A 144,179-nucleotide genomic window follows, 5' to 3' on the forward strand; every position below is an offset into this window, starting at 1 on the left:
CGAGTCACTGAGCTGGGATGAGGACGCAGGGGCAAGGGTAGAAATGAAGAAGGTGTCAATATTGACACAAATCCAGAAGATGATTATGAAAAGGAAGGAAAAGAAGGCAATGAGGATGCAAATGATGCAGAAGCAAATGATGTGAATGTGGAGGAAGAGAACAATGGTGGTGAAAATGGAGAAGAAGGAGGCAATGTTGTCACAAACAAAGGAGACCATGTTGGAAATGGAGGAAAAGAAGGCAATGAGGAAACAAAGGGAGAAGTAAGTGACAATGCAAATGTGCAGGAAGGCAATGCTGTTGGAAATGAAGAAGGGAAATATGATGCAAATGAAGACAAAGACCATGGTGTTGAAAGTAAGCTTGGAAGGCTCTTAGAGGAGCACATACAGTGACCTGTTCTGGACCTGGACAGAGGTTGTGTGATGATCCCTGACCTGATGGACAACTTCACAAGTACTTTTGGACACTACCTGTCAAATTGTTTCTACCCAGTGCCACAACAAACCATGAGGGTGGAAGCACATTTGAAGGTTGGAGTCGCCATGTGGAGGATGTTGTGTTCCATGTGCTTGTACCCCTGAATCCTCCCAGGGCATGCCTTCTACCTGGAACTGGACACTACAGAAAAGAAGATCCAGAAGCCCTCATGGGGGCCATGCAGGAGTACACTGGCCTGCAACATTGGCTCAAAGGACTCCTGCTTGCTGCCGTTGAAAGAAGTCCTCACACACAGAGCTGTGCTTGTGGGGCTCACATCTGAGCACAGACATGCAGATTTTAACAGTAGTTAATATATAAGTAGCAAATAGGTAGTTAGTGCATTTATCCTCAGTGATCCTCAGAACCTGCTTCCCTGTTGTTTCAATAAAATGTACTGTTCCATAATCTGGATTGTGCAACTTCTTGTTGTACCTATACTACTGAATTGGCTCTAATCAGAAATTAAGCCTATTTGCACCCAGAGAGTCTTATCTCAGAGCTGGAATTCAAGGAGTTTTCTTTTATGCTAAATATCTTTAATGCACCAGACACCCTATACCCTCCCAAGGGATCTGGTGCTACCTGAGTGGGCATGCTGGATACAGAGAAGGGGCTGCTGTATCAGCAGTGGGATTTGCTGCTGCACCTTTCCTCCACTGCAAAAGCAGAATCTGGGCAGGCAGGGCTGATGCAGCTGAGGAGGTCATGGAGGATGACTTGAATGTGGATGCTGTGCAAGGAGAAATAAGTTGAAATTTGGGATGGTGTTCAGACATTTCATGGTTTCACTTCCCTTCACATGCAGACTTTGCAGCCAAGGCGAGAAGGTGTGCACTTAGCTCATAAAAATAAACAGTGTTCTCAGCTGCATTCCTGGATGTAATGTTTGCAGATCTGATTTTCACTTGTGCCACTCCGGCAAGCATTAGTTGGTTCAAATACTAAATATTTACATAGCGTGTGTCACGTGCAGACTGCGAGGAGGGAAAGCATCATCGCTCCCACTTACAGGGGAGTTAAGTGACTTTTCCATGACTGCTCTGGAAAGACCCTAGCAGGACCTAAAATCCGCCAGGGCCCCTGGGGCACAGGGCTGCTCTCTGTTGCTGGGGCTTTGGGAGCCACCCTTTTGGGGAAAGCTGTCCCTTGGCAGGGGGAAAGGAGCAATAGGGAGTTCAGCAGAGGCAATTGGATAAAGCTTTGGGTGCCCCACGAAAAAAGTCAGGCCCTTGCATACACTGCGATGGCATCACCAAGCCCAGGCAGCTGGATCTCATGCACGACTTAATTTCATGCAGGAGACGATGCCAGAGACTTTAAAGAAGCAGTTGCCTCCTGATTCCAAAAATCACCCAGACTTCTGAGAAAGCTCATCTCTTCCAGCCTGCATGGCAAGCAGAATTGTTGCTCTTTCTATTGACAACAAGCTACAAATTATCCCGTTATAAAAGGGAACAGCAGCCAGAGGAGCTGTGCTCCAGCCAGCTAGCAGGTGTTTGGGTTTTGCAGGGAGGGGAAAAACCTTTGCATTTAAGGGAGATGCTTCTCAGTTTACCCAGCTTGTTGCCCAGTAGCCTGCTGGCTTCTATAGGATCCTACAGTAAAGGTCGCATAGATGGCTTGGGAATAATGCATTCCCCTTGCTCATGTCAGGCGGATGGAGCTGAAAGTCTCTCAGGACTGGTTGTCTCCTGCATGTTTATTTTATTCAGTGGTATCATGTCAGTGTGTCTGCCTAAATATAGCTTCTGTGAAGAGCATTTCTAAGTTTCCCGTTACAGTTTCACTCGCAGTTACCTTACAGTAAATGGAGGAAAATCAATGTAATCTCCATTACACACCACCTCTAAATGTGCCCTGCTGGAAATTCTGCCCGGATTGATTCTCTTGTCGTGTAAACTGCCTGTCCTCTCTGCCTCTCTGCCTCTCTCTCCCTCCTTTTTTGGTGGAATAAACCACAGTTTTATCATTTAAAAACTCCTCACTCTCCTTTGTCTGATGAGCCCTACAGATAAGGCTTTCACAGGAACTGACAGTGCAGAAACCATGGAGTCCCTGGACAGAGTTGCAACTGCAAAGTCGGGATTAATTGACTCTGTGGCTTTTGGATATGACAATTTCAGCAGCTTCGACAGAGTAAATTGAGCAGAAGGGTCAAATTCAAGGTAATCTCTGAACAGCAAACATAAGCCTAGAGATCACTTCCTTTGTCTTTTACAGACAAGACAATCCCACAAGTAGCAAGAAAGTGATTGATTTAAAAAATTTATTCCCTTTGCTGTGGAGTTTAAACACAGCCCTTTTACCCATCCCTGCTGCCTTCCAGTAATGTGTATCCACAGCTACACAGAAAAACTACTATTATCAAATCCCTGCAGTGTCAGTGTCAGCCGGTCACCAGTAAACAATCACAGCTATAAAATGATCCAACAGATGTTATGCTGGAGATGAGTAGTCTGAAATAGAAAGTCTAAAAATACATCTCCAGGGCCAAATCACACCCTCGTTTTTATGCTGCACTCTGCCATTTTTGGCCCACATTTGGCACTTTGGTTCCAAATGTAGGTAGTCCCCCTGCCCACCAGCACACGTTGGGATGGGGGGATGTTGTCCTATGGGGCCCTGCCTGCAGTGACCACCCACAGAATAGTCATTATCCTAAACAGGTTCATTGGAGATTTAGTATTATTGTTATTATTTACCCCTCAAATACCCCTAGTCCAACACCAGGGGCTTTGCTGATGCCAACAGACTCTCAGAAATGGTCCATACTGATACATATTTTTAAAAACTCAGACCTGAGGTAGGATTTAATACCCAGTGGGGTTGTGTTGGTATGTGCAAAAAAGCAAAGAATCAAACCCTCAGTTGCTGCAGGAAAGTAGAGTGGGGCTTTGGCAGAGACAGATCAAGTCACAACAGGGGATGACACCACTGTGATGCCCAAGGCAAGATGGGGCTGGGGCTGGGTGTTCTGCACTCCTATCATGGGTCCCCAGTCCCTCAGTCCAGAAGAGATGTTTCATCAGGAGATTTTGCTTTTATCTTGCTTCCATATCCTGATCTGAGCCAAAAGGAGAGAACAGAACCCTCAGGGGCTAAGCAGCTGCTTTACATTACAATATCTATCAAAGCCTGGAGATAAATGCAGGGTTATTTTGTGCTCTTTTGAAAGGATGGACCTAGAAGGTGTGTCAGCAACATCCTCCCTGCAGAGAAGGGTGTGGCCAGGAGGACCCCAAAGAGGGACCCCACAGACCTGCCACCATCAGGTCCTTGGGAGCTTGTTCCTACAAGTGAGGAGCAGATGACACCAGTAATTCTGGCCTGCGGTTGTACTATCTCAGGCTCTGATCCTATCAGACCTCGTGAGCCAAACAAGACAAGGCCACAGCAGCAGCTGGCTGGGAGATTTCCAGGAAAAAGAAACAAGCAAGCAAGCTGCCTTTTTGAATCTGACCCTCTATTCAGTTCAGGGCCCCTGCAAGGAGATTGGGATAATGGGCAGGATGGGGCATTAAAGCCCCAAATCCAAGGTCAGTTCAAAGACCCCAGTCCCAGCCCAGCTCTGTGACATGGCCTGGGCAGGAGGCAGAATTTCCCAGCTTTCCTGTGCTGTTGATAGAGTTTCTTTGGCTGTTTTAAAGCCGTGTCTTCAGTTTGGACCACGATCAAATGGAGATGGATGTACACAACACAATCCCTGAGCAGAAATGGAACTTGCACAGCCAGAAAGGGGGGATGGGATAAAAGGAAAGTCAAGAAGCAGAAAAACTCCTGGGAGAGAATAATAGGTTCTGCTCTCACCTCTGAAGGCAAGTAACCAGCTGCTCACATAAGAAACAGCCATGCCCAGAGAAGCCCTGGCAGCTTCCATCAGTGCCGGCCTCTGGGGCAGGAGGGATGATCCAGAGGACACAGTGAGCCAGCACAGGGGGTATCCCGGTGCCCAGGGTCTGGCTGCCCCTCCAGTCTGTTTGGCAGGACTGGTGTGCAGTGGGCCTGACCCACCAGACACACTGGTCCTTGCCAGTAAGGCACAGCCACCAGCCCTGTATCCATGGGGCAGCCACACTCACACCAGTACGCTGGTAAGACTGGGGCTGAAGGGACCTCTTCATGCTCTTTCTTACCAGCTACTGAGTCTCTTTGCCACCTCTATTGGCTGCTCCTGGATGGTCAGAAAGGAGCCCCTCTTGCTCAGCCCACCTGCACGAATTGCCCTGCAAACTGCTGGGGAACAACTGCTTTGCCTTGCCCTGCCCTGCCACGCTCCTGTTCGCCGCTCCCCAGGTCGCCCGCGCTCCCTGGCGCTGTTTAAGTTTCCCTCGGATGCTCCCTGCACCGCCCTCTCCTCCCCTTTTTTGTCTGCCAAGAGCTGCTGAGTCCTGACGAGGCTCGGAACTGCTGCTCAGGTGTCCTCGAGTTCAGGAACGCCCCTGTACAGCCCGATCCCACCCCCACCTCGCGGACTGAGATTGTCACTGTTGCTCCTCCAGGTCTGTCATGGTACAAAATCAACTCCCACACCTCCAGTGGGATGGGGATGAGGTGGGATGAGATGAAGGCCAGAGACTTAGCAACTGCCTGCAGGCCTTGCTCCAGAAAGTGCTCATTTCTCATCTCACAGCTTGAATGGACAGTTTGATGTGATCACAGCATCCCCCCCTTCCCCACTGCCTTTGCCTGGTGCTGAATGTGCTTGTGCCAGTCCAGATTCAGAGTCTGAACTGCCAGCTCCCCGTGGCAATTACAGGAGCTACCAAAGTCACAGAGGTGGCTTTGTAATAGGAACCAAATGAGATGTCTTCTAAAACACATTGTCTGGAAAGGTCCTGGCTCAGCCCCAGGACAGGCAATGGCCCTTCAGTGCTGCCTGGCACAGGCTTTACATGAGCTCTCCCTGCCCAAAGGATATCAGATCCGTATCCCTCATCCAGCACCTTCTCAAGCTGGGGCACACAACATTAGCTAGGATGCTCATATTCCTCTGTGAAAGAAAATAATAAAACCAGAACAAGTGTTAAGGGATGACCAGCCTGTGTTTATTTACTTCTGCTGTGGCCCACACATCTCTAATTTTTCACAAATTAATTCTTGCTCCCTGTATTGTGGTTTTGCTTTTTATTTTTTTTTTCAATTTTACAGAGACTTGAAGCTGAACTCATTTATACTAGAAAGAATGTTTCTCGCTTCAGCTTCCCAATATGGGTTAAAATCAATAACATTAAAGTTTATTTTAAACACTTCAGTTTATCAAAGCAATTTTCTCAGGATTCCAGCCTGCTGTCAGTTTTTTCACTGCTATTTGCAATGCATTAGGTGTAGTAAAAGAGTGTTTCACAATCCCATCTGCTTTCAAAGACCTTTCTAACAAACCCTGCAATGAGGATATAATTCATTTGATGACCTTGGTCAAAAACAAACACAGGCCCCAAGGTGCAGCATGTGCAAGGGGGTTGATACACTCACAGGTTTTGTTATAAAAGAGGTTTTATGTGTCACTGTCTTGCCAAGCTGGCTGGCCTTGGGTACACCAAGCAGCAGCACTGCTGATGGCCAGGGAGCTATTCCTTTGGCTCATTTGGAAATCCTGAAACACAATGTATGGTTTTAAATAAGCCCTGTAGCCTGGCCAATTTCTGTGCCTGTGAGCTGATGTTTGTAAATGCATGATGCTGTTACCTCATCAGCCGAATAAACATGTGTGCAACGTTGTTCAACAGCAGAACTTGAACGGGGTGATCAGACATTCAGACATTTCTGTGAGTGAAAAGGGTTTGGAGGATGCAAGGTGGGCTAATGGATTTGCCACAGATCACACACCTCTGCATGTAGGTCCCCTAAAGAGAGGGCAGTTGGGTTTTCCATGCATGGAGTCCTTACAAGCTGCAGACCTGCCCAACTGGTGCAGACCAGGGTTTAAGCAGCTGAACCAGAGCAGCTGCAGGCTCAGCTGCTTCCATGGAGCATCGAGCCATACATGGGCCAGGCTTTGAAATTTCCCCCCACTTCTGAAAACCAGGTCACCTCTTGGGTGCTGGTGGTGGCATTAAAAGTCTAATTTTAGGCTCTTGGCTGCAGCAAGCATCCCTGTAAATGCTCGGTTTCTCTGCCAAGCTTCTGCAGGCTGGAGTGGAAATTTGCATCAGGGAGGTTTTACTGTCAGTGTTCCAAGTGGGAATAAGAAAAAAAGACGCAGGAAGATCACCTGGATGGAGCTCCCTCTGAGAGGGCAACACAGGCAGTGGAGAAAGAACTAGTTGTTTTGTTTTTCACTGCAGTTTTAGGGCCAACCTTGTGACTTTTCCCATCTTTCCACCCTCCTCATATCAGTTGCTGGCACCACCACACTGACTGTCCCCTGGAGCCCCTGGAGTGGTCCTTGCTCAGCACCAGTTACATGTAGAAACAAAACTGGACCAGAAAGTACCTGTGAACAGCTCAACGTTGGCTCTGTTGTCCTGTCTCACATCTGCTGCACACGAGGAAGGAGACAAGGACTGCAGAAAACTTGTTTTGCGAGAAGGAGGTGGGAGCAGGAAGGGATGGTGGAGGCTTAGAGGAAGGAGGGGATGGCTGCTTGCCCCCCTATACCCGTGGTTCCATACCCATAACTGATACTCTGAGGTGACCCTTGGGTTATCTGAGGATGCAGATTAGCTAAGTCCTTGTTTGAAAGGACAGGTCTTTTACAGTGGTGTGAGTTATCTGAGATGCAGGCTATATGCATGAAAATACAATACTTGGAGCTCCTCAATTCAAAGCACTGTGATGTGATAGTGAGATACATATTATAGGGTCTTAAATCATGTCTACAGCACTGGTTGTGAATTCGCATAGTCCTGTCTCAGCATGTACCAGGATCAGAGTCAGATCTGGAAAAGATTCTTTGGGGACTGTTCAAGTGCTCCAAATTCCTGCTCAGTCTCTGGGAGACAATACTTAGTTTTCCAAGCCTTTCATCTTGGAGAAAGCCTGTGCCGCTTGCAGTGGAGGTCCTGCAGATATCTGGGGCACAGCAGCTACATCCAGCCACTGCCACCCTCCTTACACGGCATTACAGATACAGGCCAGCTGGCAGAGTGTCAAATCCTGACCCTACAAAAACTTGTGGATTTACTTGCATAGACCAGGGTTTTGCCAGGCACATTCCTGCTCAACTTCCCACCTTTTTTCATTGTTCAGTAGAACCTAAAATCCAACTGAACAGACCAGCCAGGCACCAGTCATAGAAATGCGTTTACCAGTGTCTGGAGGAACAAGGATGTTTTCCATGTCCCTTTGTCCTGGGTCTTTTGTGCCCATTTACCAGGAAGAATCTCTGTAGTTAACTACAGCACTAACTGCCCTCCAGCTGTTTATTCTGCATTTTACTGGGAACATCTGGACCATGCCTTCGTTTACTCTCAGTCGGGGTCTTGTGCCTTTCCAGGGATCCTGGAGGATGAGGCTGCAACTGAGCTACCTGCTGTGAGTGGGTGGGTTGGTGTTCAGGGGAGCTTGCTTTTTTTTTCTTAATTATTTTAATATTGTCTTTATATTTAAATGTTAATATCAAACTTTTGACATAAGTTCTGGTCCAAAATGTCATATATAAGGGTGAGATATGTCATGTATAAGGGTGAGATATTTGAAGCAACCACTCTGCTGGAGGGTACAGAGAGAGCAGGTAAGGAAGGTGCTGCAGGTACATGGAGAGACATTAAACACCCATCCTGACTCTTCCTATATGCACACCAATACAGACCCCTGAACAAGGATTGCATTCAGTAGCTGTGTTTTCCAGGCCGTATTTCTAAAGGAGAGAAAAGCACTCAAATCTGAAGACTGTGGCTTAAGGGCAAAAACTCCTCATCTCCTCAAGCCTCTTTTAAAAAACTCTAAATGCGTGAGGCCCAATGCTGGTAATGATGCTCTTTTTAAATGAGCCTTCCTTAAAGAAGCCCCAGTCGCTGTGCTGAAGATGACTTTAGATAGGGGAGCTAATTAGTTTGCAACCCACAGCTGCGAATATCAAACCCTGGGAAAAGCTTCTTGTTTTACCCAACTCTGCAACTCTACAGAAGAAACAATGGCCATGCACTGCTGGGGTAGCCTCAAGCCGGGGCTGCTGATAAGCAGCAGCAGCAGTAGGCAGGCAGACAACATCTCGAGGAGCCTCAGGGCAGGACCTTATGGGGAGCAGCCACTGACAGATGCTGGAGACACTTTTCCTGACTGCAAAAAGGTGCTGCGGGGAGCTCAGAGACAGGTATGGCTCTGGAGAGAGGGAAGAGTCGTTCCTCTGCACATATCCATCCCTATGTCCTTTTTCTGGTAGGCTCTGTGGTCAGAAGTCCTGGAAACCCTGTGAGCGCTCCTTTTCCTCAGCAGCAGATCTGGATTTTGGTGTTGACAGTTCCTAGTAAGCTGGACACCTTACTTTCAGAGCTGTGCCAAAACAATCAAGGCAAAGAAAAGTCATTCTATCTTCCTGTGCAGGGTAAGTCAACAGAGACTTCTCTGGCAACAACAGAGGTATATTTATTTACATCCACCCTGATTTGGCCCCGAGGTGGCAAATAAAACCATGTAATTTCTGTCAGGGAGCAGCTAAAAATTACCCTCTGCTTTCAGAGACTTCTTGAAGTAGAGATGCCTCATATTTCCCAGAAAATTGATGAAACCTTAAAGGATTAAACCACATTCCTTTATCATTACAGTGTGGGACACCTGGACTTCTTTACAGTGTGGCAGAAAAAGGTGACAGTTTGAGATGATCACAAACATGACCATGGTTGCTAAGGTCATACTTGCTGCAGTTGAAGCTGTAGGGACAAGCCTGCACCAGGCTCAGGCTCCTCAGGCTGATGCCACTGAACCTATGGCCATGTCTGTGCTGGGCTCGGGGGAGCCACAGGCCCCATGGTTGCCCCAGCCTGGGCACCTCCATCCTGCAGGAGCCACCCTGAAATATTCTTCACTGTGACACTGAGAGAGTGGAAAGGCTCTGGAACAGGTTGTCCAGAGAAGTTGTAGGTGGATGTCCTATTCCTGGAAATGTTCAAGGCCAGGTTGGATAGAATTTGGAGCAACCTGGTCTATTGGAAGGCATCCTTGCCCATGGCAGGGGGGTTGGAACTAGCTGATCTCAAAGGTCCTTTCTGACACATATCATTTTAGGATTCTACGAAGATGTGAGGATGGTGGAAAGGTTTTCATGGTCGATATTTATGGAGTAATGATCCTTTCTGGGGCCCTCAGTGGTGGAGGGTGCTTTATACTGTGGCACAAGTCCATGTCCTCTTTAGCACTGCAGGGTGACAATGACAGAGAGCTGTGTGTGTCCAAGAGCTTTCCTCCCATCCCTGTTTGAGCAGACCTGATCCTTTGGGATTCTGTGTCTTCTTTTGTAATGATTTTCATCGGTGCCAAAAAGCAGGTTTTCAATTAATTCAGTGTAAAAACATCCCCTTAGATGGGTACCAACACACAGCTTACTGGGGAAAACACCTTCCTAAGAAAGAGCCTTGGTTTAACTGTGTGGCAGCAGAGCTCCTGCTGATGGCTGTGAACAAAACTAAGAGTTCTTGGCTCGTGCATCTATAATTAGACTGAGCAGAAGGCAAAATACTCCGTTATGACAACTTCAGAGTTGAAAGAAATAGGTCTGAGCAGATGTTGATTTGCAGGATAAACAAATTAATTCAATTCAATTTAGCCCCCTCTACTGTTATAGTCCTTTGTTCCTCGATTTAAAGTGTCAAACACAGCGTTCATGCTGTATGCATAACAAAAACCACATGCCAGGATAGACACATCAATCTGCAAATAGAAAATATATCCAGTATCCTTGAGGTCTGCTGTCTTTCCCTATCGTCCCTTAACCTTCAGGACCTTGGCTGTTACCCAGGGCTGGTGTTCCACATGCACATATTTGATTTACAAAGCTTTTGCAGCTTGACAGTGAAATGATTGCCTTTGATGCAGAGACCTCTAAGAGTACAAGGCTGCATTAGGGTGGGCTAATTAAGCATAATGAGCCTCCCAGTCTCCAGGTTTTCAGGTGAAAACAGTGTCCCTTGTAAAAGGCTGTTTGGTGGCTTGATGTTGGGAGGGTGTCAGACCTTGTGAGCTGAGTTCCTCCCTGCACATCCATCTGTTATTGCCTGGGATTGCAGTGCTTTGGGCTGGGACTTTTCTTGAAGCTCTGGAAAGCCCAAGCCCATAAAGGGTGTTTGATGCAAAGCCCTTGAAAATAAGCTTGGTTGAAAACACACAAAAAAACAACCAAGCAAACAAATGAGGGATCCCTCCTGAAGTCAAATGCTCTTTCTGAAAAGCTTTAGTTTAAAGGACTTTACTTCTTTCAGAGGTCTTGAAGAGGTCTGTGGCTTGTCTGACTTCCAAGTTTAGACCAAGACATAATTCAACCCTCTTAATAATTGAAAGGCATTGAGTCTTCTTAGTCCAGAAGAACAGATAAGCAGCTTTCTGGGTACTCAAACTCAGGCTGGTTTTATAAGGGGTATTAGTGCAATAGTCTTTCTGTGCTTAATACTGTGTTTTGTAGCCTAACAGGAATATCAGCATACACACAGGCTTAGAAGAATTGTCTAATATTGTTATTGTTAGGCATTTACATTTCTTTAAATGGTAAGCTTTAAATGTAAGCTAAGACTGTTACAAGCTGAGATACAAAATCTTTGTTGTGAGTGTACACTAAACAGCAACAGCTGAATGGTGTCATTTGGAAAAGAGGACACATCCTCTTTGGAGGCACAGCCAATAAGTCAGTGCTTGATCCCATGGCAGAGTGTACATGGATGGATCAAAGAAACGAGCAGAGAGGAAAATTTGATGCTAGCCTTCCTGCTGCAACACAGTTCCTGAAATCTTGTTTTCTTTGCTGACTGTTTTTCACTTGTTGGACTTATGTACACAAATGCTGAAAATTACAGAAATTTTAGAGGAATTTATTTGATCTACATCATCTGTGACCTGTACACAAATGGCTGCTGGGCGGGCTGAGCACTGCATTAGTTTAATGACCTGGAATACTGTGGAGCTGTATCGTGGGATCTATCATCTCCAGGCAGCACAAAGGGGCAGGCACACTTCCTTGTGCCTCAGAGTGACCCAGCTGGCCCAATACAGGTTAAAGGGAAGGAAATCGTTCCTAACCTGCACAGATGGCTCCTGTTAACTCCCCTGTCTCATCCCAACGGCTCAGCCTGGTGTTACACGGCAGAGCTTGTGCTGCTTTGCTGGAAAAACGAGAGGGGCTCCAAAATGGCCCAAGCTGCCTTTGATTGCTGTCCTGTAGATAAGTGCTTAGCTTTTGTTTTGAACAATGAATAGGATGGATATTTGCAGCTGGAGGATGGCTGTCGTGGTCAGGCACCTTGCATGAAGCACCAGACTACTGCCCTGACAGCCTCCTGGACTCTTCCCAAGCACTGAAGGCTTCCTCATGCTGTGGCAATCTCGGCTGGAGGCAGGTCCTGAGCCCTCTGAAACATTTAGAGTGGTCTTGCCTGGCTCCAGACTCCCCTCCCAGACACACCTGCTTCCAGCAATCTCTACTTTTCTTGAAAAAAAACCCCAACAAATTCTTATTCCACATAAAAGATCTAAATATAGTACCTGAAGAAAAAAAAGTTCCTCCTTTTTGTATCACGATTAAATGCTCAGGGTTAATTCTACACTGCTGTATGCACATTCTGGATGAGCTTTATGAAGCCAGTGAGGCAAAACCAGCCGTGGGAGCACCAGGGCTGCAATGACAAACCACGCTCAGCTCTGACCCACAAGACCCTCTCTCATCTTGTCCAGGAACAGGACCTTACAGAACAACATGCTTTGTGAGCAAACAAATTCACTACATAAAAATGAGTCATTTTGTTTAATGTTAACCTGGTTGCATTTCATGTTTCCATCTCCTGTCTCTCCTTGCTTGCAGCCCAGGGTGGGTGCTTAGGTGCAGATGGCAGAAGAAATGCTGGGAGAAATGTATCACCCTGCAAGAAGAAGAGCTCCTGGTCTGGCTCTGTGGGATGCTCGTGTTGCAGATCTGTGGGCTTGCCCTCTCCAATAGCATTATTAAACCAATCCTGCAGCAACTAACCCATCCAAGAGGTGGAGTTGTCGGGGTGGGCACTAGCTGGAGTCCCTGCACTTGGAGGCAGGCTCCATAAGCCTTGTTTCTCTGAAAAAGAAGCTAAAAATAGCCGGGGGGGGATATGCCACAGGCTGCATGCTCCCAGTGCCAGGTTTGTTTTATATTGCAGCAGCGCTGGGACTCGATCCCAGGACACGCACAGTGCCTGGGAACCAGGGCTGGGGATGGGGGGGCACAGGGCTGAGCAGCCACGAGCCAAACAGTGCAGCTGGGCTGGGGCCACATGTGATGCCCTGTGCTCTGCCCCCCTTCCCTCAGAGCCAAGCTCCTCACTGGGTGCCTGCCCAGCTCCTGTGGAACCCCCTGACCCAATCCAAGAGCCGCTCGGGACGATTGTTAGGACTGAGGAAGTAATGAGGAGGATCGAGGTGGTCTCACTTTCTTTATCCCCCGTAAGAAGGTTTGCACTATAAGACGATACCTTACTCCAGAGCAGCCTGGTCAAGTGGAAATCAACACTAGCTAAGTAAATGCTGATCATCCTGCTTAGAGACTTGAATTAAAAAGCTTTGCCAATCAGCCTTGATTGATAGAAAAAGGACAGGGCATTAGGATCAGTCATGCGGCTTTAGAAGGCAAGATCTCCACTTCAATCTTTTCATTTCCCAGTTTATCAAACCTAGGAACAGACCTATACCATTAATGGCAGAATATTTACACAATGCTTTTGCCAGTGAGAGAAGACAAATCTACATATTAGAGTCCATCTAGGAGCTAAATCCTGTGCTAGAGAGAGCTGTCGCTCTGCTGGGATCAATAAGCCTGCTGGCCTTCACTCAGTGCCTTGGCTCCGAGAGAGCTCCTGGAATCAGATCTGATTATTGTGATGTATTGGTGTGATTTTGCCTGTGCTCATCTGAGAGGCTGGGATCAGATTGCATGGAAGAGCACTAAGAGAAAGAAAAAAATAGAAGTAAAAAAATACCCTGAACAAAGACATTAGAGGTAAAAGAAAGCCATTTGGAAAAATGAAGCTGGCAGCATGACCAGGAAGATGCAGCGGATGAGAACATTGGGTACAAAGCTGGTACCTGCCTTGGCCGTCTCCTGCACATTGCTCTGGCTCTGGGCAGCCCAAAAGCTGCTCAGCATGATGGCTGCTGCTGCAGCTGGGACAGTCTCCACCCTTCCAAAATCAGCTGTTTGGGGATGCAAAGGGTCAAGGCTGCTTTGGAGGGCCAGTGTGAGTCTGTGCAACTTTCATACTCACCCTGCACCAGTCTAGCCCTGTTCCTTTTTTTGTCCTGGGAGCCTGTTGCAAACACCCCTCCCTGCTCTTTACAGATATTTCATAAATATCAGACAAAAGTATTGGAGGCAGAGGTTGCTCACTCCAGCAAATGGGGTTTTCTGAAGCACTTCCATGACTAAGCAAAAACCTTGAATGTGATTTCAGCTGCCTTGCCCTGATGCTTGTCTCCCAGTAATCCTGACCACAATAGGAAGAGATGGGACAGATCCTGATGCCAGTCTCAAAGATGACGTGTTGTCGATGTCCCCCTCCCTCTTCTGTCACCTCTGGAAGGTCCCAGCTCTGGTGGCTGCATTTAGTCCCCACCAGGCCTGGGGCTCCCCTGTGCTGCTGACACCCTGCTAACCTGCCATAGCAGGAACAACTGGGCTGCAAACCTGCCCTGGTGCTCTGCACATGATTGATAGCAGGACAGAGTGTAGGGGCTGGCAGAGTGGATTAGCAGCTGATGGATTGCTGTAACTCAAGCCTTCACATCCCTGCTGCACCAGGGTCAGCAGCACTTGGGCTGCAGTACAAACCCAGCCAGGCCAGCGAGCTTCTGTTGAAAGCCTGCTGAAGCTGGGGATCTGTGGAGCAGCAAACCCCAAGTTCTGTCTCTAGGGAGACCCATGGGGAGTGCTGAAGTCCTTACAAAGCCCCTCTCTTTCACAGTGAATAGAAAAGAAGCACTAATGATAGCATGACATGGGCTTGCAATACCTCTGGGTTTGTTTTCCTGATTTAATTGCAAAAGGAGGACCCCAAAAGCCCAGGGTGGGAGCGGAGGGAGCCTGAAGGGCCAAACGAAGGAGGTTACAGGAGGAGTGGAGTGGGTTATCAGTGTGAGTGCATTCCTGCGGGGCCAGGTGGGCCGGCAGCCGGGGCCCCTTCCACAAAGCCCGGGGAGCTGTTTGCACAGCGCCCGCCGTTGGTCCCAAGAACATTTCTTAAATTGTTTCTCGCACTCTCAAGTGTGTGACTGTGCCTTGTCCAGTTATTTTAGCGATTGCTGCACGAGCAAGTGTTACCCAAACACCCCCTCCCCAGAAGCCAGGGCAGGGCCACTGGAGGGACCCACATGATGGGCAGGAGTCAGAGGCTCAGGCGCACTGGAAGCCCCATTAGTGACTCAGGTCTCCAAACCCATCCCCATCCCCAGGCTCACAGGAGCAGCTGGAGCAGCTGCAGCTCTGGAGGGGACCAACAGGCTGAGGCACAGCAATTCTCATGGCCCCAGCCCCTGCCCTGCAGCTCCAAGGGAGACTTTGGAGGTGGTGGCTGAGTTGTGCCATTCATAGGGCACAGAACCCATCTGTGCCCACCATCACCTGTTGAGGACTTCGGAAAAGGCTGGGTATGGGGCCAGTTCTATGCCAGACACCCTAAGGCACTGGGTCAAGGCTCATCAGAAATGTTTCCATTGCACCTAGAGCCAGGTGGGATGTTGTACTCCTATGCTTATTTGTCAGGGGTATTGATGAATTGCTCTTTTTTTTTTTTTTTTCTAAGCACCTCTCCACAAGTCCAAAGGAACAGGGTTAGAACTAGGCTGGGCTTACAGTGGGGTGGACATGCCCTCGGATGGCATTGTTTGGAGGGGGTCAGGCTCTCCACACAGCTGGCTTTGATCCCTCCCCACACACACACACACACACACACACACACACACTGCTCAGGGCTCACACAGCACCTGGTCCATGCCCAGTCAGTCGGATGTGGCCGAGCCCAGGCTGGCTCCAGGCTGCCACAGGCATGTTTGTAGCCAGCACAGTAACATTTTGCTCTTGCAAAATTATGAAATCATATTTATCTCACTATTGAATGCTCTACCCATCATACCCATACCCTGAGAACTGGCCCACAGGCACAAGAGGAGCCCAGGGATCTTTCTGTTAACGATTCTGGGGCATGATGGCAGCCATTAATAATGACAGGTGACAGCCATTCCCCCATTGCCTATTTCCAGCCCATTTTCATCATAACCAAGTGTCCAAAAGGGGTTTCTCAGAGCACTACTGCTTTTGAATGTTTTATTAGAGACCAAAGCCAGCACAGGATATTGAGCACTTCAGCAGCAGAGCAATACAGTGCATGGTTGTTGGGGTTTAATATGTATCTGATCATATTTCCAATTATGAGAACTGCACTGAAGCCAGTCCTGAGGCCAGAGAGCCCCAAGAACCACAAATCTGGGCCATTTAGCTGTTATGAATTCTTCCTCTCTTCCCTCATGATTCATCTCAAGAGCATTTAAAGTCCTTGTAAAAATACCTTCCCAATTAAAGAGTGAGACTGGCTCTGAAGGACCAGACTAATTGAGGAGTACCTTTGCAGCAGTGCAGGATTTGTATGAGCATCCCTTTTTTTCATTTCTATCAAGTAAAATCCTGTGTGAAGCAGTGGGAGTGAAAACTCCTGGTGAAAACATGCTCCAAAGTCCATCATGCCCTTCCTTAAATTAAATTCAAGCATGGACTGGGGATGGGGGGTTTGGAGTTCCACCTCAGTGCTGTGCTGTGTGAGATGTAGCATCCCAAAGCAGAGCAAGCAAAATCCTCTTTTTTTGGAGAGGCTGAGCCTAAACAGGGGCTCGATTGCAAATCACTGGTACCTGCTGGCAGGGTACCCCTGGGGCTGCAGAAACGGGGGCCTGCTGTATCACTGAATCATAGAATGGTTTGTGTTGGAAGGCACCTTAAAGATCATCTATTTACAACTCCCCTGACATGGACAGGGACACGTTCTATCTGCTCAGGTTGCTCTTGTACCATGTCCCTGCTCAGGCAGCAGCGCTTCCCTGCCTGTTACCTCCACCTCGGCGCTGACACCGAGACGGGAGCTGCAAATCCATCTCTGTGTGCACAGGCCTTACTCTGATCCCCCCGAAGCCTCCACAAGCCTTCGGGCGGTGGCTCCCAGCAGCTTCAAACAACCGCATTAATCTGCGAGAGCCTCCCCTGCCCCGGCGCGGGGCGGTCGCGGCACAGGGCGCGCAGCGGGGGCCGCCCAGCCGGACTTTTATGGCCACAAAGGCCACCTCGCACCTGCTGACGGTTGTGAATAGACTTGCAGACAGCGCCAGGTGTGCCGCTGCAACAGATTGCACAACTGGGCGTGCCTTCCGTCTATGTATAGAGCCCCGGAGAGGGGATGGAGCGCGCTCGGCAATTGTCCTAATTTAGCAAAAAATCCTATTTGTCCGGCGGGTCGCCCTGCTCGGTCGGCACGTGTATTTCAGGAGCAATTATCTCGGTTGCCCTTGGCCTGGCCCCGGCCGCAGCCCTGTGGGGAGTCGGGAACGTGGCTTTTATGGTCGGCGGGGAGGGATGGTAATGAGGGAGCGGGAAAAGGCAAGCGGCCGCCTGCGAGGGCAGCACTTCCAGCAGCACAGGGAGCATCCCTGCGTGCCCAGGGGAGGAGGGCAGCCGGGACCCCGCGCCCCATCCCTGTGTCTGCCCCCACCAACCTCACGGTGTAATTCAGGTCCTTTACTTACAGTGTCAGGCTTTTAGAGAAGCCGTTTTAATCACATCACTGTTGAGTGCTTAATAACCATGAGACCCGGGAGTAGCTCAGGCCTCGCAGCCGCTTTACAAATAGGGTCGTAAAGAGCAGTAACAAACGAGGCCCATGTGCTTGCAAGGTGCTGGGGACGTCTCTTCTGCCACCTAATAGTGAGCCCGACAGCGACACTGCATTCAAGATTTCATCATTTCATGCTTAATGCATTAGAAGCCTTAGTCATAACTTCGGGTTCATTAGATTATTTTTACATCTCCAAGTCACATCATAGAGGTGACAGAGATGCTCAGATCTGTATCATAAATGCAGACCACTCGGCTGTACTCAGTGAAAGACACTGATCTCACGGGGACGGTGGGATGAGATCAGAGTTCTGCAGGCTGGAGCCAGTATTCATTAGCAACAAATGGGGACCCTGCGTGATGCTGAACTGTTCACTCTCCATGGATGTATGTGTGGTGGCACGTCCGAAGGATGAATCTAAAATGCAGACGCAATTTCAAGATTCCATTAGAAGAACTTTTTTCCTGCCCAGGCTTGGCCGATGTATATTGGATTTGCTCTAATTATGATCTTTGAAATGAGCCCTGATGAGAGAAGTGACATCTGAATTGTTCTGGGTTTATTTTTATAAATGTGAATCATCTACTGTTTTGGAAAAAAAAAAAAAAGTTCAAGCCCTTTCTCCCACATTCTCAAACCTTCCTAATTACTGACAAAAATCCCCACCAAAATTAACATGGAAAAATTAAAGGTTGAAGATACGTTTATATTTAATATTGCAAATCCAAACACCAGATACTCCATTGCTTTGTGTACAGATTTCACTATATTGCATCACTGCTGTTTCTGTGGAAAATTCCCAAATTGGGGAAGAAAATGAAAGTAATCATGTGACTTTCGTTTCTATTTGAGAATTGCATATTGTGTGGACAGCCAGGCAGAGCACAGGGATGGGGTGTAGCATCCCTTGGGGTGTAAAGGCTTCAGAGACACCGCAGTCCCCCAGGTCTGCTGTGTGTCCAGCAGACCCCTGGGGAGGAGTGGACTGGGAGGTGGGGCCAATACTTCTTGTCTGGTCTTTTGGAGAAGTGCTGAGGGACTACTCAGCTCATGCAACTGCCCTCCATCACCATTATCCACAAGTATCCATTGCATAAAGGCAGTCCCAAGGCTGTAGCTCGTATGGGTGAGGTCGCCCCAGAGCAAGCGGAGTGTCACCTCTGTGCCATCACAAGGGCTGCGGATTCCCTGCCCACACACCCCTCCAGGCTGCTGCATCACATGCCCCTCTCTTCCCACACTGTGACCTCCCACTCTCCCACCTGGGAAGCCTCTGCTGCTGCTCTGGAGGTGGTGGCTCCTCTCCGTCGCCCTGCACGGCCCCAGTTCCAGGCTGTAAAGCAACACCTCCTGGGCATGCACAGCTTGCAAGGCCTCCATTCAGCTGAGTGATGGGGGACAGCCTTCTGCTGACCAGCAACAGGAGTCTGGGACAGATTTTGGTAAGTCTGGCACCGCCCTTGGGGAAGTTCAGTACATAACAGGGACAGCCACAGTGCCTTGGAGGGGGCAAAATATGTGTGTTTCAAACGGCCCAGCTCAAAGATGTGCAGCCACGGCACGACTGGCTGGCACCAACTGCGTGATGCTCACAGAGATTTTAGGACCTTTGTCCACCCTCCTCGCTGGGTTTGTCCATGTGCTGTCCCTGGCAGCCCAGGATGTGCACGTTGTGTGGTGGCACGAGACCCAGCAGTGGCTGACCTGCCTCCCCAGGGTGCTCTGACGACCCCAAACCGAATGCAGGTGTTGGGATTTGAAGGCACTTCCAGAGAGGGTAATCCATGAACTGTGTATTTAGTCTGATGAGTCACACTCTGAATGCCCATCACAGACACGGGCATTATTTATTCTATAGACTGTAGTAGTTCGTAAAGGGCTCAGCAGCAGTCAGGACATACTGTACTAGACAGAGCAGTGGAGACCCCACCTTAAAACACCTTCCAATGTAAATACATCAGACAGACAGAATTTATTTGCCTCTCACAATAACTCAGCCCTTGACTCACCACAGACCCAGTCCAGCTCAACACAGCTGTGCCTGAACTTCCACAAAAAGTGTCTGACTTCACAGACGAAGGCTGCTCCTTCTTCAGTGGCTTTCCAAGGACCTTTTCTCCCAGTCAGCAGAAGAACCAGCAAGTAGCAGTTCTAAAAGCTTTTTTTAAAAAACCCACGTTATTTATTTATACACCTATTTAGACATGCAGTGATTTAAAATCAGCCACTGGACACCATCAGGCACCTGATGTGCTACATTTATTCCAGGTGCTAAGTTCAAGTTTGCACATTTGCAGTCCTCATCTTCTAAACACACTTAGCACCTCAGTACTCCTGGAGGCACATACAATGTAGGCATGTTGATTAAATCAGTGAATAACATAAACCAGTGCATAATTAAATTGACAGACTCAATTCTCTTTCATTCATGCTCATAACAGTTTCACATGACAAATAGTTCACATCTAAACTATGCTGATAGAAAACTTAATATACATTCTAATTAGGCCACTTCATTAAATCAAATTGTGTTGCTCAGTACGTCTGTGCAGGTTGCACAGGCTTCCATGTAAACTGCACAAATCATGATAAAATCTCAATAAAGCACTTCCAATCATTAGATTCCAAGAAGTGTTATCTGAGGGGTAAGTTCCTTTCTTCCAATTTGGGTGATAAGGAAACTGAGACCTCAGAGAAATCACTTGTAGTACTCACCTCTGAGTCAAATTAAAAGAATTTGGCCTCTCTAGTCCTGGTCTAGAGGACAAAGTTTGATCTAATTAATCAAGTATTACCCATAAAGCAAACAAAGGACCATGTGTTCCAGCAGAAGCCCCCATCCTTCACCCCTCTATCACCATCACTGCTGATCAGCATTGTAGTGGGAACAAACAGAAGCACATAATCTTACAGCTGCTCTATTGTCAAAATGACACGATAGCAGAAGGATTTACAGACGTGTTTGCTTATGATAAAGGTTTGCATGTTCAGAAATGCAAACGCCTCCTCTGCACAGGAGCTACACTCCGCAGAGAAAGCTGCTCCCTGAAAGCTGTGCAGAACTCAGGAACGCAGTTAGGGGATCTGTCACTATTCAGGTTTGCTGCTTCCCTCCAAAAAATATCAAAACCTGCAGTGAATACACAGCTGCCAGTATGTACAGACCACAGTGACAGGCTTGTGTGGTAGCCACAGTGAGGGCCTGAGCAGCTCTTCAGAACAGTGCTGTGAAAAAGGAGAACTGGACACATTTACTTAACCTTTGCACGAGAATCAGCATTTGCCTCTCAAAGGCAAATCCTGGCCCCACCGATGCCAGTAAGCGTTTTGCTAATAACGGAGATTGGGTCAGGATTTTAATTCAGATTTTACTTCCAAATTTATTTCAAGAAATATTTGCTCTGTGAGAAGTTGAGTTGATGGAGGCAGGAAGATTTGCAGCTTTCTGCATCCACAGAACCAGCAGGAAAGCTTTTCTCAAGATCACAGTGCTTTACTTTTTTGGTAGTTTGGGTGCTATGTTGTTTTGGAACCACGTGAAGCTGAAGATGACACCCATTGTCTTCGGGAAAGTCTCATCATAAGCAAACTTCATGGATTCTTCCAAAGGTATTTCCACAACTTCAATCAGCTCTCCTTCCTCGGGCTGGCCACCTCCTCCACTGGTTCTCATCTGGTCTGTTACTTCTACATAAAACAGTGTCTGCCTAGAACCCGTCAGACCAACACCAGACCTGGAAAAAAGAGAAGAGAAAACTCTGTTTTAGATAAAAAGAAGGCAGCAAGGATGGAAACCTGGGTCCTTAACATGTGTCACTAAACAACATCAAAATGCATGTCCTTACTCTCTGCTAATGTCAATTAGAACCTCTAGTTGCAATTCTGTTAAGACAGGAATTGATTGCAGCTTTCATGCAGAAATTCCAACACTTCTGAATACCGTCGGATATGAAATGGATCCGTCTTCAAATGTATTCTACAACTTTGGAAAAATGTGAGTTTGGGAGAAAATAAAAAAACAAACAATTTTGTATTGGTGAACTGTTGTTCTACATATAATGAAGTCAAGAGAAGTTTTTTCAGCTGACCTCAGGGAGAGCAGAACTGCGGGATGACTCACAGAGATGCACAAAGAACAGGACGAAGCTCCCCCACAGTATCTGTGTGCTATCGTGCTACATTTGTTTGCCTGTTTTTACACAAATATTTAGATTTTTTACTCTTAAGAAGATTATGTCCATTCACAGCTGGAGTCCTCCGCTCATGGACTGCATAGGTACAAGGGCAGAAAGGCAGTCTGAGACTCTATCCTTTCTGAACTTTAGCCTTGACCCAAATGGACCACTGTAAGCACGCACATATCCCAAGTAATTCAGTCTCCCTGCTAAATTTGCTTCAGTGGATTTAGTTGAGGATATTTTAGATTATGTAGTCTTTCTTCAGCTAGACTGCTTTCTGTGTATTATACTTCTTACTTGTTAATCCTCCATTTCCTTAGGACTATTTAATTTAGGTATTATTAAATAAGGGATAAGAACATAATCCACTCATTTAGTCCTTCCAAGAAAATATTCACATTATAATCACAACTTCTTCATTTCACATGATTACCAGTGACTTTTCACATTAAATCTGGATCCAAAGTTCACTGAAACTATGAATGAGGTGTTAGGACAAGCTGAAAAATTAGCTTCCATATTATTACACATACAGAGGATTCTATGATCTGTAGCAGTGTTATGATCTTAAGAGCATATATCCAGACTTACCCAACCATTAGTCAACTAAATCTTTCAGTTAATCCAGCACACATCACACCCCACAGCAGGAATTAATCATTTGTCTCTCAATTTTCTAAGAACACTGGCAATTATTTTGTTTGGAGGATTAATAGTGACTATTGAAGCTGGTTTATTGCATCGATATAGACTCATTTTGGTTTTTTTTTAATACTGAGTAGGGAGCATACCAGTGAATTTATTTCCTAAAATTACTTCTGATACATTCTGTAACATTGGACAAGAGGTTTTAGCCCTTCAGGATCATTCCTGAACATTTGAGAAGTGAAACTTAACCATCCTCAGCACTTCCAGGAACTCTGAAGGCTGCTATGGGACTTCTTTCATTCTGGGCTCATCATTTTATTCCAATGCCAGTGGTGGGATTTTTGATACATGTTTTAAACAATGAAATGTGACCTCCTAGGATACAGCAGTGGGTGAGATGTCTCTGTCGCTTCACCAAACCACATGATCTCCTTCCTCAGTCAATCTGATTCCATATTTACTTTCCCTAAGGACCTCTCTCCTGCAGCCACTGTCCTTGGTATTTGTGCTCTGTTCTGACAACCGTCAGAGATGGTTTGCCAACAAAAGATCCATCCAGGGCTGACCACTGACCCATGTGCTGCCTGCTCCTCACTATCACAGCTACGACCACTGGAAGGAGTCTCCCTGAGAGAACATATTTGTGATGGAATTTGTGATGAATTTGTTCATTTTTTGTTGCCTCTTTTCCTTCTTCTTTTCTTGTGTGAGAAGGTAGAGAGGCTTTTTATTTTTGTAATCAACTAGAGATCCAGATCTTTTTTTCTCTATATACAGTGATTACTCATTATTCTTTTTTTTTCTACAAGAATTGCATTTTTAGTAATTAAATAAACATAGGAAACCTGGAGTTCAGAGATTGTTTTTTGATACTTGATAGTAAGAATAAAAACCACATGTTAATATATACTGTAAAATTTTCAAGACAAAGAATGCAGCTTGGTGGTCTCCACAGGTACCATAAAACACACAGGACTGAGCATAATATATTTAATGTTCTGTTATTTCTGATGAGTGTCAAGTCTGAGCTTCATCTAGGGTGTCCCATCTGGAGAATGAAAATGATCCTAAATTGAGTGCTTCTATGTCCACTTGATATTAAATAAAGGTTATATACAAAAACATAGAGACTTTTTTTAAGAAGCCCTTCTTTGAGAATGTTCTGGCTTGATTATTTACAGCATAATCTCCTTCCATACCACCTGTGACCATTTACTTATGAAATAGCTGCAGCTGTGGAAATCACAGGAGTTCACCTTCTATACATTTTTTCTTTAAAGTAAATGGAAACTGCTTCCCAAGGTGCTACACTGTAAGATTCAGGTTCTTGCCACCACAGCTCAAATAGCACAGAGTGATTTCTATATGCTGTTATTTCATTGTATTTATTCACATGATACTTGTATTAAATCAGTGTTTCTCTTCTTATGAACTAAATACATCAAGAGTGGCTACTACCCTGAATATACTTTAAAAAATGAAAGCCCTGGACATCAATATCTTTCCTTTGTTATGATGCCCAAAGTTACGGCATTTCTTCATGTATATATGTTGCACATAATTTGCAACAGAAATCAACAGGAGAATTGTAACAATATACATTCAAAGGATGACATAGCCACATGACCATTTTCTTTTACTTGATTATCTAACTTATCTTCCTCTGCTCCTCCCTCTGGTGCAACTCTGCCATAAGGTATTAATTAAAAACTAATAAAAATTTCCAAATGAGCTATAAATAAAATCAATGCTGGTATTTATACTCATGTCATTCTATCCTACTCTTTCCTCCTAAACCCAGCAAATCTAACATCTGTAAGACTACTTAGAATCCCTTCACCATTTAGATGGTGACTTTGCAAATTGTTGCATGACATTATTTATAAACATATTCACTGCTTTTATTTATTGTCTAACTAAACTCCCTCAAGGGAGTCGACAGCTCCTCCTAATTTGATGACACTAAACTGAGAGGAGTTGACGACTCCCTTGAGGGCAGAGAGACCTCAGCAAATCAGAGAGATGGGCTATCACCAACTGTATGAAGCTTAACAAGGGCAAGTGTTGGATTCTGCACCTGGGATGGGGCAACCCTGGCTGTGTGTACAGACTGGGGAATGAGAGGCTGGAGAGAAACCCTGAGGAAAGGGACATGGGGGGTCCTGGTCAATGACAACCTGATTATGAGTCAGTAGTGCCCTGGCAGCCAGGAGGGCCAACCGTGTCCTGGGGGCATCAGGAAAAGCATCACCAGCTGGTCAGGGGAAGGGATTGTCCTGCTCTGCTCTGCTCTGCACTGGTGCAGCCTCACCTTTAATACTGTGTGCAGGTTTGGGCACCACAATATAAAAAAGATACAAAGCTATTAAAGAGTGTCCAAAGGAGGGCAACGAAGATGGTGAAGGGTCTGGAGGGGAAGCCGTGTGAGGAGCAGCTGAGGTCACTTGGTTTGTTCAGCCTGGAGAAGAGGAGACTGAGGAGAGGCCTCACTGGGGTCTTCCACATCCTCATGAGGGGAAGTGGAGGAGCAGACACTGATTCCTTCTCTTTGGCGACCAGTGACAAGACCCAAGGAAACAGCATGAAACTGAATCAGGGGAGATATAGGTTGGATATCAGAAAAAGATTATTCACCCCAAGGGTGGTTGGGCACTGGAACAGGCTCCCCAGGGCAGTGGTCACAGCACCAAGCCTGACAGAGTTCAAGAAGTGTTTGGAGAACACTCTCAGGCACATGGTGTGACTCTTGGGATGTCCTGTGCAGGGCCAGGAGCTGGACTCGATGATTCTTGTGGGTCCCTTCCAATCCAGCATATTCCATGATTCTATGATTCTAAAAGTCCATTTCAATGGTTTCAGAAAGAAGTTGAAAGATGCAGAAATATGCTTGAATCCATAAAGGAGGCATATTTCTTACCATTTTTTACTTGGTATTTCTTTCTATGGATGCTCTGTCTTACACTGCCAGTTGATCATTTTTGCATAGATCCACATGGAATGCCCTTTACTAAATTAAATGTTCTCCAATATTCCTTACTGCTTTGACGACATTTCCAGACTCTTAATGTATCCTGCTTGTCCTTAGAAAATTGCCCAAAAATCAATGCTATTCACATTTCATCTGTATTAGTACCTTTGGTTTTTTTACAGAAATCAAAAGTTAGGTTTGTTGTTTTGAAGCTCTTCTGGTTGGAGCAATAAGGTATTTTAACACACACCCTTGGAAAACATCATACATTTCAGGTGATTTTGGATACTGGGGCAGAGGTGGAAGAGAGCAGAGAGGGAGAAGGTGGGTCTGACTGGTAAGTAGGCTACAGGCACTATGATGTTTGTGCTGTGCTTTCAGGTTTATCTGCCACTATGAACTTCCTATGCTTTTGTACAACTACTTGCACTTTTTGAATATGATGTTTAAGGAATTTTGTTGTGCCTTTAATCATGGCTATATTCCTTTTTCTGCTACCATCTTCCCTGTCACAAGTCTGTGCCACATGCTTTTCCTTACCCCAGTATTTCACACTACAAATAAAATGCTTTTGCCATGGTCTGAAATGAGTCACCTATTAACAGATTACAGCTGTATTCATTAGCTCTGCATCTGTGGAAATCACAGGGGTCAGCACACCCGAACTGCAAGGGATGAGTTTCACCCTGGGAAAACCACCTTCCCGATAAAGGTGCCTTCCCAGGACAAGACAGGCTTGGCTTGGGGGAGGGTGAGCAGGGTCTGAACTCACAGCACCAGCCCGTGGTGAGAGTTTGGGCTTCAGTGTCAGTCTGAAGTTTAGCACTGCACTGCCCAAACCCGGCACGTCGTGGCTCATACTGACCCAGACCTACTAAGCCTGGCTTGACCTAGCTGATTGTTCCAGATGTATTTTGATGTGTCTGTACAGTGCTTGGCTCCAATTTACCACTGTGGGACAAATGCAAATGGTCTATACAAAACACAGCTCTGTTTTCCTCCTCTCTTTATCGTGAGGATCAGTTTCCTCTGAGAAGTTTATAGTTCCAATTAACAGCTACATGGCTGACAAATATCTTTGTCAAATAATTAGGGCTTAAGCTCACAAGCCCTGTAACTTCAACAGAGAGATTTTTTAAAACCAAAAGTCTATTAGCACTTCCAGCACTGCTTCAGACAGTTTGAAACCTTCATTACCTTTGACAACAGCAAGTCTAGGAATGTAAGCATGTCAAAGTAAGGATACCAAAGTGGTATGGTTTTCATCACAACGGTAACTTAAATATAAGTTTAACACATCAAAACAAGATTGTATGCTGCCTTCCCATGTTTCATTTTAATTAAAACACTCAAACACTGAGATTAAATCATGAGATGGCTTTCAAAACCCTGGGCAACACACTTGAACGCAACACCACACCAGAGAAGGAGTTTCTGCAGGATGGCTGTGAAGTGCTTCTCCTCACCTCCTGCCCAGGGGTGGGACTGGCTGGCAGCACGAGGCTGGAATTAGAGTATTTCTATCTACTTCCTTCTTAGACCAGGGAAAACACAAGAGACAGATTGTCACTCCAATCTGTTTTTGAAACACGGCAGTAGCAGCTACCACAAAGCCTTTGTTTAGCTCTTCCCTTTTATCAAATGCATGAGGAAATACACAGCACATTAAATTGAGCTCATAAAATGGGGCTTTTCACTTATCATATCTGAGTTCATAAGCATAAAGATACAGTACACACATTTTTTATCCCAAGTGGGTAACAGTTTCTTATTGCTTATAAAACAAAGGCTCAGCAGTGCCTAAAAGCCACAAGTGAGACTGAGTCCATGTCATGTGTTTGTCAACACTCAGTAACAGTGAGTTTATTCTTCAAACTGAGTGTGTGCACACATGTGCACGTTTGTCAGCAGGGTCAAAATTCAAAGCAAGTATTTCAGATTAGCTCTGCCTTTTTTTCATGTCTGGATGCTCACACCTATGCCAACCACCTCTTGCATTCGTAATTAACACATTCATAAACATTACATTTTTAATTTGAAGGAAGAAGCGCGTATGAGAAAAGAAACAATATTTTATACTCTACTACTCTGCTGCAACATGGGGAACAAATGATTGACTTATCCTTGTGAAGACTTATTAGCTTAACTCAGACTTCTGACAGACAGCAATTAAAAGCTAAATGTCTCATAATTTCTTAATATTTAACAAATACAAATTCTATAAACAATCAACACTCCTATCAGCCGAGAAATACATTTTTTTGTGTTTTAATCTGACATAGTTAAAGTGCAGACTCCTGAATGCAATATATACTTTTACAAGATTTAAGCCATCTGAATGCAAAATTTGGGTATATAGTGAATACATAATTCATGTTTACAAATAAATGTGACACAAATCTCTGTTATTCATGCTGAAATCAAGATCCATTTAGGCATGCAATATGTAAACTGATGATCAGTGACACGCAGCTCCTATTGTCACTTCTTAGGACCTTTGTACAGTTCTGACATTATAAACAGCAGGTGCAGGGAAAAAAGCATAGAGGTAATTAACATAAAATTATATTACATTATGCCATCACCCAACAGGTGTACTAGCAGGTGATCTTTCTAATTATAATGCACTCCAACATTTTCAGGGCTATTATTCCTTCTACATAAAAACCTGTGAATACAAACCATTTTTACCTCATTGCACAGAGGGTAATAGCCATGGCACAGTAATTGGAACATCCAATATTAATTCTCTGAATGCTCTTCTTTGTTGTACACTTTTGGAAAAAAATCAAATGTAGGAAGATTAAAGTAAGTCCCTATGTTAATATAGTTAGGCCTTTAAACTAATCCATCTGATTTCTTTGCAGCAGGGCTGATAACCTACAGCTCCTGTTGTATCCGGTTCATAGCCAAGAGTTTTTTACAACCTCTGGGAGAACATAAAGAATGAAGGGAAAAGGAAGTTGAACAAGAAGCTCTGGTTCAACTTCATCCTGATGATCTGAGGTGCTATTTATGTCCATTTTATAACTACTCTTCAAGAAAACCAACATTTTCAACAACTAAAAGAAAATACTCTGCAATGGCAATAATAACATCTTTGATAACAACAAAAAACCCAACATATTTCCCTGCCCCTGTCCTGTAAGGAAACAAGTCTCAAAGAAGATAGCTGGAAGTACTTCAACCTAAGAAACTAACCCACAGTTGAATTTCACGTGGATTCAATATGACAGCTGCTGGGATCCCATGACAGATAGAAAATTTGTTATATATGATATATGAGTAAGTCCAAAGTAAGTAATTCACTTACAAAATTTTGCACTTGGGAAAAAAAACCAAAACCTTGAGGGAAGTTCACAGATTTCTTTCAGAGCTTTTAAAAATGGACAGTTTAACTGGCAACCTTCAACTTTCATGAAGCCTCAGTTTATAATTACAATACCACAGAATTAGCATCATTTTATTATTGAGCTAAGTGGTTTTTTTACACCACTCACCACTACCATCTATGCTATTTTTGACTGATGCCATACCTACACTTGACAAGAACTCAGGACACCAGTAGCCACTGGAACTTTCAGGAAGCCTCCAAAAGTGGATTAGCTGCTGCCAGCATAGAAAACAAACTTTGTGAAATATCAAAATAAGGTTACTTACTGAATACCAAGCACAAAAGTAGCAATTTGTGTAGCGGTGACGAAAGAGGAAACTCACCAAACAGGCTGCAAACAATACAGGTTTTTTTCAGAATCATCCCTGCCTCTGTCTACACAGCAACATGAACCCTCTGCATTTAAATTCATCTTCTGTCTGGCATTTTTCTATAATAGGAGCAGATATTTCTGATTTTCAAAGTGTGATTCCTCTGTCCTCCTCCAGTCAAGTCCCTCTTAATATGTTTGTCTTTCTTGTTACCTCCCCCAATCCAGCCTCCTTCATTCACCCACACCATACTGTCCTCCTGCTGCTGGAACAACTTGTTCCAAAGACTCAACTGGCATCAATTCCCCAACTCCTGGCTTCTTTCCTGATTCCTCATTGATTCCACAGCTACGCCGTGGATCATTCAAGGTACCTAAGTCTGAGATCTGCTTAATTCAGTGCCTGACTTCCATCTGATGAGCATTATGCCATAGGGGCTTTGACAGGGCTTAATAATGGGGTCCAGTGGGTCACTTGCATGTGTGTATGAATTACCTGTGCCAGTATTGTGGCCAAACTTTTCCTGTTAGCTGAGAAACGTTAAAAAAAAAATTCCCCAAAACCACTGCTACAGGCCCTGATAATACATGAGGAAAACCCCTGCTACCTCCAGATGACTCCAATCTGTACTGCTCCCACTGCTTGAGAACAGGGCAAAGTTCTGTTGAATACAGTCCAAGTACTTTCCTCATTTCCTTACAGAGAATTCTTCTCCAACACAAAGTACTTTCCCCAGGTCCATTTAGTTCTCAGCCCATGGTTTTTCTCTATATTGTTCCTTCATCTTTTCTTCCTCTTTTTCCACTCTAGGATTTTCTATTCCATTTTTACCCATAGTCTAAGTTCTCCCTATGCATTGTCTGTGCCCTCCCCTTCTTAGTTCATCAGCCACAGAACTGTATTGACTTCCCCAGCCAAAACCATTTCTCCCTTTATATTTGATGTGTCTTCTGCTTTCCATGTCCTTCTGTCAGGTCTAGATCAACTCCTGCTTTTATTCTAGGCAGGCAACTTCCTTCTCATAACCATGATTGCAGAAGGGGTTGTCATCAGGAACAGCAGACAGCTCCTTGCTTTCAGACCAAACGCTGTGATGACACAGAAACTCTTGTTTGTACGAAGCCTTTTCACTGTGCACACAATTAGGAGTTTTTATCTACAAAAATTTAATAGACTTCACTCAGTAATTATTAATCACAGCTATCTAAATATTTTAATGCGGTTTTATTTGTGTCAGGAAAGGACCAACAGTTAAGAGATTTATCAGGAATGGATCAACTGCAGTCAAACATCAGCTACGACTGGGCAACAGGTCTTGTTGATGGGGCAGCAACACAAACAATACAACTTCAGTTTACTGGGGCTTTGAACCCTCTCTAATGTGACAGGTTCATTAAGAAGTTAGGAGATAATGATACACTTAGAAATTGAAGAAACTGTGAAATATGTGCAAAGCTAGTAGGAAAATGGTACTCATAGAATGGATATCACTGTCAGATTGGAAATAAAACTAAACAGAATTCCACTGAGGACCATCCTTTATTCAACATAATTCAATATTTTACCTTTGAAACACGAATTTGAGATAGCAAAGCTGAGACAGATTATGTAGAAGAAGCTAGAGATGAATATTAGAATTCAAAATTGTCCCAACAACTTGAAGAAACGGTCTGAAAAAAATTGTAAGCAATTCAGTAAAGGCAAGTTCAGGGCTGTGTGTTCAGGCAGCAACAAGGAATGGCACAACTATGGACAGGAGATGAATGACAATGCAGTACCAGAGAATCACAGAATATTCTGAGCTGGAAGGGACCCACACTGATTATTGAGTACAACTCTTAGTTTTGAGAGAGGGGAGGCATTGTGGATGATGAATATGTCAACAATGTAATGCCTCTGCCAAAAAGGCAAACAACATACCACAGTGTATAAAGAAAATTAGCCATAAGAGCAGGGAGATAATGCTTCCACTCTATCCAGGAAAGCCCCCACTAAAGTACTGTGCTCCACTTTGGGCACTAAGTTCTTAAGAAATACGTGGATCAGATGGAGAGAAGGCAGAGGACAGCAGAAGGAATGATCAGATATCTAGAAAACATGATCTAGACAGAAAGCTTAAATCAACTAAGACAGCTTTGCACAGGCAAAAATAAAATAAAGAAGAGATACGTTCTAACAAGTAGGTGAAAGGTGCAGCAGTACACTGGAAACAGGGTAGTAAGTCTTGCACTTTAAGCAAAGAAAGGAAAATTTAGGCAAGACACGAGGAAAGAATTTGTCATAGTACAGACAGATAAGACACTTCAGACAGAATGCCAAAAGTCTCCAAGAGAGGCCATGGAATGATTAGATTTTTAGAGGAAGCACAGATGCACATTTGTCACAACTGAGCCTGAGTTTTGGAAGAGAAGCAGTCTAGATGAGAGCCCCCCCCCAAATTCCTTCCAATTCTGTTTTCTAAGGCTTTTCTCTGACCCAATGCACTGGATCAATAAATAAGGCAGAGCATCTATTACACGGATCGCTGGAATGGCAGATAAGAGCAGAAGGACATGATGCACTGTAATTCTAATGGCATGCATATGCATTACTGTAATGCTTTATGCCAGTGCTTTGTATTGACAGTCACAGCATGAAACAGCAGCATAAACCATTTGGAAAAACCTGCTACACTTGGAAATGGCCCAGGAATTCTTATATGTAACACAGCCATTACAGAAAAAATGTCCTTAGCAGACCATCAGAGAACCAATTACTTCCTGTCTTTGCATCAAGGATCAGAAAAATTCTCCAATCCTTGACTGAAGGAAGAAGAACAGGACACTCCTAACAGGAAGACATTTAGAATAAAATTCTAATACAGAGCATGGGAAGTCAAACAAAAGAAATGGTAAAATACCATCTTTGAGGCTTCAACCTTTCACATTAATCTAAAAAAAGTAAATACTCTACAGGCCCTTCTGACTTCAGCATGGATCTCCATGGGCAGAAAGCTGTGTCCACATAGACAATGGAGGATTAAGAGCCCCTTGCATGGGTCTCAACAAAGAAAACTCCAATTGTATACACTCTTCACAAGTCAGTGCAATTAAAAAAAAAAAAGGCAACTGAAAGAACAACCACCTGTAACATACAAAGACATTTATCAACACCAAAACATACAGAGTTTTACATACACATAAATCACTAATATTGAGTCAAACTTATAAACTCAAGAGACAACCTTCTATAGCTACAGAAATGATATTCTACTTTTCCTGTTTTGCATTTGTATACACATATATACATACATATACATATGTATATATCTGCATGCTACAGCCTGTCAGTGTCACCCAAGCTATGAAATTCTATAGACAGCTTTTGCTCATAAATCTAGAAGACACTTTTTCTTTCAGTAGAACAAACCCTTAATCTGGTTTCAATGAGTTGTAAAAGACAGCTCCTGTGATTCACCCCCTCCCCTCAACAGAAGCACTGCTTGTTAATCCAGCAGGAAATAACATTTGCCAGGATTGACAGCTGTGGATTTGTATTCAATTCCCAAATTAAAAACCAATGACAGGGCCTAGTTCAATGGAGATGTCAAGCAAAATAAAGAAAGTAAAAATCCTGCTGCTTTCTCTGTAAAATACAAACATACATACATTTTGGATAACAATACTAAAAGCTGGGAATGAGATATAATAGGATTAAAGCCGTGTGCAAAGTTTCTCTTGAGGGGTTTTGCCCCCCCCGAACTCACATTTTGTATTTTTCCACTTACATATTAAAATTTCCTTTTACTCCTAATAAATGTTTTAAAATGTGTTTAAAACCTATTTCAATAACTATTTGAAACCCTGCAAAAATATAATGTAAAATTTTCACAGTCAAATCAGCAAAATCTTCATATATAACAGTAATTACTGTCCAATTAAAAGAAGGTTTAATTACAAACCAAATATTATGAAGAGATCTAATGGCACAGTTCTCATTCTTCTGCAAAGTCATGTTAAAGGTTAATCAGAGAGCATCTTGGGCAGTTTCTACTGTTAATCAGAATAATAAGAATCAGAGATGGAAAACACCAGATATAGTAAAAAAGGATTGTTTTCTAGTGCTGTAACAAACTGATTTGAAGAGCCAAATGCAACTTTTCCCAGTTCTAACAGTCTTTGGAATAAGTCACAATAGTATGATTCTTCCTGTGAATTCAATCCCATAATTATGAGTTTATAATTCCTTAAGTCTCTGTGAATACTCCTCTCACTTGCTGAAAATTACACCTTTTATGTACTTTCAGACATCCACGTTCCTCCAACACACTGCTTAAATAAGGGAAGAGGGAACATTCAGGACACTGCAGCAACCTGTGAAACAACGAAATGCAGAGGGTTTTAACTTTTTACTGCTGTTTACCTGTAAGAAGTGATCCTCCTCAGGTCTGCAGCAGAAACGTGATAGCCACACTCCTCCAGGACTTCCTCACATGCAATTTCTTCTAAAGAAAGGTCTGGTTTGTCCACAATGCCAGCACAGAGTTCATAGGTCACTCCAACCACAGCAGGTAAAGGATCCTCCAGGCAAGAGAACTCCTTGTCCTGATTCTGAAAGACTTGAGGACGATGCCTTTCTACTTCACACATATAAACAGCTTTAAAAAAACCCCCAAAACACAAAAGAAAAAGAAACAAGGGGAGGTATATTAGTTTATTCATATTAAATAGAAAAAAGGGTGGTACACAAATTTTGCCTGGAAATTTATAACCATAAGAGCACTTGAGAGTAACAAGGAATTCAGCTGTGTTATCTATTAAAATAATGACACACTGAAACTGGAATTTTAAAGAACAAAGGTTCTCTTGCCATGTTTGTAAAATTCTTCTTTAAGCTGTATCTGTGCTTACATCATCTGGAACGGATTCATGAACACCTTAAAATAAATAAAAATTGAAAAAGGAAGCTAGTTCATCCAAGAAATTCAAGTGCCAGAAGTGCCATACAGCTTCCATTTGTTGGGCAATGTGGATATCAGGATTTAATTTAAACTATGCAGTTATTTCACAGAAAAGTTGGGTTGCACATTAAGTACCATGTGCACAATGATAAGTCTTTCAGCCTGTCAACTCAGCTGTTATTTAGAAAGGATATGAAAAGCATTTATGTTTGTTTGAAAAAAAAAAATTCTCTTTTGAACATATAGTTCCTTGCACAGATTCCTGTGTGGAGTCTAAAAAAGACTTCTTGAATTTATCTACAAACAGCTGCCACTGTAATGCACTCCTAAAGAAAGTGCAAATGCCAGATTTTAGTTCTTATTTAAGCAAAACTCTCACTGATGTCAACAGAAATTTTGCCTGAGTGAGAACTGCAGGGTTGGATGTTAACACTGACAACTCAGGATCACTCTAACTTTAACTTACAGGTATAAACCCACTTGTTTCTTCTTTGAAATTTCCTTAAGTCTATCCCCTTGCTTTTCATGAAAAGTTACCACGAGGCTGTTACAAACCACCCTGAATAAAATTATTTTAAAGTCTGAGACTATTTTTATTCCATTAAAATATTTTACATGCATATTTCACATACGCATAACATTGTTTTCAAATGAGTTTACCTTTTATTTCCCATTCTAAATCTCACAGAACTGGTATATAAGAACTCAAGTTTAATTGACAGCTTTTTGTCCTTCCAGGTACTGGATTTGGCTTGTTATTTCTTAAAACAAGGTCTATAGAGAAGTGAAGTTGCTTAACAGTAAAGTACCACAGTAACTTCTTAAGACCCTGGTCTCTGAGGCAGAGTCTACACTCCAGAAATCAGTGCCTAGGCTCCTTCTGCAATGCTCATTTTGACACCTCAGAAATGAAGAATACCAAGATCAGCACTTGAAAGGGAGATGTCCGGATCAGTCCATTGCGCAAACCCTAATCTTTCTCCAGAAGTTAGAACTTTGAAAGCTGCTTGTCTTAGGGACATCCAGGCCTTTCAATCAAACAGGTAAGGACAGGAGCCTCCATTTCCACTTGAAAGACATGACTAGAGCTAAGTTTTCTTTTTAAAATGCAGCGTGAAGCCAGAAAAGAAAAAATATTCCCTTCCAGCTCTAAGGGACAGATCCCTGAAGGGTGTCTATTGTCATTACTCCAAAAATTTCTAAAAGCTATGACAATTACCATAAATGACAACCACGTCCAAGATTTCTCTGAGATGAGCCAAATCCTCTCAAAGTTTTATTTCTATTTTAATATTGATGTATCCATACAAGAAAATAAAAAAAGGAACAAGACATGCATCCCATTAAAAGCCCTGGGCATCAAAACAGGATGCAGGTAAGAGTGTAGGGTACAGAAATATGAAACTGTGACTGACTAACCCTCTATTATAAGTCTGTTGTACCCCTGAAACCCATCCTGTCATTCCATCAGGCACCTGCCATTCCCCTTCTCCCTCAGCACAACTGGGCTCCACGTAGATCAAAACCTACATTCCCAGAAGGACCTAATCCAGCAGTCCTCTTCAGAGCAAAGTCCTGAGATATGGCGACACTTAAAGCCCAGTAACAGCTTTTCTCTGCAGATAAGGAAGAAAAGAAGCAATACCAGCCACTTCTGTGAGAGTCCAAACTTTAGAGCATTCACCAAGGAGTCTGATTATGAATTTAATATCACTTGGCTCGCAAAGATTCAAACTCAGTTTGTCTCTCATAGATAAGCAAAGCCTAGAAAACCAATCTGCCTGCTTGGGAACAGAGAGTTTCCCATACCTCTCCTGAAGGTGTAAAATGGACTGCACAAGTGATGCACTGGGTGATAAAGAGTTTGGAGAGCAGAAATCAGAAAAAAGAGCTCAGCTCCCAGCAGTCACCCATCCACCAGTCCTGTGCCAGATTGCTCTCATCTTCCAATGGCTTGTGCTTCTCTGGTAGAAACTGCCACTTTGTCATCACCAGGCAGTCTCCTCCATGGTCAGATGGACACATGCCATGAGCAGCAGCAGCATGAACTCCCAAGCTGTGCCAGGAGAGGTTCAAGTTGGACATCAGGGAGAATTACTTCATTACATTATTTAGTGCTATGGTTTAGTTGATAAGGTGGTGTTCAGTCAAAGGTTAGACTTGATGATCTTGGAGGTCTTTTCCAACCTTACTGACTCCGTGATTCTACAACTCAAACAACTGTCTGGCCCCTGTTAAACATATTGACTAATCACCCCAGAGCTACTCAGCTGTAAAAAGTCTCAGAGTGGGAACTCCAGTAGAACTGATGCACTTGCCTTCCTTTCTGCAAGCTGGGACAAAGGATAGATATCTCAACCAAACTCAGGAAATAAGATCACAACTGTTATTCAAAGCAGCCTTGTTAGGTGACTTATACAAGGACTTGTTTGCTATCAAAGAGGAAGAACAGTACAGACTGAGGAGTCAGTGAAGTTTGGCTGACTGGGGAATGTATGCTAGCTCCTCTCTAAATTTCTGATTTCTCTTTGATAGCACCAGTGGTTTGCACCTCCCAAAATGGAACATGGCTTATTATTCAAATCTTTGATACTGTTTATTTTAAGTCAATAGAAAACCAAACATCACAACCCACTGAAAGGGCATTATACTTACAGTGAAAAGACCAGGATGTGTGTTCATAGGTGCTACCCCCGCCCTTCCCTGGAACATATAATTTTATTATACTGGAAAGTATGTGGTCAATTGACTACCTAAATAAGAATTGCCCAAGACCTTTGCCAATCAGTCACAAGTAAGGAACTGATATGGAAACTACTGTGATATGCATGTAACTTTCTTCTCTCTGCTCCACCCAAATGTGTGATTTCATGATCATTCAAGATGATCTAAGCCCAGAGCACACTGAAAAATATGGTCCTGCCTCACTGTGTGCTCCTGCCACCCCTCAAGTCAGCATGAATGAACTCCTTCAGGCCAGTCAGGTGAGCTGCCTAGTCCTCAAAACTTTCTGTTTGCAGCCATACAGGACCTGTGGTGTCACTGCGTAAGGGAATGGGGTGGGAATGTACAGGCAAGGAGGGATGACTGCCTTTACAAGCAGCACAGACATCAGTGGGAAAACTCGACCACAACAGCACAGCCTGAGGAAAGGCCAGCACATGTCACCCAGCACACGTGCAGGGGACGTGCCTGGTGAGCGAGCGGCAGCTGTTCGCTCACAAGCAAGGAGCTGTTGCCTTCCTGGTGGGACCCTGGTAGGATCCAGCAATGAGAAAAGCCCCAGCCTTTGTTTTTGCTTTGTGGAACAGGCACCAAGGCAGACAATAACCATGGAATGGAAATATAATGATAATTACAGGAATATGAGTAATGTCAGGGCATGGCTGTGATCACTGAACTGCTATAGGGCATCTGACTGGCCACTGTCCCTAAGGGCAGGTTTCTGAGCAGCTCCAGCCTCTGGAATGGTTTAGCTCCAGGAATAGTCCAGTTTTTTGAGGCTGATTTGACACTTCTATACAGATGATGTAATGAATTTTTTCTGCTGAAGTTGAGCTGCTTAGTACACATGTATATGTATATATATATATATATGCACATGCACAAAGGTTTCTGCCTAAGATTGCCTCGAAGAGAGCAACAGCTACAGGAGCCATTTTATTTGGCTGTCAAATAAAAGACATTGGATTATTGACAAACAAATAAACACTTTCTAACAGTCAATTAACACTTCCTGAGACACATGCACTGCCAGTGCAACAGTGCTGCACAGCACTGGAGAGGCTGTCCATCGCTGGCAGTAAGAAAGGGCAGTGTGACACTACCCTCAAAAGTTTCCTATAAAGTCTACCATGAACAGTCTTGAAACAGTCTCTTAGCAACAGTCAGTGAAATATCTTGTGATTTCTTTTAATTAACATGCAGAGAATATGCATTTCCTTTAAATTCCAGAAAGTAAATATGACTTTGAATTCAAATAACTGATATAAAGACTCCGAAAAAAAAGTATATTAACTTAAAATCATAATAACAACTAGTAAAATGAAGCTGTGCACATACTGATGAAAAATCATACAGTCCTGAATTTCTCTCATTTTAAATTCCCAAGTATACACTGCACAGTAAGACAGTAAAAAAAAGGAATATTTAAGACAAAATTTAAAAAAAAAAACCAACACACCAGCTTCTGCTCAGAAGCTGCCTACTAAATACTAGATAGGTCAAGAAGGAATTTCAAATTAAAGCAATTTCTTGCATTGTCATTGTAGAGCTGTTTGTTATTTCATCCAAAAGAGTTCAATAACCAGCCCAAAAGCAGAATGTAAGGCTACCCTGATCACTTGTTTCATCTGTAATGGAAATTTCCCTGGTTAGAAATTCTGACCAATTGAAAAGGACAGGCTATCACAGAAAGAAACAGAATATAGAACAAAGATTTTATCACCACAGATGCACCAACTTTTAACTGCTAAACCCTTAAAAGCTTGCTTCACTACAGAGCAAAAGTAAATCTAAAAAAGAGGATTACCTGGGCGGAACTGCTTCACCAAAACAAAGCACTGCCGGGAAGTATTAAAGATCAGGATTGACACACTGAGGAGGAAGACAAAAAAACAAAAGATCAATGCTTTATGAAGGATTAATGCAGAACTATTAAACTTACATCTTGTGAATTTAATTTTAACTACATAAATACATAGATTTATTACTAAAGGTGCAATGCAGGAAGATGCTTGTCCAAAATCTGTCTAGAGGGATAGATAATGGGTCATGTTCCCAAAGCCCATGAGAATTTACCAAAAATTAAGTCTCTTTTGTCTTCTGCCATGCAAAATAAGCACCAATCAATTCCTTCTTCCCAACAGGAAAAAAAAAACCAAAACTTTCAGTCTAAGAACATTGGTATTACATAGAAAAAAAATCCTCAAAATTAAAAGCATTTTCTACTCTTATATCAATCCTAAATTAGGATAGTCAAAATCTTAGGCACAGTGTAGTGTCATCTAGACCAGAGACTTCTGCACAAGCACAGAGCATGTCTCTGTAGCTGCTTGCTGAGCTAAGGCCTTAAACCAGACACCATCCAAGTTCAATTCTGAACAGATTTAAACTAAAAGTAGTTTCAAGTGCTACCACATTAATGGTTCTCTGGTTGCTTGAAATACCTGCCATGGGGAAACCTGACGGGTTGAGTATTTAGAGATGCTCTAAAAATGTGGAGTACTGATATTCTCTGCACACTCTCATATTTTACTCGTTTAAGAAAATGCAGACAAAAGTCTCTCTCCTTAGTTGGTAGCCCACTGCCACCTGCAAAAACCAGTGTATATTTTGCTCATTACCATGGTAGCATTCTCTCATTTGTTATGCCTCATTCTATGCAACTGGAAAGTTAATTCATTATTCTATTAATTCTACAATGGCTTATTCTAACAATGGCATATTTGCAGGGCTGAGTCAAACCTTCAACTTTCCTTGTAAAAGACCTTTATATTTATTTTCACTATTTGATTTAATAATGAAGTCACCAGCTGCCAGAGAAACTGCTATTTGATGATTATTAAAAATAATGTTAATGTTTATTATAATAATATATACAAACCAAAACAGAAGGGACAAGTCCAGATGTTAACTTTTATATTCATGGTTGCTATTCTCAAAGACCTGTACTGCATATTGATGCCTTCCTGCCCCAGGAGATGCCATTTGCAGGGAATTTTAAAGCAAATGTTCTAGCCTTCAGAGAGGCTGGAGGAGAACATTCGCTCTGTTTACTGGCACAGGGGTTCTTTCTGGCCTAGACTAGAATATCTGGGAGTTAAAGTGTAGATTGCCAGAAGAAATGAAGTTAAACCACGGACCGTCATATTTTTAAGATTACTTAAATATTATTCTTTTATTTTTTGGTATTTTCTTTTTCTTTACTTGACTGTTCCTTTCCCAATAGGTACTATCTGAGGGCAGACACTGCACTAAACAAAAGGGGAAAAGGAATTACTGCTAGTGAACCTCTGTTGTTTTGTCCACGAGCCTAAGGATGTGCACTGCCTGAAACTGGAGACAGCAGCAGCCTAAAGCTGTGGATGAAGAGTGAAAGCTTCCTGAAACATATGGCTGCCCTTTACCTTTCTTTACATCCACCACCTCAGGCTCAATCTTCCCCTTGGCTTGTCTTCTTCGTCATGTCTCATTAAATAACTCATACCAACTCATTAAAAATGGCTCAGCTATTAGACATTATTTTTTCCTAGGAGTCAATCACTTGAGATTTTTATGGAACAGATGGGAAAATTAAAAACAATCTGTCAGAATTAAGGAACAAGATCAAATTAGCTGGAAAGGAATAGCAGCAAGTTATTTCAATTGTCTGCTTCTCACACCATCTTGAGATGAGAGGGTACAGAAATGGCACAAATCTGTAGAACTTTCTATTTAATTACTTCTAATTTTCTGAGAGACTGACAACCAATTTTGAACAGAAATTTACATTTTTTAACAAACCACAACACACAAGTTCTAGTATTTCCTGTCACAGTTGGAGAGCCATAGAGGAAAAAGTTAAGAATTGCACCTTCTGAGGAGGAGCATGACACTGGGAATGTTGTTTGGTGTTTCTTAGTCCACAAGAAACAAAATGACATGAAATATTTCCACAGGTCACCAGGTCTGTAACTTCTGAAAACCCATTTAAGGCTGCCCTTAGGACAGTTTTTTGAGTATTACCCAAAGTTAGAGCAAGACATTTCAATAGATCTAAGTGGAGGATCCTCTGAGCCACTGCTTTCAATGGGTTTCCTTATTGCTGCAATGACCCAAACATGTGTGTTCAGCTGTTTGGTCTGGTCTGTAAGAAAAAGGAAGTATTTATCTTCTAGAGTTCTAAACCATCATACCAAGAATTTACTACAAAATTAGTTTCAGATTACTATTTTTACAGATGATACAGGTACAGTAAAGAACTGCTACAAATCCATTAGTAGGTCCAAATACATCTTTCAGTCCTATCATGCCACAGGGCACTACAAAAGTATTTGATGTTTCAAGGCAATTCCCTTTAAACTATTACAACCAAACCCAATTTAGGGTATTAGATATGTATCTATAAGCTTTAAAGTGAAGAGTAAACATATAAAATAAAAAATTAAAACATTCACAAGGACTTGTTATCATCTCCACATATAAAAGATACAGAACAGAAACAAAGCCCAAGCCGTATGTTAGAGAAAAAACACACAGAAGCGCTAGAAAAGAAAGAAAAAAAAGCCCAGCCACATTTCCAAAAAAAAGGCAGGAATCCTAGATGAGAATTTAATCTAAAATGGATATCAAACGTCCTAATGTAGCAACAGGCTTCACGTGCCTCTGTCTCAAACAGGAGCACAAGACCACTTTTTTGTTAGATTTTACAAAGGAAAAGAATACCCAGATATAAAAGGATCACGATGAATCCTGAACTTTCCGCCATTCCTTAAAACAAGCTATGACACCTCTGCACTAAGGAAACACTTTATCAGCTTAGACCTGCTAAGCTTTTCATTTTGTGTGGCAGATTACTAATTTTTACCATGCTCCACAGGTGTGCATCTTTGCTGACTCTTCCCCCAGCAGCTGACATTCAGGGAAATCGCTGGTGTAAAAGGGGAGGCCATTAATGCAAAGGGAATGCCACGAGCCACAGACCTGCAGCTGCACTCAGGGAGCACACCCAGCACAATTGCTGCATGCCAGGGTCACACTGGGTACCTGCCACTGCCAGGGCCTTGACACCTCTGCAGGCAAGAGGTGGCTGAGAAGGAATCCCTTAAAAATGTGCTCTAGGTTTCATTCTGGAGCTGTAATTTGCTTCTGTAAGACATGGAGCTCCCTGACCAGTGACGGAGAGTTGGCTTCCCCACACCACATCTGTCAGTGCCTGCATTAGGGACCACAAACAGAGAAAGAACATACTAAGAGATGACATGGGTTTGTGCAGAGTCTTCCAGGGCTGGTGGAGACCACAGGCCTGCTCAGCCTTCAGCCAAACCCCTCCTCAGCTTCCCTTGCAGTAATTCCTGATCACTTTATACATACAACAAATCACTACTCCAATTACAGCACAGTTTTTCCCAAAGGAGGCATGCAGGTAAACAGCATACTGTGCAATAATGTAGGATGCTGTTCTTTCTATAAATATTCGAACAATTAGGGTAGCCTTAAAATATTTTAAGAAAGAGATGTACCTAAAATGTCAGCAAGATATCCCTAATAAGAGCAACCAACCTGTACTTGAGCTTTTATTGTACTCAAGTTCACAGTTAAAGTGTGTCTGGTCTTGTTACCTAACACAATGTGTTCTGAGAGGGATTCCAGTAATTCAGCCAAGGCTCTCACATAGCATTTAACCATTGAAATTTCAAAGAAAAATCTTACTGAAATAGAGAAATATTATCATTCTCTAATGGATATTTGTCTTCCCTAAAATGTCTAAATCGAAGTGCAGAAATTACATACAACTGACCCATGGACATCTGCAACCCAGGACTCCAGAAGTTCAATTCCTCCTCCCCCTCTAAAGACTCTTACTGAAGGACAAGATATCCACCTGAATACAACCTTTACAGTTGACAACACCTCTTGGAAGAGTTTAGAAAATGACTCCATTGTGTGCCACAGAACATTATTTCCACATTTGTTCCTTCCCCCAACGTAGCACAGCTCTGTATTTATTGAACTCGTGGTAACTGATGCTTTATGACATTCCAGCCCAGCAGATATTTACACAGAAATACTACTACAACTTCACACTCTCAAACCTGAGAAAGGAAGGTGGTGTTTCATGGAGCGACGTAAAACATTTGACCGCGGCAGTTACAAGGCAGGGGACAGATGAAAACTGACATCCTGTTAAAATGTGCACACACACATATGGACACATGCAAAGTCAATTATTTAGAAATACATCCTGGCAATTAAGATCAGCAAGTAAACTTTGCCACAGCTTCATGAACACACTTGAAGGAAGGTTTTGGGGGTGGGGAATAAGGGGGTTTGTTTGGGGTCTCTTTTTGTGTTTTGGGGTTTTTTTGGGTTTTTTTTTTGTCTGAGAGGTTTTTTTGCTCTTTGTTGCTGGAGGTTTTTTTCAGGTAGACATGTAATTCCACCTTGTAGTCATCAGTTTGGTAATCTGTCTGCATGATTTGTCAGTTGTTAACCTGAGCTACAGTTAATCCACAAGCAAATGCTGACACTTACTAATTGCTTTTCATGAGACAAACTTTCAAAATCCTTTAATAAATGAAGATTCATTCAGACTTTTGTTATTCTTAAATGTGGTCCAAATGCAGACTTTAAAAAAGTGAATTTGTAAAACTAAAAAATAATTTAAAAACGCCCCACAGTATAGTAAAGCAAAGACAAGGACAAGACTCTCTTGTGTTTGTTGATGAAGTAAGACTCTCAAGGCTGGAGGTGATGATTTTTAATGACAAACTTGTACTAATAACTAAAATACTAATACACTTAAATAATTGTTGAGGTAACACAGGCAAAGAAACCAATCTTTCTTGAATCATGTGTATGTGTGTGTCACACACAAATTGTGATTTGACTTGAGAGATGGGCTGATTCCAATGGGATGAAGTTCAATAAAGCCAAGTGCCGGGTCCTGCACTTTGGCCACAACAACCCCATGCAGCGCTACAGGCTGGGCAAAGAGTGGCTGAAGAGCAGCCAGGCAGAAAGGGACCTGGGGGTACTAATTGACAGGAAGCTCAACATGAGCCAACAGTGTGCCCAGGTGGCCAAGAAGGCCAATGGGATCTTGTCCTGTATCAAAAATAGTGTGGCCAGCAGGAGCAGGGAAGTGATCCTTCCCCTGTACTCTGCATTGGTGAGGCCACACCTTGAGTATTGTGTTCAGTTCTGGGCCCCTCAGTTCAGAAAGGATATTGAGGTGCTGGAGCGGGTCCAGAGAAGAGCAACAAGGCTGGTGAAGGGACTGGAGCATAAGTCCTATGGGGAGAGGCTGAGGGAGCTGGGGTTGTTTAGCCTGGAGAAGAGGAGGCTCAGAGGTGACCTCATCACCGTCTATAACTACCTGAAGGGAAGTTCTGGCCAGGTGGGGGTTGGTCTCTTCTCTCAGGCACTCAGCAATAGGACAAGGGGGCACGGGCTTAAGCTCCGCCAGGGGAAATTTAAGTTGGATATCAGGAGAAAATTCTTTACAGAGAGAGTGATCAGGCATTGGAATGGGCTGCCCAGAGAGGTGGTGGATTCACCATCCCTGGAGATTTTTAAACGCAGATTGGACGTGGCACTGAGTGCCATGATCTAGTAAATGGACTGGATTTGGACCAAGGGTTGGACTCGATGATCTCGGAGGTCTTTTCCAACCCAATCGATTCTATGATTCTATGATTAACAATGAAAGCAAAGACTTCTCAGCTATTAACCTCAGCCACTTTAACCTATTTTTAAAGGTTAAAAAGTATCTCGAAAGTAGTTTAAAGCCTGTAATACTGTTAAGTGCTGCTTACAAACAATAATCTCAGCTTTATAGGGGAGACTTTAGGGACTAATGATATATGATTTTTAAAAAAACACAACAAACAAACCAAGCCAAACTACCCAAACCCATGCAATGCTGTCAGAGCCTGCAATAGTTCAGTTACCATTCTCAAAGGAAACAATGACAAAAGAATGGCAGATTCCAAACAAAAGAGACACAAAAATGGCACAAAAAAGGAATAAAGCAAGAAAGTGATTTAATCAGTTCCCTTGACTCTCAACAGATATTTGGTTTTAAAAATCCCTTTGATACAATCAGAAGAAAATAATCAAATGTACTACGCAACCACAGAAATATTTAGAGATGTACTCATTTCAGCTGGAGAGCATACATACAATATTTTTGCCTAAATGGTTCATAAAGGAGAAATTGTCAAGACTTAAAAATCAAACTAGAATGAAAGCAAGAAAGTAAATAAATAATTTAGATGTCTCCTAATTGTTTTTAGCTTTAAAGTATAAATTTTTCTTCTTCAACTTCTATGAATTTGGCTTTCTTTGTTCATAGAGTGTTGACAAAATGATTTTTCATACTCTTTTCCACGTCAAGACTACAATTCCATCTAGTCTTTTTAAAAACACCCCAGATCAGGATTAAAGTACCTTAGTGAACACACATCCTTTTCTTGTTCAAATCTAAAATGACTGTGCTTTCAATTTTAAAGTGATAATCAAAAAAACCCCAAAATTTGTTTGAGAGCCAACATTCCAAAGTAATTCTTTGGGAGGAGTCATCCTTCAGGAGGGCCTACTTCATCTTATTTCAAAATTATTTTTGATGTCCACAAGAAAGAATTGCATGTAGCCCCCGTGTCACTTCTATATTCAAATTAACCATCCATTTCACAGCTGGACATGTCCCTGGAAACTTCTAATGTGGTCTCTAAAGCGCTGTCTTCTTCCTTTTATCAGCACAGCACCCAGTACCTTAAGCCAGAGAAAACAGTCCCTTCACTTTCAGAACTGACATGTAATAAAGCTGTACCCTTTGATTACTCTCCAGTGCAATTCCTTTAGTATCCCAGAGCTTTAACTATAATGTAGATAGTCCTGAGATTAAATGTGTGTGCTTGCACAATCTTTACTGGTTCATTTAAGTCTTCCTTCAAAGCGTTTTACATTTTTCAAAGGCCAACACCAATCCAATTGGCTGCTTAAAATGCAGCCTATTACAAAAGCAAAGCTATAAGCTCCTGACAAAAACATTCACCCTTTCATACTAATCACATATAAAGTGGATTTGGCAAAAGATAATTAGAGACATCTAGAAGACTTCTGTATTCTGATGAAGCCTGAATGCTTTCTCGGATACAACGTAAATATTTAATACTCAGTAAAACTAGAATAAAGTGGTGCGCCAGGTATGCTTAAGAAAATAAATGTTACACTGGAAAAAATCAGAAGGAAGATTGGTTTCAGTAAACTGAACTGCAGCAGGAAGTTGTTCATGACACCATAAAGCAGGAAGCATATGATCATCAGACCAGTACAAGAATGAATTAAGAAGTGGTAACAAACTTGTGCACATATGTGCACTTTTAAAACATAATTTAGATCTACTTTTAAAGTAGCAATTTGTACCCAACCAGAGAATATGATCAGGACAACTTCTTTAGAATAAACAATCCTCCCAGCACCCTGTTTTCATATAACAAAGAAAAAAGGAGAAAGCAAATTCAACTGCAAAATAAATGAGACATCAAAGCACGTTGCTCTCAATAACATTCCTTAAGTGTCATATCTTGGCCAGTATCCCAGGATACCCTTGGAAATGACACATTGCATCTCAATGGGTTTCTTTCAACAAAATATTTTAATAAATAAATTCAGGTTTTATGCTAACTTATTTGATTAAATAAAGCTTTGTGGGCATTATGTGCAACAGATGTCAGAGCCTGATGGGCTTTTGTTCCAATTCCTAATTATTTGTGAAACCGCCATTTATAAATGCTATCACATAGTGAGACCAATAAATAATCCATCTAAAAGGCCTGAGTATGACTCCATTCTGAAATGCCAAAAATTAAAGTTTTAAAACAATACCAGGTTTAAGGACAGTTTGCAAAATAAAAAGTTCAAGTGTTCTGCCCTAACTAAGGTAAGGGAAGCCAGCAACTTCGTTTCTCATGTATCAAAACCCAAATATGAGGTGACTAACACAACCTCTGGCCAGGCAAAACTGCACAGTCTCAGTATCATCAGTGAGAAACACAGACTGAGAAACTGGTAGTTGTTCACATTTTCCCTCATTTTCCCATTTCTAGAATAATGGTTTCAACAGTTTCCCCTTTTCCAAGAGATATTTTCAGCTGAAATTCTAAACCTACAGGCACTCCAATTACAGAACATTTCCTAGCTTTCCTAAGATTATTTTTACCAATCCCAAATGCAGGTCATGACCACGCTACTGTCTCTAGGCCATGCAAAAACTTTTGGCACTCTTCAGAAGGAACTGGTTTATTTCAAAATCACCTCAAAGCAGAGGGAAGACTCTCCTTGATTCCAGTGACTCTAAGATAATAAACACATCCATTTCTTTTGTGTATTACTGCAAACACTAATAGATTAAATCCCTAAAATTGTAAAAACCCAAGATGCTTGTAATCTGGATACCAGAAACATGTATTTAGAAATTTATGACTCATCAGTCAAAACTCTTGTGTACCTGCCTAGTTATAAGAATTTCCATGGATTCCAGCCTTAAAATTAGGCAAACATTTAATTTCCCAATGAAGCAGTGCCCTCAACAGAGATGCTACTGACCTTCTACCCTGTTTCAGTGGCACAGCAGAGAAGAGTTTATATGCTGTATGATACTTTCTTATCAAATACTTTAAAAGGAGAAATGAGAATCTGAAAATTTGGCTTTCAATTTTGTTTTTCTCTCTTATAACTTTACGGCATCGAATACAGTTATGTTTGCCTCATTGCTATGCTTCTATTTAGATTGGATCCTAAGGTAACAACATAATAAGACATTTTAAAAGACAGTAAATATGCCTACAGAATTCCTGGCACACAGGCAGAGGATCTGTCAAGTCTTTGCTTTAAAAAAAACCCAAAAATGAACAACAAAAAAACCAGCATTAAGTGCATTTTATTTGCAAATATCATATGCAAACAAATAGTGTGTAATTACTTGGGTTGAAGGAAATTAATAGGCTACTACATCTTTTCCTGCTAATACCAGGAAAATTATCATTATGTTGATAGCATCCTTGATAGACCGATATCAAGCCTAGACCTGAGCGTTTTCAAGGACAGCAATTACCAAACATGCCTTCCCAGATTGTCTTATTGTTTATTGGTAAAAACATCTTCTTAGTGTTTAATTTAAAAAATACTTTCCACATGATCCACATTTCTTGTTCTGTCATTGATCACTGATGAAATTAAATTATTCCAGCCTGCTCTATAACATTCCTTTACATTTTTGTGATAAGAAGTAATTTTTCTCCTCAGTTGTGTTATCCTTTGCATGAACATGCCCAGCCCTCATTACCTCCTCCCACCTATTATTTCCCTAAACTTTTCATGGTTTTTTTTTGCTCGTTGAACTACATCCAGTTGATTTTAAACAGTGCATTATCTTCTGCACTATCTTTGAAGATAATCAAGAAAATTCCACATCTTTGACACCCTGGAGGAGACATCACAAAGACAGACAAGGTTTACAGCACAACAGCACAACAGCACATCAGTGCATGTAAAAGGCACATGCCACCCAAGAAAGACTTTTTTTTTACCTATAAAGATGTTAAAAAGCTGTATTTTACCCATTTTAAAGCTGCTGTGATAATTCTTGCACAAAGGAAGCATCTGAGTTAAATTTCATGGTGTCTTATAATACACTAGGACATAAAACAGAAAAATACATAGAGGATTAAGTTTCCATAAAGCCCAAATGATCTGGCATATGAAATAGGAGAAGGAATTTAATCCACTCCTATAATGTGGTCAGGGCACATGACTTCCATCCTGTCTCCATAGCTGCCTGCTACAGCCACCGAGCCAGAATAGCAACCCTGGCTCCTCCAGGTCACTCTCCCAGCTCTGGTGACCCGTCTCCTGGCCAGCTCCCATGGCCAGGGCTGGGATGCAGGAGGCTCCTGGTGCAGCTGTTGGGTGGCCACATTCCACACCTCCCCTGTACAGCCACACTCCCCGACCTCAGCAGCAGCCAGACCTCGGCCAGGTAACTCCAGAGCACAGAGGGAACGGATGAATAAATTCATCCTCTCATTCTGAGTTATGTTCATTTTTAACTTGCCTTGAGAACCACTTTCTGTTTGCCCCCCAGGGCTGGTACTCACAGGACAAAACACGCAGAGGTGCTGATTGCCTCAGTTTCCTTCTCCCTGCAAACTCCCTCCTGATGGAAAACCACACTTTGCAGTTGTCTTTGCAACTGATATAGTATTAAGCCTTTTTTTCTGAGCAAACAAATTAAATTAGGAATTAGTTTGTTTAAAATATGAAATTAATTAATTTCTTTACTTAAAAGAAGCCAATCTTATAAGGCAGGAATGTTATTTCCGTTCTCTTTTTAGAGAGATAAGAAAAGGCTTTCAGTTTTTTCCATTAAGAATTTTTAAGTCAGGAACTATTACTGAGCCACTGTGACACGTTTTTGAAGGTAAAAGTCCATCACGTGGAGAGTTTTAAGTTTTTTAGTCCAAATGCCTTTTCCCTGTCACATGATATTTTCAGAGTTGAGAGGAACTCACATAATAATCTTGCACACAATCCAGTCTCCCAGAACTTGTTTCTTGTAAATGTAATGAACTTTACAGTGAATTTTTCATACTTCTAAATGGAGAAGTAGCAATAATTTTACTTTATATCCATTCCCAGTGCAACTGGAAAACTGTCCTTGTAGTTGTCAACTAGCAAAAGGTACACTTGTGTCCCTGTTCTCAAGAGTTATTACTCAAAGCACAGAAGGGAGCACATGACTGTACACTGACCTTCATCTGTTCCCAAATTATGTCTTTTAAAAGCCTTGAATCTGTTTAAGGGGAGCTGTTGAAACCTGAAACGAACCTGGTCTATTGCTTTATAAAGTAGATGAATGTAAAACTTAAGTATTACATTTCAGGCTCTTACTGTACTAAATATAGCAAAATTAGGATGAGGGAGAATATAACTGTAACCTGAGTCTGGTTTTAGAGAATAATTTTTTGTTACAGGTATCGATGGTTACTCTGTAATATTTGGTATGTTTCTATTTCTAACAGAAAATCACCACAAATGTTCTCCTGATCAAGATTTTTATTTTTAAAAGCAGAGTCCTTAAAAAAAATTACCAACTCCTCACCCCGCAAATCACACCCCCACAAACTGATAACCAGTTCTGACAGACCCAGGTCTAAAAAGAACCTTGAAATACACCTTGCATCTAAATTTTCATTACTTGCATTCTGCTTGATTTTCATAAGGATATGTTTAATAATCAGCAAACACATCAGCTGAGTATTAAAGGAAAAATTACAGTTAATTGGAAAAGTAAGCAGTGCGTTAAATAACTGCAGAAAGCATCTTTTGCTGTGTGTCACTGCCTAACACAACAGGCCAGAATTATGTAATGCTTACAAGCACCACCTCAATAAACTTGTTCAATAATTACACTGGAAAAGAGGTAATCAAATATTTTTATTTTTCTTCGTTCATTTTTAGTAACTTCACTGTTGCTTCTAACGATGTAATAAAACCTTATAATGAGCTCTGGTAATGTTCATCTGCATGTTTCAAAGAAAGATTAACTAAAATGTAACTCCACAGGACAGCAGTAAACTCCTTATTTTCCAAAAGAAAAAATGGCTTAGAAGTTGACAGATTTCTTGACAAGTTTGCAAATTCTTGACTGTTGTCAGATGGGAACTGTAACATTCATTAAGTAATTAATCTACTTAAATCGTAGAAACCTTCAGGTGGGAAGAGACTTTTGGAGACCATCTGATCCAATCTCCTGCTCAAAATCAGGCTAAATTCTAAGTTAGGTCTGATTTCTCAGAGCCTTGTCCAATCAAGGCTTGAATTTCTCCAAGGATGGGGGTTCCTCAGTCTCTCTGGGCAAAACATTCCAGGACTAAACTACTGTCCATGGGTATGTCCTTGTGTCCTAGGCCTTCCTTCTGTTACAATTTAAACCTAAATATGGTAAGAAATGCTGCTTCTTTTGTCTATGGACTCAGTTGACTTCTGACAGCACAGGTTTTGAAAGTTTGCCTTGGCAACAGTTTATTGTGTGACCAGTAATAAACTGCAGAAGACTTTTTTCTAAGTGGCATGGAGGAATTAAGAATAAGCAATTACTTGTTCAACATAAATTACAGAGGTGACTCCAGGACTGATACTCTAGTTCTGAATGGTGTTGGTCTTACAAAAGCTTGGGAACCACACACTGTAGACTCATGCCCAGATCTGCAATAAATAAAAAGAAAAAAAAAAAAAAGAAAAAAGCCTCCCCCTGTAATACCTAATAACAACTCTTCTATTTTAGCTCGTGCTTGTGGTACTCCGGCCTGCATACAGTTAAATGATCTCGCTGTACTGCAATATATAGTCACATTTTAAAAGGTGACTCACACTTTAGGCAAATGAAGTGACTATTGCAGTCCTCATGTTTTTGTCTCTATATAATTTAATCAGCTGTTCATCTGAACAGTTGGAAAGGATACATTTAGACGACAATAACTTAATCTCTCGTGGTAAATATTTTCCTGTATCAAGTCTATCTTCTGATACAAATCTATTGAATATTGGCTTATCTTGACCTAATTTGAAATGAGAAAGAACACTGGGGTCCCAAAGGAACCCAGCACACACTGGGTTCACTGTCACACAGCAAGGAAGTCTGCCTTAAGCACATTTACTTGTGCTGCTGAAAGAGGATGACAGACAAAGACATGAGTTAGACACAATATCTGGTTTTATATTATTAGCACAGTTGTAGGTTTTTTTCTTCAGCATCAATAAATCCATTCTACATATCAATTATATGCAAATGTATAATATATACATATGTGTACTTTACAGATCTGACATTCCAATGCATATGTTCAATTTAGGTAAACAGCTTTATTAAAAAAGGCTGTTTTTCTTTGAGCATTTAACAGTATTACAGCACTTTCAGAGGTAGCACAACTTCTGAATACTTCTGAAAAAATATTAAGAAAAAGGGATTTTATCTATGGAAAACATCTACAATCTTCCTCAAGCAGACATAAACGCTAGGAAATCCTGACCAACAGGACATGTGTCCTGGAAAGCTCTCCTCTTCTTCAAGATTTATTCTTCATCAAGGGTAAAGAACGGTTAAGAGCTCTCTAAGTATGAAGTCCTCTATAATCCTCAGCAACTAGTTAATGTGACTTTTCCATATAACAAGCACCACAGCTGCCCTACTAAGATACAGCAAAATGTAGGGCTTTAATGCATTATAAGGGATTTTGAACCTGACTAATGTATCTCATAATAATTGGCTTCCCAGTCACAAGTAGAATTTATGTGAAAACACGGATTTCCTACACAGAAAGTTCACATTATTACCTCTGGTGTCAGAAGCTGCAATGAATTTCCTCATGAAAGAGTGTTAGACATTCTGCAGTTCAACAGTAGTCACTAATAAGTTCGGGTGGCAGCTGTTGTACATCTGAAGCTAACAAATGTTATGTGACCAGAGATGACTGGCATGACATGTGGCCGTAGCCTTTTTATAAAGTTATGTTCTCAACTATTTTAAAAATGCCCACAAAAGTCCTTCAGAAATACTGTTCCCAAGAAGTTCATGGAAAACTGATCCTTTAATACTTACCCCACTCCGTTAGTTGCATATATTCACACGTTATCACACAGTGATAAACTGAAGTTTAAACAAAAATAGTAATACAAATTCATCCTTAAGTCATGTTCCCAACACTGTGACTTGAGGCTGGATTCATTTGCTACAATGGGCATATATTAGATTTCCAGCAATCAATTATCATTTCAGCCTTTGTATCTGTGATCATAAATTCAGGCACATGCCCATATGGACAGACAAAGTGCAAAGACAGAACTGTCTTCCAGAAAAATTCCAAAAGCAAGTGTGAAGTTCAGTAATGAAATATCACTCCCTACTCTGTCCTAGTTTCAAGCAGTACAGGCATTTTTAATCTAGCTAATACTTCCCCAGTCTTTCTGGAAATTTTACTTTCATAATCTTTATATTGATAAAAAGTGTTGTTAGCATTTTATGTCCCTCACAGGCACCTACACACAAAAAGACTCATGTAAGGATTTAGAGGGTTCCAACAGAGCACAACGTCCAAAAATGCAACTGATTTTACTTACTTCATGCACAAGAAAAACACATCTCTTGACATGGTTCTGGTTATGTCACAAGTGGTTTTTTGCCATTAGTGTTTTGCACCACTTTTTACATTTAATAAATTTAGAAAAGCTTTTACTAGGAAAATTTTGTTACCTATGTTTTTTATTTTTATCTTCCATGAGCAGATTAACTAATCTAAAAGACACATAAATACTTTAGTTTTTAATAACTCTGAGACTAGGTCTGTTTCATATATACCTTATTTGTTATAATCTTGGATGAACTGATCTTTGAAGTCAGGAGTTAGTTGCTTTTCTTCTCCAGCAGAAGAAAGTCCTTCCTTCAGGTGATATATTCCCACTCAAAAAAGAAAATTTCATACAATCCAAACTTTCATTTGTATCTTCTCTGTAATCACTAAAATGTACAGCACATCATGTGCTAAAACTCTAATATTTAAATAGTCAGGCGCAGACAAAACTTACTGAAAACATAATAAACCATGAGATTTTAAAACTTCTGCTAATTCCATCTAAAACAGTGAAGGACTACCTGCAAGTACAACAAAAGAAGTGAGAATTGAAGAGAAATTTGGAGGGGAAAAAACATCACCAGCTGATCAATGGAAGAGACTACAGCACGAAATACAACATAAAGACAATGGGAAATAATGTGATTCCATCGTTACCTGTCATGTGTTCTCATGAAATCCCAGAACTTCTTCGTACCATTCTGGGGAGAAAAAAAATTTTAAAAATCCATCAGTCAAATTAATTCCAAGTGAAAAAATTACTATAATGGAATTTAATAAAATTTAACAAGCATTTCTTTAAAAACTTAGTATAGCTGGTTTTATTTTGAGACCATCCTTCTTTGTTTTGACAGTAAGTATTACAGGTGCTGAGAACTGTCAGGACAGTTCAAAATCTCAGATCCACAATATCATGATGACAGCTAACGCCAGGTTATTGTAGTCTTCAGGCCCAATTTTGGCCACAGCATCAACTTCAGATGCCTAAGCTAATCATTCAAGGTGTCAGGAAGCTATAAACAGCCACGTTTTAAACTGTAAAATAACCCATAGATCTATGTTTTTTCCATGTCCAGAAATGGTCTGGTGTGGACAGCTCAGCATTTACCTCCTAACTAAACTCCTTTGGGATCCAGGAACAAGACATCCTTCACTCTCACCCCTTACAAGGCCTAAAATAGCAGTTTTGTCCACACCTAACATACTCCATTCTACACAGCAGCTGTTCCTCTGCACTGCTGGTGGTGCTGAGAGCACTGTCTAACAGCAGGTTTGAAGTCACAGCACTCACCCAAGAACTAGGAGACATAAAATGCATTATTTTCCCAAGATGGGCTTAAAAAGAACGATATCCACTACAGCACAGCTGAAACTCATCCCTGAAAACAGGTATTATTCGACAGTTATAATGAACAGGTATACACTTGCTTACATTTATAGCTTCTACAGTCACCTATAGCAATTCATACACACCAGCTGGAGACGTATATAATTCCTCATCCTGCTTATTAGAAGTGTGATGTATTTCAGCTGAAATACAAGTCAAGAGATTTCACTCCCAGGTCAGTTTTAAGTTTATATGAGGAATCAGAATGCAACCAGAGGAAATTCTTGTGGTTGATACCTTTTTCTTATTAGCAACACAAAAACTAGACCTGCTGAAAACCTACATCCCCAAAATATGCTTAATGTGAAAAGCAGCACTAGGTTTCTATTATAAAGTATGGTTAAACGGATGATCAAACCCTGAGCAACTGGTTAATGATTTAAAGCAGGTAAATGTTGAGCAGTGAAAGAAGAATCAAATTCAGTTGGTGGTAAAGGTGCCAACCAATATAGACAGGCCCTTCAGCTCTATTACAGATGTCATGGCTACCAAGTACACAACAGCTGGTGGGGATTAGATAACAAGCACTCTGGTTCAGAGATTAAGCTCCCGAGCTTTATGAGTTTACCAAGCTTTTTGGAAGAGTGACTGTTTGCTTGCTAGCTGGGTTTTTCTTCATTCCCACAACTCTAATTATAAACAGTTGTTCACCTCAAGAGAAACTCTAGTCTTTGCTTCCACTGGTGCCTGCACATACCTTCTGTGAGCACTGACAGCAACCAAACGTCTCCATTACGGGAGAAGCCCTCTCATGGTTTAAATGCAATATAATGTTGAAAGAGAAATAAAGACAGCAAATTTTCAGTGTGAACTGAAATATTAAAGCTGAGTGCTTATCCAATCCATTCCACCTGGGTAGAGGTGGAGGAACAACTTTGATAGGACTATGACACAACACATACTTGCAACACTGGAAGGTAATAGCATAGGCTGTGTTGTATGGTAAGACAATTTAAGGTATTAAATGTGTAAGGTCAGCTCAATCCTTCTGTAGGTTTATTTCTAACTGTATGGCAGGATTTTCTCTTGTTTGCAGATTGCTGGGCAATTTTCCATTAACTTGAGTTGGAGAGCTGTGGACCAAGAATAATGTCTTCTGCATGTAACTTCATATTGCTTCTCCAGTTTCAACCTTACCCTGCCCAAAATGTGCTACTGTCATCCATTCTACCTTTGTAGTGTCCACTTGGGAGAAATGTGGGTGCCCAGCTGATGGAGAAGACAAAAAAAAGCCTGAATCAAGTCCCTCATTGCATTAATTTAGGCTGTTAGTCCTGTGGTACTACTTTCAAACATACAATCCCAGCAACAATCTTCCTGGTTCTTTGCTCCTGCCATCATTTTGCAAATTATAGACCCTGATTGCTTTGGAGCACTTACGAGAGTCAAATAGCTGAGGAAAATTACACCCTAGAGATTCATCCTCATCCAGATGGGATCCATCAGATTTGAATGACCTGTTCTCAAGGATGAGCTCCATTACCATTAACAGAATCTACCTCACAGACATGCACATAATTTTTAGCAGAAAGTAAAAGAAAGAACTTAGTACCTAAAAAGAAACTAATAAGAAAATAAAATCCATATTTTCTATTTTCTAAGCCCACGTAACATGCTTTCTCTAGAACATGGTTTGATTAGTTTAATACCCAAATTCAAAACCAGCCACAAGCTAAATTATTTTGAGTCTGTCCAGTCAAGATGTTGGTTAGCATCATACACTCTTACTGGACAAAGCTATTTTCTGCCTATATCTGAATAAAAAAAACTACTTCATATGATCAGCCTGCACCTGTCCAAATAAATAAATCAATAAACAAATGAAACATTCCAACATCTCTTTGTTTACAGTGGCAGAAACTCAAATGAGCCCCATTCATGTCCTATTGTCCAAGTCAAATGTAATTTGAACCCAACCGTATGGAGTTGAGTTTCTATTGTACCCAAAGCATGGTTCTTTCCTAACAGACTAGTAGGAAGGTTGCTAATTATTAATAGCATGTAAACAGTTACCAATGGTTCTTATGGTGCTTTACATACTTCACAGAACATTAATTCCAGCCAGTTTCTAACCAACTATGTCAAGCTCTATGTAGTATCTCTATCTTATCTTTAAGACAAAAGTACTAATTGCTGGACTGATCAAGATTCATGCTTTTAAAAGCCAAGCAACTATGATTACTTGTTAAACTGTTCCATTCCATGTATACTGGGCTTTGACAAGGCTCTGCTATTACTGCAGTTACAGACAGCTGGAAGATTAAAGTATCAATGGTCAACATCACTTCTGAAAAACAGAATTATCCTTGTGAAAGACAAAAGCTGTCTCAAACTTGTAATGCTCTTCATCTTAATAAACATATATAATTGCATTATTACAAACTAGTCCATTCTCCAATGTCTAAAGGGAACAATCACAGTGTCTTTCAATGCAGTGAGAGAAATAAGTATAACTGATTGCTGGGAGATCTAAACACTGATGACAGAAAGGAGAAAGGAGTATACAATTACATTTGAGAAAAATTATTCTTCAAACAGGAAACATGCCCTGTGATGTTTTATAAAGACAAATACATCAAAATTATTTTATACTTGTTTTTATCTGTTCAGAATAGCAGTTCTGGTACTGCAACAACTTTGTATAACACATAATCGATTTGGTAAATCTTTAATCACAAAGTAATCACACCCTACTTCTGTGCTCAGTGATCAGGTTCTGTGATGTTGCAATGCTGAACTAGTGCATATGTGTAAATTAATAAAGCTGTATTCCAGGAGAGGCAGCGTGTGAGACAACTTAGTTTCAGGTTACACAGAAGACAGATCACTTACAGAAGTACTAATTGCATAAGAAAGCCATATCAGGTCAGATGAGATGTCCATCCTGCCTGGCATCCTGGCTCTAAAATTTAAGAACAGGGAAAGCATAGAGCAATGCTTCCCCAGAACACTCTTCCAAGACTTTGACAAAAGGTATCTGAAGACTGGCAAAAGACAGTCCCCCCAAATGCATCCAAATAAAACAGTCCTCCACTGACCCCAAAAAGGAAGCAGAAGTAGCCATTTCTATACTACTTGAATGTGTGTCACAAGTCCTGCTCATGTTTTCTGTAAGACTGACATGGCAATGGCATTGATAACTTAGTCAGAATTGCAGCAGCACACTCCCAAGCTTGACAATCTGCACAAGGAGAATCAACCCCTTTTGGATCAAGTGATTCCAGGACAACCATGCACTGCAAAGAGCTCTCTGCTATACAAGTGTTGACAGTGGATGCAAGTTGAGCAGATGTGACTCCTACCTGCACAGAGCTGTTTATGTCACTCACACTTGATCTTCATATTCTCTGTCCTCCTTCCATCCTTTAAATCATTTTCCTAAGACTCTTCCTGCATCTGCTCAGTGCCATAATTACGAGCAGGAGCCTCTTCACACCGTCTGTTATGGATAAATCAGACTTGTCTGCAGCCTATCAAAACACCATTCTTTTTCCCACCTACACTCTGTCTGTCTCTGGCTAAAATGCCTTAAGAATCACTGTGCCAGGAATATCACTGTCCTTTGCTTTCCTCCACCGCCTGAGGCAATATAGTGTCTGAACAACAAGGTCAAATTGCTGTCAGGATGCCTGTGCAAAGGATAACTTGCTTGCTAGAGAAACTCATCTAAGATTTAATCCAGGTTGGCCCATAAAGAAGAGAAAAAGGACATGGTGTGCTAATGATGTAGGAAGGAACATCCCCTGGCACTGACTGTATGCTGATACTGGGTGTGCTCCACATGTGACAGACCCTGGACATGGTCTGACACAAGTTACTGAGAATTTCTACTCTTCATTTTGGGGCAGCTTGAATGCCTTCCTCCTCCTTTTCCCTGAGGGCAGGGCCCATGCACAGTCTGCCACCCAAGAAGCTCTTGAACCAGCTCATACATGGGGTGATGTGTCTCCACAGGTACCAATACTCAGCGTTACAGTGATACCATCCTGAGCCTTCAAAAAACCCCCAGCTCAAACAAACCAACCCCCCTCAGTTTGGCTGAGGTGTACAGCTCTCCTGGGAGAGTAAACTGGAAATGTGTTAGTGTAACAGGTGAAAGAACACTCACAAAACCTCTCTAAATGTTTCCTTTAACTCTACGTCATGGTAGTTTGACAACACTACAGAAGGGTGCATAAAATAAATCCTCTGCATGCAGATTTACAGTCACAGATTTCCTGTTGTTACTCTGTTGGGAGTTCAGACCATTCAAAAAAACCAAAATTTATGTTGGGTTGGCACTGATTTAATGACTTCTTGCAATGAGCTCTGGACAGATAATGCATAATTGAAGCAGAAACAATCTTTACTCAAAATCTACCTAAAGCTTCTCCTGTCTTATTTGTCTTATTGAACTATTTAAAAATTTTGAAAGTGACCAAATCAAAGGCACTGCCTTATGTCATCTCCCACGTTTATCCACAGAAAACATCTGCTTGGACAGACAAAGTCTAAGTGGCCAGGAACTGTAAAGTTACACCAAAATCACCTCAGCAAAAAGGCTTCATACCTTGTATTACATATTTTTTAGGAGAATGGTGACAGGCCACGCAGGCAGATCACTTAAAATGCAGGAGACATATGTCCAAAAGAAGCAAATTAACTTCACATATGCCACTAAAAAAGAAAGAAAAATATCTGCCCGTGACAATGATTAACTCCTGACTGTTTACATTACAGGACAGACAACATGACGTTTGGCTACCCATTGTGAAAGGCACTAAACATATGTAGTGGGAACAGTTCCTGTTCAATGATCTTACAATTCAGTTAGAGCCCAGACAAAAGTTGGTGTAAACAAACAGAGGCAGTTAAGAAAAATGACAAATACGTTATGGTATAGATAAGCTACGTGCAGAAGTTATGAGGGTTAAAATGGCAAACAACAGTCATGATCCCCTGGTCTATACCAGTTGGACTGGGTTTAAAGCAGTTACCCAAGAAGTAAATGTTCCATATTTGTGAAAAAATCCAATTTGAGAAGTTGAAGCAATTATAACATAAAAATAACTCTGTCCTTATTGCTCCATTTACTCTGTTTCCATAGTTCTAAGACACAGAAGCAGTTAATGCCCTTAATGCAAAAGGATAATGAGCATTATTCATGTAATAAAATAATTAGACTATAGGTACAGAAAAACAGATAAGAGAATTAATTGGTAAATAACGGTCTTAAACCAGAGTCAGCAGAGCCAAACAAGTGTGCAGTCCATTTAATGATTTACATGGAATAAGGCAGTAAAATTCCCTAGAGGAATAACGAGGTTTCGCTTTTTTTCTGTTCTCAGAAAAAAATTTTAAAGGTAGGAGGGTTATGTTTTTCTTGAAAAATTTGTGTAAAACTTGACTTTCTATTGCACTTATTTTCACATTCAACCAACCTTCAACAAGTGTATCTGCACAGTTTAGGATCAATGTGCACAGCAACGCCTCTATCTGGAAACTCCCCACCTGTTCTCCTGATGAGGTGTTTACCTGCTGCCCAGAACTGCATGGTGAGAGAACACCAAACTTGTCACTTTATTAGATGGGTTTTCATCAGGTTAATCCAGATGATCAGTGTGCCTGGGGAATGAAGTAACTGGCTCTTGGAGACAGACAAAAATCTGCACCAATGCAGCCAGCTCCTGCTGCCTTCTACCACCTTTATTTCCTTAAGTGGTCTTAGCTTAATGCTTTTCACCCATATTCCCCTTTTTTATGATCAGTAAAAGCTGCCAAGAGATAAATTTGCAATAAAAGCAACTCAGTAATTCAGTACTTTCTGGTTTATAAAATATATGGTTCTACAATGGGAAAGATGTCTATCAGCTGCTGCTTCTCAAGTCACAGTTCATGGGCTAAACAGAGTGGACTTCCCCTATGATAAACCCAAAAAAGCCAAGCCCTCACCCCTCTGTAAATGAACCTTCCCCTTCCTTTCTCCACTCACTACAGAAATGCTGCTATCAGTTGAGATTTCCTTGTTACATTTCTTTTTTCAGCTTAATGGAACCTGATGTCACATCTGTAGCGGTTTTCAGTAGAAACATATGAGGATTTACAACCCAATATAAACCATTTCTTGCCAGCTGAATTATTAATGCCATAACTCTCTGTTACACAGAATCAATACATAATGTTTCCAGTGCCCACAGAAGCTGCACTTCCAGGACAAAATCAGGACTTTATGCTTTTCATTTCCCTATCAGACAATTATTCACCAAATTACCTTGCACTGCCTCAGCATTTTTCACAGTATTTTCAGCACATGCCATATACAAAAAACTATGTGAATAAATAAATAAATAAACCATCGGCTTTGACCCCCAAAAATCCAGAGTTTGGGATTTTTTTTAAAGAAATAAAGCATTAGTAGTCATCATGATGCTGTGAAACCTGTATGAAGAACAGAAATCAAACAGAAAGACAGTTAAAACAAGTTTGGACTTCTAAAGCTTTCCAGATAAGAATAAAATAAAATACCTGTTCCATACACTTTAAAGTTCCATTGCTTCCTGTTGAATATTTTTTTTTGGATTAATGAATTAGTGGGGTGGTTTTTTGTTTATAGAAGCCAGAGAACTGCCATGCTGTACCGAAAGATCTTCATCCACCAAAAAAAAGTGCAAATGAACAGAAAAAATACAACAATTAATATTCAACTTTTTCATCTCAAGGGAAAGCTCTGTCCTGAACAGACTATTTTTCATCTGAAATCTGTTTGAAATATCATAATTTTTTTGTCTACTTTAAAGGTTTGATTTGTGGTAAGCAGGAAGAAAGCTGTCTTCTTTTTATATAATTACAGACTTCATAGAAAGTACTACATATCTTTCAAAATGAAAGGAAGCCCTTTCAGCTGGCATGAAACCATGCAACACAGCTGAAAAAAAACAATAAAATCAATAAAATCATTTTAATTTGCATTAGTTGAGTGGCTTTTTTTTTTTCCTTCTGAATGTATACATCAGTACTGTGTTATGCTGGGCTATCATATGACATAACTACTAATTCAAATGCAAAGTGTTGGCCTTGAACCCACTCAGTCCTGGGGTGCAGTCCCAAAACAGTGCAAGTCAATGGAAACCAAGGCTGCTCCTTTTGCTACCCCAGCTGCACATCTCTGCTCTACCCCATCACTGACATTTGTGTAACTACACAGGAAGCTGGTTCTGGGAACTGACCTAATTAAAAAACAAAACAAAACCAAACCAAACCAAAAAAACCTGAATTAAAAAATGGTATTTAGTAGCATGAAAGTAATGTCATTATATATATTGCAAGGTTTTACCAGTGACTATTAAACAGAGCAGCCTTGGTATATCCACAACTACTCCAAGAGGACGGAGATGTATCTAATAGGGAGTGTTCTACAGAGAGACACATGCACACAAAAAAGCCTAAATTACAATTTCACTCCACACCCACTAATCCACTCCATCAGACTGCACACGCTGGAGTAAATGAAGCCTCATCTTCAAAAGCAATTTGCAGAATTACTTGCTGATGTTGAAAAACTACTTCAAAAGAGTTTAAGTGTTATGGAATTTTACTGGTTTTTTAAACAAGCCACTGTTTAAGCTCAAGAGGAAGGGGGGGAGTGTTTGCTTTTTAAACAAAGCTTGCAAGATTTCATTACTAAACTATCCAGAGTGTTTATTTTAAAAGCATCATGATTACAAATAATGGCATTTTGCAGTTTTTAACTTCCCTATTCAAATATTTCAGTGAGAAAGGACTGGGTTTAATGCACGCAAAAATACACAAACGGATGACTTTTTAACAACATTAAAAGTGAACATTTTACCTGAAGCACAAATACTACTTCTGCTAATTGGCTTTAATTGGCAATAATAACAATTCCAGAGGTAAGACTGAGCTAGCAAAGCTCATGGGGACAAATCATCCTGCACACTAAAGAAGGGCATGCCAGCCCCAGCTGACACAGCAGTTCTGGGCAGGGCAGGACAAAGTTGCTGCGGTCTCACAATGCTCATTTTAGGCCTTGAACAAGAGGCAGGAGTGCTCAGCTCTGTGTGACAGCCAACTCTTTGATGCATGGGCTTCTTATCTGAAATTAGCTGGAAGACATAAAGGCACTTCTTGAAGAAACCATAACGTATTCCAGTGGAGACCACACCAGGGATACCTCAGGAGACATAAAACCTAAGGTCATAGACTGTAATTTTTACAACCCATATCAATTTTCTCTTCAAAGTGAGGGTTATTCTGGTAGGAGTTTGTAATGAAACTGCAAACAGATGGTTATAGCAATAGAGTTTACTGTTCAAAGGTGCAATTTTTTCACACTTTGGGAGGTAAGATAAACAATGGAGAATGCATTAATTTATTCAACTGTTAATGCAGTACTGGGCCAAGCCACTTTGTTCATTTTATGTACATCAACTGCCAGAACAATTACAACTGAGATACTTGATGTGTAAGTAAACTTTCTCCTATAATCCTCTGGAAGTTTACTTTTAAGGTCACAGTTTGTTTTTTGTGTGTACTTTTCAACAATGGAGTTGTTGCAGTTTAGCTTGGCATTCAGCTATCAGTGAGATCGCTTACCTTTGAATGAAATTTAGAAAACACGAGAATTAAGCACATATAAGTACACTAAATTAAGTCAAATCTCCTTTCTAACCTTGTTTTTCTGTTTTTGATATCCACCATCATCAACAAGAATTGCATATACAGATCAAAGACACTGTATTCCAAGGCAAATCTGCAGTAGCACACTGAAATCTATACTGCAAAGAGTAAGGACACAGTGCGTGTGTTAAGAAACATGATATGCACAAAGGTCAAATTTATGACTTTTCTCACATCATTTTACTGCCAAGCCAGCATATAATTTAAGGTTATAAGTTGAGATACAGATGGGGACTTCCTAATACTGAGTTAAATTCAATTCTACACAAAGGAACTAATTGCTAACGGGTGGAGTTTTCAGATTCCAGTGTCATTGTATACAAATGACAAAATTTAAAGCTAGTATTCAACTACTCTTTTACTTAAATTCTTGTCATGTTATTGAATTTTGCTGCATGTATTTTGCCATTTTCACTAAACTGCTTTCCCTTGGAAGTCTGTGACATACTTGCTTATTTTGCAGGGATAAAAAGAACACACGCTTTCCATAGTTACAAAATTACTAACACTACTTTTCCCACAACATCACAGTAAAATATAAACCCTGAAACTTTGACTGGACATAGTTAAGGAATATATTCCTAATAACGAAAGATGTTTTAACAGAGATAATTTCCAAAAACTGTGCATTCAGCTGATGTGACAGTTAAATACAGTAAAATACTTCACTGTAAATAAGTGCTGTACTTTCAAAGTATTGCAGATCTCACACAACCACTTCTATCTATATTTGCTGAAAACCTCCACAGCAAAGGCCATTTCTCTAATCTTTTACGGATATTTTTCTAGTAAGGTTAAAGAAAAAAAATCTCCCATGATATGCAATAACTATAATAAGAGGCTGAGAAACACAGATCCAGGAGGCTCCAGCTCAGAGAATAAAAGCCAGGTAACTACCTCAACCAGAGGCTGCTGAGAGCTCCTGGGTGTTCCCTGCTTCATTTCTTTTTCTGGAGTTTTCCCCAACTGTATAAATTGTTGCATGTTCATTTATGAAATGTTAGAAACAAACAAACAAACAGCATGGCCTTTGTAGTTCGTAATAAATGAATCTGGAAAATACAGACACGGGTTCATATCCCTACTTCAATTTATAATAATTCATGAACAACTCATGAAAGATAAGATTTAAGAAAGCACTTTTTAGCATTCAAAAACCTCCACTTTTAAGGCCCTCACTGGAAAGGTGGAAGAATTTAGACTTTACTCTGGACCACGGTAATTTCAACCAAATGCCAGAACTCCCAAACAGCATCTAAACACCTTTACTGAATAATGTCATATTCTGTGGTGGGATTTAAACTGCAATATTTGATTAAGATTACAAAACTATTTCTACCTGATGGGGCTTTAGTGAAATTCAGTGAGACTGATTCCTGAAAATTCCTTCGGAAAACAGCACTTAAACTCCTAAGTTACTGAAGACAACATTTTCCAAACTGCTAAATTTTGCCAAGACGTAGAATTTTGCTGATTCTTTTGACCACAAAGTTACCAAGATAAAGGGCCTGACTGAAATTTCAGACTAGTGATATTTAATGACAGGCAAGGGAAATAATTCTGCACTCATCATAACATACCTAAATCAATCATGTCTGTCTGTAGTAGCTGTCTCAAGACAGAGTGAAATTCAATATAAAGTACCCACTGCAAGTCCGAGACCCCACAGTTGATGAGAATTCCCACTCAATATTCTTGAGCTCCTTCCTGTACAGATCCTGTTCACTCATTAGTCAAAATAACCTTTCAACCCCTTAGGAAGAGGACTCTCCAAATGCTACACACTGGGCAAACACTCCTTTGGTCCACATCACATTCCCACAACTTGTGATTCCTCTGACTAGTACAGCACTCCCAGGCATCTGGGACTGCTGCCTCATGTAGGATCTCTGACTCGGAGAGACTTTCACCCCACTGACTTTGCTGGGATTTAGGGCTCTCACCTCATGTCTGCAGGCACAGCAGGGAGAGAAGCAAACACAGCTATAATAAGTAGAAGAAGTAAATGAATCTTAAAATCATCAGTCCCAAGGCAACCACTACGCCTACGAGCATAATTTCTTCTTCTTTGCTACCCTAGGTCATGACCCTCATCCCAAAGAGGAAGGAAAGAAACTGTCCTTTCATCGCTAATTTTGCTATGCCATTCAGGAAAACAACTCTGACAACACCATAAAACCACAGTTTAAGTTGCCACTGGTATTTCAGCCAAAAGCTAATCACCACCATCAATTGTCTAATATTTCTCATTAGCTCTTTAGTCATTCTAACAATCCACTGCAACTTATATAGGATCTGATTAAAATCTTCTCTGGCTGACAAAGAGCCAGCAGGGAAAAAAAATTATCCCTCTTCTACCACAATACTGGACCACTCCATTTTTAGAGAGATAATAAATCTGCATTCAAAAACTATCCAGTTGATGAACATTGTTCTGATTTCAGAAACAAAAACTACCGACCACATCACCTAAAGCAGAATATTGATAAGAAAAAGCCTGTGCATTGACTGTTGTATCATTAAAATTGGATTAATTAAAAAAAAAAAACAAAACACAGAAAGTAATCCATCATGCATAACTCCAAAGTTACTTGGTTTTCCAAATGTACTCTAAAAGCAGTAGTGTGGGTCACGTAAGTATGATTTTAAAATAGTTAATAAATCTGTTCATTTATATATAACTTATAAAGGACAAAATATTTCTGATGCAGAATTAAAACCAATGCAGGAACAACAGAGCTGAATAACTGGCTCAATAACCAGCACACCAGGCTGGTACATGCCAACAAAGAACAGCATTAACAAGACTGACCAAGGTTAGTCTCCCAAGTTACGCAGCACTTGGGAGACCCCAAGTTTCATCCAACTTGGGAACAAAGGCAGGTGCAGCACTGCTGTGTCTCCATGGTGAAGGAAGAGCAGGGAAGGACACCTCCTACACACCATGGCTCACAGGAACTCCAGGTTACTGCTTCCTGCAAGGATGTTCATAGACAAGGTCCCAGGATTTTGAGCATATCTCCTCAGCAGTGATGAATACTGTGAGCATGTTTAAACTATTTATTGGCCATTGCTGTTGGCTCCTTCAACAGAATACCAAGGCAGTTTAAGACTTTATCCCGAGCATGCAATGGCATGAACCCAGCATGTACAGAAGAGACCAAAATCTTAGACAAAGAATGAAGGTCACAAGTTCACTCCACAGGGTCAGCAGGGCTGGTCTGAGAATGAAAATTTAACATGCACAAGTGTTACAGACAATTACACACCTTCCCTTGCAAGAGCAAGACACACTTTTCTGACAAAAAAGTATACAAAACATAGCACAGCCGAAAGTTGTTTCTTTTCCCTTTCATCATCTCCCCAAGGCACAACTGTTAGGTGTGGTTTGTCATCTCACTTAATGTAGGACTGGAAGGCATGACACTGCTCTATCCTAGGGGAATGTACAGACAGAGGGGAGGGAAGACACAATGCCAACTGGCATTAATCTAGTTTTTTTGAGAAACACTTCAAAAGCAAATATTTCAACAGTTTTTCCGTTTAGTGAAATAGTTTCCCTGACTAACTTTTTTCAGCCCCTGGGTGTGATTAAATCTCTACTCTCCCACCCCCCAACATAATTCTTACACTTAAATCTTGACATTTATATTATTACTTTTACAAATTAATCTTTCTCTATGGAGTGTACCATAATGCTCTAGGGAGGCTTGTACGTTCCCATGAGCCTTGTGAGAGTTCTGCCAAGACGTTTTAACTCCTAGACAGATCAAAGAGAAAGTAATGAGACAAAAAGAAACAGGGTTCTTCAGACTGACAGGTCAACCATCTCTCCTTGACAAGAAAAAAGGATGGTTTACGGAAACAATCAGGGAGACATTGAGGTTTCAAATTTGGCGGAACTATCGCATAAAGTATTACAGTAGTAATTTCTGTACTAATGATTAGTGCCTGGTTCCACTGAACAGAAGGCCAGTAATCACCGAATGATTTGGGCTGGAAGGGACCTTCAAGATCATTGAGTTCCAAACCCTCTGCCATGGGACACCTTACACTAGACCAGGTTGCTCAAAGCACCATCCAACCTAGCCTTGAACACTTCCAGGGATGGGGCATCCACCCACAACTTCTCTGGGCACCCTGTGCCACTGCCTTGCCAGCCTCACAGTAAAGAGTTTCCTCCTAATATCTAATCTAAATCTATCTTCTTCCAGTTTAAGGCCATTCTCCCTTGTAGTCTTATCACTACATGAAACTATCTCACATTATTTTTTAAGTTATATGAGCAGTGCAAGTCAGATGAGTTACAGATGAAATTTTACACTGTGCAAACTGCAGTGCTACGGAAATGTCACTCTGAAGAGCAACACAAGCCTTGCAGACAAAGTAAGCCAGAAATTGCCTAAGTCCAATATTTTCAGGTGTCAGAAACACTACAATGCTGAAAGCAAAGTGCTAAGTGCAGACATACACATGAAATTCTAAGACAGATTTCCCGAAAGATTTGATGGCAAATTTTTCTTCTAAGCCTGCTGGTTCAAAAGCTCAACAAGTTTAAGTAGCCAAATGATAACAAAGGCAGGTCTTAAAGCCAAAATGAAACTGAACAAAGTCAACAGTAATAGTTTATTTCAGCAGTTCTGGGTAAGAATATATAGAAGAGCTGTGTAGGCTCATATCCTAAATACTTTCTTTAATTATTTACTATGTTACAGTCAATATACAAATTCACTGTTTTCCCCTATTTTTTCCACATCTTGACTTCCAGCTCAGTTTGTCAGAACATACAATTTCTGGTCAAAAAGCATTGCACTGCTGCTACTCAAATCACCTTCCTTATTTAGTTAAAAAAAAAAAAAAAAAAAAAGAGGAAAAAGTTAGCTTACTTTAGAATTTGCCTAAACTAGGACTAAGTAGAAACAATGCAAGGGAAGACCTGGCCTCATCAACAAAAGGAGCAAAACTGTCAATTTATTCAGCAAGGCTGAAGTTTGAGGAGGTTATAAAAATACATGCTAAGGATCTTAATGTCTGGCCAGGCCCATTTATAGTCTTGAATCTCCTTATGCAGCAAATCAAAATGCTACCTCCATTCTGAATTCACAAACAACCATTACAGCCAATTAAAACATCACCTAAAATGACAAATATAATTGAAAAGAATCCTTAAAACAATAACACCAAATTATCAATTCCTATGTAGTTGATTGCATAGTCAATATTCTTACTCCCTATTTAAATGGTCTCATACATCATGAAAATCTGACGGAATCACCCAAATAATGCCATGATTTTTGATGATAAATACAATTTTTAAGCCTACCACGTGCACAAAATCCAGTAATTGCAGTCATCACATATTATGCTCTTGGGAAAAACAATTTTTTACATTAAGAATCAGATCTAGAGTCAGAATCATGCATAAATGCAGCTGTTTAACTCCAGAAAAAAACTTGCGAATTAAAACTAGAACCACAACATTGAATATCTTTGAAATCTGAAGATGGACAGTGCATTGTGCACAGTGTGCTTTATCAGCTTGCTGAGGAATTCTTCTAGCCTTTTAAAACAATTGTTTGCATTTGCTTCCAAAATGTGCACCTTGATCACATGCAGCATGACATCAGAACAAGCATTTAGCTGAACAAAGTGAAGCTCAGAGTTCCAGTGGAAACACTGTTTTCAAGGCACACTTTTTTTTTTTTTTTAATAATTACTACATAGCTCTCAAGAACATGCTATTTACTGTCTGAGAGGATTGTGGAGGGAAAAGACGGTGGGAAGAGGACAGGAAAGTGAGAGGACCAGGTTCCAGAAGAAACACACAATTACTAGATGACACACAAATGCACTTTGCACACACTGAACACACAGAACAAATATTATGCACTGCAACACAAAGAAAACCAACTATTTCAGAAATAGATAAGAATTTGAAGCACTAGATAATTAAAACTACCAGAAGAAGGCATCCCTAAACACAGACAGAAAATTAAAAAGCACAGTAACCACCAGGTACATTTTTATGTTTGGGTACTTTTCCCTCTGTACTTTGGGGAAAAAAAACATTCTCAGAAAAAAAAAAAATCTTGCAGACATAAAGAGGGTCAAAAAAGCTATGAAAGAGATACTTAACATAGGTTCCTGAGCAGATGACAAGCCATTAAACTTTCACCTTTAGGTAGTTATGATGATATGATGTCTCTTTTATGATATGTCCTATTTTTTTTAATTAAATCTACAATGTGTTTAACAAGCAATTCTTCCATCAATCTTTGATGTGTTTCACTTATAAAGCAATGACAGTTTTCAGTTCATGCTCCTTAAAGTTCCAGAGAAACCATTTTCCACTCACTTGCTTTGAAAGCCATTAAAACAACTTGATGAAGAACAGCAGCAGGGGGCTAACAGAAGCCAAAGCTTAGGAACAATCTTTAGATTTTTCTCCTAAGACTTTCTCACAGACCCTCCTCACAAAGATCCTCAGGGCTTTTCATCCTCTCCTTTCTCCCCATCCCCCCCCAAAATCAGTTCAAAGTGACAGATGCAACTAGCTCCAGGTTCTGTTATTTTCTTAATTTCACTTTTACCTCTCAATTTTGATAGACTCAACTGAAATCTGATTCCCATAGAGGTGGTCATCTCATCTTCCCATCAGGAAAAAAATAATACACAGAAAGATTCAAGTAATTTGTGGGAACTTGTGAACATCTTCTAACTTGTCACCCACTCTAAAGAGAGCACTACTACACAGAAATGTACCTGTTACTTGAAAGTCATGTACAACTGGCATTCAATAAACTGAATTCATTGGTGATTAACTGATTAGTGATTTATATACAGTTCCATATGTTACTGCAGTATTTCTGAAATTTTATGATGACAGTGACCCTGCAGCAGTTTCAATATTGAGATATAAAGAACTATTCAAGCCAACTGCAAATAATTTTCAACCACTTTTTTAAAATGGGAACTGCTGTAACAAATGGTAAATTCTTTGGTTATAGTCTAATGCCAATGCAGAAATCAAAGTTTTATGGAAAACAGAACTACTAGGGCAGTACTTACGGTGATCAGAATCAGTAAAGCATATTTTTTAATCTAGGTTTGCTGTGCTCACCACCATTTTGTTTCTTTGATTACAGCCAGTTGAAGGACAAAATTTGTAGATCAATAATTCCGGGGAACTTCCAGAAACTCCTGAGCTCTACAGCTGCCGTATTCAAGTGATGTTGCTGTGGTCAAAATACCGCACAGAGGATTTCTGGAACATGAACAGCTAATTCCATGAAGCAGGGGCTATAGGACATATTAATCCCAAATTCTGGTTACAATCCCTTCTACTTTTAAAAACCAGAGCTACAGTTACAGTACACATGGCTAGGAGCACACAGGGACTAAAGGAGGCCAGCTACACGTCCCCTTCTCTGGAGGACAGAGGCAGCACATATGAGGGATTTGAGGTCAGGGAGGACAGATGGTCACCTCTTGTCCTTACACTGTTGAGCTTTATGTTTTCCAGTTGGTGACTCTCACAGTTTGTGTTTCTACATTCTTTTAGCAAGCTCGTGTTTGTAACTCAAACTGGGAGAATACATTGTGGAATAAATTTCTATATGTTTTGTGAACAAATCTTATTGATCCCTTCTCAGAACAACACCAACAATCATCCTGTCTGCACCTCCCCCCTTCAGCTAAAGTAGTACACTATTAAAATGTTAGTGCAAGAAGTTTTTAAGGAGTTTTTCTTTTAAAAAATTTTAAAAAAAAGAACCATATAAGAAATTCTAAGTCAGAGAACTGACATGCAGTCCTATCAGTAAACATACAAAATGTTTCTGTTGCCTTTCTGAGGTAAATGTATCATAAATACTGGAAAAGGATCCCTCAAGAATATAAACTAAGGAAGTCAACGAAGTACAGAAACAATACCCTAAGGAACAGGAAGAGTTATGCATGATTTTCTGCAAGCATTCAATCACTTTACAGAATTGAAAAAATGTTAAGGCTGGAAGGACCTCACAAGATCACTCAGTACAAGTCTCTTAAGGGTGGCAGGATCAAACATATGTTATGTGAGTGCTATATAATACATGCCAGATACAGAATATGTGTCTAAGCATTACCCAGTCAGAGCCTCTATCCCAGGCTGTTCCATCATTCAAACTATTCCAGCATTTGTGCAATCTTATGACTAAAATAAGTAGTTTCAATCCTACCTATGCAATAGCACTGTAAGACTGCACATGACCTAGAGTTCATCATGAATGCTACTGTGGAATAATAATTTATTAAAATCACTATCTTTTCTCTATATTATTTTTCAATTATTAATGCTTATTCTCCAGGGGGGGTAAACTTTTATTTTCCCATATTTTCTACTTGCAGAGAAAGAACATCTCTCACCTTCAGGAGTTTAGCCTCATTTCCCTATAATGTATTCATCACTGCTCAGCACATCTGTCCCAGCAAATCCCATTTCCTGTTCTATTCATGAGGCTCAGCAACCTGGAGCTTTAGTGATTGCCGCCACACTTTTCCCATGGCCTTCTCACCTCTCGCCCCCCCCACGCACCCCGCTCCCATTGTTTATCATCTGTTCTCCCCTGCTGCAAACTGCTGTCAGATGTTCACTTATCCCTAATCTTACTCACTGCCTTTGATATTCTTTCTAATCCAACAACCTGTCAACTGGGGCATCAGCCCATGTCCAGACCAGCTGCTCTGTCACAGGCCGTAAGATTCCCTCTCTGCTCCAAGAGGTATTTAAAGGATTTTGACACAGCAACCGCAATGTGAAACAAATAATTAATGCTGTTTTGATCAGTGATCAGGGCTTTAGTGTGACATGAGCCAACCACTAAGAAAAACTGAGCTTCACTTTGTTTAAACTTCGGCAAACTTTAGTGTTACTCTATTAAGAAGATTTTGATCAATGTCTGAAGGACAGGACCAAAAAGCAAAGTCCTTTAACTTGCTTTAGTTAAAAATTATGAAGAATAATTAATCTGAGTGCAAGTCAGAGGGGAAGATAACATTACATGCCTGCTGTGTAAAAACATGCTTATTTATGCAGTATAAACTTGTGCAGAGTTTTCAAAGCACAGGAGCTGACCTTTATGAGTTACACATGAAAATACAAATGTATTTTAAATATGGCAGTAGTTGAGGTAAAAGTTTTATTTAGAACACACTTATATCTTCAGGAATACAACAGGATAGTTTCATCCCAAGAAACTCAGGCATTTTAAAGAATACCACCATTTACAGAAAATGTCTAATTTCCATAATCTTCAGATTTGCTATAAACACTTAAAATGTTACAGTGTTCATCTGCTTTAAAACACATCAAATACACATAATATCATAGCTGAGACTGTGATTTAGATGACAGATTTTTTGTAAGGAAAAAGAAGTTTCTGCTGTTTAAGCAAACACACACATTTTGATCCAAACTGAAAAACAAATAAAGCGCTTAGTTGTTGAAGAACCTGAACACTGTTTTATTTCTTAGATCTAACTGCAATTACTGCAAAAAATATGGCACCAAACAGGACAAAAGAGCCCACTTTATACCCTACAGTAGCTGTATTTCGCACACAAAAGTATAATAAAACCTCAGTGATGGATTTTATAACATGGTTCATTTGCTTAGAACTAAACCACTTTTATTCTTAGGGCTTGTCTATACCAGGACATCAAGAAAATGAATCTGAAATAAGTACCTTGATGAACTTCAATTCTGCTACTTAAACTCCATTAAACCCCAGTGTGGACACAGTCATCCAGTTTAGTTTACTGCTCCCTTAGGGCACGCACTGGAAAGTTAACATGGATTAAGGTAGGGTACGAATTCAAAGTGCAATCGTACTTTGAAAATGGTTTAACGTAAACAGAACCAGACTCTTTGTTGTAGAATGAGACACGGAGTTAATCAGGAAAGTCCTGTGTAGACAAGCCCTTGCAGTTGAGGCTACTGGAGAGGTATTGTCAGAGCTGATGGTTTTCAACCTCTTCATCTGCAGACCTGGAAACATCTTACAGCGAAGCTGCAGACCTTGGTAGCACGTTAAAATCTGCTGATAATTGATCTGCTTTCCTTAGTTGGCTCACATGGATGATCTACAAGTATTCCAATGGTTCACTAGTGAGCTACACATCAGAACTCGAGAAGTACTGATTTAAACTAACTACAGCTGACGTACCTCCCCCTGACACCTGGTCTTAATTTCATACTTGTGCAGTAACCCAAGTAGTCTGGCTACTGATGGCACTAAATGAGATCTTACTGTTCGTTTATGCAAGTGCAGACACATTTCACCCCTCTGCAAGGATGCTACAAAAGATGCTCAATAAAGCCTTATTCTTTCCAAGCCTTATTCTTTTCCACAGTGGCATTTGCTGTGATGTGTGTTAAATTATAATATGATTGACCTAAAAATATGAAGTTTTGTCACTGCCAACTACTTTTCATGCACTTACTTCAAAGAAGCTTACATTCACTTGTCAAAGCACGCTGGATAAAGAAATTAAGACTAACACGACATAATATTCACTGAAACAAAAACAAGTACCAGTGTTCTTTTCAACTACTACTCTCATTAACTAATGTTTCTCATTTCCCCCTTTAGTAATTCATAGATGTCTCATACAAAAATAACTTGTGCAATTTTCCAGAGTTGGATTCAAAGCATATGGCAGAGCCAGAAGCAGATACGCCTAGATTCCTTAATTCCTTTTCTTAAATCTGTGCTCTAATTGCAGAGAACACCATTTCTCTCAAAGGAAATTATGTTCCCTCTGTATTTAACTCCCTAATGCTGTCTTTTCAAAAACTTCATGTTTCTTTCCTTTCACCCATATAAAAGAATTATACTGCACTTCAACTGTAATTCCCAGTTAACACAGCAGCAATCAGATCAGTCAGATCAAAAATTAGTCTTATCCAGGATCCTACCTCTGACAAGATGCCCAAGGAAGAATATATTGTTAAAACACTCTCAGATTCCTGCAATTTGCAGCTCAGGGAGTCCCTGAGCTAGCAGCAGTATGTTTCCATTTAAGATTAATACTATATACTGACATATCAGACTTGACAAGCTGAAGGAAATGAGACAAACTTTGCAGCAAAAAATGGCATCTCCTTTCAGTGCACTACTGCTTTGAAAAAAATGAACTGCAAATAAATGTATTACTTGGTAACATATTTCCTACTACTGGAACCTTTTGAAGATTCAACAGAAGACTTACTTGTTTGAACAGGTAACTCAAAAATCTGTTTACTCCCTAAACAGCATAATTTTTAACTGTCAAAATAGAAAAGAATGTTTTATGTTTATAAAAAAGCAGACGGAAGTTCCAGAGAATATTTCAGGCAGCTGGGCACATTCATGTTGCTATTAACTTATATAAAAAAATCTGAATGCAAAATAAGATGTTAATATTATTGTAACACTGCCCTGCTTTGCTTTATTCATCTTCAAAGTTTTCATGACATCAATGATATCGGCCTCACTTGTTTCTACACATATTTTCATCTTCATGACATCTCCAAGACAGCTGAATTGTAAGGCACAGAAACAGTGCTCATGGTCATAAAAGAAAGCAGTAGCAAATTTCTGGTTTGAAATAGGAAATTCCTTCTTCACTGATGGTTTGAACCCTGATCATGAAGTACATTTTGCACCCATTACGAAGGTCATGATAAGTTAAAATCTACAGCAGCCTTGAATATTACTTTAGAATGACTGAGAAAACTCAAAGATATAATAATTTAATTCCCTTAACAGTGAATGAAAACATCATGCATTAGTATGAACTTGAAGGGAGCATTTTTCATGTGTAACTTCAAAATGAATTATTCTAAACCTTAAATCAACAGAGGTAATGTGATGCTCAGGCATTGGTCTACTCTGAAGTGTGGAAGGAATGTGAAGCTCAGAAAAGAGCAAATAGTTCCAATTTACCACTACTGACTGCATGGTTCAGTCGATATGCACGGAGTTTTTGAGGGTTATCCCACATCACTGAAACACATGCCCAGCCACCATTCCACAGGTTCAAAACACAAACTCACTCACATACAAACACACTGGGAGAATCACTGACAATTGATTCTAGTCTGGTGGCAAATTTCTAAAAGTTGCTGGGCAGAATGCACATATATGTTTATACAACGCAAGGAAACAGTGGCAAGAGCTCCCTTGCCAGAACCACCCTCAAAAACAAAGGTATAGGAGTCTGGGTGAGATCCACAAAGGCTTTGATATGTGAGCTCTGCACAAAAGTTTCTGTAGCAGCTCAAGGTATTATTCCCCCAGAGAGATGCTTCCCCCCAGTTCATGCTCTGCCTCCCCTTTGAAGGGTACTGTCCCTAGCACAGAGGTCACCAAAAAGAATACACAAAGGCAATTCACTTCGTTCTGTGTAAAGCTCAGTGGTTTGGCTTAGAGGGCTGATGGAGGTGGGTTTGAACTGGAACAGCAGAGTAAGAGCTGGAGCAAACCTATTCTCTGCTGATTCTCAAGGGGTAAGAACCACTAGCATGGGGAAAAATTGCATGCAGTAACTTCTTAAATTACTACAAGATCCACCATAGCTCCGTCAAAACCCCCTGCAAGGGTCCAAATACAACTGCAGAACCACTGAAATCCCTGCTCAGGTGCAGATTAAGAAGAATACATTGAATCCAATTTCCCATTTGGATACTTAATGCCACCCAAAATCCTAACAGCTCTCCTTAACTGTGTGTCTACTTTATGACTTGGAGTCTCTGCAGAATTCTTAAACTTGGTATTTTTTTTTCTAATATACAGGCCAGTGCCTGGCCAGCATACACAAAAGAGAGCTGAAGATTTACACACAAATGTGTTTCCCAGCAGTGAGTACACTCTCCTGTGATGTGGGAAGCAATATTAATTGAAGTGAGATCTTGCAGGCTGACTCTACCACATCCCAGGGAAATGCCCTAGCCCTTGGGCATTGAGTTAATCTCTCATTAGCCATCCCTCTGGTCTCTTGAATAAATTATTTATGAAAAGCAAAAAACTTCAATAGGAAAAAGTGAAAAGAGATTTACCATGGAGTTCCTGGTAAAAAAGCCAATTCTTCAGAAGGCGATGTATGTTTAAAAAAAAAAAAAAAGCAATTTAGATAACAAATCAATTTGCACTTTGGAGGCAAGTACACATTAAAGCTAGCCAGATGCTGCCCTGTATGGAGGAAAAATGAATTCTCTTCTCTCAGTAGCAAGCAGAACAAAAATATATACATAGGGTTCCTCCTGACAGAACAAAGAGCATATTCCTCAGGCTGAGGTACCTCATCCATGTCTCAACCCCAGGCTACCTCACCTTAAAGAACATGGCTTATTTGACCAAGGGCCTCACCTGGAGCAGGGCTGACAGCTGAAAATCCCACCTAGAAAGTGAATTCCCTTTTGAGGTACTGTCAGATGCCTATTTTGAAGAACATATTTTGAAGAACATAGGGCCCTCTACATTGGCCCTAACCAAATCTGACAACAGTTTGCTGAATTCCACAGCTCCTTGGCTGCACTTCCATTTCTAGCTTTACACTATACAAAAGCAGAACAAATAATTTCAGTAAGTGACTAGTACCCTGATGTGTCCAACAAGGCTATTCCCCATAGCTTGGATGCCCAACACCAAGCTGCACAGTGCTTCCATCTGTATGGTTCAAAACCTAGAATTCCTTCAGAAGGGTGTACACCCACTTTTATGCTCCATAGGAAAAATTGAGAGCTCATCACTTTCATTTAAAATACCAGTGGGCAGAGGAAGAGGACAATGAAAAAATATGAAAAAATCTCAATATGAAAAAAATCTCATATGAAAAAATCTCATGACCCTCTATGGGACAGGCTGATCCACCGTGGGAATAAATTGCTGTAACTTCAGGAACTGCCATGACTTACAACAATCCTCACTACTGCTATGTAGCCAGAATCTGCTACAACAGAGGGGAACTTTGGGCTCAAGCACAAACCTACAAGAACACTGCTGGAGTTTTCTCTAACATGATAGTAACTGCCTGACTTGATTCTGTGTACATACAACCCTGTTCCTGTGTGTGTTTGAACAATCATGTGCCCAAGGAAAACACTCAGCTGGCCAAAACACTAATCCAGTCCTTGGGCCTGCGATTGTAAATGTGTAAAGTGCCTCTGAGCACAGGCAGATGACCATCGGAGTCTGTGGCTCCTCCCTTCTTCTGTGATCATCTTCTTCAGATGTGTAACCTGTGTTGCTTTACAATATTTACTGAGCATTTTGTTTAGATTTCAGCCCCCAAATGAATCCCTTTCTGATGTCTTGCAGATTTCGAGTGGTTTGTAAACCTGCTAGAACAGTGGTTTACAACTCAGTGGGGTGCAGGTTGAATGGATAAAATCAGATCAGCAGGATAAACTGTGATATAAATCATCTATCTAAATTTATCTAAATTTATGTCTAACTGCTGAAGACTTAACTGTCTTAGCTCTAGCAGTGGGATTCAAATTATCTCCACATAAGTAGCATAGTTTTGACATGAAATGCCTATAAATCTATGCTGTAACTTAAGCATTCATGAATACTTAATCATATGTTGTATCAAAAAATTTTTTCAATTTCCTATTCGTACAGAAAAGCAGTAGTTATGAAAAACCAAATGCATAAAAAACCCTCTTACTATATGTTCATCTTTGGACGTAGGATTTATGTTAAAATATCAATGCTTATTTTAGGAGCATACCTGTTTGAAAATAGATTTCAAATTCTCAGTCTTCAAGGCCCAGATTATCCTTCATTAATATTACATGAACACAAAAAAATGCATCAAGGAATCTCCCCTGGAGTACAGTGCATGTAGGGATGTGGGGGGCATGTTACAACTTCACAAAAAGTACCTGTAAGACCACTCCAAGCCTTCCAATTACAGCATGATGCCCCATATTGCATAATGTAAGTGTCCAAACTAGTTCAGTTTTCACAGTGTAACAAATGTTTTGCAATAATAAACAAATTATTTATGTTTTCTGCATTTAGTTATTTAGAAAGACTTTTTTTATTAGATTTGAGTTAAGATCAGCGAGCAAGTTCAAGGAATTCATGGAAGAGCGAAACTAATGTTACTATAAGATACAGCACCAATTAGAAAGTGGGAAGAAGGAAAGTTTCTTTTCTTTTTCCAGCTAGTGAATTAAAAAATGTTGGACAAGGAGAAGCCCTACTCACCATAAAACCATTAAGATCAAGGGCTAGATTTTGGAAATAATTGTCAGTTTTAGAGGAGTGGTGGAATTTTTAAAAGAGTAGATCAGGCATCTAACTCTCTTAGATATTAGACACTTGACTGTTTAATGGGGTTTTCAGCAGACCTAAATCCTTTTGAAACAATTAGTTAAATAATTGAAAATATTTTGTATTTCCGCTGGTTAGCAAGTCAGTTTTTAAATGCAAAATGAGTTTTTAATAAACATAGGGCCTGTCTCTCCGGTCAGGTGCAGTCAGTCATGCTCACATTGAGCTTATGCTCTCAGTAGGCTGGACACAAGCCAGACTCTGTACAGATGCCATGGAAACTACATTGTCAAGTTCATTTTAAGACAGTGCTGTGGCCAAAAGAAACAATCTCTGCCCTCAACAGGCCCCAAACACTCATCCCTAACCACTACATTACCACCTCCCCTCTGCCAGCATAATGAACTGAATCACTGATCTTGTTTAGGTTAAAACTAACTTCCTTTTTTTTGGCCAGATTAGGTTTGATCCTGGTCCAGCTCACTCTGTTGCTGCACAAACACTTGTGCAAGGAGAGGAAGCAGCAAGAAGGGCAAGTCTACTTCATTTGGTGGCAATGCTGGTCTCTGTCAAAGCACATGACCGAACACATCCTTATTCCGTCTTTACAATACTCATCACGTTTAAGGTACATCTATTCAATTAAATGTAATTTTGTAATTCTGTTTTGTACATTTTAATTAAATACCATTTTTCATGTAAATCAAGTATGACTCAGAAACGAAAATGAAATTAAGCAGTAAAACCTGTCACTTGTAAACTAAGACAGCAAAAATTCAGAACATAAAAGAATGTTCTTAGGTTTACTTCTGATACCTAAAAAGAAATAATTAATTCTGTGTAAAGCTCTCAGCTGTTCACAAATTACTTTAGTTATTCCGACTAAGGAGAACTTTCTTTATGAAAATAATATACAAAAAGTATTTTTAAAAGGTAAAAAATCAGGTCATCTGCTTTGGTGCAATCTATTTGAACCCTTGCTTTTCCTTTTCTGTACCATATCTCACTGTTGGATTTAAACACACTTCCTCCATATACATTCCTGTTCTGCCTTTCCAACTGAGGTGTCCAGAAGCTAAGCAAAGAAAGAATAAGAGATGTGTTTTGCAGCATGTATTTCTAGGGCTGTCCAAATTTTTATGCATTTCCCCTTCCACCCCTCTGCCTGGGTAAAAGCTCATCCTGGGCCAGTCAGCCAGAGAAACAACTGGTTTTGTGCAGGTCCAAGGAAAGCGTCCAAGGAACATGTAGCACTTTGCACTCCAAGAAGCAACCTTCCTTTCACACCTTGCATTTCCGGCGCTGTTGGAGGTACCAGTTCTCTGTGATCCTGTGTGACTCACGCTGATATAAACACGATAAAGGACAGGAGTTCCTCTCCTGCTTCCCAACTGCAGTTGCTGCGGCTGGGCTGGTAGAGCAGTGGAGTAATTTACAGAATCACAGAATTGTTAACACTGGAAAGGACCTCTGGAGACCATCCAGTCCAAGGCAGAAACACAGGAACACATCCAGGTGGGTTTGGAATGTCTCCAGAGAGGGAGACTCCATGACCTCCCTGGGCAGGCTGTTCCACTGCTCTGTCACCCTAAACGTTAAAGTTCTTCCTCATGTTGAGATGGAACTTTTTGGTTTTTAGTTTATGGCCATTGCTCCTTGTCCTGTTGCTAGGCACCACCAACAAGAGTCTGGCAGCATCATTTCAGCACCTGTCTTTGAGATATTTATATGAATGAATGAGATCCCCTCTCGGTCTTCTCTAGGCCGAACAGTCCCAGCTCCCCCAGTCTCTCCTTATGAGAGATGCTCCAGACCCTTAAAGATTTGTGGATGTCAGCAACGAGCTGGCCAGCAACGGGCTCAGGATGTGAACTATCCGCACCAAGGCAAGGCCCAAAGAGTGAGGTGAACCACAAAACCAGCACGGGGTGAAGACGGCAGTGCCAGCCCCAGGTGAGCAGTGGGCACAGGGGACACCGCACAGCAGTGACCCCACGCTCTACCGGGCTGCCCACCTCCAGCCCCACCTCAGGGCGGGCCGAGGGGGTGCCGGGGGCAGCGCAGCCGCCCCAGGGGCGCCGCGGGCGGAGCGGGGCGGGCGGCGCCATGAGGCGACACCGCCACCGCCCCAAAATGGCGCAGGCGGGGGGTGAAGGGCACCGGCGGGAGGGGGCGGCGGGAGCCGGCGGCGCCACTCACCTGCCGGTAAGAGAGGCGGAAAGGCCGCAGGTACAGGGAGGAGGTGCAGGGCTGGAGCGCCAGCTCCTCGATGGCCTCCATCCCTGCCGGGGGAGGAGGGGGAGAAGGGGAGGAGGAAGAGGAGGAAGGGGAGGAAGGGGGGAGGCGCGCGCAGCCGCCGGCGGCCGGGCCGGGCCGGGCAGGGCCGGGAGCGGCCCCGGGGCGCTGACGGGGCGCGGGTGCGGCGCTGTCCTGCCCTCTGGCAGAGCCGGGATCAGTGAGTGCTGCGTTTCGCCCCCAAAACGGGGACACAGGGGCCCCGTCGCCTTTATTCACAGAGCCGTAGAATCGTCAAGGTTGGAAGACACCTTTAAGATCAAGTCCAAGCGTCAACCGAGCCCTGCCACTGTAACCCCTAAAGCACCAAACCGCATCGCCCAGCGCCAGGTCCAGACGCCTCTTAAACACCTCCAGGGATGGTGAGCCCATCACCTCCCTGGGCAACCTATCCCAGTGCCTGACCACCCGAACAATGGAAATTTTTTTTCTGATATCTGATCTGAATGTCCCCTGTGTCAGCCTAAGCCCATCTCCTCTCGTCCTTTCACTGCAGGCACGGCAGAAGGGACCGGCCACCACCGCGCTGCAACCTGCCTTCAGGTAGTTGCATTGTTCTCCAGAAACACCGATTGGTGATGATGTTTGCTCAGAAGGTTGGCACATGCTCTAGGGGTCAGTTATTTCCACATATTACACCAAAATTGATGGGGTGTTCCTGCACTGAACTGAACTGAAACCAACCTCCAAAGGCTGGATGCCACCTGTGTGCTACCTTTTTTGCCACAAGTTATCCCGATCCTGATTATACATGAGGCTTTGCAGGATGAGCACCTTGCTGTTAAAAGCACAGTCACTTATGCCGGCCTGCGTGGTGCTTTCATGTCAGAATGGGGGTTGTATGAGTGGTGTGGAAAATGCAGGGGTGAATACAGATTCATTGGTAGCCTGCAGTGCATCACTCGGTGCTTCTCCCAACTTTCCCTTTCAGGGTCAGCTTCCAGTCGTGGCCACACACCCAACACGTGACAGAAGAATAAATGCAGCTCAGTTAAATTCTTTTGTCTTTTTTCAACCAAGTTACAAAATAATTACTCTCTCTCCCTTTACTTCATTTTTGTCTTAAATAGCAGTTTTCTGATTTTCATAGGAGTTTGATCATTGTTATGCAACATCAGGTTAGATTATCCTTGTTGTTTTAATGCTTCTAATAATGATTTTCTAGGTTCATGAACAACAGAGCTCACTATTTGTAGTGGTCATTATCTCTCTGATTTGTGGTCACTTTCCGTGCAGATGTTCCTGTGTACAGCTATTTTGGTTGCTGTATAAATCAAATTATTTTGTCAATGTATCGACTGCACTGAGACTAATCTGAAATTTCTTGCATATGTTTCTTTTTTTGTCTTCTAATGTACTTCCATGTCATCACTAAGAAGGTTTATTGTCTTGTCCTGTGGTAGTAAGAATCCCAGCAGTCTGGCTAAAAGGAACAGACCGAGCAATTACAAAACTCACTAAGAAGTAAATGAGGCAGCACTTACATTGCAGAATGCTTACCATCAGTTCTGATAACACAAGTGGCAAAAAATGTTTGGTGGGGCTGAAAATTGTGGTTTTAAAAGTATGTTTGCAAAGCTATCATAAAAAGTAGGCAAGGAAATGTATTTTATTAGCTGACTTTGAAAATATTTGTGTAACTCTGTTTGCATCACTGTATATGTCCATATATTTCTGCTTTTTTCAGAACGATCTTGAGGTCATTCAGAGCTCCTGGGAACTTAAGCTATATTTTTCTAGTAAGTTATTTCAGTCTTCTAAGTCCAATTTAAGTATAAACACAGTTTCCATGCACAGCAGGTTTACAGTATCTCTGTTTGCTTATGTTAAAAGTTACCGGCTACCCAGGTCGGTTCAGCCACTCAGATTGCCCTCTTCAATAAACATTCTGACACCACTTTCAGGTTTTGAGTGTGTGTGTGTTTTGAGGAACATGTCATACTGTGTGATGGATTGCTTATTCCATTCCTAGCCTTAGGTGGGAAGCTTTTGGGGTTGTGATGTGTCACAGACCTGATCTTGTTAATGTACCTGGAACAGTCGAGTGCATTGTCACGGGAAAACACATTTTGGGGTGCTCTGATGTTGCAACTTAGACTTGTTGATTTTTTTGTTGGAAAATCTTCTTTGTGAGTATGCCAGCTGAACTGAGGGTTTAACAGGCTGAGACTGAGGAGCTGCCTTAGTGTTCCCATTTTGCAGGTGAAATCTGAGTGAGAAAATAAATAGGAAAAATATGTCCTGCATAGTGGGACTACCATTCACCACCTGGACCTGAATTTCATTACTGTTCTTCATTAAGGCCTAGCTAACCTGTGCAGCAAGTGCCTTTACATTTGCTAGTCCAAGAACAATCCCAAGAAGGAAATTCCCCTAAGTTCCCACTTATTCAGATGGATAGTAGCGAAGGAGGAAAAACTTCTGGATGGGTGAAATGCACTCCTGCTTTCCTGTTCCCTTTCACTGCTTTCGTGGCTTGCCTCTGCTGACTGGAATAGTGATTCCAGCCTAGCTCTAAGTGCACTGGCTTCACAGCAATAATTATGAGATGATACAATGCAGAGATGCTGCTCAGCAGCTCAGCTCAGGGGTTGGGAGAGCTCTGTTTCCACATAAAGTCCCACCAGGGGATGTGCCCACCATGCACACGCCACTTTTTCTGGAGTAACTTGATTCCAAAGGAAATGGAGAGACCAGGCATGTTTGCTCAGTCCGAGCGCTGCCCCAGCTTCTCTGTTGGGTGTTACTTCACATCCCTGTGTGTCTGCTCCTTTTTAAAGTAGCAGTACTAGTGGTGTTCCTCCAGAAACTTGGGAAAACAGGCATCCATAATTCCAGAGTGTCCAATGACTCTGTTCATGTCTATTACCTTCAATGAGAAGATTATGATACTTAAGTTTAAGCTCACGTTTAACTGCCTGCCAAATCTCTTGGATTTGATTAGCACCACTCCATTAAGTATCATTTACATTTCTATGATACTGTCCCTAAATCATCAGTTCCCAAACTTCTTATATCCTGGGTTACTCTTGGCTGTCACAGCTTCTTTGCAGAGCGCTATTCAGGTTTACCATTGCACTCCTAACTGAAATAGCTACCGCTGATATCCTTCCACAAACCAACTGCCTCATGCCATCCCATCTTCCTTGCTAAGTGACACTGTTAATTTGACTCCCAGAAACCAGGAATGTGTCAGAATGACAGGTTGCATTTCATTACATTAAATGCATTCCTTTTCCCCCCTTAACAGTGGCTTCTGTGCTGTATGTTGTTTTCTTGCATTTTAAAATAACAGATGTAAGGATGTGAATGCTACCGTGAGTGATTTCCTCATGAGTTCTTTATTTCCTGGAGCTGCTGGTCTCCTGTTGTAAAATACTAAAATCTAGATGTTTCACCCACACAGGCTCTGAAGGCTCTGAGAATGGTTTGTGTAACAGTCTAATAAACAACCTAATAAAGAAAGCAAAAAGCTGAGTAGAACTTTGTTCCTTTCCTGGAAAGGAAGATCAGCAGAGTACGTCAGCAGGCAGAGAGAGAAAAAGGAGAAGTGTCCTGTCTGGAGCTGAAGAGGCTCAAGGGAAGATTCACAGAGATTTCTTACAAGAAATGAAATGTTAACATTAGCGTTAAAAAGGAGTTCTTTCTGCAAGGTAAGGTTCTTTGTTTAACAGACTTCTCTCCAAAGCAGTGTTTGCCCTGTGTTACTTCGTGAGTAACTTATATTACCAGCAAAGTACCCAAATATTTTTTTTTTTTTGGCATTGCACTTTTAAAAAAATCCCCTTGAGCTTGAAGTTTCTGCCGACACAGTCCTTCCCTTCCCCTTCCAGTCACACAGTCCTTGGGCATACACTCTGCAGAGGGTCAGGTTGCATCCTCATTAGCAGTTTGTTTTATTGCTGTTTGCTTTGGGACACAACCGGGAACGTTCCCGTCCAGAGCCTGGTGCTACTGCCCTTCTGCTCGCGGAGGCTCCGGGAGCCAAGCACACTCTCCTACCTCCACCTGCATGCAGGTTTACCGTGAGTGGAAAACCAGGAATGTCCCTTGCAGTACTTCCCTCTTCCTGCTGGAGCGTAGTGAGGTGCCTGAGCTGTTGGGTTCATTCATGCACAGTTAGGCAGCACGTTTTCCTTAGCGATTTCTGTGTGTGTGAGCATCTGCATGTGCTTTTAATCTCCATCAATCCCTGCCAGGATCACTTTGCTCTTTGACATGCCATGGCTCATGAACAAAAAATCATCAGGTCCTGAGCGTTTCTTATCTCCAGAGGACTCCTCGAGATATTGCAGAGTATCATTACTTTCTTATGTCTTTTGACAGTTGTGAGTTGTTACGGTAGTAGTAACAGTAGTTACTAAGATACTACAAATATGGAAGCCTCAGGAACTAGAGGCACACTGACTTGCAATTCTCAGCTTTCATTTTTAAAAGACAATTTCTAACCCTCGTGGCTACAGAAAAAAAGAAGGGCAGAAAATGAAACAATGACAAACCTGTCGTTTGTGAACTGTTAAGCACAGGTCCTGTGCCAAGGTGATGCCACATATTTGGTAGAAAGGCTTTGCTGTTGGGATGACAGATAACATGAATGCCCAGCTCTGGGCAGCAGAGGCTGCTGAAGCCAAGGGGCACTGGCTGACCCAGGATCCGGCTGTGTGCCCAGTTCAGCCTGTCCAGCTGCAAATGACTTGGGATACCAGTAAAGCCATTTTCCTCTGCCTGGAAGCTGCTTCCAGAACTTCCTCCTCAGCTCCCATGTGCAGTTTTTGTTAAGATCACATAAAGTATCAGGAAGGCTGGACACCTTTGCTGCACATGCTTAGAGAGAAAGGTGGGTGGAAGTGTCCAAAATTCAGCATATTTTGTAAACTCATGTTGGAAATCCTTACAGTTGACAGCATGAAATCTTATCCTCTTCATGTGGGTCATCCTTGCATTGCCACAGAGATGTTAGTTTTGAGTGCCTTTCTTGGTATCAGATGCTTGTTCTTTCCATAATGAAGTGGCTGTTGTGAAGTTTGCCTTCTAAGGTTTACCCCTTAGGCTCCTGTGGAAAAGCAAGCCTGAAGCTGCCAATATCTAACTTTTAATTATTATTCAGTTCTGGGGCATAACCACCCTGGTTACATTCATGAAAGTCAGGAATCATGCTTATGCAATTCTTTTGGCATTGTAAATAGAGCCCTAGAGAAATTTGTTTTGATTTTAGTAGTAACTTTTCTGAGCGACGCCTTTTTTTTTTTTAATAAATTATTTACATTTCAATTAACAAATATAAAGTTAGAGGTCTGCACTGCAGTACATAACATTATGTTGCAGCAATTTTGTTCACCATCAGTTGGTCCAGAGCTGCTTTAATCCCATGAATAGCCTCAATCTGAAGAAGCTGGAGCAATTATTCATGTATGGATTTGCAGAACTGGGTTTGTAAGGACTGACAGCAGGAGCAAGACAGGCGTGGTATCTATCACTGATGTGCAGCACAGTGAGTTAAAGAAATATTTCAGTTTGTTTGCCTTAGATGTTTTCATTAGCTCCTCCTTGTTTTGAGAAACACAAAGTGTGTCTCTCTTAATGAGAGCAACCATCTTGGTCTTTGTGAAGTTAAGTACTGTCTCCTGACTGTAGTAGGAAACTCACCTGTGTCTAGTAGAGTAGTGTGATTTCTCAGAAGAACTGACATGTATCCATCTGCCTTGTGAAATAAAGGTCTGATAAAAAGCTCTTTTTTTAGTGCATATCATCATTAAAAGCCTTGAACTAAATATGGTAAGAAAAAAAAATTAAACATATTCAGTATAAATATAGATATGTATATCATGACATGTAAAATTGATCTATCTAAAAATACTGGAGGGAAAAAGCTCTTCAACATAAATATGCAACTAATATGTCAAATAGTCCTTAAGATATTCACAATGTAATATGACAAGTTGCAATATGGTATAAAATAGAGGGAGGTGGGTGAGAACTTGGGAAGTCAATTCTCATTTCTAGCTTTTCAGCTGGGGGAAGAACAAACACACAGCCTGTGAAAAAAATAAGAAACAATATGCATGCAAAATTTAGATACTTTTATATTATTTTAATTACTATCCAACAAATGTTGCCTACAGCTAGCAGAGTGAAAATGATTAGAGGGAAGGCTTTGATTTTTCAATTAACTTCTCTCTAATGAGGGAAAAAAGAAAATGATAACACTGTGTTGCTTGCATTACAAAACCACGTACAACTAATATCTGGATCTCATTATGCTGGAAACTGTTCAAATACAGGTAGAAAAATGGTGTCTTTCACAAAAAAAAAAAAAGCAGCAAACTAATTCATACAAAAGAACAAACAAGATGAACATACAGTAACAAGGAACAGCTGAAGGAGAGGAAAAGATCAAGAAGAATCTTCTTTTGTTTGCCACATATGTATGCAATAGAGCTGGAAGGAGAAAAGTATTTTGATTTCTCAGGGAACCTTGATGTTCCAATAGTTTGAAATTGCCTGTAAAAGGGACTGGAGCCCGAGCTGTGGGATACTTGAATGTTGGCCATGGCTCTAGCCATGACCCTGGTATCTCTGAGCTCCCCAGTGACCACGACACTGTGCTGTGCCTGGTAGCCTGCCCTGGACTGTAGGCATTATAAGTCCAAGTGTCCTTAATCTTCAGGCAGTTTTGTTGGAGCTGTGGGAACTGGAAACCCTGGTCCTCAGGAGAGTACCAGCTGGGCTGCTCAGAAGCTGGGGCTGGCATAACTCCAGTGGAAGCTTGCCTGTTTTCCAAAGGAATTTAATTGAATACTTGTCTGGATGAAATCTTTCTGTTTGGTAAATTGAGACATTCCAAAGGAAAAGTGTAGTCAGAGGGGTTTTATTCCACCAGATGTAGGGAGCAGGTATCTGGCTTCTATTTTGATATATTTAAATATAAATACATGTATGTGTGATTTATGTGATAGAAAGGTAAAGAGACACAACTGGCCATTTTCCTGCCTCCTCTTCATTAGGCATACTATATTATTTTCGTATTTATTTCTGTTGTACCAATACTTAGGAATCCAGAACTTTATTGTGCTCATCATTGGTATCAAATCACAGAACAAAACAGCCTAAATGCTTTAGTGAGATTCATTAGAAGTGTGTTGGAGGAGAGCTCAGAGGAAGGACAGGGTAAGTGCTCCACAAGTTACTTCAGGGGGTTGTAACTTTTCATCAAAAAGCATGTGATTGAAGGACAGCACGGACAATGATTTGGCTATGGCAGTGAGGGATATGGGCTGGAGATACAGAGCAGCAGGATTTCATTATCAGTGACTTGAAGTCAGGAAGCAATATAAGGGTTGGACTGATTGAGTTGAGGCGATTGAGCAAGTAACCTGCAAGAAGTTGAGCTGATGTGTTGTTGAGAGCTCACTGGAATGTTAGTGTTTGGGTCTTTAAAAGATTGGGTCTCCAAGAGATTTGGTCTCCATAAAAATCAAAGTTCTGAAAAACAAAATCCTAGGCATTTTATACTGGACTCTCAAAACTGTTCTCATTGACATTTTCCTAACTTGTGAGTGCTTGACTTTGAAACCTTGATAATTTTTTTTAATAAACATTCTACATATTTAGACATTTTCAGTTCTTTGGTTTAGTTCAGAAAAAAAATAAAACCACAAAAATCAACCCTTCCTCCTCTTTCCTATTTGTGAACCATCTTTCTGGATTTATTATTTTGTGCTGTGTTCTTGGAGGCTGCAGTGAAGGTTTCCAGAGCATTTCAATTGCAGATGTGGGCATTAGTATGCTCACAGTAAAACCGAGCCCAGGGATATCCAACCTTAATCTCTGTCGATCTCCTGGAGCAGCCTATTCTCACTTTATTTTTGCAATGCTCCCTCTCTTAATGCCTCTTCCTTGCCTGCAGCCACTTCATTAGAAAGCCTGCAGAGTGGAAGAGGTGGATGTGTTTAATGTTGATGGCAATCAAAACCAAAGGAAAGACACTGTTTGTTTGGCCACCTGCTCTTGTGTGAGGATGTTGTACCCCAGCTGAGCAAGGCGGACAAGGCACGGGGTGTTAGGTATGTTAAGTTGGTTTGTGCTGTGCAGGGCATATCGTTGCTTTCAAATTGATAGGGAGCTACTTAGTGCATTGCCTTTCTGCCTAGACTAAATCCTAGATTCTCATAGCTAAGCAGACTGTATGAACAAAATGCCCTCCTCCATCAGGGTCAGGAATTATACTGTTTTAACCATAGTGTTCTATAATAACGACTACAGTTTTCTACTTGGTGTTTTAAAGATATGAAATCCATGCATGCTAACATATCTGGATGAGAGATTGTCCTGACTTAGAGCCAATTTTTGGCAGAGACAATAGAACAGACTCACAAACAGGTGGTTCTCATCACTGGGTGCATAATGCTGTGTGTATGCATGTTAGCCCTTGCCTAGCGCCCTGATGCTGTAGAGAAGGCAATTTTCCCTGGACATAGATTGGGATGTATTTGCTGGAGAGGGTAACTAAGCACTTCCTTCACTGAGGCTTCCTGCTTGGTACCTGTATAAATATCTCTAGGCAAGCAGGTAAACCAACAGCACATAATCTGTCACTGCTAAGGACAGCATTGCTGTTCTGTGTACATAGGAAAGGGAAATGCGTTTAGAGGGAACGTGGATGTTCTGTTCTTCATTCATGTGTGTCTAAATTCTAATCTCTTTCAGTGTGCCATAAATCCAAAATAACTAACCGAAGTCAGTGCAGTTCCTGGGGATTTGTGCTACTGTAAATGAGAACAGAATGGTAAATATTTTTCTCCCTCTCTCTCCTAATAGTGAGAAGAAAAGCTAGATTGTCAGCCTGACTGTACTTCTTTGCTTTTCTTTGCTGACACTGTCATAAAATGGACATCATTTAAACATTCTTTATTTTTTATATTTGGAATATAACAGAAGGAGAGCCTTGATGGCTTTTTATTTTACAGAAATATAAACATTAAAGTAATTTTTCTTTTACACGTGTTAGGAAGCATAATTTACTTGAAAGGACCCTATTATATACTCAGTCCTGTATTTGTTTATCTAATTGAATAGAAGAGCATTTACTGCAGTTTCAAAGTTAAGCCAATAAACATTTGTCTTTGTATTGCAGCAGCGATGTTTGACAACTGGGTTGGGCAACACCCATTTTAACTTGAGTTTATTTTATAGTATTGACGAAGCTAAACTCCCAAGTACATTTTCACTCCCTTACTTTTGCGCTGTTGCCATAAGTTGGGTATTCGGCAAAAGATGCTGAAAACCTTTCATACAAGTTGCCTGTGTTACTTACATTATCGTTGTTCCCATCACCATTAGGTCGTCTGACAACTCTAAATTTTGTTTCACATATCCCTGGATACCCTTGTTGTGTGCAACAAGACGTGGAGATATGAGCAGCGGGATTTTAAATGGTTTATAATTCCACTTAAAATCAAGAGGAAAGGAGTGGAAAACAAACAGAACCTTTTTCTCTTCTGTGCCATGTTCACACCAAAACATCTGTCCATCAGCTCTACTTCCTTCAAGTCCAGGAACACCGTGGTTATGGGAGTGCTTAAAAAGCCTGCAATTTTACTGTCAGAGGATGCCGTTGACATTCCTAGACATGAAAATACTTAAGATTGCTGTATGCTGGTTTTTGGGTTTTTTTTTTTACTCTATAAATGGCATTCTGAACTGTGCTGCCTGTATCAAATAGCTCCTGGAACATCCCTCCTAATCAGTTCCTTTTGGGAGCAGGATCGTCGGGCTCGTTCTGAAGCCGTGCCAGTGCCGGCAGTGCATGGGGACTACAGATGAGATCTTTGTTACAGAAGCATGAGATCAATTCACCATTCCGGGCCATGTAGTAAATGCATTCCTGGCTGAATGTTACATCGTTTTTATTTTCCTGGGACAGCATTGCACTGTGTCTCCTCTCTGAAAGAGCTATGTTCATTAGATACAGGAAGTCCTGCTAATCATCCATAACGTTACATTAACAGCTGCTGGTGCGTCTTTGAATGCCCAGTGATGAGGGGAGAGTTTGCAAGAGATTTGGTGCTTCTTTGCTGTGATTGTTTTCTTCAGCATGCTTCAGAATCCGAAGTTCTGTAAAAAAAAAGGGCAGTTAATCCTTAGGGTTGTGAGGAAAACTTTTAAAACATGCACCAGATGGAAATCAATGCAGTAGTGTCTTGCAAGCAGACAGATAGGCTGAGAAGAAATCTGAAGTCTGATATTATTTGGATTGAAGGAAAAAGAGCTGCAAAGCAGTCATGCAACTTAGATATCATCGATACAGAATATGCAAGTCTGCAGTGAGCTCTGTCTCATTTCATATCGTTGACAGCTTTGTTTTTGTCAGTGGCTCAAGATAAACCCAATTTTCTCTCCTGTTGATTTGTGCTCCCTTTCTTTTGTATAGACAACTTCCTTTGGCACATGATAGCTGACTCAGGAACAGAGCTGACCGGAAAAAAAAGATTTCCAGTCTATAGACAATAAATTTATACTTCTGCCCTTGTTTTATGCACATTTTTTTACGAAAAGAAAAAAAAAAAAAGAGAGAGCAAAGAACATGATTAATGAATGGCGAGATGTTTGATTTGAACTGTTTTGACATGTCTGAAACCCTTATGTTGGAGTGGATAAGCCTGGTGTCTGCTTTATGTGTAGTGAAGTCTTCAGGAGTCTGTCCTGGGTGCCATTGGTTACTCCTTAGCCCCAGTTTGGGATCTTTGACACTTCTCTGTAGATGAGATATAGCAGGATTTCTGCACATAATTCTCCAGAACAATCCATTGTTCATGTCACCAGGATTCCTGCTTGTCCAACTCCAATCCAGTTTATGGGACAAACTCTCTGCTGACAGTGTTACTGCTTTTGGTAGAGGAAATATTAATCCAACATCCTCCTGGTCATAGCAAAATTAATGGTAAAATAAATCCCAAGGTGGTTTACAGTGTTTCGGAGGAAAAATACATAGTAAATCACATCTTGTGCTCTTGAATCCAGATGATTCCCCAATGTCAGCAATGAACAGGGGATGTGGTTTCAGGGAGCTGGATATTCCATGTGCCACAGAGGCGATGTGGGCCAAAAGCACATGAAAGCACATTCATTCCTGGTCCTTCCAACACAGGAAAGTGCCCATAACCATAACAACCTGCTAAGGAGTGAGAGCTCTGCCAAATGAATAGCACAGAGCTGATAGCAACTGCTGGCTAAAACAGGTAGGCAGCTGGTATCCATGGATGGCATGGAGGGGAACTGCCCTAAGAGATGGCAAAGGTAAAACAGTAATAATCAAAGAAATGCCCATCTGATGAGTGTAGATATTTGCATGCAGCACCTTCCAGCACACCTAGGTAGGTGCCTCACAGCTCTAGGTTGTTGATACTCTGCAAGACCATACATGGTACCATTTGCTTTAATAGTAGCAATTAGTGGGCCAGTACAATAAACAGTGATTTTATGAAAATGAGGACTGATCCATTCACAGATGGATCCGAGACAAAGATTGAATGCCATGCTTGTCATCAGTCAATGCACTCCTCAAGGTGTTCAGTGTCCAGTGTATGTTTTGCCAGATATTGTTATGAGATCCTTACAACAAACCATTTATTTTTGCACATTAGCTGCATTGCAGGTAGCCTGGGCTGTCAGTTATACCTGCTGTATGTTCTAGTGCAGGCAGGCAGAAGAGCAGGTCCCAGAATGTGCTCACAAAAAATCATTTTGTCCCTCATTTTTGCTTGATTCACCCTTGCAGTGAGATGCCATATGGCATTGCAATAGGCAGAGTTAGCAGTAGGAAGCTACAGAAAGGCAGCTTTAAAAGAGAAATTCATTCACCATTGGAGTACAACTTCCAAGGTAAACCGTCTCATGGTGGCTGATAGTTAACTTGGTATTTTTTGGAAGTTCATAGACAAGTTGATAGATTCTACCAAGTCTCAGCTGTTATGTACTGTGTGATGCAAGGCAAGTGGGGGGTTATCTGGGGAGAAGTGCATGGCAGAAAACACATTGGTTCCAGTCCTCCACTATCTCCTGTCTCCTCTTCCCTGGTGTCCCTCCTGGTTCCCAGCAGGGAGTCTCAGGAAGACAAACTTCAGGCACCTTTTGTACCTGCAGTTCGGTGACAACAGGGCTGCTCCCTTGGTATTCAAGGTGGTGTAGGGGAAAGAGGACTTAGGTTTCATGTTTCTGCCTCTTCACCCTTCTTTTTACCCTCACCTCCCTTGATTTTGGGAGTTCCATGCTGCTGGGAGACAAGGATGAGAGATCTGGCTTTGAAAGAGATGAATCCTAGAACAGAACAGGAGCCTTCAGGCTGTTCTTTCTGCCTGGTCACAGGGAATACAGTCAGTCTCTGCCGTCACCGGATGCTACATCCAGACAGGACAAGATGTTTGAAGCCCTTGAGTGTTGTTAGTCTCCTGTCAGCCAACAGCACAAAAAATGTAGCACTCGAGCTCCAAGTCCTGGAAATCGGCGTTGATTTAATGAGATTTCACAATAAATAAGCATTTCAGTTTCCCTGCACTATGAGTCTTTAAGGATTTTGAGCTTTTCTGTGCAAACTTGGAGGCTTGAAATGAATTATTTAGGTGAAAGATGAGTCTTTCTTATGATTATGATTTCTTGTCTTTGTATACTTAGACACCCATTCCTGTAGGATAAAGAAACATATCAGAAGACTTGCTTTGGTATCCTTGAATCTGGAAACAGCTGGTTTTTTTAAAGCTGGATGCTGTTGTACCAGAGAATGAGACTGCTGTGAATCCTGGGTTTAGCTGCAGAAGTAATTTTAACAGGCGCCCACATGTGTTTAATAAAGCCAGATTTCCACCTTTCCAACTGCAGCTTTAGTCACAGCAGCATATTTTGTAGTTCCCTCTCAAGCTGAGCTTTATGTGATAGTAATGGCAATGTTGCTGAAGCAGGAAGAGTCGAATCAAACACCATTGCAATCAATCTCACAGTTCCCAGCTAGCAAACTGAGCAGGAAAGTGTTAAATCTCCTCCAGCAACGCTGTATGGGAGACCTCCAATCATCTTTACCAAGTAAAGTGGATCCTCCAAATTAGGTCATCTGTTTGCTTCATTCTGAAAGATTTTTATTAAAATGAAAAAATGTTTTCTGTTTCTTGTCCCAGAGAGAAAACAAACATTGGCATCTAGAGTGGTGGAAGACAAACACTTGGTGCTGGGCAACTTGATTAAAGTGTATTCCTTGTAATGAGCGGTGCCTCCCTTATCCTGCCATTGTGTTCAGACAAGGAAAAAAAAAGGAGGGCCTGCCCTTTCCCATTGTATAGTCACATTTTCCAAGTGCAGTAAAAATGGGTTTTATAAAAAGCCCTAAAAAATAAAAAAAAAAAAAAAGAAAAAAATGAACTCTGTCTTTTAGTAAACCACTGAAGCAACTCTTCAACAAAAACAATCTTGTGCACCTTATATATAGAAGAACTCCTGAAATTAGTGCTCCATCTAACCTACCAGAGAAGGAAGATCATACTGATAAAAAAGGTTTGGGATAAATTTTTGTGAGCCTTCCTTAAAGGCTTGCTACTAGAATCAAAGCTGAATTTTACTTGGGGAAGGTAATAAAGGAAAAAGTGATTTGCAGTAGAAGACTGTGTTTGTACTGTTATATTTTTATCACTGCTATCACCAATACCAACATCTACATTCATCTACCCATGTACATTAACCAGCAGTCTACTAACATATTAACAGACGTTATTAGCTGTAATAGCCCAGTTCAGTCAGATTTAATGGGAGAATCACAAAGTCTCTACATCATGTTTGCCATTACCCAGAGAGAGTTGCTTGTGGGCATTCACCTGCGTGCAAACTGGGCAGGAAAAATTAAAACTGTGCATCATATGCTTGCATTTTGGAAACAGTAAAAAGAAGCTGTATTAAGTAGACAGACACAGGTATCTTCAGAAAAAAAAAATCTACAAAGAAAACCTGAGTCTTAGGCTAAGCCATGTCCTCAACTCTGTTTTGTGGCACTTCTATTTGTTTTAAAGACTCAGCATGGATTTTCCTTGGTGTCTTTATGTGCTGAGTATTGCTGTATTGGTTCCACCACCACCAGACTCAGTAAACAAGGATGTGCCCAGGGAAAAACAGACATGGTTAAAAAGATCTGTGTTGCCAGCTAAAATCTGGTTAGGTTAGTGTGGGCTTCTAGCAGCCAAAATAAAACAGTTGTGCAGGGCCAAGAATTTCAAGATAGAGAGGGCTGGAGGAATTCTAAATATGCTACAGAAGTGGAAGCAACAGGACTTGGCAAAATCCTTGGTTGAGATAGAGAAACAACGTGTCTTGCTAGCCAAACAACAGGGTGGTGTTGAAAGAGAGAGTGCGATGGCAAAACCCTTGGGCAGAGAGAGGATATCCAGGAAGGAATGTTTGAGATTTGGACCTGGATGGAGATTAAAAGCTGGCTCTAATGAAATACTCATTTGCTCAGACATTTGGTTCACTGTAAATATAAATTCTTGATCTAAAATTCATCTTTAGTATGATCAAGGGATCTGAACTGACCAAGTAATTCTGAGATCCAACAAAAACGCAGCACTCTTGAGTTATAAAAAGACAAATCTATGTACCTCCATACTTACAAATATGTGTGTTAAATGGAGATGCTTTTGACATGATAGTCTAAATAATAGAGACAAATATTTCGTACTAGTATAGTATTTTACAATTACAGTGAAGAATTTAATTTCCTTATGCTTTGGTTCTGTATTAACACATTTGTTTTTAGATTTTTTCTTTTCTTCCCTGTTTTAGGGATAATTACATTCCCCTTAGCTGCTTCACTAATAGAAAGAAATTTATCTGTGGAACCTGCAGCAGAGAAGCTTAACACATAAATGCTTATGCCTAATTGGCAAGAGAATTAGCAAAGTGATGCAGATATTTTTATAGTCCCCAATTACACACTAATGTGTATTGATTGAGAGAGAAGCAGTGCACGTCCCAATTTCTCAGCACAAAAGAAATATGCAGTCAGCCAACATGGCATTTTTGCTGTCTGTTTTTCTTTGTTTTTAGCACCAAGTCCAATATAAAAGGCAGGTACTTTCAGTTAATTAAAATCACACATTTTATCCAGGAACACATCAATAGATAGGCGTGTAAAAGGTAGAGATTCTATCTCACTCAAAGAGAACATGGGTTTGGTTCACTCTTACTCTTTGAATTTGTGTTTGTGGCTTATTACCGTTGTAATCAACAAAATATAAATCTCATTCTAGGCGCTTGCTTGTACCTGACGGCTCCGAGGGAGCATTTTTACAGCGGGACCCCCTCCATCCAGACCCCTGGGCTGCTCAGAGTCTTTTTGTCTTCTTGTGTTGGAGTTATCAGAGCTCACAGATTCAGCACTGGGGTAAATCAGCAAAAACTATCCCCATGTTGTTCTGCTAATGTCTGGCATGCAGGGCCTGGGCAGCAGTAGGAGAAGAGATGCACGTGCCCCGCAGGGCCTGGAGCCCGATGAAGGGCGGAGACACAGCTCGTGCCAAAATATGCAAAGAATTGAAATGAAGATTCTCCTAACCCTATACAACAGGCATTTTTAAAAAATGCCTAGATCTCTCATCAAAGTAAAATGTAATTAGGGGTATTATTGCATGCCTTCTTAATTGGAATGGCTTGTGACAGAAGTATTTGGGAGGAAAGCAAAGTGCAAGCATTGTGTGTGCTCGGCTCTGTTGGAAATGCTGCCTGGTAAATCCGTGTCCACGCAGAGCAGCTGAATGGTGAGGGTCAGTGGGACTGCCCAGGTGCCCAAAGTGATTCATGTGCAGAAAGATTCATGTGCAGGGCTTATGCTGTAATCACAGTAAGACGCTGTTAAGATTCCTCTGGACTAAACGAGAGTATGTCACTTCCCTGTGAACAGTAGGAAGAACGTTAATAAGCCATGCATAACTGTAAGTGACACCTTTTCTCCAGAAGTATAAAGGAGTGATCATGTTTTTTGAAATTATTGTCCCAAGCACGAAGTTGATGATGTCAGCAAAAGAACGAGCGAGTTGCAGCCAGTTTGGAAAACTTTATTCCCATGATACCTTGAGAGTAAGACACTAGTAAATGGATGGGAAGAATTCCCATAAACAGGGCAGTGGAGAGAGACTGTAGACAGGATTTAGGCACAGTCAGGGAGAGAATGACACCAGGGGGATAAAAGATTCCTACATTCTTCTGGTGCGATGGATCTGCACTGCCATGGCCAGAGGAATAATGTCCCAGTGGACTGCTCACCCAGACAGTCTGGCCACAGGCCAGGTATTAATTTCTCTGGGTTCCTGTGCGGGAGCAGGGCAAGTGAAGAAAAGTGTTAGAAATTAAAATAAGATGAAGACGTTAATGTTGTCCACCGCAGGGTTTCTTCTTAGGCAGCATGCTGCTTGCACAGCCCCAGAGTAAATGTAGAAACAAGTTTGTTATGTTTCATCTGTGCTACTGCTGATTTTCATATGATTAATAAAATATTCTTTTTTTTTTCCCCTTTAATACGTATTCTGTAATACACAGGGGAGTGTAGCTGGAAAGATTTATTTAAATGCCATTCATTGAAAAGAGCTGTTGCTCGACATTCAATAGTTAAATTATGAAGTATCGGACGCTGGAGTAATAAAAACCTACTTGCTTTGATCTTGTAGTTAAAAAATGATTAAAGTATAGAATTGCATGTGCTGACATTAGACCTCCACCCACAGAGAGATTTAAAGCTGTCGGGGGAAAAAGGAAATTTGAAAGACAGCTTAAATATAATAATTCAGAAATTGAGCTGCTTTGTTATTTCAAATATGGCCGGAGTAAAAGGGATATTTCATACTCTATTTGTTATATTAGATCTAAGAACCTTATCCTGGGACGTTTCCTCTTGCGTGCAACCAAAAAGCTGAAAATTGCTAAGAAGAGGTAGCACAGGAGAGATCTGTGTTTCCATGTTGTCTATTGAACTCAGTGCATTTACAGCCTTGAGGATTCCCTCTTCCCCTCCTGCTACCTCCACCCTGAGCAAGGTGACTCCCGAGTGCTGCAAATAGAAAAGGCTGTAGAATTCAGTAATACAGTTTGCAGGGATGAAAAGCTTTCTTCTTTTAATTGTATGCATATTGTCATCTCCCAGGCACATGAAATTACCTTGTGGAATTGCAATTATGAACTTATTACTGCTTTATCTAATTGTTAAAGAATACAGAGACTTGTTGAGTTGGGTTTCTGGCCCCTGACATGTAAATTGCTCCAGCGAAGGCACACCCTTACACCCACACACAATCCTGATTTAAGTCAGTAGGAAGCCTCTGGTTTTGCATAAGCATTTTGTAGCCAGTATAGAGACTTAAAAAAATGTATTGGCTGATGCTTGCATGATTACATCTGCCCAGCCAGGCTTCTTAATTCTCTTGTAGTGACGGCTTTGCTAATGCAAAGTCAATATTTGATCTTGCAGTGGCCTTGATTGTATAGATAATTTTGATTCTCTGGCCAATTACAGACCCTTAGCATTTTGTCAAACATTCTTCAGTAAGAGGACTTCTATGATAAAAAACCACGGTAGAATTCATTACAAATGACCCTGGAGATCAGACAGAACATTAGATCAGTGAATTGGGTTTCACTAGCGCTGCTTCATTACTATCAACGTTATGATCCTGGTCAGAAATTGCAGTTTGACTGATGTTAATGCTGCTGTTCTCTGAGAATAAAGACCCAGAAAACACACCAGTGTCATCTCTGGGACATGAGATATACTAGGACAAGGAGATTCCAAGACATCTTTCAGGAGTCAGCTTAATTTACGCAGGGTTTTTAGCATTTTAGCATTTGAATTGCCTCTCATGTGGCCGTGCCCTGCTCTTCTTCCATGGTATTCTTTACCAGATGTTCATTGCTGAAAACATGTTGTTTTTAAGGATCAGTAAGATTCTTGAAACTCACTGTTTCAATGTGCATTGCCCTTCTCAATATCAAAGTTTAAACAGAGTGTTGCCTGCTGGAGTGGACAAGAAGCTCATTTTGTCCTTCCAACCAGCAAGGATCCACTTGCCATTTGAAGAGGTCCCAGACTGCTGCAGGATAAACTCCTGAGGCACCAGAGTAGTCTTTTGGGAAAGCTATGCTCATCATGCCCATGTGGACAAGGGAACCTTCCAACCATGGAGAGTTTCTCCCATGTTCTTTGCAGGAAGGAGAATTCCTTTCCTGATCATCTGCAAAGCACTCTGAGATCCCCAGGGAGAGACAAATTCAGAAGACAAAAATACTGTTAAGCTCTCAGATTCTTCTGTCTGAAGGTTTGTTTCCTGGATAATTTTGAATTTTCTTTCTTCCATGGGATGGAAGGCGCTCCCAGAGACAACAACCTGGCATGATGAGGCAGAGTTGGCCTCTTGGAAGTGCAGGTGTGTTCTCCAGCATCTCAGTCCCTTTGGGGCATTGAGGAACTGGATCTCATTAGAATCTCACTTATCCTTAAGTAATTCTTAATAACAACTGGAAGTAGAAGTGTAAAAGCATGAGGTAAATAGGGGATGTAGTAGTGGTGCATAGCACATGGATTAGGTATAAATGGGGGAAAAAGTGACAGTTCCACAGAAAAGAGTAGCAAAGGAGATCTCCATGTTTGGCCAGCTTCATTGGCACTGACTCTGGCTCCAAGGGTATGCCCACAGGGAAATGAGCACTCTCAGGCAGAGCTGTAAAAAAGAGGTACCCAGTCAGACTTGTGGAGAACAGGACATCATATGCCCTTGAGTTCCTCTGAAAATTGATAGAATGAGGTGTTTGCAGTTCATTTCAGAGGACTAAGGTTTGTCTTGTGGTTTTACTACAGCATGGTGGAAAAGGAAAAATTTTAAATGGTCAATTCCTTTATGCCAAATGCAAATAAACAACGCTTTCATGTTAAAATAGCAAAGAACATCTTGAAGCTTATATCTATAGAAATAAACCTTCTAAGCTAATAGTAAATGACTATTTATAATTGCCTGTTGGGATGCCTGACATCAGATGGTTGTACTAGTAACATAAGAACGGTATCTGACAGGTTGGGAAAAACACATGGCAGGAGATGGGAATATTGATTTGTAGGCAAAATTTGGAAGGAGGGGGAGGGAGACAACGGCCAAGAATGTGCTTTACTTTTTAAGAAAGTGACATTCCTACCACCAAAACAAAAACTTGAGAAAGAAAGCACATTCCAAAATGATATCATCACATTCCTTCTATACAGACAAACATGCAGCACTGTAGCTGCTGTTTCCTGCATTTGTGATTTCCCTCAAAGAGTGTTTCAGTGAGAGATGTTTTCAAATAGGAAAAGAAATTCAGTTTCCATGTCCTTAGGAGCCTCTTGGCAAAGTTAGACCTTCTCTCTAAGACCAAAGTGTCTTAAACAACAATGTCTGTGTTGGCTAATACACCAACTTATAAATTTGTGATGGAGGTAGAAAGTAGGTGGCACTTTATAGAGAAGATCTATATATTGTGATTTCTAATGGATGCTTTAGGTTGACTAATAGACCCAACAGGAGATTTTTATTTGTATTGTACTGGAACAGAATCTACAAAATGTCTTGGTTTCCAGATTTGGATCTGTATAGGAGGCCTGTGAGGCTTAAGAGGATTTGTGTGGAAGTGACTCACTGAGTGTAGCAAACCACAGCAATACCTGACCAGGGATGTGGTGGTTCTCCATCATCAGGAGACTGGAGCAAGGCATGGTTTTTAAACCACCAGCAACCTCAAATTGACACCAGAGGGTTGAGCAGGAGCTTCTTCATGAGTTTCTCCACCTTGGGTTAATCCAAAATTCAGACTATCAGATCACGAGATCATGACAGCCTCTCTGGCCTCAAAATCTGTGTGATGACAAATCCATGAATTGCAATCATTGTCCAGATTGATGCTTCTATTGCTGGAGAAGGCATTCAGGCCTGGGGAGCTGTGAGTGCATGGGCTGCCAGAGCCAGAGATCCCTGTGGGGCTTTGCCTGTGCTGTACTGTTTAAGATGGGGAGAAAGGGACGAGGGGATACATTCAGGCTCATGTGGAAGTAGTTTACAGGCTGACAAACGTGTCTCACAGCAGCAATGCAGGCAGGCTTGCTGCAACTGCATGGCAGGTGACCTGCTGTTTATCTGCTCTCTGACAAATTCCAGTCTGGAATAACTCAGTGGTTTCCCACAAAGTTGACCCTGCTGTAACAGAAAGGAGAACAAATTCATGATCAATTAAGAAAATAAAAGTCTGAGATTCCTATGCTTTTTGGGAGTACAGATTGCAAAAACATGGCTCTGTGTATGTTATTGACAGAGTGTGTTATTCTGAATTCTGTTATTATTAATAACACAGAGTGTTATTCAGAAACCCTAAATTTTATCATCAACTATGGAATGAACATCTGGGAGATTTCCTTAATTATTTCCCCATATTCCTAGCTGCTGTCATTAGCATCCTAAAATCAGCATTCAGGCACAGCCACTAACCTCTTGCATGATTTCTGACAATCTAATCTTTTCCTTTCCATTTCTGTTATTTTTGGTATACCACATAGCTCTCACTGATTTCAAATGCAAGGGACAGCATCTGCCTCTGTAAGCATGAAGAGGTCTTGTTCTCGCTCCTGGTTGCAGTGCAAGCAATAATAAGGAACAATATTTATTTTTTAAAGGACAGACATTTACCCAATCCATGACTCAGGTCAGTAGCTCAATCCTTATACCAAAAAGGTACTTTTTGCACAAGTGATGCCAGATTATGGCATCTTCACAAACACCAGGGTCATTATAAACTCTCTCTTGGCTTCAAGATATTTTTTTGAGTGAGGAACCAACTACCACAGCAGAAACCTGATGATCTAGCTGAGAGAATTGCCATGACAAAACCATGCCCCTCATAGCCTTTTCCAAACTATTGCCCTGCTGATTACAATTTCTCTCCAAATCCTATTCTGCTTTTATATAGTGTGTGATCCTCCTTCATCCTGCTGCCCCCAGACTGACAGCTGTTCCTTCTGTCCTTGAAGCACTGAGGGAAGTGTATGACTGGCATGTAACTCTTCCTCCCCTCAAAGCAAATGACAAGGTTATATGGCAGTTCCATGTTTCCTTTGTTATCTTTTTGTTTGAAGAAATAGGAGTTGCACCTGACTAGGTCTGCAGAGGCATTCAATTAAACAAAGACATTTTATTTTAGCAACTGCTTAATGAAGAGGAAACCAATAGACAATCTTCTCTTCCTCTGGGTGAAGAAAGCATTGACAAGTACTATATTTAGTTGTGAACTATGCAACGTGCAAAAGGATTTTATTCAACTTATCAGGAAATGAATTCCCCTTCATTTCTAACAACTTGAACTTCAGGGAATGTGAGCAGCTCACACTGCACTGGAAACTTTTGTTCTTAAATGCATTTGTGTTTAAGGAAAAAAACAAACAAGAAAACCCCCACCCAAAAAACCCAAACAAACAGACCTCCAAACCAACCAAAACTAGGCCAAAGATAAAGCATTTTTAGACAAGCAATTCTTCTATCTAGGTCATCATTTGGGATACACTTGCTGACATAGGAAGGCAAGGTAGCTTTTTGCTCTTGTTCCTCTCAGTGCTAAGATAGCCCAGGGGCAGGGATGGCAGAACTGGACTGGATGAGGGACTGTGCAAAAGGAAATGGCATGTGCAATGGAGCTCCATCTCCATGGATAAGCACTGGCCTCAGTTATGCCAGACAATACTCCTGAACTACAGGACTTTGATGTATTTATTGCTCATGATGATTCATAAGACACTTGAGAAGACAACTGATTCCTCATATCCCAAAACAAGCTTCCAAGTCTGGGTAGCGTAGATGTAAACTGAGCTAATTAAAGGTAATTTTTTGTATGTGACAGGAAAAAGCTGATTACATCAAACCCTTATGGAGGGAGATAGGAGAATTTCCCTGAGCTACATGCTTTGCTGCTGAGAAAGTAGAGCTTGGCAGATGGAGGAAGATGGAACTGATTTCCAATTTAGCCTTCTATTAATGTTTTATGAATTTAAATTTAGCATAGTAATTCACTTTTCTGTAATCTGTGTAGGACTTCTATTTCCTTTCTATGGACTGCTAAATGGAATTCTGTAAAAATATCTGTGTATACACATATCAAAAGTCTCTCCTGTCCAAAGGAATGAGAGACTCCCAGTTCAAATTCCACATGAACTGCCCTTCCTACCAAATGAGGTTCAACATCCTCACTCTGTCAAAACTTCCTCTGAATGCTATGGCTTAGATCCAGGTCTGTCTGGGTCCAGCTTTTCAGGTACAGACGGGTAAGAGAGAGCAGAGGACACAAGTTGTTCTTCCTCTCCTAATCTGGCTGAGCAATTAGGCTTTGGCAGAGAAAGGGCGAGAGATGCAGTGAGAGTCCTTTCCTCCCCACTCTGCGTGGGCTTGAGCTACAGGTTGTGAGATTTTATCCAGTGCATTCTTATGGCACATGGGGCGTGCTCTGGCATCAGGCCATCAAGGCATAGTGATGGCATCCTAGGAAATCTCTTTAGAGAAATGCAGGAAAGTAAAATACATATCCACCAGCCCTGGGCACCAGGAACTATCTGAGAGATGGGTGCTGATTCATTCTGCCCAGGAAAGGTGCACGGAGTGCACAGCATGAATTGCCTTCTGCCTCTCTTCTCATTGATTATAGTTTAATTGTGTAGTGATTTGGCTTGGACTCAGCAACCTGACATTTAGGCAGGTGAAGCTGGGCAAAAAGCATTCAGCTCCAAAGATCAAGATGGAAACAACAGGTGATTCCTCTTGGGGCAGGTTTTATCCCTGTCCATGTCTCAGGCTTGATCCCCGGGAGCATCCTCCTGTGCTGCCAGGCCCTACACAGGTTGAGGGGCCATTGGGTGAGGAGTTAGTACATGCTGGCAAGTTAATTAGGGTTTTGGTTATAATGACATGAATCTAGAGCAGGTCTCCCAGAGCCAACAGCAGTTGTTCTCTGTGCCACTGACACTCAGAAATCAGAGAACAAAATGCTGTGAATTTGGGAGCTCCAATTAGCTGTTCCAAAAATGATGAAATCCTACGAGGTAGTGTGTCAGCCGAAAGCAGGCAGAAGGAATCCCAAAATATGAGCATGATTCTGTAACAAATCAGTAAGAGAAACAGACTGGGGAGGGAATTTTGCCCAGCAGGGTCTCCCCAGCAGGAAAGGAATCTTTATTTGGAGAAAAATGACTTCATTGTGTTGGTTGTAGCAGTTTTTCTTATCTTGTGCTGTTGCACAAAGAGACAAGAGGCGTCTGCAAGAAGGCCTAATATGCTGGTGCTAATTTAGGTGTTACTGGGTGTAAAAACACAATCATTTTAGAGCTGGGGTAGCTACTGCTGGTGGTTTAGCGGTGCATATCTCAGGCTCTGTCTGCTCAGCCCGGCTTCCTGCCGCTATCCGCCATTATGTATCAGCAGGAAATTACACTTTTATGAGTGATTTACCTTTAAACAAACACTACTACGCAAACAATATGGTATTGAATTTGGTGGTTTGCCTTTTAAGTATTGCAGTGAAAGACTGTAACAGCTGTCTAAGCTGATAACTACTACCTAGGGTAAGAATAATGTTGACTGAGTTATTAGTCAATTGTTTAACTAAATCTAGCTGCATCTCTCTCTTTTAACTGTGTGACATTTACGGTTTCTTTAAACAATATAGTTCCTTGAAACATGCATGTAACTGGTTCCTTGGGTGGGAACTTTATGGATAAAGAATTGTTTTGGAGATCAGATCACACTTCTAATTTAAATTTTCGTATTTTTGGGGGGGTTTATTTATTTATTTTTCCTAGCCAACCCCTGGAGGGAATAGTCTCCTAGAAGTGAATTTCCATGTGGCTTTTTAAGTTCAGCAGATGAGCTGCAACCACAACTTGTGGCTAACAATGACTAGATTGCACAGCTGGACAAATTTTGACAGAGACAGATTGAGACAATGTAATGAATCCACTGGATATCTACTGCAGTACCTTTTGTGAGAAGGTTTATCCTAAGATGGGAGGTCATTTTGCAAGGCGCTGAATACCTGCAGCCCTGGAGGAGACTCTCACGTCATTGCAAAATAGGGCACAGCATGTGAGGAGGTTGACCTTGCAAAATTCTTATTCTTTTTTTGAACAATCTAACTTCAAGCCCAGCTGAGACTTCCAGACTTCGAGGCTCCACAGTTTGGACCAGATCCAAGGCCCAGTGAAGTCACCTGGAGATTTTCCGTTGACTCCACTATGCTTTGGACCAGGCACTTTGAAAGGCTATTCCCATGAACTCAAATGCCTGAAGTCAAACACGGCTTTACACAATTGAAAATCACCTGCTTTGTATGTTTTCAAAGGCAGCTCCACCACTCAGCAGTAACAATGTAAATTGGGTTGAAAGGGTGAAAATAGATGTGGACGTCGACTGACTCTTCAAGAAGCCTGAGATGGCAACGGTCCAACTCTGCTGAAAATGAGAATTTCTAATGCTGACTTTTTATGACCATTCCTGAATTGGATTTAAAGTGAAAAAAAAAAATCATGTAGATATTGCAGAATGAGCAGTCTTCTCATGTTTTATAGATCTGAACAATGCTAGCTGCATTCTTTCAAAAGAGAAATATTTTAACACTTCAAGGCATTCCTTTTGTTGCATCGGTTCTACTACCATTTTAATGCCAATTTTTTATATGAGCTCTGGTGATACTCTGGAGCTGGTCTATAACAACAGCCCATTTTCATCAAATCACACCTGGAGTGGTTTGCCCGTTGCATGAAGATTCTTCAGTGCTACGCTTCAGAGACAAACTGTTCTCTGCAGCTTTGCATCTGGCAACAGTCTGGTTCCCAAGAGCCAGACTCACCCCTGAATTCATGTAGAAATCTACAAATAAAGACAATCTCTTCTCTTTTCCCCTACCATTAGTTTTTTTGAAACATGGGTCTCCTTTGCCTGTAAGTGCTCTTGGTAACAGAAACTCTGCCTTTTTAAGTCAAGCCAATAGCACTGACTTTATTTTGTTTTTTCTTTTAGACAAGGTCAGTTTTGAAAATTCTTTGACATTTTTGCATAAAATATGTGGGTCCTGATGTGAGTGCCCAAAAGCTTAAAGCAGTAGGCCCTTCTTTTTTATATTATACATGGATGAAAAGGAAGAAAAGAAAGCTTATAGAGGCTTTATATAGCCTTGTAAGCCTCATGGTCTACTTCTATTGCTTATTTCCTGCCCATGTCTAAGTTTTTAAAAGGTCCTTTCTTTGTTAGAGGGCTAATTATTTTGGCTAGTAGGCCAAAGCATAGATGCATATTGGATTAACAATGCCCATTAACTCTCCCTCAGCAGGTGGAAGATTTGATTCCGATCTGCTTGGTGCTGGAGTAAAGGAAGAGTCATGTCGTGGGACCAAATGGATATGAGAGGCCACAAAGGAGGATGAGATCAGAAGCAATCTCTGTTACTGCTCTGAGCAGCTCCTTGCTGATGTAGCCACCCTTGAAAGAATTGTAGAGTCTTTTCAGCTCCTCATATACTTTTGGGCACAAGAGCTATTGGTCACAGAGAAACAAAAATTATCTATTTTCAAGCTCGTTTCCTTTTTTTGTTGGTGGTTTTTGTTCTGAGTCCGTACCAAACTGGGAAAAACTGCAGGTGATAACGAGTACAAGGTGCACGAAAATGGCAGAAGTCTTGCATACAAATAAAATGGGGCACTTCTCTGTAAAACAAGTTGTCAAAAGCACTGCCTCTTAATGCGGAACAATAAAATAATCTTTTCAAACAGTTTAATGGCCACGATGAATGAAAGAATCTGTGTATGCTTTACAAATGACCTGATTACTGCCAGCTCACATGCTTGCTCTGCAGTTGTAGTACATTAGAATTTGAAGTAGGATGTTGTTAGCAACTCTTTGCGTGGGGTGGAATTTGAATCAAAAGCTATAAATGACCTGTGACAGCAAAAATGAAAGTGCAATTGCTTTCTCACATGACCTGTTTCTTTTAGTGTCATTAAACTTAATCAATGATTAACCTTTGGTTTAACAGTGCTTGTCATTTCATAGCAAATCAAGTAGAAAAAATGTTGTCTACCTGAATAATTCCCTAGAAAATGTCTCTGAGGTACCTTAATAGTTTGAAAGGTGAGAGGCTGGCCTGGATTTGAAGTGCAAAATCACTGAGTGCAATTGAGGGAATGAGAAACATCTGACTATCCATTTGGCTTGCAGAAATCCTGCATGCAAACCCAGATTTTAGGAAGACCTGTTGTCTCCTTGCACGAACAGGACAGCGTTCAACTCACTAATAACATGAGAAATAGTAATGAATGATTTCACAGACCTTTCATCTCGTTTGGATTTTTTTTGCATAATAACTTTATGTAGTAAATATATACAAACAATGCATTCTAATCCAAGATTGTCTGGATATGGTTGTGTTTTTTTGATCTTCATTGAGATCAAATGAGTTACGTTACTTTACACTGAATTAAGTTCTAGCTGGAATGAATTTCCTTTTGGCAACCAATTAGGATGTTTAAAGAATTTACTTTCATTTCTTGATCTCAAAAGTATTTGTGGACAGTTCACATGGACCATGTATTACTGTGCCTAACTGCTATCAGCCTGTATAATTATCTAATTTGCATATGCTAACAAGGTACGTTATAGGTATGGTGTTTTCACATGCCTTTTATCCAATTAGCTCATTGTACCCACCAGTCTTGAGTTCTCCCCCTCTGTCACCAAATTAATAAGAGTTGTGAATTGAAAATGGTTTCATTCATATGGTGTGTCTGTGCAGACAGACTTTACTCAGAAGAAACGTGGCTTCTGCTGTTCACAATCTTTATTTATTCATTACACATGGGGGAAGGGTCTGCAGGGCTCCTAGATAAGCTGGGGAGCTTGATGTGGAAGATGCTGATGGAATTGAGAATTTCACAAAAAGTTATGCTCTAAAACAACACAAGCTCCCAGAATGACTTGTGTTCATCAAGCACCTTTCATCTGAAGGCACATGGAATGCTTGCTTTCATTCATTTTGTTTTCAAAAAGGAAAAGTTGCACACAGTGAGAGTCTCTTTCCTTTTTTTTCCAAGTGTTCCAATGCACTTTGTTTTGTATTACTAGTTTAATCCCATTGAACTGTAATTCATTCAGGTGATTCATCCAGGCTCAAGTGCCTTCATGTGCAAAATCATACCCCAGTTTATTTTTGGAAGAGGATTTGCATGTAGATTTGCACTGGTGGGATAAGAGTTTTAAGTATATTTTCTTCCTAAAATATTGGCACAAAATATGTATGATCCTGCACAAGAATGCCAGAGAAATGATCACCCGGTGAATAGTGTTGCAACATAATGATCAGCTACTTACCTAGTGGCTACTTACCTTGTTCCCAACAGTTTGCCATACCAACATGCCTCAGGACTTGCAGATTTGCATTTTCACATGGACCAGCTGTAGACCAGCTAAATTTCATCCCAGCCTACCCAAATTCCATCTGAATTGCTGCTGGCCAGCATCAACCAGGAGTACTCTCACCATTGTTAGTGAAGTCAGAGCAGTGTCAGGAATGTATAAGGGAGAACAAGGTTAAGCTTATTATCCCCAGTGGTCTTTTCTATCTTAACCTTGTTTAAATTGGGGATATTCCCAAAGAAAACTGCAATGTCAATTTTCTCTGAGAAGGATGAGTGAGTTGCACCGAGGGATTCTCTGAACTGGCTGCTCTTGTCAGTCTATTCAAGTGATCTAAACCATCAAGTAGAGGACATGTTGAATCAAAGTCCTCTGTTTTGAAAGACCAGTATGGAGACACTTTAGGAACGTCTCATATTTTATTGTCATGAGATTAAACCCTCACTAACCCTATGATAGCCTAATTAGTCAGTGGAAAAACAAAAAAGACAGAAAAACTGGGGCAACAGCAAGACAGCAATAGGTAAGCAAGGGGCAAATGGGTTAAAAGAAGCATGGGGAATGTGATTTTCAGTTACCCTGTTTTCTCCTTTTCCCTTCTTTCTCTCTTGTCCATGTCACTCCAAGAAAAGCAGCTGGCATCTGTAGCCTGTTGTGCAGATGGGTTGAGAAGAGCACATATTCCACTATGTGTCTGGCACGCTTCAAAAGTGGCTGGTGACTGATTGTGTATTTGCCAGCAGCCAGTGATGAGGGAGACTTGCTGTAGCCACGGATGTCTGGCAGCACATGGAGTCAAAGAGACTGAGAGCACGAGGAAACATCAGATTAAAGCCTCTCAAAGTGCTGACCACATATGCAGCCACTTGGTAGACACAGCCTGCAGGGTGAGCATGTCCCTTATCAGGACCTGTCAGTTTTAGAGGAGTCCTAAGTTTTCATTTTTATTCCTGCATGTATAGAATATGTGCTGTATGTACACCTGGTAGGAAACTACACTTGGCCTAAACAACTTGCAGTTCTAGTAGCCAGGAGCAGCAAAGGACAGGAGAAGGAAGATTTCCCCATTCCAGAGGGAAGGAACTGAAACACAGAGAAATAACATTGTTTGGTGACACACGAGATTGTGACAGTGGTGAGAACTAAATCACATTATTTCAAGCCTTTGTTGAGCGTCTTAGCTTCAAAATGATTTTTTCTGTGTATGTTCAAGGCACATCTCTAAGCCACTTGACTCTTTCCTCCAGTAAGGCAGAGCTCTACTCACCTTGAGCACAGGTCCCATGCAAACCTCATCAGAGTTCTGTGCCTCTCCTCAATTTCCACCGTAGTCTCCCTGTCATCACCACTCTGCAGCGGAGCTGGGACACAGATCTCACTGTTCGCAGGAGACACAGCATCCACTTATCCCTTTCACTGGCTGTTCCCTGCCCATCCAGCCTGGTGTAGGACCAGGAGAGAAAACAAGGCCCAGGCAGGTAGATGGCAACTGACACCAAGAACGTCCTGACGTGCCTGGAGTGACATTCCTGCACAGAGCCAGCCTCTGGCAGGCAGCTTTGCCACTGACCTTGCCATACAGGCAGGACATGGCATGGCTCAGGAACTCTCTGGAGCCTCTCACCCGTTTTTCTGGAATGGTACCAGCACAAAGCTGCAGCAACACGCTGGTGATTCAGGCCCGGCGTGAATGACGGGGCTGGACTGGTAACTTTGCTGCATGCCAAGAGGGACTCTGCCAGAAAATTCACCGCCAGCAGCATACTTGCACCACATTCAGCTTTACAGACACCTTTCCAAAACAAATATATCTGTTAGAATGAAATTCAGCTCTTTGTGAAGCCGTGTCAGGCTCTGCCTACAGGGGTTGTTTATGGAAAGTCACCAGCTCTCCAGTGGTGAGTTCTCCAGCATTAAATCCAATCTCTGCGTTTCTCATCACAGAATTAAGAGCCTTCTTCCAACCTACACTCATGAGTCAAACCTGTGGTGATCCTCAGGAGAGGCTGAGGCAGAATATCTTCCTCCCTTTCACCCATCATTGGGTGATCTTTCTTATTATATGACTTATGCTCTTCCAGTAATGTGCCCCTGGTGAACTGATCTGTTTGTTGGTCACTAAACCCACCTCTGGCCTCAGTTTCCCATCAGATAATCCCAGTGGCACCTCCTGCCCAACCATTTGGCTGTGATAGAAGACACCTGGGCTCTGATAGGACCTCAGCTGGTACCCAGTCACTAGATACCAAAAAACTTTCTTCTGACCCACCCTCACACCTTTTCTGCACTGGTAGTGCACCCAGATGACCCAGGAACTGACAGAGAATTTGAACACCAATGACTAAAGCAGCACAGGCAGATGGGTGTCCATGCTCTTCATACAAGGCTGAGGTGCCCAGGTGGTGAGGACAAGCTCTCTGCCTCTACCCTGGGCACAGATCACTGTGGCAGCACCACGCTCCTGAGCAAGAGCCAGGACTGACCTCTTGCACCAGAAGAACGAACTTAAATACTTGTGTGAACAGAAATAAAATAGGTGGCAGTGAATGGAGAAGGTCAGAATTGCTAATCAGTGTGGACAACCTTTCTTGGCAGTGCATCAGATGTGGAAGCTCAGTCTTTGGTCAGTTTTTATACATTATTCATTTGTTATAAATTGCTAGCATATACCCTGGTATTGCAACCCCTCTGTCAGCTGCCCCTGGCAGCAGCAGAGATGGGTTTAAAAGCCCAGTGATTCCATCAGATGCAGTGGCTACCAGCCCAAGCCCTAGCCTGGAAGCCTAGGAAAACTAGGATCTTCAGCGAGTACTTTTGTGAGAGAAAGCTTCCCACAGACAAAGCTGGAGTTAGCATATCAGGAAAGAAAAAGGAAATACAAGCTGGCATAGACCCAACTTGGAAAAACTGACAGTCAGACAGCAGTCCCCGGGGAAAATATCCTAATTTGAGCGAGCAGGGATTGTTTGGTGCAGGGTTGGGAGCACAGCCAGGCCAAAGCCAAGGCCATGGTGAGAGCAGTTGGGCATGTCCCTGGCCAGGGAAGGACAGGCCATCGATGCAGAGGCGGGGGATCCACATGGATGCCGGATGTGGCCTGTGGGTCTTGGCGTCCTGGAGGAGCAACTCTGGTTGATCCCAGCAGGAACACAGAGGGAAGCAGTGCGGGGGATTTTCTTCAGACTTGCTTTCTCCCTCGCAGAAATAAACTATTCAACCCTGTGCACTCCAGCCCCCCGGGGGACTTGCCACCCAGCTCGAGAACAGGGGCATTAATAAACCAACAATATCTGTGTCTGCATCTAGATCTAATCTATGGCTGCTAAGTGAGATTCACTGTTTCCCACCCCCAGCAGCATCTTGGCAGTAGTTTTTGAGCTCAGTTCTCCACCTGTAGTTGAAACATCCCATATAGGAGCGTTCATTTAGTGCCTGTCCCTCCCTCACTGCCCTATTGACCAGCATTAGGGAAGTCCAAATGAACTCCATCCCTTCAGGGAAGCGATGCTTTTCCTGCTTTCACTGGTTAATTCAGCCAAGGTGATTCTAGATTGCTGGATAGACAAGCCCTCACTGGATTTTCTCAGCTAAGCTGCAGTCCTTAGGTGCTTCATTGAAGTTCTCCAGTGGCCATTAATATGGCACCAACATTTCCTCTGGAGGTCACTGTCAGGTTCATCATGGTCTCACAATCTGATCTCTGTGGAGTCCTCCAGAAAGATCTTGATGGCACACAGGGCCAAGCAGAGTCTCTGCCTGCCTAAGATGCCTTCCTGCCACCTCTCTGCCCCTGTTTGGTCTGATCTCCAGCTTCACACAACAGTGTTTAGTACCTTCAGATTCATTATTTAGCTACATTTTGGGCAAAACACTCTAAATATTAATGCAAACAAGGCCTGTTTCTTTTAAATATTTCCCTCTGCTTGCTGATAGAAACAAGAGGAGAGCTATTCCCTGGGGACAGCCTGCCCATCTGGAGTATTTTAGGGTCTGCTTTTCATCCTCTTCCCTGGCACTTGCTTCTTGCCAGGCTGGGCTGCACGTTCACAGGTATATGACACTGCAACAAGCTGGCATTCACCAGGCATCTGGGATGAAGGCTGTCTTTAAAAAGGCAGGTAGGGGCCTGTGCCATGGGAAAAATGACCAGGTTTTCTAATCACTCATTTGGAGTTATCTGGACACATGGCTACCTTTCATCACTTATGCTGACGCCAAAAAAGGGATTATAAAGCCAACATGCCTGTTGAAATGTCTGTGTGTACTAAGCTGTCATGGACTTGTTTTGGGTCAAAATAACACGTGTACTTGATTTCTTTGTTTTTCATTTTCCTTTTTTTTTTTGTTTTTACTGTCTTGATTTTCTTGTGAGAATGTGAATAAAGAAGACACAACTTATCCACAGAAAATATAAGTAATATTGCCATTAAGCAACACTGCTTCTTGAAAGCCATGCATAACCCAAAGCATACTGTAATGGTAGAAATAAATACAAATATCTAGGTCATTTTTCTCTTAACTAAACACTTCAGGAAATGGGATTGAGCAGCCTGGTCTAGTGGAATGTGTCCCTGCCCATGGCAGAGGAGCTGGAACTAGATGATCCTTAAGGTCTTTGCCAACCCAAACCATTCTATGTTTCTATAAAATCATAGAATCCTTATCCCAGCTATCTGTACCACAAACATAAAACCAGAACAGCAGCCATACCAGGTCACATCAAGGTCCATCTAGCCTGGCATCTAGTTTTGGACTGTAATCATAAGCAGATTGGGAAGAGTAAGGAACAAGCAAATCTCTAAGACACATTCCCCTTCCAGCATCCAGCTGTTCTCAGGTCAGGGACTCCCAGAGCAAGGTGTGGTTTGTCTGTTTGGTAACCTCAGTGCATTTCTATACTGTGAACTTGTCCAGTCACTGACTGAACCCTTATAAACTTGTATCACCCACAATATCCTTTGGCAAACAATTCCATAGATCTACTATCTATTACATGCAAAACTACCGCTTCTTGTTTTGAACCCAGTTCATGTACAGCAAAAGACAATTGACAATCCATCCCTATCCAACTTTTCTGGGATGATATTAAGTAATGATGCAAATTAACACCAATGGCATTAATCAAATTTGGCTTTACATCATTCATGGAGCTATGCTGACATATTCCAGGCTGGCAAATGCTCATCTTCTGCATAACTTGCTTGGAAAAGGCACAACCCCCTAACAGCTAATAAAAGAATGCATTCAAAAGATTTTCTGGCCTATACAAATGACTCTGACCAATGTGTCCAAGCCATAGGGCCTGGTTTTCCATTGCATGGCAGTAATGGTGCAACACTTGGAGAAATTGTGGGTTGGGAAGGAAGCAATTTCAATTAAAATCCCATGGGAAAAAAATGGAGTGTAATCCAGCACTGGACAATGTAGTTTTCAGAAGTATGCTTCTAGAGACAGAACAGAAAGAATATACTAATTTTAAAAATATCATTGTTCTAGGATGTAACTTTAGTCCTTCCAGGTTTTCCTGGTGGCAGTGAGTGATAGGGCTCTGTTTTGCTCCCCAGTGAATCAGTGGTGTGCACCACCCCCAACATCTTTGGCTTTTCATTTATCATTGTGCAGCATTTTGTCCCCATTCTTGTGTGTTTTCCTCCTCTCCTGCCATTTGTGTCATTCCAATTGAGGCATTTTTAGCTGGGATGCCAATTAGCAGCAGCAAAGAGATCTGAGAAGGGAGTCAGGATCTCCGGTGACTCCAAGGGGAGATCTGCAAAGAATTGCAAGGAAGATGCCAAGCCAGCTGGGGCTGGGAGAGTCACTGTGGCAAGGAAGGAACAAGAAAGGGAGGAGAAACAGAGGGAGCTTGCCACCTTTCCCTGCAGGACTCATGCAAAGTACTGATAATATGTGTTTTATTCATTCCTCACTTTGTTCTCTAACCATCTCTTGAGAGAGGTTTCAAAGAACTGGTGAGGAATAGACTAAAAGTCTCCTTTTAGATTGAGGAATGCAGGCTCCACCCTTGCTCCCAGCTCCATCCTTTTTGTGCTGCTGCAGCTGGGGAGTCTCCCTTGAGGCTCTGACTTAAACCTGGGGTTGGTGCTAAGCCAAATGGTGCAAGGATCAGGGGGGAGCCATTTTCTTCCCTGAGCTCAGGGCTGGCCTTTCATTACCGTCAGTGTATGGAGCTGGGGGGTCAGAAATCCCTTGGAAAAGAAGAGGACTCCATTCCATGTGCTGTAGGGTATCTGTAAGGATGTAGGGGTGATGGGAAGTAACCAGATGAATGTCATCTCCTCGTGTGATGCTGCCGTGCAGAATGTCCTGAACACGCACAAGGGGAGCCATGACCTGGATTTATTTCTGTGCACAACAGCACGGGGCAACCACAGGAACTATCTGTCCTGTTTTCAAGTCCACACTTCAAAAAAAAAGATGTTGACAGGTTGGAAAGGCATCAGGGAAAGGTACACGAGCAGTCTGAGATCTGGAAAACTTTATGGTAGGAGACTGAGAAGTCGGTGGAATTTGTCTGTTTGAAGGAAGGCTGAGGGGTGACTTGTTTGTGGTCTACAAGTATGAGCATGGGGAAAATACAACAGATGTTCCAAGCAGAAAATAAACCCATAATAAAATCTAGTGGTTGGTTGTTGATGCTAGATACATCCAGAAGAGAAGGCAAGTAAAAAAATTGAAGGTAATTAACCACTACTTACTAGAGTAAAGTTGGATTCTCAGTTTCTCCTCCAAATCAAAGGTGAATGGCTTCCTGAAATCTCCTCTGCAACATCTGATGATGGAGAAGAGCTCATGGGAGAGGATTTTATATCAAGGTTACACAGCAGGTCAGATGACCATCATGAAAGCTCCCATGGCAAAACTGAATGTACAGCAGAGTTGATCTTCCATGCCAAGCCCCTCTAGTCCTTACTCTGACAACCCCTGTGTGACCCTGGTGCACTGGGAAATCCATACAGTCCATATTCACAGTCTGTTTATATACCCCAGAGAGATGAATGGGAGAAATGTTTCCATACTAGGTAATCAGAATTAAATCTCACTGAGATTACAGCATTCAACATCAGTGCCTCTGAAACTGAGATAAAGAACAAGTAAAAGAAATAGCCTCCTTTTTCTTTCACACAATAGATCTGCTATCAACAGTAGCCAATCTGCTGGCAATTATGTTAAAATGCATTGCTATTTTCAGAAAATTTATCATTTTGGTTATAGTGGGTGCCCTCATCTAAAACCAGTGTGATCTGACCTAGTGGGAGAGGTGAGTGTTAGAAGAATGTCATGTCTGGTTACTTGAGCTCTGAGATCTGCTGTGCTACCTGGAGGCTTTGGCTCCGTTTGGATTCAGAACTCCTCAAGTCTAAATTTTATTTTATTATTATTATTATTATTATTATTATTATTATTATTATTATTATTATTTAATACTTACTGTTTGTGAGTTATCTGAGAAGAGGGAAACTCTTTTTGTATATTTGACTTAAAATGGTTTCCGGGTGAGTACTCACACATCCATTCTGCAGTGACCTCTACTGGCAAGGGCAGGACGCGTGATCTCCCTCCCACACCACTGCGTTCGGGGCATCTGCAAGCAGGCTTTATTAGCACCTTTGTCTGAAGGTGTTGCATTACACTCGGTGTCAGTGCAGGGCAACACAGTTAAGGTTATGGAGCTGTCATACAAATGCAAAAAAAATGCCACGGGGCATATGAAGGTGGTAGTTAAACAGAGATAGCCAAATCTGATTAATAGCAATGATAGGGGAGTGTCAACATACTCCAGTCTCAATGATTAAAAAAGAAAGTAGCTGGAAATTAGCAATTGTTATAGGTAGCTTAAGGATATTGTTATTTTTTTTTCACCTTTTGAAACACCCCTGCGGGCATGTGTCTGCCAGTGAAATCACTGAGATATTTCTCCAGTGTGTAAGGAGTTGCTGTCATGCAGCAACACATCAAAGACGCCCCTTGCTCTTCTGGAGGGACCTGTGCTTTTAATGGCAGAGAGTCTCTGTTGCTGTAAATCAGATTAGTGCAATTTACTGCACTACTTACTTATCCTGACAGAGAATCTGGCTCCAAACCTTTACATTACAGTTGTCCAAGAGCACCTACGAACACTGGGTTAGTTCTTGGCCCTTGGACAAATCCCCAGTGTTCACTGTTGCAACTTGCCTTCTTATATCTGATTCTTTATTTTTATGTAACTTGTTTTTCTTTCTGTGATCACCATTTTTTTGCCATTTCATAAACGCTTTATATGCCCCCCTGTAATCAATACAGCCATATTTCCATGCAGAATGCAGAGAGGAGCAGTGTTTCTAGGTAATGTCCTCAACTTGAATGCAGGTGGATATGCTGAAGACTCGGCTGCCTGCCTGTCCTGAGCTCTCCCTCCTTACCGTCACTGTCTAAATATGCATGGCTAGTTCTAACTGTGAGCAGGAACTCAGAGCCAGAGCACGAACAGAGCCAAGAGAGCAAAATTAGCTTACAAATTAACATGCAATGTGTAACCCGAGTTTTGGCTACATGTTGCTGCTCTCTGACAGCAGCCAGAGACTGGTGTCTGTGGAAGGGGATAATAGCAGGGCAGCAGATAGCTGATAGTCTCCAGCCTGCTCTGCCAACCACCAGTGACTAATCTGACCCAGGAGTGGTAATGTATAAGGTGGTGATGAAAAATTACCCACTTCCCAATACTTATTTCTATATTACACGTAACAGTCCTCAGCTTTTGGAGACATCCTGATCTAGAAGCAGGAGGCTACAAGAGCCCATCTTCAGAGGGCTTCCCCTCCTTAGGCCAGTTTGTCCCCATCTCCTTGTGGTTGCAGCAGCAAATGGAGGTGGAATACATTCCCTTCCCTGCAGCAAACGAGGCTTCTGCATAATTGCATTCCCCAAGGAAACTGTCCAGGGCCAACTGCTGGAATGCAAAGTAAAAGGAGCAGGAGGCCATAGGACTATCATGGCCAGGATGGTGGAAAGCACCAGCAGACAGCTTGATTCATGTCTGCTGGAATTCTTCCCACGGTGAAGCCCTTCAGGAAAACTCAGTTTTACCCCTCAGTGGCCCAATGTCCTGCCACCTCCAAACTGCTCCATGAGGGCTGCCAGAAAAAAGTGGCACATCAGAGCCTGAGCACCACGATTGCTCCCATGACCCCCTCTAGACAATTCCTTGGACATTCTGGTCAAGGCCAAACCCCTGTAACCCTGTACTGGGAAAAGGCTATCAGCCCAGTACCCTTGCTGCCTTCTCCCCCTCCTGGATGACTCCCACCATGTTATCTGTATCACTGACTGTCCTGGCTAGTTAACGTGGCTCTCCAGGGGCTCAGAGAAGACTCACAACTCTTCAGGTCTCTTCCCGTGAACTCCTGGGATTTGATGAACTTTGTTGCAGTCAAGGTGCAGGGGAATCCCATAAATCTTCTCCTGCCCTACTGTATGTTGTTTAGTGCATCTTATCATGTTCGACATCTCTAGTTATAGTAATCACTTTTAAAAATGTACTTCTGCAATGTCAGTAATTAATCAAATGCCTTTGTTTCATTAGCCATAATAATATCTTTGTTTCATGTTCTTAGGTGTTCCTCTTTATAAACGTCTCATGATGAGTGTCTCCTCCTTAGCACTCAGTCACTCCAGGTGCCTTAACATCACTGATAAGGTGTTTAATGGAAAGACTATGAAAATTTCTTTTCTCGTATCAGACTGGGATCTAAATGGGTTGGGATCAGCATCAGGTCTGCTTTGCAGCTGCAAATATTGGCTCTGCTCTTTGAGCCCTATAGCTCCTGACTGACTCTGGAGAGCTGTTATCCTGTGCTCAGGCTCCACACCCTGTGCAGTGCAGAGCTTCCTCTGCAGCTCCCACCCCAACCCCTGCCTGTGGCCCACACCCCCCCCCATAAAGTCTTATGGTGGTTCAAAAGGATCAGTCCCTAGAGGTAAAGAAAACTCCTGACACACTGTAAAGGAAAATGTTATGAGTGAACAGTCAGCGTGGATTTTGGTGGAAGTGGAAGAAAAAGAAAAGAATGTCCAAACACAACACTGTATCTGTATTAATTAGAGAGTAACAAAGGTGACCATACATCTGCAATGCAAGTCATTGCATATGTCCCCCACTGAGAGCTGGTGTGTTGGGACTGTCACAGCAATGTGCACTGAAGCAGTGCAGACCAAGCTGACTGGTGAAGCCTGGTTATTCAGTATCTCTAACTTCATAACTCGTGCCACCAAGGCTGTTACTGTACACTTCAGAGTCATGCTGTACAACAGGGACTTTCTTTTCTTCTCCTTTTCTTTTTTCTCTGTGATAATTCATTTTTTACTTTCCAAACGAAGGAAAAGAAATTAATTCTGGCATACTTCTGGGAGTAAAATAATTGTATAAAGTCATTGGCAAACAATCTCTGCCCAAACACGCATGCAGAAAGCAAGTTCTCACAATTATGGTTAATGCAAAATAAAGTCAGATTATAGAGGCCTCCAGCATGATTTCTAGCACGATAACGATGAGAAGGGAAGATTAGGCTTATCACAGACAAAGCTTGTGTGATGAGATTTTTAGTAATTCAAAAAGAGCCGGACTGCTACAACACAGCTAAACTGCGTATCTGCAGCACGGTGTTCACAAACGCTGCAGCTTTGCAAAGCGAGGCAAAAGAGAGCTTTTCTGCACTGTTTTACACCCTGATACTGCAAAATGCTGAAGTGCAGGCATCATCTCCGGCACGTGGAGCAGCTCTGTGGGCTTGGCTGGGAAGCACTGTGTGCCTTGAGGTGCACAGGTGCTGCTCATTACCTGGGTGCTCAAGTGGTTTGGTTTTCTGGTGTTTCTTTTTTTTTTTTTTTTTTCTTTCTTTTTTATTTCATTTTGGAGTGAGGCCTTATCTGAACCTCCTGCAGCTCTGTGTATCTGCCATGGGAAGGCTGGGAATTCTCGGAGAAGAGCCTGGTAGGAGTCTGGAGCAACACTTGCCCCCTCTTTTGTTTAGTGAGGAACTCCAGTGCAAAACCCAGAACTGCTCTGCCCTGGTAGAACATGAAGTTGTCAGAAACTGTTTAAGTGCTGGGCATGTCATGGACTCAAAATCCCTTACATGTCCATATTCCCACTCTGTATGGCACTGGTTTGAGATTGGGCCTGTCTCAAAAGAAATGAGTTTCCTACACCTCAATGAGGTCCTGCCAGAGTGATGTAGCCAGTCATGGCAGGCCCAGGGCCTGTTTTAGCTCTTGTCCTTGTCATTGCTTTTCTTTTTCAGCTCCACTAGGACCCTTGACCTCATAGTACCAAGTTTCTCAGCTCTGATCATTGTGTCCAAAAATTTATGCCCCGTTGCTCTGATCCCAGTGAGGGTCTGTCCCTGCTGGCAGAGACAATTCTGTCTTCTGGATAACCCGAATAACACAGGCCAGCGGGGCATGAAGAAATACAGCCTCTGAGCAGCCATCATGTGAATTAGCCCAGCTGGAGAGGAGCCAGGCTGCAGGAACAGCAGTGCTGAGTCAGGCTGAGGGGTCACCTAGACCATATCCTGTCTCTGACCAGCCCATAGCGGATGCTCAGCAACAGGAGCACAGGAGCAGGGCAAGTACAGCAATATTTCCTCCACTTCATCCTTCCAGCTTCTGGCAATCTGGAGTTTAGGGACTTCCTGAGCCAGGGCAGTATCTTCATCTCTGCAGTCTAGGAGCCTCTGATGGACTTTTCTTTCAAGAACTTTCTAATTGCTTTTTGAACTCATTTATGCTTTTGGCCTCCACGACATCCTGCGGGTGTCACAATGTGTTTATGCGTTGGGTGTGTTTGCTTTAAACCTGACACTTAATCACATAAAGTTTCCCCAGTTCTCACACTATGAGAGACACATTTTTATCACATTCTCCAGGCCATTTCTGATTTCACATACCTCTCTCTCTGCTGCCCCAGTGGTCTCTTTTTCAGCTGAGCAGTCCCAGCCCATATGATGCTTCTTTATTTTGGAGGCTTTCCGTAGCTTTGATCATCCCTGTCGATCTTCTGTGAACCTTTCTGGTCCTGCTCTGTTTTTCTGAGGCAAAGCTAGCAGTCCTGCCTGCAGGAGAACACACCATCAATGTACACAGCAACACAGGGATGAGAACAGGTGTCTTTTTCTTTTCTCTGTTTCTTTCCTAATGCTGATGTTCATTTTTCTTTCTGAGTGCTGCTGGACCCTGAGTTATGTACTTACCAGCACTATCCACACTGATTGCAGGATGTCTTTCCTGAGTGGAAATAACTAATGTAATGTCCATTACTGTGTAGACATTGTTAGGGTGAGCATTTTTCTCTGTAAGCATGAGTTTGCATTTGTTATCATGAAATTTTTATTTTCTATTTCATTTGCTAATGTGAGATTGCAGTCACTGGTAAAGTGGGATTTCCTGTGACTCTTCACAACCAGCACTAGTTCTTCTACTGTTTTAAGTCAGCCTTAACTTTTTAGTAACTGGGCAAGATCAAAACAGGGCTAATGCTTAGAGTCTCGTCCCTGAGAGTAGTATTGGATACAAGCCATCAGGCTTTAGGTTTTGTGCCTGTACGATGCTCTTTGCTGGAACAAAGGCGTGTTGGACATCTCAAAAGGAGAGATGACACCAACAGACTCCCTCATTTCTTGAATTACAAACACCAGTTCTTGCCTCATCGTACTACAGAGTTGAGATGCCTTAGTGAGCTGAGTGTAATGCACATGCTTCAGGGCTGTTCCAGGCACTGGAGTTAGTTCAGGCTGTGGGGTACAGCAATGAGCCTGGAGCTAGGCAGGCTGCAGATTGGATTCCAGGTTGAAATTAAGCTATTGATTTTCTTTATGAAGCTTTAAATATCCCAGGACAGTTACATTTTGAGGACATAACTCTTCTGAAGCTGGTCTTTTGCAGTGGCAAAAAATGTGCAGGTGTGACCTTGAATCCCGCAGGTTACTTGTCGATTCTGCCTCATCCCATAAGCTGGGGTCTTATTTCCCCCATACAGTTTGACTCTGTAAATCGTAAGGGTGCTGTGGAGGAGCTCTTGATTGACTGCTACATTGTGAAGTAGGGACACAGTGAGACTGGGGATGGTTTTTGATTTGATCAATCATTTGATTATGATTGGCCATTGCAGGGTGGGAAGAAGAAGTCAGCTTTCCTTGTGACAGATGCTGGGGAGGCAGAGCCAGGATAGGTCATTTCCGATGGGAGCTCATGGTATGAAATAAATAAGGGGAAAGTGAGAGTGAAAGACACATTGTATAAGATGTACAACTGGCAAGATGCCAGCATAAATATTCATTGGGTATGTTAATTAGCAACTATTGCTGTTACTCATTAACTAATTTATTCAACAAATAGCATTCAGGCCACTCTAGAACAGTGCATACTGTTACTGCTAAAAGGGGTATCAGTTTCCCTGGCTGTCACCTGGAGACATTGATACTCCCCCATCTTTGCAAGTACTTTGATGTGTGGAGATGAAAACTGCTGCAGGGGGCCAATGGAGCACAGTGTGTTGCTTGTAGAGTAGGAGAAGCCCAGGCCTATTCCCAACAACTTGCATAAGAGATTTAACTCATTAGTTCAACCTCAATTGGAGCAGAATGGCAGGTCCATGACAAGACTTTGCTGTTTGGACAGCAGCAATAGTGTGTAGGTTGAAGAAAATCTGCAAAGAGATGGATGGGTTCCTCTGGGAATTGACTTTTTTTTTAAAAAAGAGGAATCAAAGGTGCCATAAAGAGTCAGCTTTGGATGTTTTCCTGCCTGTCAAAACTACAGCTGGCAGCAAAGAGTTGCAGAAGAGGTTGGCATTACTGAGTGACCAGATGATAAAGCAGAAAATAGAATTCAGTGTTGAAAAGTGCAAAGTAATGCACTTCAGAGAAAAACAGTCTGAATATTACATAGGTAATGAGGGCTTCTAATATACCAATTACCAACCAGGAAAGGAAAACTGGGGTCACTGGGGACGGTACTATGAAACTATCACACCACCAGTGAGTGCTCAGTAGCGATCAAAAAGGCAAATGGGATGTTAGTAATTATTGGAAAGACAATACAGGAAAAAAAAAAGATAACATTATTAAGCCATTACTTCAATCCAAGTACATTCAAATGGTCTGGTCACCCCATCTCAAAAGCACATAGCAGAACTACAGTAGACCTGTAACTGTGACAGAATACGGTGTAATATTTATGGAGGAATAACTTCTATGGAAAGACTGAACAAGTAGAATGGAATCTACCTTATGAGAGAAAAAGTGATGATGAAAGGCAACATCTGAGAAAAAAATGTTTTACATCCCAAATGGCACAGAAAAGGTAAATAAAGACAGCTGTTCTTACAATAGAAGAACTGAGACACATGTAAAGAAATGATCAAGCAGCAAAGTCAAACAAGAAGAAATACTGCTTCATACCACATCTAATGGGTTGGTGGAACTCCTTGCCAGGGTATTATGAAGGCCAAGAATATAACTGATTTCAGGAAAGGAACAGAAACATTCATGATGAAAAATTCCTTTAGAGTCTACTAAGTTGAGGAAGTTGTTGATTGCCAAAAGCTGTGAGGAGGCTGTGCCCACAGGAGGATTATTGCATCATGCCCTGCTTTGGACTCTCTACAAACCTGCTGCAGGTCACTGCCAGAGAGAGGGTCCTGGGGCACCTGGACTCATGGGTGGCCTTGTGTAAGGATTTTTATGTCTATGCTCTGCAGTGAGGACTGACATCCCTTTGAGATCCCTTCCACCTCATTTCCTCTAATTAGACATTGGAGGAGAGCCAAGGATGAAGAATCCTGATCTATCTATCTATCTATCTATCTATTTATCTACCTACCTACCTACCTTACCCACCTATGCATCCAGATAATATGTGTCATTTTGCAATGGCTTAAGCTTCATGATGTATCTTACAGTAATAAAAGACAAATCCACTTTCACATGCAATTGAGCCACCAGTGAGTGGCGTGCTGTCACGCACAGCAGATGTGCTTTGCACCATGGTACTACAGCTCACCCAGATAAAGTAGTGGGCTGGTCCCTGCCTCCAGCTCCCACAGCACTGGCTCTGTAGCAAGAGGCTCAGGCAGCGATGGCTATGCCAGGAAATTCAGGCGTGTCAGTAGCATCCCCAGATGCTGAGCTGTGCCTGTACTGGCACACTGTTAGACCACCCCTGACATGAATTTTATAGAATCATAGAATGGTTTGGGTTGGAAGGGCCCATAAAGATCATCTAGTTTCCACCCCTTTGCTGTGGGAGGGACATCTTTCACTAGACCAGGTTGCTCAAAGCCCCATCCAGCCTGGCCTTGAACACTTCCAGGGATGGGGCATCCACAACTTCTCTGGGCATTTGCCCATTCTAACTCTCTTCTCAGGCACAGAACTTAGGCCAGTCCAGGGACTATTTCCAGTAAGTGGTTACCATGTGAGCAGTTTTAACTAGGCAGTTTCCTAGCACAGACACTGCCTTTTCCATGCCAACTGGCTGCAGTGCCCGGGAACACTGCTGGCCATGTTTAATTTACCAGGGTACATGTAGCTTCTGTGTCTGGATTCAGTTACAGAATTAAGTCCACAAGAACAGGGGAGATGAATTTGTGAATCAAAGTGGTGCAAATTTATTTCCCATGCAGGGCAACGTTTTCATATGAAGATAAAGGTAGAGCAACTACTCATAGAAAACCCGAATGATTCTTAGCTGCAAGGAATATGTGGATTTTGGAACTACATCATTAATGATAGTAGGATGCCGAGCTGGAAAGTAGAGAAACTGAAACACAGGTTCAAGAACTCTGAACCTAAAGGGGGAATGGCCTGGAGGAAAATCCTAACAACAAAAAAAAAGGAAATAAAGGAGTAAATGCAAACGTAGCGGACATTTATGCAGTACCTGAGAGAATGACCTCCTAGTAGAACTTCTTAGAACTGCTGTATTTTAAATAAAATATGAAGTAGCAATTAACTAAAAAGACAATCCAAGTCCAGCCCCTACAACAAGTTGCAATATGTAGAGAAATATGCATGAAATTCTTTGATGGGGGTTTCAAGCATGAGATAAAAGTGGTGTTGAGAAAACAGTATTCTCTCTCTCTCCTATCTGGTCCATCATCACCGGTGACTGTAAGTCAGTCGTGGTAACTGCCTAACATTTGGTACTGCTGATTTTTAAGGTGCTTGAGACTGAGGGGAAAAAAACCGTAGATGCATGCTGTTCCTGAAGTGTTGGTTGCATTTTATTAAAGCATGAAAAATATCAGTGAGCTGACATTACTCACACTCAAGCTGACAAAAAGCACCGCACAAAAAGATAATAAATAGCTGTCCCTCTTCCTGGGGTAGCAGCTTGTGATGACACAGACTCTCAGAGGAGCGTGGAGCTGTTCTTTTTAATCTGTGCTGTGCTCTAACTTTGGAGCAGGGTAAATCCACACCAACCTTCACACACAGGGCTGTCATATTTCCTCATGTGGGGGCAGTGGGATTGATCTATTTTAATTTGCTCACACCATACAGGCTCTTTTTTATTATTATTATTTTTGTCAATATTTTCCAGGTTTATTTTGAATTTGGTGCATTGGATCATACCCAGAAGGGCTCTTTTTAATAAAATGAGGAATCTTTTATCTTCGGATGAAATCTTCATGGGAGAAGAAGATTTTAAAGAAGCCCAGGGAGGGAGAGAGAAAAAAAAAAGGCAATTGTTTTCTTTCAAAGAAGAGCAACATGTATCTACTAATCAAAAAGATTTCTGCAGCCTACGTTTAAAAACCCTGGAGAGTCCCTCGAAGGGAGGGTATCACCTCAGGGAGAGTCCATCCCTCCCTCCAACCCCTCCACATGCTGGCTCTGGGCTGCAAGCCCTGGCTGCAAACCCAGCCTCTCTCCCCTCCTGTGGGAAACTGCCCCCCAGCTTGGCTCCCCGGATGTGGGCACTGGCTTCCCCCGCAGCGGGAAAAGGGGATGCCAAAGGCCCTGGGCGAGGGAGCATCTGGAGCATGCCCATCATCCAAGCCCAGGGCCCTCCCATCCATCATGGAACTGATGTGGTGAAGTATCTCAACTGGGACTGGAGAAAGAAGACACATGGGCCATTCACAACCAAGGGCTTTCCAGGGATATTACAAATCCTAGGGGATCCACGGAAATTCAGGCGCATCCACAAGGGCTGGGCACCACATGCCCCCCTTTGCTCCCCAGCCTGGAGATGTGGTGGGGCTTCAGTCTTTTCTTGATAAGCTTTGGAAGGCTGTCCTGGGACAAACCTGCTTGGTGGCCCTGCCTTGGCCCATCCAGCCTGGCAGGTGCACCATCTGCAGGCAGTGTCTTCACTAAGATCCAGAAGGAAATAGTTGGGCAGCCTGGCATCACTGTTCCTCCCTTGGGAAGGTCCCTTCAAGGCATTATTTTTGTGGATGAATCTAGGCCAAATAATTCTGTAACTGTGTTTGTAACATAGGTGAAGGAAGTGAATGGTCCTGAGGGAGATGTATTTCAATTAATGGCAAATACTGTAATTTCTAGGTGATATCTAACTCTTGCATATCCTTCCTTTGTCTACTTAGCAAAATAAAGCATATCCTTTAATAGTGCTGAATATTAAAAGCAGACAAAAAAGCTAATTTTTCACTTGGAGCAAAGACAGTGATGTGGTTGTTTTGTCTAGTGCCATGCATGAAGACTTTTTAATGTCCCACAAGGAACATCTCTTTAAAGCAGCCTGTCAGCTTTGCACTTTAATCCATTAGGCTACAAAATATGGATAAATGAACAGAAAAATATCTATTTTTAAGCTTCTTACTTTATCTGCTTCAGTATTTACATATTTATCAGCAGACAAATAATGGGCTTGCTCATTAGCAAGGAGTTTGTTTTGTGCTATTTTCATTTTCCTCACAGCTTTGTTGGGACCTGATTACCCACCAACAATGCACTGGGGGAGATAATGTCATTTCATATGATTTAGCTACAAGGCACATCTTGGATTTCCAAATGCTTGCATGCATTGTTCCATTCACAGTGTATGTTGTCCCACTCTCTTTTGAATAGGGACAAATATTTTTACATATGCAGGTCATCAGCTAGCTCAGGCCCATTCTGTTTTGACTGGATACTGAAGGGCCGTACTCAGAAACCAGTCACATGGATTCCCGCTCCTGCCTCGTTGTCTACACTTCTTGACAATCAGTCAGTTGTCCTTCTTGGCTTTTTTTGCTTGGAGCAGCTGAGTGAAGCCACATGCTCTCTGGATAATCAAACAGCTGATGCTCGAGGCGTGCACTGCCAATCGTGACTCAGTAGATATGGAGACACTGTCTCTAGCTGGCCTTATGATTTGTTCCTCGTGGCCACTGAATAGGCAACAGCACAAAGGGATGAGGACAGACATTCAGGTCACATGCACAACCAAAAGTGTGGCATGGCCAAAGCATATCTTTGTTTATAAGGGATGTGGAGCCTTCAGCCAGGTCTTAATTGGCTGCACCTGGATGTCACATCCTGGGATATAGTAGGTCTGAATCTGTGCACTGCACCTAGAGATCCAGCTCTTCCTCATCCTTTTCTTTCAAATGCCTGTCTTTTGCAGAGGAAACTTGCTGGAGATCCATTGCCCTGTCTAAGGACAGAACACATGCACAGAGACCCCATTCTTCCCTTTAATGAGATGCCATCTCCATTTAGCCAGTTTCTGGCAGAATTTTCAAGCGTTGCAGATCTCACATTCCAATTACATCAGTTGGTATTTTGCTCTTTGGCAAAGGCCACCGACTTCAGCAGCTTGCTGCATTCACCAACAGTAGCAGAGATTACCTACAAAACAGGGCGACAGGCCTAAATAAGCAAGTTACACGCAAGGAGCCAGATACTTGGCCCAGCTGGGGCTGCTTTGCCCAGCTCCGGCAGCACAAAGCTGTCACCAAGCCAGCCCAAACAGCTGTTGGAGGATTCCCTTGGCGCAAAAGAATTCCTGAATGGCAAAGAGCCACTAAAGCAACTCCTACACAATCTCACTCACTGGTCCCCAGAAATCCCTGACAGCTGGGACGGCACAATGGGGCCAGAAAGCACCTGTTACCATTCAGAGCAGCCTAAAGGCTGCTCTATAGGGCAATGAATGGCAAAACGAGCACCCAGTATCTTTGGGAGCTCTTTTGGGAGCGCACAGAGGCCTGCCTTCATCACCTCACATCCACAGCCGGAGGTGCACCGTGGGAATATTTTCTGAAGGCACTGCCATGGTAGAGTCAGAAACTCAAGGCACAGCATGTGCTTTCTGATGTCTGTGTGTGTGGAGACACGGAGCCAGGGAAGAAGGAAGCTTGGAGCCCTGCAAGGGGAAGGAGCCTGGAAGCAGAGCCAGGTTTCACAGCTTGGCACCTCTTGGTATGGAACCACCTTAGATGTGACCCTCCCTCCAGAAATTTGTAGCCATCTATTCTGAAAGCAAATATTGTAGCTTGGCATCTTATTTAATTTGGCATTTCAGGTAAAATCCGGGAGTTTCTCTCAACCAGTAGTGCCAGAATCTTTTCCTTCATCTTACTTGCCCTCGTGGTCAGCTGGCCCTTGCCAATTCCCTGTCGTCACTGACCCCAAAGAGTCATCTTGCTCCCAGATCGTCTCTCAGACTAATACAACCCACTTTTATTCAGTGCCTGTCTGCCACAAGGTTCCTCCTGATCACAGAATCATGGAATGGTTTGAATTGGGAGGCACCCTAAAGATCATCTAGTTCCAACCCCCCTGCCATGGGCAGGGATGCCATTTACTAGGTTGATGCAATTCACTAGATCACTTAGGTACAAGCATACCTAGATGCTCTTAGGTATTCTGCCCTACTCGAATTTTGGGTCTGATGTCTGGACTTTGCTAATCCTTCGGCACATGGGAACTGATGAGTCCCTTAGAAACACAGAGATATCCCAGGAGAGGATGCCTGTTCCTATGAATGACCATAAGATTCTCTGCGTTGTGGTGTACTTTGAGAGAAGGTATAAAGCAGAATGAAGCCTCAGATTATGCTCAGGTCCAGGGGCTAATGTTTAAGCCAATTTTTCTTGTTTTCTCAGGATCAAATTGTGTCTGAATTTCTAAAATAAAATCCATATAAATGGTGCATAGTGAAAAACAAGCGAAACAGTTGTAATTTTTATTTCATTATATACACACTGAATTACAAATAAATAAATAAATAATGATCAGTTCTGTTAATAATCCTTTCCTAGTGCTATCATGAGATTCTTCCCCAGCCCTAGGCAGACTTCACATGAATAAGAGTATCAGCATCAAGATTTCATGCAGCATCTGAATGGAGCATTGTCTCTGTTCTGTGCTCTTAACACGCTCTTGCTCTTAATAATTGGGTACTTAATAAGAATTTGTGAGGAATCCACCTTTCATATACTGCCAATGTGAAGGGGATTAATACTGAAGAGATCTAACAAAGGACACAAAGACAAGCCCTGACCCGGAGACCTCCTAATCAAGGATTTAGACAGTACACAACAGGTGAATACCCTGGTAGGATAAATGGAGACAGGAAGGAGGAATGGAAGGCAAGTGCATTTGCCTAAGCTAATAATCACAGTGATCTCAAGAGTCACAGGTGGCCACTAGCTGAACCCATGATTCAACAGCCAAAAAAGTTTAGTCCAAAAGCTTACAAGATGAATGTGCTCTATGTGAGCACAATTCAGAGCATTTTAAAGCCACTGGAAAGACTCCCGTTAATGAAGCCCGAGGAGCTGAAATATTTACCTCTTGGCTTTAATCACTATCGGATGCAAAATTTGTGGATGCAATAAAGACAGTGGTTTTATGGCATGTTCTAATCCCTCAGTAACTATTCTCAGCAAATACCTCTGTGTTCCTAAGGTGATAAACTACCTGTCTCCCTCTGAACCACATGGGCCAATGCCCTTCGGGACTCCGCTTTTAGTAGCAGTCCCTTCTGACACCAACAAGCCACAGGCACCAACTATCTTTCATCTCAAGCCATATCTTTTCCTGATGTATTAACTGATTTCAAAGCAACTGTTTTCAAACTGTACCTATTTTTGAAGACTGGTACTTTCTGAACTGAAGTTTGGTGGTATGCTTAAAAACTTGTCTAACCCTTGCAAGAACAACAGGTAGTCTAATAAAAGCTATTCCTTCTCCTGAGAAATTTTGACATTTCTAACTATTTATTGGATGCTCAGAAATTGAGGATTTTTGCCTTTTCTGGAAAACTTGTTCCAAATGCAAAGCAAGCCCGGCATTTTAATTCATCAAGTCAATGATTTTCCATTGCAGCTCAGAAGAGTCAATCAGGATAATGCAGATGGGATCAGGTAAGCAATCAGGGAGAGATCTGAAAAGGTGGGGGAGGACAAGCAATATTCTCTTTAAAAACATTAAAATTACTATGAGTTGCTGATGAAAGACCACTCATTCATAGAAGGATACGTCACCAAGCATCTTTGTTTTGTACAGGTTATATTCTCCCTCATTATATGCCAGAGGGGCATTTCTGCCGCAGACTAAAACTCTGAGAAGAAAGTCCTCAACATTTGTGTAGTACTGTACTAGACATGGCAAAGGTAACCTATAGAAGTGACCAAATGCAAAGCCAGTGGAAACAGACTCACAGCTCATGTCTGCACTGCAGAGTTGCTGATGTAGCCACATCGGCAGTGCACAGAGACATCCCTTCCTCACACAGGTCTTACAACAACCCCCCCCCCCTTCTCTGCTCTTCTGGGATAACACATTTGCCTCTGGGCTGAGGGTGGAGGTGAAACAAGTCACACTGCCAAAAGCGCAGTTTCCCTGATATAAGCTACACTCACAATAAGGCATTTTGCTGGTGGAGAATACTGTTAAAGCTGTATTGGCAGAGTAGAGGGATGTGGACCTGATCTGAGAGAAGCTGGCAGGTTTGCATACTGTGTATTATCCCTTTCCAACCTTCTCTTCTGAATAAAAAATGGTGTGGAATCTAATTTCCTCTCTGAATAAAACATGAATATAGATAAGACAAAGTAAGGACCCAAAGACCACAGCAGCATACTTTCTTGTTCTCCTTACTATTCAACATCATGGCAGCTCACATATAGAGCAGCTCTAGAAACCATCTGTCATTGAGCAGCTCTTTATTCAAATGAAATCAACTGTGAAGTAATCATGGTTCTCATTTTTATTATCTCTCCTTACAGTGAACTCGATTAAAATCCAGCGCACGGTATGCAAACAGGCTGTTGTAAATTTGTACTGTGACAAAAGGGGAAAGTAAGTGATCTGCCCACATGCCTAGAACTTTGTCATTATACATGGGGACAAAAAAAGGAAGGGGCATTCTGGGTTGCATAAACAAGTTTGTCCGGACACAAACTGTCCTAGCCCTATACAAAGGCCACGTCTGCTGCGTGACACCATCAGAGGGGCAGAGGAGAAGCTAATTTTACTAGCACATATAAAAGGCTTGGGCATGTTCTGAATAAACTAGATAGCCTGGCTTCAGCAGCACGTGCTTTAATGTCTTTCGCCCAGGAGGATGATCTGAGCTTCTGAGGAATGAACTCAAAACAGACATGATTCTCCTTTCACTTCTGGCGGTGTAAATGGGGAGTGATTCCATTGTATGGCTGGTATGAATGAGACTGGGAAACAGTCCCAATCAGTCAATCATTCCCTGCTTTGTCTATTCATTAAACCCCTCTTCTCCTCTGCACAGATGGCCAATGTACTATTGTACTCTAAGAACTGGCCAAGTTAAAAAAAACAACAAAAAGGAATATGCCTGACAAGTCAGCAATAAATGTTTGTTTTTTGAAAAAAGGGGGCATATTATCCTGTTCTACAGATAAGGCTTAACCTATTCATGTTTACATATATGTGAGTCCATACAGATACATATAAAATAGATATGTAGTATCTCTATCACATACATACACACAAACATATGTATGCATATATATATATATATATATATCACTCCAACGCCCACAGATTTCCCAGCACAAGGCAAAAGGTGTGATTTTTTAAAATCATAGTAGCTAGAGCAGTGTTAACAAACCTATCCTTGTGCCTTGGAAACGGCACAGCCAGAGGGTGAGACTGCAACCCTCATGAATTTGGTAGAGCAGTGTTTTGCAGCTGTGCCCCCTAAAACCAGGATTATGTCCAGGAGCACAGCCATGAAGTATGCAGGCTTTTCCACAGCTCCTGGGATTTCCAGCTGCAGGCAATGAGCACTGGACTGGGAAGGTGGATGATGGAGCAGAAGAATCAGAGGTCAAACAGACATGTCATTCCTGCCAGTCTGCTGGGGTATAAACAGGGAAGAGATGGCAGTCCCCAGCCCATGTATAGGACCCATGAGTCTGGGTCTGTGGAAGATTGGTCATTTAACTCAGCTCTGCTTAGTCTTAGAGTGCTCAACTATGAAACCTCTGTACCTTCTTCTAGAAAAATCCTATAAAATAATTACCTGGGATTAATACTTACACAGGTCTCAGTTCCCCCTAAGGTCTAAGGAATCATACCAAGGATGCCTTTCCCACATACCCCTGGGACATACTACAAAATTCAATACCTATTTAAATCTTAGAGCTCTGGTTAGTCACAGGGACCCAGAACACATTTGGTGGTTGTAACATTCACACGGTGCACACTTGTGTTTGACAAAGTGTCTGACAGTATTCCCATCATAGCACGCTGCTGAAAGGGTGACCCAGATCACTCTGAGTGCTGTGGTCTGTGCAAATTGCACTCCCCACCTTCACCCAGCCAGTGGCTGACATGCAGAAATTAATCAACAAACTTCTTGGACAGCTTGAGTCTTGACAGTGGGGTGCACAAACCCATGTGTGGATGGACTACACCATGGCTGTTCAGATCATCCACAGAGATGGATCTGAATTTTTTAAAGCACTACCTGGGGCAAAACTTTCTTGTGATAAAAAAATACCAGGGTTTGTTGGTCAAGTAAACCTCTCCAAGTCGACTGTGCTTAGTCCTGACCTCTGCTCAGGTCTGCTGTGGCTCCCAGGAATAGAGTCCCTGTCTGTAACATTCACAACTCAGTTAATTTGCCATTGCCATGACTGAGGGTGTTTATAGGTTTGGACATGGACAATCTTCCTAGACTGAGTGCTTCTTGCCTTGGCATCCAAGGACTGATAGTCACAAGTTAGGCACAAGTCATGTCAGTTGAGATGCTGCTTGTCATCTCATACTGAAAATACCATGTTTGTAAAGATTTGGAATCTGTGTAGGTGTCAAAAAGATGTTCTCCATCAGCTGTTGTTTTGCAGAAAACATGCTGAACCTGGTGCATCAATGAAACTTGGGATAAATGTACGCAGGAATGGAGTGGTTTATGCTGCCTGACTGGCCTCTGCTCTCCAGACAGGGCACCTGGTACAGGTGTCCCTGCCTAAATCATGAGCTGCCAGTTATGGGGAACTTTCATCCCTCCCTACAGGGCCCTTGATGCCGTCCAGACATAATTCACTGAGGATGGATTTCAGAGGCTTATACTCAGAGAAATATCAGGCCTGATAAGACTGGACAGCTTCATCTAAACTAATGAGTTTTCAAGCCATTTTGATCTGAAAACTTTGAAATAGTCTTCGTCAAAAATAAGCATAGGGAGCATTTCTTACAGATAACAGGATGTTCATGGTAGCCCTGGTATATGTCATTGTTTCCTGTGCATAAAAAAATATAACTGTGGTTCTTCAATGAGGAAAATTATGCCAATAAAAAGAAAATGAGGGAAAATCTGAGAAAGCACGGGGCACCTCTGAGTATACAGGATGCAGCTGCAAGAACAAAATGTCTGTTTTGTCTGTGATAGGTAGAAACTCAAATATGCAGCACCCAAGAAATAAAGGGTTTTACCCAGGCAATAAACAGAAGATGATTACTTCGGAGCTGCAGATAAATGCTGAAATTCCTTGGCAATGATTTCATACCTTTTCCTGAGGCACGCTCTGCTGGTACGTAAAACCAGAACCTTCCCGTGTCCCACAGGGATTTATGTTGTTGGTAGTCACTCGAGGTGGGACTGTGGGCAGGGTCAAGCAATCCACCCAGAGGTGAGAATGTGGGAGCAGCTCTCCCTCCCGCTTCTTTTCTGGGGGCTTCATTTGCTGCGTTTTTAATAATGAAAACCAAACCAAAACAAGAACGCAGCATCTGAAATGTTTAGCAAACACAGGGCCCTGCTCAGATGAAAGAAAACTGTGCTCCCTCATCAGGTGGATGGAAGTCTGCGCCCTCCCGTATTTATCTGCTCCCTGCTAACCTCAATTCACCTTCATGGCATCCAGGGAATCTTTGCTACAGGGCTCATGTATCAAAGGCTTCAGGTTCTGAGAGTCTCATGGCCCTGTGCTTCATCAGATTAGCTTGTTGCACATCCTTCCATTGAGCTGGTGGTCTTTGGATGTGGGTCCTTTGTGCCTTTTCCAAACAGCATATCTTGACTTTTCTCAGAATTGCTACCTTATTTTGGACATGTATAGCCCACTCCTCATATAACCTTGGATTCTTTAAAAATACCAACACTTGGAAACAAGTCCCAGGAGAGCCCCCAGCCCCCTGCCAAGATAATATCATCCTTCATTAATCCACACAGAGTGAGAGGGAGCAGAAGAGGGGCACTGAGCTGCAGGGAGCTGGAGACAGTCATGAACCAGGGGAACAGCAGGGGCTTTTAAACAAATAATCTAGAGGGTAATCTAGGGGCAAAAATATGGGAGGTTTGGATCTGCCTAAACTACAGACCTGCCCTGACCGAGTCAGGCAGCTCTCTGAATGCAGGATATACACAGCTGCCACACAGGCTTGTGATGTCTTCATGTTGAACAGGTGAGGAAATAAGACATCTCTAACAAAACAAGGTTTCTTGCATTAAGTGTATATAATCTGGATACATTTATTGCTTGTGTAAAAGAGTGACTCATAGGGCTGACATGAGGTAAGCACAGCTCTTGGAAGCTCTTTGAAGGCCATCACTGCTAGCAAAGGGCTTTTTTAGTTCTGACCTAAAATGTCCTCTGCTGTCCCAGGTGAGGGCTTCTCTTCATTAGACACCACCATTTCCAGTGAATTGAACAGTAGTTTTGCAGTCTGGAGTATCCCAAGGAAATGAAACAACCCCCTGAAAATTAAAATTACTTTTGAAATCCAACTTCTAGAATTTCCCTTTACACTATATTTTATTTCAAAACAAACTCAATGTTCCTTTTGCCACAGGCTGTATGTCTTCTTAACACACATTTTAAAACTTAATCTCACATTCTTCATTTTCTTGAGTAATTATATGCATAGAGTCACTATCTCTCCATAGTTGAGCACTGCAGTAATTATGATTATTTACAAGATCAACTGAAGATGACCTGACATGAAAAAAGCAGACCTGAAAAAGGCTTACATGCCCCAAACCTTATCACTGTTTTTCCACTCTTATCAGTTGGCTTAATAAAAAGATATTATCTTACCTTCCAAACAACTGTCTTGTTTATATCGTTGGATCATCATTACTTTAGCAACTCTCACATCTCATCTTCACCTTTGGAAAGAGAGATATTACCTATTTTGATGCCTTTAACTTCAGTGCTAAAGCATTCTCTCTGTCTTTCTTTTGTGTCACTCTAGCTGCACAGATAACTAATTTAAGAAGCTTTAGAGAGAATCAGAGAATATCTTGGAATGGATGGGACCTCTCAATGTCACCTGGTCCAACTCCCACTCACAGCACAGTCAACTTCAAAGTCAGATGCAACTTCAAAGTCAGATCAGGTTGCTCAGGGTCATATGTAGCTGAGTCTGGAGTTTCTGCAAGGATGGAGACTCCACAACAGTCAATCTCTGGAGCACTCGTTGCTCTCTTGATGTTGTGTGATACTCAAATACATCCCACCATGCATCTATTTAGCAGTGAGCTAATGGGAGTTCATGTACTGGGCAGCACAATTGCTAGTCCTTAGTCCCTCAGAGATGTTGCATTCCTTCTTGTTCCTCATGAAAAAACAGTTACCCTCAGCACTGGAGTGACTTAAGTCACAACTTGAGTTGTTGGTACTTTTATCTTCATCTTTGTTTCTCTTGGTTTCAGGAAATATTTTCTCCCAGTTTCCCTGAGCATTTATCCTATTCCAATATTCTTTTTACCCAGGGAAAAAAAAAAAGAAAAAAAAAGTAAGAGAAACCTCCCAAATCCCAATGAAACCTCAAACACTGGAGCTATAATTAAAAAAATCATGTAAACTTCAAAATGAACCTGAGGCAAAATCATAGAGAAAAAATCCATGTGCTTAATCCAAAGACTGTTTGCCTGCCTTTGCTTGCCTCCAATTTTACCCAAACTTCACTGACCTAAAAAGAGTTTTCAGCTATTCCACTGGCCTGCTGCACAGTTGTATTTAGAGTATTATCTGTGGCCCTGTGGACTCAGAGCTTTTTTTCACTCATCCACAATTGCTTTGTTTTGGATTGACACCACTAGGACGTTCATAATCTGCAGACACTATAGCATCAAGTGAGTGGATAAAAAGCAGAAATAGTGGAAGTGATCAGGAACAGCATTGCACAGAGATGGTTTTGGCCAGAGAAAAGAGTTTAGACATGATTTATGGGGGGGGGGGGGAAGTGTGAAGCATTCAAGGGTGTGTCCTGTTCTAGAAGAATACTATTAAAGTAAATCCATATTGGTAAGTGGAAGTAATCAGATACATGTAAAAGAGCACAGTTTGCTCTTTCTAGCATTAATGCCATTAATAGTAAAATGAAAGCATATGTAGTGTTGGTAATGCTTGCCAGTATTTAAGTGTGTTGATTTAGGACTGTACAATACACTTTAGGAAGAAGAAATCCAAAAAGTCTACATCCAGTCAGGGTAAGAAAATCTTTTGACATTTCTGATAGATTGTTGATTTCACCTAAATTAATTTCTATTTTGCTGCAACAATTTATCTGCTAAAACCTTCCAGGTTTTAAGACAGCAACCCATATTTTCAAATAAAGGATTGACGTTTTCCACTGAACGTTCTCTTAAAAGCAATTTCTTTTCCACTTTTGTCAAGTATTTCCAACAATATATTGCCAGTTTTCTGCTGACTTTGTGAGAACCAAAGGCCATTTTAAGGGATTTGGATAAGAATCTAATACACTTGCAATTGCTTTACTCCCACTCAGCTGTCCTAATTCCTGCAGTCTGGCCCTTCCTGATGAGTTGACTGTAACATGACTCATCTCCTTCTTGACCTATCCAGCTGTTCTTATTTCATTTCCCTTTGCTGGGTCAAAGACAATTGGATCATTTATTTCAACCTCTCCAAAATGAAGGGAAACCAAAATTTTTAAAGGACAACATATCGTGACCAATGACCCAATTACATAGTCTCATAGACATACTGGTTGACCTGGATTTTGAGTAGGACTCAGTTATTTGATGTTGATTGATAGTATTTGTAGATATCTGGATTAAGACAATATCAGAATAAGCATGATATGTCTTGCTGATTTGTTCGGTCAATAAAAAATTTCCTCTGTGTAGCATCACACCGGAGCTTGGTGTAATACAGGGACTTTTCATCTTCCTTTGAAAGACTAATTAGTAGCCACATCTAAAAACAAATAACTGTCCCTAGTGAGCCAAAGGTCTACCTTTTTACTGCAGTCTCTTTATATATCACTGCAGAAATATCAATATAGCTTAAGGCAAGCCATTCAGGTTTCTGTCTGCCTGCAGATTCTTGTCGTGCTCTCTTTTTGCCAGATCTCTCAGAGGAATTTGTTATGGTAGGCATCAGCCTTGTCTTGGGTGAAACATCACGAAGCGAAGATAACAGGATGGGAGAGTTAAGCTGGGCAGGAAAGAAGGATTAATGAGGGGAATGGAAACAAACTGGAAAGAGGAGATGAGTTCTTTCACTAGGTTGGCCAAGGCAGGCAACAATTTTTTCTGTTTTTCTGTGGCTCAGTGTCAAAAACTCCATTATCAACGAGCAGACAGAAGAAACAATTTGCAAAACATGAACACCTCAGCTTTATGTGTCTGGCATATATCTTCCTGAATTTTTTTCCATCTATGTTATTTTCCTCTTCAATAATAAAAAAACCAACCTAATGAAAGAGAGGTGAGACAAGCCCAGGACAAGATCAGTGTGGCGTATCCACCAGTCCATCCTTTGCTTACCTCTGCTTACTTCTAGCACTTAAAAAAAAAATAAAAACGAAAAATCAGACCTTGCTCATATGTGAAGTCATATGGAAGGCCAGTTCTTGCTTGCCTTACTCTCATGAACAAGCCAGCTGAACTCGCATATTTGGTGTGAACTTAAAATGAGTGAAGCTCTGGAATGTACTCCTGATTTGCAAAGGGAAGTCAATCCCCAAAAGGAGCTTCACTTGATTCCAGGTGCCCTTCGTGTGTAAATACAGATGCAAAGTGGTGGTAAGCAAGTCTCTTCTATTGTGTAAATTAGCTAGTTCTAAGGTGGGGATTTAAGGGGAACTTTGTCCTGCAGCGGATAAAAGTGAGGGAGCTCTTCGGTACAAAAAAAGGAGCCAAGGGAAGAATGTGCAACTAATCCAGATGAAAGACCTACAGGCAGTCTTTAAAAACATGTTAGTACAACTGCCTGGGAGGTTTCCAAATGGATGCCACATCTTGAACATCTTTCACAGCTTTATATCTGCCTTCGGTATGGAAATGAGAGAAGGGAAATGCTGATAGGGGGGCCGAGAGGAATAAGTGAGGTTATTTGAAATGCAGTTGTTGTTCTCTGGTGTTCGTTCCCTCCTCCCCTTAAGCCCCCCACAACAGTTTCTCATTTTTACAGAGACGAATCTGCCCTGCCAATTGTCTGCCTCCAAAGGGCAGGCCTAGTGACAGGTTTGCAGTCCTAGATCTCTTTTGAGATGTGAGTTCTCAGCATCAAGGTCAAAAGCAGGGGTCATGATCCCTCGCCTGCCTGTCTTTCACAGTGCTCCTGGCTACATGTACTCCTTTTTAGACATGGCAGATGGTGAAATACTAAAAGTACAAAGGATTACCCAAACCTATTCAATAGCTGAACTATTTGTGTATTATTGTTATTTTGGAGCGGGGGCAGCCTTGGGACACCCTCGCTATGTCTTTCACTTTAATCTGTCCTTAGACATGTGAGTTTGGAAGGCTAATGGGAAAAATAGTGTTCTTTGCCCAGTCTCAAAAGGCTGCAAAGCATCCCCCAAATGCCTTTTCTGCGAATTTTAACATAAAATCTATGACTGTTCATCAAAAAGGCAATATTATTGATAATTTGAAATGAGCCATGACTATCCAGATCATTACTAATAATTTAGCAGAGCGTATTTTCTTAAGGCCAAAACTCTGAAATATGAACAAGATTCTAAAACTTTACTTGAGACTAAAATTTGAGTGGAGTTCTTCACAAACTAGAACTGTTGAAAATCTTCTCTGTAGCTTTGCTGTTGTACATCATGTGTGAGCAGAGGGGATTAGAAGGTGGAAAGAGAAGGCTGTCTCTTTCTGTTAGGATGCTGATAATTTTTTTTCCATATTTTAATTTTTCTCAATGATACCTAAACACAGAGTTAGTTTATTGCTGAATTCTGAATATGAGAACACAAAAGTGTTTTGAATCAAACCAGAAAATGCCTTTGCTAATTTCATGCATTTTCTAGAAGCTTTTAGCAAGTACTGCAGGAGGATATAGACTGAACTGCTACTGTGTTTATATCAGTTATGATGGAGAATGGTTCTGAACCTTCTAAAACCACTCACAAATGTCAAAACACTCTCAATTTTCTTCAAAACTGCAAAAGCTGTGGTGGAGGTGTGTGCACAAGGACGTGCTGCCAGGCTGTAGTCTGCCCTCCATGGCAAGAGAAGGCCACATTTATCCTGCCGTTAAAAGAAATGGAAAAGATGGGGGGAAAGGATTTGGACTAAAAATTTTATGAAGTTTCAGCCATGCTGCTCACAAGTTGTCATACCTTCAGGAGAATGAGGACATACTCTGCTGCCACTTTCACCAGGAAAATGAGAGCAGTGTCTCAGCAGCCAGAGGAGGAGGTACAACCATCTCTGGAGAAAATAGCGCGACTGCATCCGGCACCAGCCGTGAGGGTGGAGTGGAGGGTAGTGATAAGCACCAGCAAGGGGCTGCTACTCTCAAGGCCTTGGTCACCCCTCTTCCCTTCTCCAGGCAGGACAGGGTGTGCTGCACTCCCAAGGAAAGATGGGCACGAGCTCGCATAGGAAGCTGCTGCTCACAGGTGCTTGATGGAAGTTGTGGAGAAGGCAGTGTTGGAGCTGAGCATGCAGTTCAGTCTTCTCCCTGATAAATATACAGCATTGACAGCTGATGTAAAGGGAGGGAGCATTTGGGAATAGCCACAGCCAACCCCTGTTCTCACAGACACAAGGGTAAATATGAAATGGTTCTGCTGGTGAGTGAAGGTTTGACACAGTTTATAACCACTTGGTCCCTGTTAGCAATCACCTGGTGCAACTATGTACTTCAAGCAATGTCCAGTATCTAGACACAGGCAAATCTGAGAGTTTTGCTTCATTTTTTTTTTTTTTCCACATGAATAGAAAGCTTTTGACTAGTGTTACTGTCACTTTATGAAATGACACTAACGCCCGCAGAGTGAAAGGTGGCAATGTTTTTGGCAATGGAAGTGTCACCAGGAGTGTGTTGTTTTGTGGATAATTATTCCATAATACAGACCACACAAAAGGCTCTTGGGCTACCTTCAGTTGTCAAATCATGTTTGCTGTCAACAGAAAGCCACAGCAAATCTAAGACCATAATTTTGTGCTTGTGCAGTGCTGTGAAAGCTCTTACCTGAGCAATCAAAAATTTCCTTCTGAACACCCACAATATTATGCAGTGCAGGTATCTTTTAGCATGCAAAACTGGGCACATTCATGAATGCTGAGGCGCTCAACCCTAGGGGCATAAACAGGGCTTGTTCTGTCATACTCAACATACTCAACTGAAGCTCTGGTCCCATCCTACTACCTTTGGTAATTTTGTCTACATCACACAGAATGTGAGAGAACTGAATCCCACCAGACCAGCATTTTTCAAACCATAGTCTGTCTAAGTTGCAGTGACTGAATGCAAACCATATATCCCCCCACACACTAAACTTCTAGAAACAGAATCAGGCCCAATGTGTTTAAATAACCCTGGCTTTAACTTAGAGGTCAAAGGAAAATGAGTAATGAGCTAATTCTTAAACAATGCAAAATTCAGAAATGTTTCTGGTGTGCAATGTATGTGGCTGTTATCCTCCTTGTGCCACTAGAGTTCATAAATACAATGTAAAGGAAATGTCCTTTCATCTAATATTAACAATCAGAATCTGAAAAAAAAGACCATTGACCTTAACATGAACAGAATTCAAATGAGTAATAATTTCCTCCTATTTTAGAAAAGCTTTCAATAAATTTATTGTTTTTTAGTTTTCATGGGGCTTGGCTGGTGTGCTGGGAACACTGCTATTTGCTTATCAAGTTTCTGCCCATATATATTCTAAATAAATGAAAAGCTCTCTAGCCTGGTGCTGGCTGTGATAGGGCTGTGCTCATACATGCTCTGCTGAAGGGTGGGTGGAATATTCCATATTTTCTCATGCACTATATTTCATTGTGGATTTTTTCTGTGTGGGTGAAGGGGGAAGTGGATTAAAAAATTAAGACTTTATTTTAGTTGCAATGTAATTGCTTCAGCCTCCTTTAGATGTTTTGAGTAACTTTAGGAGCAACAATGCACAAAAGCACAGGAAGCAATATGAGAAGCAAGCCCTTACCCAGCCTAGATAAAATACTTTGGCTACAGTTTGCAGCATTGGGTGCACAACATTAGGCACCAATACTTTGGGCTTGAATCCCTAGAGAGGGTCCTTCCACACCTACAGGTGCCATTGCCTTAGTTCTGGCATCAGTTCCTCAGGGATAAACCCAGAAGACCGAACACATAGAAAAAACCGTCCATAGGAGCGGTTTCTGCTGCACCTGCCTGGCATGTTCTTAAGGACTGATGTGTCTGGGTCTGGCCACTGCTGCCTGGGTTGTCCTCTGGCCTGGCCCTGGCTGGCAGCACCTACAATCTGGACTGGTCCTACAGGTGAGCAGGAGATGCCCACTTAAACAATTTCGACCTCAGCTCAACGTGCCTCAGCCAAAACAACATCACAGTTTTCCCCATCGTGAGAGGAAAGCAAGACCTCTAATTTACCTCTTTCCTTCGAGGAAATGATTTCAAGGGCAGAAATTGTATATCCGTGGGCACAAAACAAATCTAGCTCTTGTTCTTTCCGGTGCTGTGGGCAAGTCACTGCCTATCCCAGGGACAGAGTTTTGTTCTGGTTTAACCTCCCTAATTTAGTCACTGGAGTGCTGTGGAGAGGCTTTGCATAACTGATGAATTTGGGTTATTTTCATTAAATTACTGAATTACTGAATGTTGTGGTTCAGCCTGTTGCAGCCTGGAAGGATCCTTGAGACATTTTCACTCTTCCTGTCCATGTCACTGCAAAATGCTATGCAACATGGAAAATAGGCTTTTATTTCAGACTCTGCTTGAATGCCGGAGATTCAGAGGATGAATCTGGCCTGGGATCTGAAACTCTGCAGTCTGAAGAGAAATGGAGAATACTCGGATGGGGAAACAAAGAAACCAGGATGTTCTCACCTTAAGAAAATGTAAAGAGGGAGAAGAAACTGGGTCAGAAGAGAGAAACAGGAGGGTTAAGCTTTTACAGTAAAGGAGCTATTCTCACAGCTGAGGATCAGAGAAGCTGGCTGCATAGGGTGGAGAAACTGAGATCCCCTGACCCATGGGAAAAGTCATGAGCTGCAGTGAGGACTGTCTAAGGATCACTGACCAAAACCTACAGAAGTCTCAAGTGTGGTGTACCTCAGCATGGAGCTCCATACCTCAGCATGGAGCTCTTCTAAGATTTCACCTCAATCTGTGTGTTTCTTGCACTGGTGAGAGTGAAGGATCGCTGCTTTTAGCACACTTTGTACAGTCTGGAATATTCTGGCCTTTCTCACTTCCCTGAAGGAATAAGTTGCAACCCACAGTGCCTGCAAAGCTGGAGGTAGGGAAGTGTTTGATCAAGCAACTGGACATCTATGGGGCTGTCCAAACAAGGAACAGGACAGCTGAACTCCGATGCCCCATTTCTAGGAAGCAGGGATGATCAAAATGTGTTAATTGTGAAGGAAACACACAGTAAAGGAATAGCTTGGAAATGATCAGGTCACTTGAGTTTGACAATTTGGAATCCCAAAAGAGCAGCCTTTTTCATGGGGAACTATGAGAGGTTTATGACTGGTGTAATCGTGATGGACTCAGTGCTTTTCGCCCGTGACTCTGCCGTGCTGGGTTTCACACATGAGAAAGACCAAGCTAAATCCCGACGTATTTATTTGTGCTCTAGCGGCACCTAAGGGCAGCCAAGAGCCTGAGCTAGGCCGTGAAACCAGTACCAGCATCTACCTGAAGACTAAAAAATCCCTTGCCTCTAAGACAAGTAGATGAAGGATAAAATGATGATGTGGGGACAGGTGGTGCCTGAGCTGAGCAAGCTGACCCATGGCAAGTGGAAATGTGTGTTTATTTACTTACTTTAGTAATTAGGGTTTTTCCTGCCTTGCACTTTTGCACTCATACTCCTTCCAAAGCTGTCTGTGGGTACCAGGCTCCTTTGATTTGTTTTGCGGACTGTGAATCAGATGCTACTTGGGAACTATCACAGAAAAGAATAATTTTCCTGTGGTAAAATGATTAATTCGGTGATCCAACCTTTCAGAGGATGCACTAGGCTACCATCTCCTTTGAATGATTCAAAAATGCCAACAAAACAGGAGATATTTACTGCATAGATTGAAATAACATTGGAGAGCAAGCTCATTTCTGACCTATGAGAAACATTCAGCTGGACAATAAAATGTTCCCCCACCACCTTCTGTTGCTGTCACCTGTTCTTTCCATGAGAGACATGTGAGCTGGGACAAGTTCTGATGTAATCAATGCAGTTCCCCGAAGCCCAGTTGAATGGCTCTGATTAGCACCAGCCAAATATCTGGGCCACAGGCTTTCAGGGGAGCCTTCTTGTCTCAGAGCTATTGTTAATGCTTCCTGTTTATTGCAGTTCAGCACAAAGCCTTACAGGCTGTCCACATAACAAAACAGCCAGAGGAGCTGAGACACTTTTTAGTAAAGGTCTCTTGCCAGCATTTACACATCTCTCATATCAATGACAAGAACTGAACTACCTGCAATGTGCCCAGTGCCAGTGTCCCCTCCTTACAGGTATCTAAGTATGTTTGATATGTTCACAGAGGGACTTTGGAGTAACCATATCTTTTTACCAGGCAGAAGATTGGCATTGGGGACTTAACTGTTTCTCTTGCTAAAAGCAGATCTATGATAGTGAGTTGGTAGTTTAACAACAGACTATGAAAAGAAATCCAGAGGGCCTGAGGCAGGAAAGATTCATGTTTCTCAAAGGACAGAAACAAAGACAGGAGTAGAGTCAGGAACAAACCTGAAGAGAAGGAGCAGGCAAAGTCAGAGGAGTGAGAAGAACACAGTGCAGGGAACAGGGCTCTGGTGGACAGTCAGACTTACTCATACTTGAATTAGCAATGTGTCAGGCTCCACAGGGAACACTCTTCCTTCCTCCCCCATGGTACTACTAGTGAGACATTTCCAAAGGTACAAAGTGCCTGATGTCCACTATTGCTCAGCAGGAACTACCATTGCCTTTTAATGGCACTGAATGTCATTTTGGCCTGAAAAGAAATACAGTTGAAGACCTGGTTCCTGTTCGTGCTGAGAATTGCTTTTGCTGATGGGTCGAAATCAAACTGAACAGGTGCTCGAGGCAGAAAATGAGGAAAAAAAAACATTATTAGGGCTAGACAGTACAGTAGTGCAGGCAGGAATGGGTTTATAAGCCAAGTCATGAACTGCACCACAGTTCCCCTCAGTCTCTCAGCACAGCTGTAGCGTATCCCAGTTACTGAGCTGTGGGAAGTGAGCAAGGCACATGGGGATAGGAATTACCTAGTTGAGGTGTATCTCTAGCCATACTGGACCTGTGAACATAGGCAGAAAGTACATGGACTGAAGAAAATGCAACAGAAGTCTCTTAGATGAGTAGCTACAAA

General features: G+C 41.8%; 1 protein-coding gene and 1 long non-coding RNA gene across 5 annotated transcripts; one reads left to right on the forward strand and one right to left on the reverse strand.

Moving 5' to 3' along the window:
• Nucleotides 1-19,419: 19,419 nt before the first annotated feature.
• Nucleotides 19,420-80,513, reverse strand: NUDT14 (nudix hydrolase 14). Its single transcript, XM_064659372.1, has 5 exons — nt 80,362-80,513; nt 53,455-53,498; nt 38,436-38,500; nt 33,367-33,601; nt 19,420-21,200 (listed from the first exon to the last, which is right to left on the reverse strand). Exons 1-5 carry the CDS (start codon nt 80,440-80,442, stop codon nt 20,960-20,962), a joined length of 666 nt encoding a protein of 221 aa, XP_064515442.1. The 5' UTR covers nt 80,443-80,513; the 3' UTR covers nt 19,420-20,959.
• Nucleotides 80,126-94,101, forward strand: LOC135416322 (uncharacterized). 4 transcript variants are annotated; one of them, XR_010431540.1, is made up of 7 exons: nt 80,127-80,367; nt 80,679-80,819; nt 80,954-81,000; nt 81,389-82,196; nt 83,864-84,110; nt 89,164-89,242; nt 89,797-94,101. It is a non-coding gene; the product is annotated as an uncharacterized LOC135416322 (long non-coding RNA). The 4 variants fall into 4 exon arrangements; XR_010431538.1 differs by having other exon boundaries at nt 80,126-80,367; nt 80,655-80,819; nt 80,954-82,196; XR_010431537.1 differs by having other exon boundaries at nt 80,954-82,196.
• The last annotated feature ends 50,078 nt before the right edge of the window (nt 94,102-144,179 follow it).

The sequence above is a fragment of the Pseudopipra pipra genome, chromosome 6, assembly GCF_036250125.1.
Source record: "Pseudopipra pipra isolate bDixPip1 chromosome 6, bDixPip1.hap1, whole genome shotgun sequence".
In the NCBI taxonomy this organism is placed as follows: domain Eukaryota; kingdom Metazoa; phylum Chordata; class Aves; order Passeriformes; family Pipridae; genus Pseudopipra; species Pseudopipra pipra.

Coding starts and splice junctions, on each gene's coding strand:
- NUDT14 (XM_064659372.1), bottom strand. CDS start 80,442: ATGGAGGCCATCGAGGAGCTGGCGCTCCAGCCCTGCACCTCCTCCCTG. Junction 53,499..80,361: donor TCCGCCTCTCTTACCGGCAG/GTGAGTGGCGCC, acceptor TTTTCTCCCCAG/AATGGTACGAAGAAGTTCTG. Junction 33,602..38,435: donor GGTGAAGCAGTTCCGCCCAG/GTAATCCTCTTT, acceptor GTTTTTTTAAAG/CTGTTTATATGTGTGAAGTA.